This window comes from Xenopus laevis, chromosome 2L (genome assembly GCF_017654675.1).
Source record: "Xenopus laevis strain J_2021 chromosome 2L, Xenopus_laevis_v10.1, whole genome shotgun sequence".
In the NCBI taxonomy this organism is placed as follows: domain Eukaryota; kingdom Metazoa; phylum Chordata; class Amphibia; order Anura; family Pipidae; genus Xenopus; species Xenopus laevis.
In genome coordinates, this window is record NC_054373.1 from 179,526,371 (window position 1) to 179,645,503 (window position 119,133).

The 119,133-nt window shown below is 46.2% G+C and overlaps 5 protein-coding genes across 9 annotated transcripts; 4 read left to right on the forward strand and 1 right to left on the reverse strand.

Annotated features, from left to right (window-relative positions):
• The first annotated feature begins 10,113 nt into the window (after window positions 1–10,113).
• LOC108708765 (E3 ubiquitin-protein ligase TRIM7) lies at window positions 10,114–12,076 on the forward strand. The gene has a single exon (XM_018247795.2). It carries the CDS (start codon window positions 10,152–10,154, stop codon window positions 11,796–11,798), a length of 1,647 nt encoding a protein of 548 aa, XP_018103284.1. The 5' UTR covers window positions 10,114–10,151; the 3' UTR covers window positions 11,799–12,076.
• A 12,829-nt stretch (window positions 12,077–24,905) lies between these two features.
• Window positions 24,906–62,027, forward strand: LOC108708766 (FTS and Hook-interacting protein-like). 2 transcript variants are annotated; one of them, XM_041582730.1, is made up of 13 exons: window positions 24,906–25,276; window positions 44,559–44,843; window positions 45,809–46,033; window positions 46,145–46,537; window positions 47,096–47,254; window positions 47,710–47,796; window positions 52,942–53,109; window positions 53,759–53,838; window positions 54,033–54,202; window positions 54,322–55,401; window positions 55,942–56,120; window positions 57,679–57,841; window positions 58,417–62,027. In XM_041582730.1, the coding sequence occupies exons 2-13, from the start codon at window positions 44,715–44,717 to the stop codon at window positions 58,710–58,712; spliced, it is 3,129 nt and encodes a 1,042-aa protein (XP_041438664.1). In that variant the 5' UTR covers window positions 24,906–25,276; window positions 44,559–44,714; the 3' UTR covers window positions 58,713–62,027. The 2 variants fall into 2 exon arrangements, with proteins under 2 accessions (XP_041438664.1, XP_041438665.1); XM_041582731.1 differs by lacking the exon at window positions 24,906–25,276 and adding an exon at window positions 37,265–37,390.
• Window positions 62,028–64,758: 2,731 nt separating this feature from the next.
• LOC121400068 lies at window positions 64,759–76,115 on the forward strand. Of its 2 annotated transcripts, XM_041582732.1 has the most exons (4): window positions 64,759–65,306; window positions 67,983–68,176; window positions 68,316–68,406; window positions 72,942–76,115. In XM_041582732.1, the coding sequence occupies exons 3-4, from the start codon at window positions 68,370–68,372 to the stop codon at window positions 76,004–76,006; spliced, it is 3,102 nt and encodes a 1,033-aa protein (XP_041438666.1). In that variant the 5' UTR covers window positions 64,759–65,306; window positions 67,983–68,176; window positions 68,316–68,369; the 3' UTR covers window positions 76,007–76,115. The 2 variants fall into 2 exon arrangements, with proteins under 2 accessions (XP_041438666.1, XP_041438667.1); XM_041582733.1 differs by lacking the exons at window positions 64,759–65,306; window positions 67,983–68,176; window positions 68,316–68,406 and adding an exon at window positions 69,281–70,160.
• Window positions 76,116–77,344: 1,229 nt separating this feature from the next.
• Window positions 77,345–89,313, reverse strand: LOC108708767 (ankyrin repeat domain-containing protein 50). 2 transcript variants are annotated; one of them, XM_041582735.1, is made up of 5 exons: window positions 89,111–89,313; window positions 85,641–86,119; window positions 84,282–84,508; window positions 79,771–83,670; window positions 77,345–77,784 (listed from the first exon to the last, which is right to left on the reverse strand). In XM_041582735.1, the coding sequence occupies exons 2-4, from the start codon at window positions 86,006–86,008 to the stop codon at window positions 79,772–79,774; spliced, it is 4,494 nt and encodes a 1,497-aa protein (XP_041438669.1). In that variant the 5' UTR covers window positions 86,009–86,119; window positions 89,111–89,313; the 3' UTR covers window positions 77,345–77,784; window position 79,771. The 2 variants fall into 2 exon arrangements, with proteins under 2 accessions (XP_041438669.1, XP_041438668.1); XM_041582734.1 differs by having other exon boundaries at window positions 84,282–84,511; window positions 89,111–89,312.
• Window positions 89,314–101,510: 12,197 nt separating this feature from the next.
• LOC108707590 (zinc finger protein 11-like) lies at window positions 101,511–115,573 on the forward strand. Of its 2 annotated transcripts, none has more exons than XM_041582736.1 (6): window positions 101,511–101,794; window positions 105,951–106,810; window positions 107,512–107,721; window positions 108,202–108,807; window positions 111,446–112,261; window positions 114,367–115,573. In XM_041582736.1, exons 2-6 carry the CDS (start codon window positions 105,997–105,999, stop codon window positions 115,287–115,289), a joined length of 3,369 nt encoding a protein of 1,122 aa, XP_041438670.1. In that variant the 5' UTR covers window positions 101,511–101,794; window positions 105,951–105,996; the 3' UTR covers window positions 115,290–115,573. The 2 variants fall into 2 exon arrangements, with proteins under 2 accessions (XP_041438670.1, XP_041438671.1); XM_041582737.1 differs by having other exon boundaries at window positions 101,511–101,722.
• Window positions 115,574–119,133: the final 3,560 nt, after the last annotated feature.

The window sequence follows — 119,133 nt, forward strand, 5'->3', positions numbered from 1 at the left end:
ACCCTGTATATACCGCCTGTATATCATTTCCTCTGCTCAGCATTTATTTCCCCATCAGACTAGTTAACCCGATAACCAGTAGCTGCCCCATAGTTCTCTCTTTCAAGTGTATTAACCATTCCAGTCTCTAGATTTGTGTCTTTGCCACCAAAATATTTGTAGACTTTTTACTTGTTATTCTTTTACCTACTTGTCCCACCCTGAATAATGTTGTGCAGATACCCGTGTAGTGTATAAATGACTAATCACCGGCCCAAAGAACAAACTTACTAGTGGAATTCACCGGAGCACAACTATTGGCTGCCAGGTTTCCTTGTCCTTTAAATTACAGTTTTCCCAATCTGTCTCATGAATGCCAGGGTTGATTTAATGAGCAGCAGGCGGGTGTCCTGTACAGGAGTGTGATGCTGTTTTTAAGGAGGGGGACAAGAAAGGGTTAAATGTGGACAATCTGATCTAAACTGAACTGAACTATTTCAGTAAATAAATAGTATGAATATAATGTATTAGAAATGTTGTACAGTTGTTGAAGGGGTGGTTCACCTTTAAGTTAACATTTAATTTGTTATAGAATGTCCAATTCTAAGCAACTTTTCAATTGGTCTTTATTTTTTTTTATAGTTTGTTAATGATTTGCTTCTTCTTCTGACTCCTTCCAGCTTTTAAATGGAGGCCACTGACCCCATCTAAAAACAAATGCTCTATAAAGCTACAAATGTATTGTTATTGCTACTTTTTATTCCTCATCTTTCGATTCAGTCACATTCCAGTCTCTTATTCAAATCAATGCATGGTTGCTAGTGCCATTGGGTAATCATTAATAGAAAATTGCCATTTAAAAAAAATAAGGGCTGTCCCCTGGGATCCTAGGATTCACAGTGCACACAAACAAACCAAACATGTTAGGTCACATAAGCCAATTACAAGACAGAGTTCTGTCTTTTGCCTCCACACTTCTTCGTGTTACAGTTAGAGCTGCAGTATTTCTGGTCAGGTGATCTCTTCCTGTTACAGTGGGAGCTGCAGTATTTCTGGTTAGGTGATCTCCTCCTTTTACAGTTAAAGCTGCAGTATTTCTGCTCAGGTGATCTTTTCCTGTTACAGTTAGAGCTGCAGTATTTCTGGTCAGGTGATCTCTTCCTGTTACAGTTAGAGCTGCAGTATTTCTGGTCGGGTGATCTCTTCCTGTTACAGTTAGAGCTGCAGTATTTCTGGTCAGGTGATCTCTTCCTGTTACAGTTAGAGCTGCAGTATTTCTGGTCAGGTGATCTATTCCTGTTACAGTGGGAGCTGCAGTATTTCTGGTTAGGTGATCTCCTCCTGTTACAGTTAAAGCTGCAGTATTTCTGGTCAGGTGATCTCTTCCTGTTACAGTTAGAGCTGCAGTATTTCTGCTCAGGTGATCTCTTCCTGTTACAGTTAGAGCTGCAGTATTTCTGGTCAGGTGATCTCTTCCTGTTACAGTTAGAGCTGCAGTATTTCAGGTCAGGTGATCTCTTACTGTTACAGTTAGAGATGCAGTATTCCTGGTTAGGTGATCTCTTTCTGTTACAGTTAGAGCTGCAGTATTTCTGGTCAGGTGATCTCTTCCTGTTACAGCGAGAGCTGCAGTATTTCTGGTCAGGTGATCTCTTCCTGTTACAGCGAGAGCTGCAGTATTTCTGGTCAGCTGATCTGTTCCTGTTACAGTGAGAGCTGCAGCATTTCTGGTCAGGTGATCTCTTCCTGTTACAGTGAGAGCTGCAGTATTTCTGGTCAGATGATCTCTTCATGTTACAGTTAGAGCTGCAGTATTCTGGTTAGGTGATCTCTTCCTGTTACAGCGAGACCTGCAGTATTTTTGGTCAGGTGATCTCTTCCTGTTACAGTGAGAGCTGCAGTATTTCTGCTCAGATGATCCCTTCCTGTTATAGTTAGAGCTGCAGTATTTCTGCTTAGGTGATCTCTTCCTGTTACAGTGAGAGTAGCAGTATTTCTGGTCAGGTGATCTCTACCTGTTACAGTGAGAGCTGCAGTATTTCTGGTCAGGTGATCTCTTCCTGTTACAGTTAGAGCTGCAGTATTCCTGGTTAGGTGATCACTTCCTGTTACAGTGAGAGCATTTCTGGACAGGTGACCTCTTCCTGTTACAGTTAGAGTTGCAGTATTTCTGGTCAGGTGATCTCTGAGACAGCACACAGACCATCACGAACTGGTGCTCAAGACAAGAGATGTAAAAGGGCAATATTTACTTAAAGGGGACCCGTCACCCAAAAAAAATTATTCAAAATCCTATTTTATCACATTAGTCAAGCAAAAGGAACTTTAATGACACTATATAAATTATTTGAATCTTGTTTCCTTCAGTCTTGGAATTCATAATTATAGCAAGCAGGCAGGAGCCATTTTGTGAACACTGTTATTAAGACGAGCCTTGCATTATCTCAGAATCTTGTTTGTGCCCCAGAATGGGGGACCCGATGTCCATTCACATGCCCTGGCTACACAATTAAACGGTGAAGAGAATGGGGGAATGTGGGGAAAGCAGTGACATCTAGGAAGTGCTGAATGGAAAGGGAAAGTAATTGCCTAGGCATAGAGGAGGGGCAGACAATATTTGATTGACAGCTGAGATTTTTAATTGAGCTTAAAGCAGCTATGAATGCTTTAATAAAAAATAGAAATTGGATTTCATGTTTAATTTGAAAATTACTATATTATACCGATTTTTGTGTCTGGGCGACTGGTCCACTTTAAATATATAGGCCAGTTTGGTAAGATTCTTTAATATGCAACTTAATATGATATAAACTATCTACTGCTTAAGTGTTCATTTTGGAGGTATAGTTTTCCTTTAGAGTAGAAACCTTTGAGTACAAAGGGATTATCAGCTGCAGGAAGAGAATTGCATGCAAGAGAACAGACGCAGACCACGAGTCTCTTTGTTCTGTCCTGTCTTAGATATGAACAGATTCTTTATTTATGGACTATGAACTAGAATTAGTTAATGGTTACATTTTATTGTGGATTCGGGTGGTTTCCCATATTGACCAATTAGAAGAGATTATTTAGCGTCAACAACATTAGAGATGAATTGACCGTTCACCTAGTTATGCATAGTAACAGCTCATCCTTGATCAAAGATTTGTTCAAACAGTGGTATTTGCTCAAACATAGATACAATTGTTATCAATGGTACGTTCCAAAGCTCAGGTCATGATGACGTGATGTAACTTCTGGTTGTTAGAAAGATTGTATTTAAAGTAATAGTACACAGCAGTATATTATATATGATTTATGTGATTATAATAAACAAGTTTTTAATAAGAATAATATGAGAATAATACTTACCTGCTGCTGATCAGAACTCAGTTAGTCACATGCCGGACCATGACACTCATGTTCTAGTGGCAACTGTCTATCTCTGTGCCCAGAGCAAGCACTCTTGTCCCTCTTATTCACTTCTCTGTCTGTCTCTGTGCCCAGAGCAAGCACTCTCTACCCTCTCATTTACTCCTCTGTCTGTCTCTGGTAGGGATGCACTGAATCCACTATTTTGGATTTGGCCGAACCCACGAATCCTCCGTGAAAGATTCAGCCAAATACCGAACCGAATCCTAATTTGCATATGCAAATTAGGGGTGGGAAGGAGAAAAAATTTTACTTCCTTGTTTTGTGCCAAAAAATCACACAGTTTCACTCCCCAACCCTAATTTGCATATGCAAATTACGATTCAGATTCGGTTCGGCTGGGCAGAAGGATTCGGCCGAATCCGAATCCTGCTGAAAAAGGCCAAATCCCGAACTGAATCCTGAATTTGGTGCATCACTAGTCTCTGGCACTCCGAGCATCCTCCTCTGACTTATTCTATGGACATGAGCTTGGATCCTTGTGCCTTCTCTTACTGCTCTTACCCTCTTCTTCCTCTCTCTTCTCTTGTCTTTCTTTACCAGCTTGGATTTGGGGCTATGATTGTGAGCACATTGGAATCACATGGGAGGGTGAACTGTAACTCTCTTACTCTATTCTTATTATTTAGTGTAACCCTCTCATGGCTGTATTGGCCAAATCCAGCTGCTCTCAGGCAGAACACAATTACACTTATGACGCTCTGATTGAACCAATTTAAGGGTCACTGCTTCTTAAAGGGGTTGTTCACCTTTAAATTAATTTTTAGTATGATGTAGAAAGTGATATCTTGAGACAATTTGGGGTTTTTTTTCTTCATTTTTTATTGTTGGTGGTTATTTGTTTATCAAAAAAATAATGAAGACCAATTGAAAAGAATTGGCTATTCTATAACATACTAAAGTTATCCTAAAGTTGTTCTCTGGGGCTTTACACACACATCACAGGTATTGTCTCCCAATGTTCGAGGCTTCCTCAAGGGGTTACACATATGACTTCCCTGACTCCCTACATTTAGTGAAAACCAACTGGGGAACTACTACCCACCTAACTCACACTACCCCTGCGCCTATGGGAACAGCCCCCCAACTCTGGCCGTAGGTTACAGCTACAGGGGCTTTCTGAACTAGTAGGGGAACTAAAGAATAGGTCAACTTTCATTAACTTTAGGTATGATGTAAAAAGTGATATTCTGAGAAAATGTATAGCGGGTCTTCTTTTTTGTGGTTTTGGAATTATTTTTCTTTTTGTTACATAATTTGTTTGTTCAATAATTTTTTGGTCCAGTTTTGCATTTTAGCAACTATTGGATTACTAGCAACAGCGGTGGACTGAAATATAAATTGGAGAGTCCTGAATAGAAAAATGAGGTAAAAAAAAAGTAACAAATTATAGCCTCACGGAGCAATACTTTTTTGGCTGCCGGGATGGGTGACCTCTATTTAAGAGCTGGAAAAAGGCTTAACAATAAGCCAAATAATTGGAAGAACTGTAAAAAAAATTTAAAAAAATAATGAAGGCCAATTGAAAAGTTACTAGGAATCGACCATTCTATAACATACTAAAAGTTACCTTAAAGGTAAACCACCCATTTAACCGCTTAAATCACCTTTAAATTGTAAGCTCTTGTGAGCAGAGCCCTGTGACCCGTTATTTTATTCTGTAACCTGTGTTTGTTATACATTCATGTAACATCTCTTGTCTCTTTTGTGCAGTTACTAAGAAATGCAATTTTATGTTTTGGGGCTCATTAAGTTATTTTCTACAGGTGATGAGATGTTATTTGTCTCACATGCTGATTAGGGATGTAGCGAACGTCGGAAAAAAAGTTCGCGAACATATTCGCGAACTTGCGCAAAAATGCGAGCGGTTCGCGAACGGTTCGCGAACCCCATAGACTTCAATGGGAAGGCGAACTTTAACATCTAGAAAAGACATTTCTGGCCAGAAAAATGATTTTAAAGTTGTTTAAAGGGTGCAACGACCTGGACAGTGGCATGCCAGAGGGGGATCAAGGGCAAAAATGTATCTGAAAAATCTGCCTGTGTGTGCTTGGAAGAGATAGTGTAGGGGGAGAGCTGTTAGTGATTTCAGGGACAGATGATAGTAAGTTTGCTGGCTAGTAATCTGCTTGATACTGCTCTGTATTGGAGGGACAGAAGTCTGCAGGGATTTGAGGGACATTTTAGCTTAGGTAGCTTTGCTGGCTAGTAATCTACTGTTCTCTTTAAACAACTGCCATACGTTGACCTTGTAGGCATTGTTTGCCCAGTTTTTTTGGACGCAGCCACTGAAGCACAGTTGCCAGAAAAAATATGCCATATAAATGCTGAAAATAGTAATTTTTCGCCATACGTTGACCTTGTAGACATTGTTTGCCCAGTTTTTTTGGACGCAGCCACTGAAGCACAGTTGCCAGAAAAAATATGCCATATAAATGCTGAAAATAGTAATTTTTCGCCATACGTTGACCTTGTAGACATTGTTTGCCCAGTTTTTTTGGTTGCAGCCACTGAAGCACAGTTGCCAGAAAAAATATGTCACGTAAATGCTGAAAATAGTCATTTTTTGCCATATACGTTGAGTCAACGTATGGCAAAAAATGACTATTTTCAGCATTTATATGGCATATTTTTTCTGGCCTCAGAACAGAGGCCTCTGTTCTGGCCTCTGTTTGCTGACTTTTTGGAAGTGTGCGATCTGGCGGTAACAGTAGAAGTTGGCGGAGTTGGCGGTATTGGCGGCAATGGCGGGTGCGTTGGCCGGCTGAACACAGGTGCCGATACATGTTGTTGCCCTACTGATCCCTGCGGGCTGTCCTCCCTGCTTCTTCTAAGTCTTATTCTCCTACTGCCTCTCTGACTCTCCGTCTCTCCATCTGAACTACCCTCCTCTTGCTCTCTTCTACTAGGCACCCACAAAACATCAATCTCCTCATCATCATTCTCCTCAGATGCATCAATTTCTTCTGACACATCACAGAAGGAAGCAGCAGCGGGGACCTCCTCCTCATCACTCATTATGTCCATCTCTATCGTGTTCTCTGCCAGAATTAAATCTGGTGTAAGGTCCTCATCTCCTTCATCTTCTTCTGGCAATAATGGTTGCGCATTACTCAGTTCAAGAAACTCATTGGAAAATAACTCCTCTGACCCCAGTGAAGAAGGGGCACCGGTGGTGGAGGAAGTGTTACGTGGGTGGCCATAGCAGTGGAGGATGAGGAGGATGTTGTGGTAAAGTTAGAAACGGTAGAGGATGGGGTGTGCTGTGTAAGCCAGTCAACTACCTCTTCAGCATTTTGGGAGTTCAGGGTCATTGGCTTTTTAAAAACTGGGCAATTTGCTAGGGCCACAGGATTGCATAGCAGCACGGCCCCTAGCACGGCCTCTGCGTGGCGGCCTGCCTTTGCCTGGCATTATTTTTAAAAAAACAACAACAACAACAAAAACTCAGTTGGTTTTTCTGGAAACGATAATACACACAGCTAGATGGCGGGTTGAAGAAAACACTGTGCAAATAATGCCTACAAAGTCAACGTATACACTACTACAGCGGTGGATACGGATTACGTAAAATATATGAATGCTGCTTGAAAAAAAGTAACTCAAGTGGTTTTTCTAGAGACGATAATATTATCAATATTTAGACAAAATGTGAACAAGCTCACACAGCTCGATGGCGGGTTGAAGAAAACAGTGTGCAAATAATGCCTACAAGGCCAACGTATACACTACTACAGCGGTGGATACGGATTACGTAAAATATATGAATGCTGCTTGAAAAAGTGACTCCGGTGTTTTTTCTGGAGACGGTAATATTATGGATATTTAGACAGAATGGGAACAAGGTCACACAGCTCGATGGCGGGTTGAAGAAAACAGTGTGCAAATAATGCCTACAAGGCCAACGTATACACTACTACAGCGGTGGATACGGATTACGTAAAATATATGAATGCTGCTTGAAAAAAGTGACTCCGGTGTTTTTTCTGGAGACGGTAATATTATGGATATTTAGACAGAATGGGAACAAGGTCACACAGCTCGATGGCGGGTTGAAGAAAACAGTGTGCAAATAATGCCTACAAGGCCAACGTATACACTACTACAGCGGTGGATACGGATTACGTAAAATATATGAATGCTGCTTGAAAAAAGTGACTCCGGTGTTTTTTCTGGAGACGGTAATATTATGGATATTTAGACAGAATGGGAACAAGGTCACACAGCTCGATGGCGGGTTGAAGAAAACAGTGTGCAAATAATGCCTACAAGGCCAACGTATACACTACTACAGCGGTGGATACGGATTACGTAAAATATATTATGGCTGCTTGAAAAAAGTGACTCCGGTGTTTTTTCTGGAGACGGTAATATTATGGATATTTAGACAGAATGGGAACAAGGTCACACAGCTCGATGGCGGGTTGAAGAAAACAGTGTGCAAATAATGCCTACAAGGCCAACGTATACACTACTACAGCGGTGGATACGGATTACGTAAAATATATGAATGCTGCTTGAAAAAAGTGACTCCGGTGTTTTTTCTGGAGACGGTAATATTATGGATATTTAGACAGAATGGGAACAAGGTCACACAGCTCGATGGCGGGTTGAAGAAAACAGTGTGCAAATAATGCCTACAAGGCCAACGTATACACTACTACAGCGGTGGATACGGATTACGTAAAATATATTATGGCTGCTTGAAAAAAGTGACTCCGGTGTTTTTTCTGGAGACGGTAATATTATGGATATTTAGACAGAATGGGAACAAGGTCACACAGCTCGATGGCGGGTTGAAGAAAACAGTGTGCAAATAATGCCTACAAGGCCAACGTATACACTACTACAGCGGTGGATACGGATTACGTAAAATATATTATGGCTGCTTGAAAAAAGTGACTCCGGTGTTTTTTCTGGAGACGGTAATATTATGGATATTTAGACAGAATGGGAACAAGGTCACACAGCTCGATGGCGGGTTGAAGAAAACAGTGTGCAAATAATGCCTACAAGGCCCAACGTATACACTACTACAGCGGTGGATACGGATTACGTAAAATATATTATGGCTGCTTGAAAAAAGTGACTCCGGTGTTTTTTCTGGAGACGGTAATATTATGGATATTTAGACAGAATGGGAACAAGGTCACACAGCTCGATGGCGGGTTGAAGAAAACAGTGTGCAAATAATGCCTACAAGGCCAACGTATACACTACTACAGCGGTGGATACGGATTACGTAAAATATGTGAATGCTGCTTGAAAAAAGTGACTCCGGTGTTTTTTCTGGAGACGGTAATATTATGGATATTTAGACAGAATGGGAACAAGGTCACACAGCTCGATGGCGGGTTGAAGAAAACAGTGTGCAAATAATGCCTACAAGGCCAACGTATACACTACTACAGCGGTGGATACGGATTACGTAAAATATATGAATGCTGCTTGAAAAAAGTGACTCCGGTGTTTTTTCTGGAGACGGTAATATTATGGATATTTAGACAGAATGGGAACAAGGTCACACAGCTCGATGGCGGGTTTGAAGAAAACAGTGTGCAAATAATGCCTACAGGGCAAATAATGCCTAAAAGGTCAACTTATACACTACTACAGCGGTAGTAAAATAAAAAAAAGTAAAATAAAAAAAAAATGAATATTAAAAAAAAAAAATTAAAGTTGGTGCTGCTGAACTACTAGGAGCAGCAGATTAGCACACCAGTCCCACTCCCCAACACTGCTAGACTAATAGCACTGGGCTCTTATAGTAGTAGTAGTAGTAGTAGTAGTAAAACAACAAAAAAATAAATAAAAGCAGTCCTTACAAGGACTACTGTTATTGCAGCAGTCAGCAGATGAGATCAGAAGCAGGACAGCTGCCCACTGCAGCTACATACAGAGCACTGCAGTAGAAGGTAGATTACTAGCCAGCAAAGCTACCTAAGCTAAAATGTCCCTCAAACCCTGCAGACTTCTGTCCCTCCAATAACAGAGCAGTATCAAAACGATTACTAGCCAGCAAACTTTCAACTGTCCCTGAAATCACTAACAGGCAGCAGCTCTCTCCCTACACTATCTCTTCAGCACACACAGGCAGAGTGAAAAAACGCTGCAGGGCTTCGGTTTTTATAGGGAAGGGGAGTGGTCCAGGGGAGAGCTTCCTGATTGGCTGCCATGTACCTGCTGGTCTGGGGTGAGAGGGCAAAAAAAGCGCCAACAATGGCGAACCCAAAATGGCGAACGTCGCGCGACGTTCGCGAACTTCCGGCGAGCGCGAACACCCGATGTTCGCGCGAACAAGTTCGCCGGCGAACAGTTCGCGACATCTCTAATGCTGATAATATTTTGTGTGTTATTACATCAGAATGTGGGTGACATTACTCCACACTGGGGGGTATATAGAGGGTTGGGGGATATGGGATCTGTTTCCATGTCCTGATGAAATGTTCCCTGAGCAGGACCGAAACAAACCAGTCCAATAAAATAGTTTTTAGTCTGTCCCATGAGTGCTGCTTATTTATAATAATCGTTATTTATTCTACAGCAGCACCAGGGCACAACATACAGATACGCTCCTCATTATATGAACATAAAGAAAATATTCAGCAGTGGAGGATCCAATATACACAAGGCATTGTTTCCTGTAAACTGGAGCCATAGGGTTAATAAAAGGGAGACAAAGCCCAGTGGGAGGGGTTAGAACAAGGGCGAGTCTATTAGAGACACAAAGTGAGTTTCGATTCCTGTTCCTGATTTCAGTGATGGCGACTGCAGATCTGAGAGACGAGCTGAGCTGCTCCATCTGTCTGATCCTTTATACTGACCCTGTAACTCTGCCGTGTGGGCACAACTTCTGCCAGGGCTGTATTGGGAGAACATGGGACACCCAGGAGGGATCTGGGGCTTATTCCTGCCCTGAATGCAGAGAGGAGTATAAGGAGCGCCCTGCCCTGCCCAGGAACAGAACTCTGGGGAACATAGCAAAGCGACTCCTGACTATTCACCCAGAACCTGAATGTACCGAGATCTTCTGCACCTACTGTGTCCTCTCTCCTGTACCTGCTGCGAAATCCTGTCTCCAGTGTGAGGCTTCTCTGTGTGATACCCACCTGAAGGGGCACAGCCAATCACAGAAGCACATCTTAACTGCCCCCACAAGTTCTTTTGGGGAGAGGAAATGCCCCCAACATGATGAACCCCTCCATTATTACTGCCTCAGGGACTCCATCTGTGTCTGTGAGTCCTGCTGTCGGATTGGGGAGCACAGGGGCCACAGGGTGGAGCTGCTGAGTGAGGCCTCTGAGAAGAAGAAAGAGAAAGTGAGGAAAGTTCTGAAGAAACTGAGGCCAGAGAGAGAGGAGACTGAGAGAGGAGCACAGAGACTGCAGGAGCGCAGGAGAGAAGTGGCAGAAAAATCAGCTGGTGAGACCGAGAGAGTCACTGCCCTGTTTAGAGACATCAAGGAACATCTGGAAGCCCTAGAGAAGCGACTCCTGAGTGATATCTCCAGCCAGAAAGAGAAGCTGTCACTCCCACTCACTGATCTGATCCACCAGCTGGAAATAAAGAAGGACGAGCTGTCCAGGAAGATCCGTCACATTGAGGAGCTGTGCAACATGGCAGATCCACTCACTGTCCTACAGGAACGGGAATCACATGGAGCTGAATTTTGTGGGGCAGATAATGAGGAGGAGGATGATTCTGAGGGGGCAGATAATAAGACCAGAGAGAGAGATGATAGAAAGGTCCCACCAGTAGAAGATCTGGATGTGGTTCTGATCTCAGAGATAATAATACAGAGCTTGGAAGGAAAAGTCAGTGAAATAAAGAGAAGCTACTGCCCCCAGGAGAACCAATTCCTGCTCCTGGATGATAACACGGCTCATTGTTCTTTAAAGATTTCAACTAACAGTAAAACAGCAGCACAGTGCCTAAACAACAAAGATCAACATGAGACATCAATGACATTTCAGACTTGTACTCAGGTATTAAGCACCAAGAGTTTTCCCTCAGGGCGACATTACTGGGATGTAGATTGCAGTAAAGCAGGGAACTTGCGGGTAGGGGTGGCCTATCCCAGTATAGAGAGGAGAGGAGACAATTCACTGATTGGGAATAATAACAAGTCCTGGGTGCTGGTGGCTCACAGAAGAATCATTAGGAATTTCAGACATGAATATTCAATTTCAATGGCACATGATACAAAAGAAACCAGTTTATCTTGCCCAGACAGATCTGGGCCCATTAAGCAAATCCGAGTGTTTTTGGACTATGAGGCGGGGCGTTTGTCCTTCTATGAGCTGAGTGAGCCAATCAGACACTTACACACCTTCATTGCCACATTCACTGAACCCCTCCATGCTGCATTCTGGGTACGGGGGGAGGGCAGTGTGACCATTACTGAATAGAAAAAGAGCCTTCTTCTCCTTTGTAATTATGGCTACATGACTGGGGGATCCTTGACTTCTATAACCCTGCCCCCCATAAGTTAGTGGGTGTAAGACCCCCAGTGTATAGTGGGGGGAGAGGGGACTGTTGTGTCTTGTCACTGACAAATTATATGAAGTGGGTGGAAGTGTGTGGGGTCCTAGCCACCAATATTTTTTAATGGGGGGGCCTTGGCCACAAATTCTTTTTATGGGGGGCCCTGACCACCAATATCTTTTTATTTTTATTAACATGTGGGAACCCTAGCCACCAATATTTTTTTTGTTTTTTTACTGTGTGGTGGGGGGCGGACCTGTGCGGTGGGGAGGGCGGACCTGTAGGTGGGGCTTGCGGTGGGTGCAGCCCAGGGGGCCCAGGAAATTTTGTCGTATGGGCCCTGCGATTTCTGATGGCGGTCCTGTTATCACATCACCCCTTAAGCACCTCTTCTCCAGTGTGAACATCCCCAATTTGGCCAGTCTTTCCTCATAGCTAAGATTTTCAATACCTTTCACCAGCTTAGTTGTCCTTCTCTGTACCCTCTCTAATACAATAATGTCCTGTTTGAGTGATGGAGACCAAATCTGTACGGCATATTCTAGATGGGGCCTTACAAGTGCTCTATACAGTGGAAGAATGACCCCTCCTCTGTGACTCTATGCCCCATTTAATACAACTCAAGACCTTATTTGCCCTTGATGCTGCTGACTGGCATTGCTTGCTACAGCCAAGTTTATCATCTACAAGGACTCCAAGGTCCTTTTCCATAATGGATTTGCCTAGTGCAGTCCCATTAAGGGTATAAGTGGATATTTTTACATCCCAGGTACATGACTTCACATTTATCAACATTGAATCTCATTTGCCACTTAGCTGCCCAGATTGCCAGTTTGTCAAGATATCAATAGTCTGGTATCTCATATAATAATCTTATTATCATAGCCTTCTTGTATCACATCCTTTTTATCGTTTTAATCACACCCAATAACCTTGGTTTCTTATATAATAACCTTGGTATTTCATATCAGTGTATTATTTGATGATCTCTGCAATAAAGATATGTCAGTGGCAAAAAAAGCAACTGTGGTATTTTCTTGTCTGGTCAGGAAAGTACATGATGGCGCCCTCTGGTGGGAGAAGGGCAGTTACCCAGGGCCACAATAAGTCTCTTCAAATTAAATTACTGGAACTCAGAACATTTCATTGTGCCATGATGTATAGTATCTAGTAGTGATAATTCTACATCAGCTGGAGTCATTCTGAAAACCTTGTTATTCAGCCAGTAGAACACTCCTCCATTGTGGTTAGGGGTTAGACCCCCAGAAAAAAATCCTTGATGGGAGTGGTTCACCCTCAGCTACACAATGACAAGGGGCCAGGCTTCTCACTATCTTGGCACTGGGAGTGGGGGAGTTGGAACCAAACAGCTGATCCTCACAATCATCTGGTCCCCCCATAGTCTCAAGGTGTGTGCATGGCCATTACACCACTGGCCCCCCAGCAGTTTAAACCTTTGAGGCAGTGGCCACACCAGAGGATCCCAGAGCAGTGGTTGGGGGGCTTAGCATGAAGCACATTTGCAGTAAGATTTAGGAATAAACATTTATTTGCTTTTTTAATGTGCATGACATGATTATTATAGCAATGGTTTCATGTGTCTGTAATTTTGTTATGGGCTAAGGGGGGCACACCAATTTCTGAATCTGAAAGGGGAGCATAAACCCCCCAAATATGTAAAATGCTGCCTCAAGACCATGGCACATGGTGCTACTTCATGTACTTTAACCATTGTGTATTTTAATATCCCAAACTATAAACTGTCCCCCCATGTAAATTCCTCACTCATGGACCCCATTGTTCCATTTCATCCCCCAGTCATAATTCATTCACAATAATTCTATGGAACTTATTTAGTCAAACCTCATTGTGAATGTTAATGGGAAACTATAACAGAAACAAACCAGCTTCATGTTATGGAACTAAGGACATTTGTATGTAGAATTAATTTATTAAAATGTGGTTCCCTTCCTGAAATAATCACATCTGTCTCTCCCACTATCAGCACCCGTCTCTCTGTCTGCAGCTTTGTATCTGTCAGTTTTTGGATGGATGGTTACTTGTAATACATCACTGAGGTACATGGAGCACAGACCCACAATGTACTGTCAATCAAAATCTGACTCCACCTCTTGTTAGCTCAAGCTAGTCAGTGGCTGACTCAGGATATGAGTTATAAAGCTTAGATAGAAATTAATTTAAACAAGGCACCAGGGCCTGATGGCATACACCCCCAGGGATTAAGAGAGCTTTGTTCAGTTTTAGACCGGCCCCTATTTCTGATTTTCTCAGATTCACTTTCATCTGGTATGGTACCTATGGATTCAAGAAAAGCTGATTTCATTCCAATATTTAAAAAGGGATTACGATCTCAGCCTGGCAATTATAGGCCAGTAAATTTAACATCTGTGGTGGGCAAATTATTTGAAGGCATCACATTCAAAATGTTGTCCTAGTGAATGGCTGTAACAACTTACCTCCCCGGTGGTCCAGTGGTGCGGCGGGGATGCCCGCCATGCAGTCCTGCTGCTCCAGTATGTGCCGGTAACTATGGCACGCACGGCGTGCCTCCTCTGCATTTATAGGCGCAATGGCGCGAAAGTTTAAGTATTTTAAAGTGCCAATATACAATTGCCCGTTATAGGTTCATCTGTATTGAGTTCCTGGTGCTTCTGTTCTGCGATTTTGTCTGTTTCCTGATTCCTTTTGTGACCCCTGCCGACGTGAATAAAGGCACCTGTGCAGCAGTTTATGCGCCTGTTGGTATTCTTTCCCCATACTTGTTTGCATTACTGGATTTTGCTTTGGATGGAAGCAGGGGTTCAAGATACCTATAAGAATACATCCTAAAGGGTAACTATACCAGCTTTCTATATTCATTTATGAAGGATAGGTCATGTCAGACTAATTTGATTTCTTTTTATGATGAGCTAAGTAAGATGCTGGACAGTGGGGGGGCAGTAGATGTGATCTATTTGGATTTTGCCAAAGCGTTTGATACTGTGCCCCACAAACGACTGCTTTCTAAACTAAGGTCTGTTGGACATAATTAAGTCGTTTGCACATGGATAGGAAACTGGCTACAGGATCAGGTACAGAGGGTGGTTGTTAATGGGATATTCTCTACTTCAAATTCATATTCAACTAAACTCAAATCAAAATGTCAGGAAGGCTACTTACAGCTTAAAAATGGCCACTGGACCTCTCCCATTGACTTATACATGAACTCGCACAGGCAAATTTTAATTTTTAAAGGGCTTAGGTTTGATAAATCTCGGAATTCTAATTTTCAATTATTCGATTAATAAATCTGCCCCTAAGTGTCACCATTAACTCACAATTACACAGTGAATGATTACAATGAAAAACAGTTGATTAATTACCCCCAGCTGTTCATCCTCACAATGTTAATGTGCTGCTACATTTCTAGAAGACAGGGTGAGGTCATGTGATACTGTAAAAACATAAAATGAGAGCACACACAGGGGCCCATTTACTAATAGTCAAATTTTGTTTTTTTATACAATTCTCCTAAACAAAAGCACTAAAAATTTGAGATTTATTAAATCACAAAAACCTTTAATACAAATACAAATTCTTTACTTAATGAGATAAAAGCCAGTGACAAACTGTAATGGCTTACCCTGGTGGTCCAGTGGGGGGACGGCAGGGACGCCTGCCTGTGTCCCCCTCAGCGGGGACACCCGCCGCGTCTGCTTCCTCCTGAGCCGGTTTGTTACGGGTGCGCGGCGCGCCTCTGCTGTGTAAATTGGCGTATGCTCGCTGGCGTGTAGACGTCAGCGCGCAATTGGGCGAAATTTGAAAATATTTAAAGGGCCATTATGCAGATTCTCATTGCCCGTTATAGGTTTGTTCCTGGTGTGACCCCTGCCTGTTCCTGACGATTCTGACCTCTGTATCCTGATCCATTGCCTGAATTTCGACTACCTCTATCCCTCTGATTGATCTCCTGGTTTTGACCCTTGCCTGCCTGACCTCGCTTTGAACGCTGCCTGCCCAGACCCGGCCTGGTTTGTTTATGCTCACTTTCTGCCTGCCTCGACCCGGGCAGTTCCGACTAAGATTCCGTTTAACACCTTGTACCACGACCTTCTGCCCAAAGACTTTGCTAACAGTCGTGCCCCTCTGCTTATCCAGAACCTCTAGCCTTGCACCTCTCGTTTAAGTCCTGGTGGCATCCAAGTAGCTGAGGGCTCCTCCCGAGGCCAAAGGCGGTCACACTACAGGAGAAGCACGAGCCGAGACCAGGGTGCTTGGCATTTGTTCTGGTGTTGGGTACCGACCGTGACACAAACACAGAGATTCCCTCACTACCTCTTATTTCTTCCCACATTTCCCCCCAGACATAGGACTTGCTTTGCACATGTGAAGATCTTACATGTAGCAACAAGTTCTGCTCCATCTGCTCCAGTTACCCTTGATTCAACCCAATCCTTATTCCTTAGCAGCTCAGGTAGTGGTTGGTCCATAGTACAGACAGTTTGCAGATTTCAGGTGAATTCAGCCCAGAAAAATCAGTGGGACATAAATAAAACGAGGCAGAATACTGTCCCAAAGTATTTCAGTCACATCTCCTAGGGGAATAAATGTAATTTCTCTACTACAATGACTCTGCTAAAACAATCTTTTCAGTTACTTGAGCAACTAATAAAAGTATTTCTTATCCCTTAGAATTCCTCCATGTACTTAAGGCATTGTATCACACACCTAGAGCCTGCGTCCGACATCTGGGATTCCTTTCGGAAAAATTTGTAATACAAAGGGGTACCCGTCAGGGGTGCCTGCTTTCACGCCTACTGTTTGCCCTGGTTATAGAGCCTCTTGCGATCCATGTCCGTTTACATAAAGATATCTTTGGTCTGCAAATTGGGGACAAAACCCATAAGTGTGTGTTATATGCAGACGACATAATGCTGTTACTTACTGAACCAATGACCTCACTCCCGCACTTATATAAAATCCTAGCTGATTTCGGCTTTATTTCGGGTTTGAAAGTTAACTCACAGAAGTCAGAAGCATTGAACATTAATCTCCCTGCTCATGTTCAAAAAATACTAGAACTGAACTTCGAGTTCCAATGGCAGCCCAAGACTATCAAATATTTAGGCATACTGTTAACTTCGGATTACAATACTATTTCTATTGCTAATTACCCTAAGGTATTTAAAAAAATATTCTCTACACTTCGGACATGGGAATCAATGAAACTGTCTTGGCTGGGTAAAATTCATGCCTTAAATATGTCGATTCTTCCACAGTTGCTGTATCTTTTCCGCACACTACCAGTAAGCCGTCCTATGACAACCCTAGCTAAACTCCAATCCTCTTGTCAGAAATGTATCTGGGGGAGTAAAAGAGCTAGGATGAAGGCAAGTGTGACTTATCAGAGTAGACGTAGGGGAGGACTGGGGGGCCCAAATTTCCGAATGTATTATATCGCAGCGCAATTGGGCCAGATGTCGGAATGGCATGTCACCTATCACTCTCCTCTTTGGATAGATATAGAACAATCGCAGGTTGGCAATCTGTTACTTAGTAATCTCATCTGGACCAAAGGGAACGCAAAACTCACACTACCCCCCACAGTGACCCACTCCCTGTCGCTATGGAGGAGTATCCGGACTCATATTACCGCCCAGCCCTGTCTATGTTACAAAACTCTGAGTTTCCTCCTGGTCAGGCAGGGGCGACTTTTCAGTGGTGGCATATGAACAATTTGTCCACAATAGCCCAACTGACCCCAAATCACAAGTTTATAGATGTCCACACTTTGAAAGCCAAATATCACATGCCTCCCTCCGAGATATTCCGGTATGCCCAGATGAGACATTATTTCCTCTCCATAATAGGAAATGAATCTCGCTCTTTACCTCCCCCCACTATGTTTGAACGATTGTGCCTACATTCAATCCCATATAAGGGTGCCATCTCCAGAATCTATGATCAGTTAGCTCATCAACAGCCATTAAAGGACTTACTATACATTAGGCAATGGGAACGGGAGCTTCATGTCACTTTGGAGGAGGAAGATTGGTTAGATAGGTTTCTGGATATAACAAAATGTTCCCCCAGCATCTTGATTCAAGAAACATCTCAAAAGGTTATGTCACTTTGGTACCTAGTCCCTGAAAAAATTTCTAAATGGTATCCTGCTACATCTCCCACCTGTTTTCGGGGTTGTGGACAGGTAGGATCCTACCTACATGTATGGTGGTCCTGTCCCAAAGCAACTAGATATTGGACACGTATTTATACCATGATCACTAGCATCACAGGGCTCACTTTAACTAAACTTCCTGCAGTGACACTGCTTCACGGCAGAATCACAGGATGTAATAAATATGTGAAAAAATTGATATGCCGTATTTTTTCGGCCGCCAAACAAATTATAGCTAAAGCATGGAAAACGCCTACTCTTGATATACCTTTAGTTAAGTCCAGAATAGATGGTTATATGGTGATGGAGAAGCTTACCATGATGGCTAGTGATGAGATTCATACTTTTCATGGGATCTGGGACCCGTCAGCCCTGTCGCCCGTTACTAGAAAGTACAGCCCTTAACCTAAATACCACCTTACCTATATCATGCCTATATAATGAATACCACCATGGATGTTACTACTTTGAGATAGTTCGCTGTAAGAGTTGAGACAATATTTTGTTTCTTTTCTTTTTCTTCCTTGCCTTTCTCTTTTTTTCTATCTTTACTGTCCCTTGTTTTCCTTCTTCCTTCCATGGCACAGGAAGTTTCTTAAGGCAACTGTTCTATTATGGCGATGTTGACTTGATATGCTGACTCTGTACTATTGTAATGTATATCTTTGTTTATATTGCATTTTGTTGGAAATTGTCATATTGCCAACTGTCAAACTTTTTTATTCTTTCTGCTGCTTTTTTTTGCCTTCTGTATTTTCTTGAGAATTGAATAAAGATTATTTTCAAAAAAAAAAAAAGTATTTCTTATATACTAATAATAATAATAATATTAAGAAAAATAATTTATGTTATGTTTTGGTAGCCGAGGATGAGTAGAGTATAACAGTGCTTTATTAGCAGGTTCATGCAGCCATTACACTTCAGTAACTTCCAACTCTATTACTCTTAAGCAGTATAGAAAGTACTATGTACCCAGTATAACTCATGTGCACAGTGACACCTGCAGGCCATTTGTATAAACACCACATATTCCCCCTATAGTAGGAAAGCATTTGGGCAAATGTAATAAACAGCAACAATTAAACAGTATTCATTTTAAAGCATATTATGCATTAATCACATCACATAATCTTTGGACCATGCAGGTAGTTTTCTGATTTTCTCAGTACACCTTAAAGGTTTACTGTCTTCAGGCCTATTGCAGTTAGCATCAGGAGTAGGGAAAAGTCCTTCATCAAATGGAGCTTCTCCAAAGTCATATCTAACAGGAGCAAGATGACTTGCATTCCATATGCGTCCATCAGACCGTTCCTATGTGTTTGGTCCTCGCTGGCGTCTCACTTCAAGTGGTATAGTAAATTTAAATTGTCCTTGTTTCAGTATTCCTGGTTTCTTAATTCTGACTAAAGATCCAGGCTGAAAGTGCACTTCTCTGGCACCATGTTTTCTGTCAGTATAAGCCTTACATTTGGCTTGTTGACTTTTGAAAATGTCAGCATGAGACGATTTTGTAGGCACAGTATTTTGTGGAAGTTTGATGTCTGCAACATGTAACTTAGTGCGCATCTGTCTGCCATGTAATAATTCAGATGATTGGGTTGTTGCATGGAGCGTTGCTCTGTAGTTATGTAGGAACTCTGTTGTAAATACTTTCCAAGATTTCCCAGTAAGATTTGCTGTCTGTAGTTCTTCTTTCAGACTTCTGTTGAATCGCTCGATTTCTCCATTTGCTTGTGGGTAACACACTGAAGTTTTCCGATGCACAATATTCCTCTCTCTCAGAAACGATTCAAACTCAGATGAGACAAACTGTGGGCCATTGTCTGATATTAACTCCTTTGGATTACCTTCTCTGCTGAAGACTAGACAGAAATGTTATTACTGTAGCTGATGTTATATGAGATGATTTTCAGGCCATTTACTGTAATAGTTCATCAAGGTTATAGCATATTTACAATCTAAAGGAGCATCTGCAAAAGGACCCACAATATCAATAGCAAGTTTTTCCCATTCTGAATAAGGAAATGGTACCGGCTGAAGTGGTGGTGTATGTGTGATAGCTGTTTTGTCATAGGGCAATTGTCTTAATTTCTGGCGTACTGGTTTTACATCTGGTCTCAACTTAACTTTGTGTACAAGGTTCTTTGCACAACCCAGAGAAGTGTTGCTTTGTGGTGAAATTTTAGACACAGGCTGTGTGGCAGGCACTGGTGCTGTAGTAATGAGACCATCAACTAATTGTAGGTTTAATGCGGCAAAGAGATCCCTTCCAAGTATAGCAGTTCCCTTATTCATAATGTAAAAGTCACATTTTGCAGTATTTGATTCAAACTGTACAGTCACTGGCAAGCAACCAAGCACAGGGATTGGATCCTTTAAGTAACTGACCAGTTTCAGGGCAGGTGCAACAAGCGGATCTTTTGCAAAGTATTTCAAGAAAATATATATTGGTTATATAGAAACAGCTGAACCTGTATCAATCATCAGGTTAATGGAGTGTCCCTTGTCAGCAGAAGCAGTACTGACACTGACAGTGTATATAAACTTGTCTGGAATAAATGTAGCAGCTTTATCCACACTTAATACTGTAACATTTGAAGCAGTTACTTCATGAACATCTTTAGCAGAATTACAGCAGATCTTAGCAAAATGTTCTACTTTGTGCATGTGCAGCACCGTTTAGTTTTTGCAGGACATGTAACATGATTTGCAGTGTGTTGTGTTGAACCACAGCAAAAGCAGTTTTTTCTATTTATCTTTGCTGCACTGTTTTGCAGTGTAGGTGAATCCCTTTCCTTAGCACTGTATTTTGCCTGTGACTGTGCATTATTAGGCCACAGTGCTGAATTCACAGTCTGTACATTCCCAGCAGTTCCCTGACTGAGAGTTTTAGCCTCTGCCACTGCTGTTTCAATTTGGCTAGCAACTGTAATAGCCTTTGCAAGGGTTAAATCCTGCTCTAGGAGCAGTCTCTCTCTAATGCGAGGTGAGGTTGTTTTTTCCACTATTTGGTCTCTTAGCAATTCATCTGTTAGATTACCAAACTCACAGGTAACAACCAGCTCTCTCAAAGCTGCTACAAATTGTTCTGTGGATTCGCCATCACGCTGTCCACGTTGGCAGAATTTATATTGTTAATCTTGGCTTGAAAAAGTTCTTTATAGCAGTAAGTGCAGTTTCATAAGTCTCCTCAGGTAATGGTAATGTATAGAATATACGCAGTCCCTCTGCTCCCAGGCAGTGAATAAGTAAAGCTTTCTAGCAGCAGAAATCTCCCCTTGGTCAGCAGCAATAATGTAGTTTTCAAACATACGGATCCAAGCAGTAAAAGGTATGGTAGGCTCACCAAGGTTTGGAAGAAAAGGTGCAGGCTGCTGCAGAGGTAGAAGAGACATCTCATTGGCAATTTATGATTTGGGTAGCCGAGGATGAGTAGAGTATAACAGTGCTTTATTAGCAGGTTCATGCAGCCATTACACAACAGTAAGCAACTCACCACAAGCTGTATAGAAAGTATGCACAGTATAAGTCTTGAGCACAGTGACATCTGCAGGCCATTTGTATAAACCCCACAGTTGTATTACTCAGCAGCAAAACTGTCCCATGTGAATTGTTGGTTGGTCCCAGATGCTGAAGAGCTGAACATGTTCTTTCAATCACTAATCTTACAATGCCTAGAACCTCCAGCTCACAGTCCCCTTTGTCAGCTGAGAGATTCCAATCCACTCCCTCTGGTTTAATGGACGCATCATCGTTCCTGGCAAGGAAATTGGCTTCTTATTTACTAGCCCATATACACCACTATGGGCTCATTCTCACTTTGCTCACCTGCACTACCTACTACATTTCATATATTGGCCTTGACTTGGTGTATGTATGTATTTATGTATAACTTTATTTGTAAAGTGCTGTTAAGGAGCCGCATCGCTGTACAGTGCATAAAAGTACAAAACATATATATATATATGTGTGTGTGTGTGTGTGTTAATTGAAGGACCAGCACTCCATTTCTGTGAACAATAAATGTGTTTATTTATGCCTATCCAACGTTTCGGCCCACATTAGGGCCTTTCTCAAGGACAATTAGCATGTAAATAAGTGCAGAATTAAATACCCTCCAATTTGTCGTCAGCAGTGGAAAGAAAACTTTCAAACAATTATCTCATTGGTATAAACTTTGATGCAGTTAAAAGACTCACCACTGGGTGCCACTGTTGTACAAGTGAAATAGCGTGTCCAATTCGGTGAAACAATGTGTCCATTTCATAAACAGTTCATTCATAAAAAAAACATGCAACTTAATACCGATTGGTTACTCTTTTTCCATTATAGGCAGATATACACTTCAGTAAATATGTTGCTATTACTTTTATTCTATGTTACCATTTAATATTTGTCATATATGTTGCGATTCATTTTATGCCATAATTAGTTACTGAAACATTATATTATACACGGGGAAGACAAAAGATATAATAAATATATACGAAATCATATCAGGACAAAGAGCTTAAGTGCTATGTGGTAAGAGACACAGTGGGAAGGAGGTCCCTGCCCCATAGAGCTAACAGTCTAAGTTGATGGGTGGATAACATACAGGCACATAGTCAGTAGGCACAGGACTAGACATGTTTTAGTGCTGCAAAAGTAAATCAACTTTGGCTCCCGCACACCCTCTGATGAATATCAAGACGATACCTGGTGCACAAAGGTAGAGGAACGGCCGCCTCACAAGCAGTATAGCAGAAAAAATCCCAAGACACATAGAGTCAGTGCAAACAAGCTGCCTTGCGGGTTTATTGCGAAGTGCAAAGTTTCGGGGTCACGCCCCTTTCTCAAGCATAAAGAACACAGTGCAAAGGGTGAATATAAAGCAATTGATATGCAAATGAAGTCAATTAAAGTCCATCCACCAATGGGGGATCATCCAAAGGAGCGCATCCTCAGTGCGTCAGTGATCCTGTGTAAAATTAGTGAAAATAGTCTGGATTCATAAATAGTTAATACATCATAAAACCATGAAACTTGCAGATATAAAGGATTAAAATGCATTAATAGAAAGAAGTTAATTTACCCAGTGCATTAAAGTGAACCAATCAGAGATATAAAACAGACATAGTACAAAATAGCATTTACACTTAATACAATAAAAATATAGTGTATTCACTCTTCGAACGGGGGGCAAAAGGAAGCTGTCCCTGATATAGAAGGGAACTATATAGCATTCATCTGGAAGAGAATAGAGTCAAGATAAATATTATAAAAAGCAGGCCATATTAAATTCTTCGTTTATTCCTTTAGGATGTCTAGCATGTAGCAGCCAAATCCAGCAACACTCTTTTTAAATCTTGGCCCTGTTTTACTATCACTTTGCAATAAACACGCAAGGCAGCTTGCTTGCACTGACCCTGTGTGCCGAAGGTAAATCCTTCGAATATCGAAGTCGAAGGATTTACCGCAATTAGTTTGATCGAACGAAAAATCGGTAGGTTTTAGGTGGCGAAGTAGGGGGTCGAAGTTTTCTTTAAAGAGACAATATTTCAACTATCGAATGGTCGAATGGTCAAACGATTTTTAGTCTGAATCGTTCGATTTCAAGTCAAAGTCGTAGTCGAAGGTCGAAGTAGCCAATTCGATGGTCGAAGTAACCAAACAAAAAAACATTCGAAATTTGAAGTTTTTTTTTTATTCTATTCCTTCACTCGAGCTTAGTAAATGTGCCCCTTGGTTTTCTCTTGAAGAGATTGAGAGAAGATTCCTTATGTAGGAATTCAGGGACAGATCCCATAGGGAAGCAGTTACAACATTAGGAGATATTTTAGACAATAAAACTCTTATATCTTTGCCCAAATTCCCAGAACACACACAAGGCCATGACATTGGCTAATTTCCATACATACAACTTAAGGTGGCCATACATGGAGAGATCTGCTTGTTTTGAGGTGGGCAATATCGGGCTGATCCGATCGTGGGCCCTAGGGCCCAACAATCGGATCCTAGCGAACGCAAACGGGCGGTCGGATCGTGGGACCGAATCAACGAACAGATGCGTCCGCGATCCGACGGGATTTTTAGTCCCATCCGATCGAAATCTGGCCGACTTTCGGCCAGATCTCGATCGGGGAAGCCCGTCGGGGCCCCCCATACACGGGCCAATAAGCTGCCGACTCGGTCTGTCAGCAGCTTTTAGCGGCCCGTGTATGGCCACCTTTACACATGCTTTTAGGGTCCAATTGACTGAGGACTCCCCACTGTAAGACACTAGTAAGCTACTTCTATAGAACATACACAGCAGAATTCCTTCCCCTTTTCATTACAGTCTAATAAATGTCGCCGATCTCTCCCGTTACACGTGAACAACAGGAAGACCTCCCATATTATTTCTTAACTCGCTACTGAATTTCTATGACATTCCCATTGGGTGAAGTGAAATGTTTCCAGATAGATCCCCAGGTTTGTTGCCATGTTTCTTGCTCCCGCCCTGACATTTTCTAAAGGAATTATGAAAAGCTTAAATGACAATGTGGAAGATATTCCTCATATTATCCCACGTGCATGTTGTTTATTCAGCATTAGAGGTGAAATTATGCCTCAACACAACCCCCTACCCTGTGTAGAACATTATACAAGATAGGGGGATTCTCACAATGGGAGGGGAAGAGACTCATTTATAAACACTGGGCAGTAACCCATAGCAACCAATCAGTGATGAGATTGTTACAGTCAGCCGCAGGTCCAACACTGAAAGCAATGAATCATCTGATTGGTTGCTATGGGTTACCGCCCAGCATTTATAAACGAGCCCCACTGCTCAAGCCACGTGATTGTCACACTCCTGCCCCAGCCAGGGTAGAACTACTGAACAACCGGACTGTGGGGAACTCAATAGTTTCTAGCCCCGCATCATCATTATTATTATCTATGGCGTACGTACACGTCACACACAACCACTAGGTGACACAATTCACCAGTGGAAAAAAATGGATTCGCAAGAGGAATCCGAGTCGAACTACACTTCCCAAAATGCCCCGCGCTCCGTGGACAAACACAACGACCGACGTAGAAGCCACGTATGCGCAGTAGCTTCGTGGTGCGCTATGGTTGCGCATGCGCAGAGAGGGCTCGGTTGCGCATGCGCATCTTCAGAGGGGCGTCCAGGTTTCCCTGTACACAGGAGAGCAAGATGGCGGCTGAGAAGCTGTGAGAGGAGCGCTGCCCGGACAGGTGAGACAAGGAGCGGTATATACCGGGGTTAAATGTGTGGCAGCGGTGTTACCTTCTCTCACATGTGCCTTAGCGTCACTCAGCTCTTTCATTCACCCTGACACGTCCTTCATGAGTCTCTATTTGTTACTGCGGGGAATGTGTTTATTGGCCACTGGCACTTGGGCCGAATATGCCCACTGGCTCCTGTATTTCAAATACTTTATTATACCCACAGACTGACCCCTGTAATACCCACTGACTGACCCCTGTAATACCCACAGACTGACCCCTGTAATACCCACTGACTGACCCCTGTAATACCCACTGATTGACCCCTGTAATACCCACTGACTGGCCCCTGTAATACCCACTGACTGACCCCTGTAATACCCACTGACTGACCCCTGTAATACCCACTGACTGACCCCTGTAATACCCACTGACTGACCCCTGTAATACCCACTGACTGACCCCTGTAATACCCACTGACTGGCACCTGTAATACCCACTGACTGACCCCTGTAATACCCCGACGACCCTGTAAACTGACCCCTGTAATACCCACTGACTGACCCCTGTGGGAATGGGTGGTGTAGTAGTCCAGCTTTATTCTAACTGGCTGCCTTAAATGGAAATATATGATGAATAATGGCACTTAAAAATATTGACTTTGAACACTGACTTAATAAATTATCTGACTCCCTACCTGTGTAATACCCACTGACTGACCCCTGTAATACCCACTGACTGACCCCCTGTAATACCAGTGACTGACCCCTGTAATACCCACTGACTGACCCTGTAATACCCACTGACTGCCCCTGTAATACCCACTGACTGGCCCTGTAATACCACTGACTGGCCCTGTAATACCACTGACTGGCCCCTGTAATACCCACTGACTGACCCCTGTAATACCACTGCCTGAATACCCACACTGCCCCTGTAATACCCACTGACTGGGCCCCTGGTAATACCCCACTGACTGACCCCTGTAATACCCACTGACTGACCCCTGTAATACCCACTGACTGGCCCCTGTAATACCCACTTGCCCCTGTAAATACCACTGACTGGCCCCTGTAATACCCACTGACTGACCCCTGTAATACCACACTGACTGCACTGACTGCCCCTGTAATACCCACTGACTGCCCTGTAATACCCACTGACTGCCCTGTAATACCCACTGGCCCTGTAATACCCACTGACTGACCCCTGAATACCCACTGACTGGCCCCTGTAATAACCCACTGGCTGACCTGTATATACCCACTGACTGACCCCTGTAATACCCACTGACTGACCCCTGTAATACCCACTGACTGGCCCCTGTAATACCCACTGACTGACCCCTGTAATACCCACTGACTGGCCCCTGTAATAACCCACTGACTACCTGTAATACCCACTGACTGACCCCTGTAATACCCACTGACTGACCCCTGTAATACCCACTGACTGGGCCCCACCCTGACTGGCCCCTGTAATACCCACTGACTGACCCTGTAATACCCACTGACTGACCCCTGTAATACCCACTGACTGACCCCTGTAATACCCACTGACTGGCCCCTGTAACACCTGACCCCTGTAATACCCACTGACTGACCCTGTAATACCACTGACTGACGCCCTGTAATACCCACTGACTGACCCCTGTAATACCCACTGACTGACCCTGTAATCCACTGACTGCCCTGTTAATACCACTGACTGACCCCTGTAATCCTGACCCTTAATACCCACTGACTGGCCCTGACCCTGACTGGCCCTGTAATACCCACTGACTGACCCCTGTAATACCACTGACTGACCCCTGTAAACCCACTGACTGACCCTGTAATACTGACTGACCCCACTGACTGACCCCTGTAATACCCACTGACTGGCCCCTGTAATACCCACTGACTGGCCCCTGTAATACCCACTGACTGACCCCTGTAATACCCACTGACTGACCCCTGTAATACCCACTGACTGACCTACTGACTGGCCCCTGTAATACCCACTGACTGGCCCTGTAATCCCACTGACTGACCCCTGTAATACCCACTGACTGGCCCCTGTAAATACCCACTGACTGAACCCTGTAATACCACTGACTGACCCTGTAATACCCACTGACTGACCCCTGTAATACCCACTGACTGGCCCTGTAATACCCACTGACTGGCCCCTGTAATACCACTGACTGACCCTGTAATACATGGACTGCCCCTGTAATAACTGACTGGCCCCTGTAATACCACTGACTGGCCACCTGAGTAATACCCACTGAACTGACCCCTGACTGACCCCTGTAATCACTGACTGGCCCTGTAAATACCACTGACTGACTGGCCCACCCCCCACTGACTGCCTGTAATACCCCTGACTGCCCCTGTAATACCCACTGACTGACCCCTGTAAATACCCACGTGACTGGCCCCTGTAATCCACTGACTGGCCCTGTAATACCCACTGACTGGCCCCTGTAATACCCACTGAACTGACCCCTGTAATACCCACTTGACTGACCCTGTAATACCCACTGACTGACCCCTGTAATACCCACTGACTGACTGCCTGTAAATACCCACTGACTGACCCCTGTAATACCCACTGACTGGCCCCTGTAATACCCACTGACTGGCCCCTGTAACTACCTGCACTGACTGGCCCCTGTAATACCCACTGACTGACCCTGTAACCCCTGATGGCACTGTAATACCCATGGACTGAACCGACTGTAATACCCACTGACTGGCCCCTGTAATACCCACTGGCTACCATGTAATACCCACTACTGACCCCTGGTAACTACCGCCACTGACTGACCCCTGTAATACCCACTGATTGGCCCCTGTAATACCCACTGACTGACTGACGCCTGTAATAACCACTGGCAACCTGTAATACCCACTGACTGACCCCCTGTAATACCCCTCACTGGCTTGACCCCTGTAATACCCACTGACTGGCCCCTGTCACCTGCTGACTGGCGCCTGTAAAACCCATGACTGGCGCCTGTAATACCCACTGACTGGCCCCTGTAATACCCACTGACTGGCCCTGTTAATACCCACTGACTGGCCCCTGTAAATACCCACTGACTGGCCCCTGTAAATACCCACTGACTGACACCCTGTAATACCCCACTGACTGGCCCCACCCCACTGACTGGCGCCTGGTAATACCCACACCTGTAAATGGAAATATATGGGCACTGACTGGCACCTGTAAGGGGAAATATATGGGCACTGACTGACCCCGGTATACACTGACTGACCCTGTAATACCCACTGACTGGCCCCTGTAATACCCACTGACTGACCCGTAATACCACTGACTGAAGGTAATACACTGACTGACCCCTGTAATACCCACTGACTGACCCTGTAATACCCACTTGACTGTGGTAATACCCACTGACTGACCCTGTAATACCCACTGACTGGCCCCTGTAATTACCACCTGACATGACCCCGGTAATACCTCACTGACTGACCCCTGTAAATACCACACTGACTGACCCCCTGTAATACCCACTGACTGACCGGTAATACCCACTGATCTGACCCCCGGTACCCATGACTCCCCACTGCCACTGACTGTAATACCACTGACTGCTGTAATACCCACTGACTGACCCCCTGTAATACCCACTGACTGACCCCTGTAATACCCACTGACTGGCCCCTGTAATACCCAAACCTGTAAATGGAAATATATGGGCACTGACTGACACCTGTATGTGCAATAGTTTATACCTGCTGACTGGCACCTGTAAGGGGAAATATATGGGCACTGACTGGCACCTTGAAGTAGAAAGGATTCGAGGTACTGACTGGCACCAGTATGGGGAAAGGGTTATCAACACTGACTGGCATTTGTAATGCTTTATGGGCACTCACTTGCACCTCAACTAACTGTACCTGTAATACCCCACTGACTGACCCCTGTAATACCCCACTGACTGGCCCTGTAATACCCCACTGATGACCCCTGTATATACCATGACCCCTACCACTGACTGACCCCTGTAATACCCAATGACTGACCCTGTAAATACCCACTGACTGGACGCCTGTTAGCCCACTGACCCCTGTAATACCGCACTGACTGACCCTGTATATACCCCACTGACTGGCACCGTGTAATACCGCACTGACTGACCCCTGTAATACCCACTGACTGACCTCTGTAATACCCCACTGACTGACCCCTGTAATACCCAACTGGACTGACCCTGTAATACCACTGACTGGCCCCTGTAATACCCACTGACTGACCCTGTAATACCCACTGACTGGCACCTGTAATACCCACTGAACTGGCCCCCTGTAATACCCCACTGACTGGCACCTGTAATACCACTGACTGACCCCTGTAATACCCACTGACTGAACCCTGTAATACCCATCTGACTGACCCCTGTAATACCCACTGACTGCACCTGTAATACCACTGAACTGACCCTGTATACCCACTGACTGACCCTGTAAATACCACTGACTGACCCCTGTAATACCACTGACTGGCCCCTGTAATACCCACTGATGGCTTCCTGTAATACCACTGACTGACGCCCTGTAATACCCACTGACTGGCCCCTGTAATACCCACTGACTGGCCCCTGTAATACGCCACTGACTGAACGCCCTGTAATACCACTGCTGCCCCTGTAATACCACTGACTGGCCCTGTAATACCACTGACTGGCCCCTGTAATAGCCACTGACTGGCCCCCTGTAATAGCCACTGACTGGCCGCCTGTAATAGCCACTGACTGGCCCTGTAAAGCCAGTGAACTGGCCCCTGTAATAGCCACTGACTGGCCCTGTAATAGCCACTGACTGGCCCCTGTAATAGCCACATGACTGGCCCCTGTATTAGCCCTGACTGACCCCTGTAATAGCTCACTTGACTGGCCCCTGTAATAGCCACTGACTGGCCGCCTGTAAATAGCCACTGGACTGGCGCCCTGTGAATAGCCACTGACTGGCCCCTGTAATAGCACTTGACTGGCCCCTGTATAGCCCACTGACTTGGTCCCTGTAAATACCCACTGACTGACGCCCTGTAATACCCACTGACTGACCCCCTGTAATACCCCTGACTGCCCCTGTGAATACCCACTTGACTGACCCCTGTAATACCCCCTGACTGACCCTGTAATAACCCACTGACTGACCCTGTAATACCCACTGACCTGAACTGACCCCTGTAATACCCCTGACTGACTGACCCTCTGTAATTAACCACTGGCAACTGTAATACCCACTGATGCCCTGTAATTACCACTGACTGCCACTGTATATACCCCTGACTGACCCTGTTAATACCACACTGCTGACCCCTGTAATACCCACTGAACATGGCCCCTGTAATACCCATCTGACTGGCATGTATACCCACTGACTGACCCCTGTAATACCCACTGACTGACCCTGTATACCACTGACTGGCAGGGCCTGTAATACCCACTGACTGACTGTACCCCTGTAATAACCACTGGCAACCTGTAATACCCCTGACTGACCCCTGTAATACCCACTGACTGGCCCTGGTAATACCCACTGACGTGACGCCCTGTAATAACCACTGGCACCTGTATACCCACTGACTGACCCCTGTAATACCCACTGACTGGCCCCTGTAATACGCCACTGACTGACGCTCTGTAATACCCACTGACTGACCCTGTAAAATACCCCAGTGACTGGCGCCTGCAATACCACTGACTGGCGCCTGTAATAAACCCACTGACTGATGACCCCTGTAATACCCACGTGACTGGACCCCTGTAATACACTGAACTGACCCCTGTAATCCTCACTTGACTGCCCTGTAATACCCATGCGCTGGCCTGTACAATACCCACTGACGGCCTCTGTCAAATACCGCAGCTGATCTGGCCGCTGTAATACCACACTTGACTGGCGGCCTGTAATACCCACTGACTGGCGCCTGTAATACCCACTGACTGACCCCCTGTAATACCCACTGACTGACCCCTGTAATACCCACTGACTGGCCCCTGTAATACCCACTGACTGGTACCTGTAAAGATTTCATATTAGGGGCAGTGATTGGGACCTGTAAGGAGTAAGTTTAAGGGACACTGGTACCTGCTAGAAAGAAAGGTTTTGGGCTCTGGTACCAGTAGGGGACTCCTGGTTGTGGGTTTCCTGTGCTAAAGAAAAGTCTGTGAGGGACCATTATTTATTTATGGCACAGAGTAGCCCAGATGGTTCCCAGCTTCTCAGTCAGGTGCCAAATACCAACTTACACTTACGTTGGCCCTGCTGGTGCACTCACTCCACCACTCACTCCACCACTCACTCCACCACTCACTCCACCACTCACTCCACCACTCACTCCTGAAGGTTTGAGCAATAATCACATGATTATATGGAGCCTAATGGACCTTTGTGCAATTGTGAATGTTCTGTTCCCTGGCAATGACGGGCAGCACAGGTTAGTAATGAGAGCCAATATTCTGTATAAATAGCCCACGCAGTGGGGACAGTACATTGGGGGAAAGGGCATGGTTTCTATATCCCAACTAGTTGTAGTTGAACTAAACAGTGTAACAATGTAACAGAGCCACAAGCCTTAGTGCCACTTGTCTGGACCTTGATCTGTAGTTTGGGCAACTGTTCCCTTGTGTTCTGAGGTTTCATTACTGAGATAACAGGGAAGTAAATATCACCTCCTCTCTATCTGCCCCACCCCTGACATTCCACTCGTTTTTATTGCCTCTATAACAAAAAGTAAGTTTTACCTCTCAGGGGTTCAGAGCTGTCTCACTTTCCTGTCTATTAGACTCTGTCTCGCTTTCTTTTCTATTAGCCTCTGTCTCACTTTCCTGTCTATTAGATTCTGTCTCGCTTTCTTTTCTATTAGCCTTTGTCTCACTTTCCTTTCTATTAGCCTCTGTCTCGCTTTCCTTTCTATTAGCCTCTGCCTCACTCTCCTTTCTATTAGCCTCTGTCTCGCTTTCCTTTCTATGAGCCTCTGTCTCGCTTTCTATTAGCCTCTGCCTCACTTTCCTTTCTATTAGCCTCTGTCTCGCTTTCCTTTCTATGAGCCTCTGTCTAGCTTTCCTTTCTATGAGCCTCTGTCTCGCTTTCCTTTCTATGAGCCTCTGTCTCGCTTTCCTTTCTATTAGCCTCTGTCTCGCTTTCCTTTCTATTAGCCTTTGTCTCACTTTCCTTTCTATTAGCCTCTGTCTCGCTTTCCTTTCTATTAGCCTCTGTCTCGCTTTCCTTTCTATGAGCCTCTGTCTCGCTTTCCTTTCCATGAGCCTCTGTCTCGCTTTCCTTTCCATGAGCCTCTGTCTCGCTTTCCTTTCTATGAGCCTCTGTCTCGCTTTCCTTTCTAATAGCCTCTGTCTCGCTTTCCTTTCTATGAGCCTCTGTCTCGCTTTCCTTTCTATGAGCCTCTGTCTCTCTTTACTTTCTATGAGCCTCTGTCTCGCTTTCCTTTCTATGAGCCTCTGTCTCGCTTTCCTTTCTATGAGCCTCTGTCTCGCTTTCCTTTCTATGAGCCTCTGTCTCGCTTTCCTTTCTATGAGCCTCTGTCTCGCTTTCCTTTCCATGAGCCTCTGTCTCGCTTTCCTTTCCATGAGCCTCTGTCTCGCTTTCCTTTCTATGAGCCTCTGTCTCGCTTTCCTTTCCATGAGCCTCTGTCTCGCTTTCCTTTCTATTAGCCTCTGTCTCGCTTTCCTTTCTATGAGCCTCTGTCTCGCTTTCCTTTCTATTAGCCTTTGTCTCACTTTCCTTTCTATGAGCCTCTGTCTCGCTTTCCTTTCTATTAGCCTTTGTCTCACTTTCCTTTCTATGAGCCTCTGTCTCGCTTTCTTTTCTATTAGCCTTTGTCTCACTTTCCTTTCTATTAGCCTCTGTCTCGCTTTCCTTTCTATGAGCCTCTGTCTCGCTTTCCTTTCTATTAGCCTCTGTCTCACTCTCCTTTCTATTAGCCTCTGTCTCGCTTTCCTTTCTATGAGCCTCTGTCTCGCTTTCTATTAGCCTCTGCCTCACTTTCCTTTCTATTAGCCCTCTGTCTCGCTTTCCTTTCTATGAGCCTCTGTCTAGCTTTCCTTTCTATGAGCCTCTGTCTCGCTTTCCTTTCTATTAGCCTTTGTCTCACTTTCCTTTCTATGAGCCTCTGTCTCGCTTTCTTTTCTATTAGCCTTTGTCTCACTTTCCTTTCTATTAGCCTCTGTCTCGCTTTCCTTTCTATGAGCCTCTGTCTCGCTTTCCTTTCCATGAGCCTCTGTCTCGCTTTCCTTTCTATGAGCCTCTGTCTCGCTTTCCTTTCCATGAGCCTCTGTCTCGCTTTCCTTTCTATTAGCCTCTGTCTCGCTTTCCTTTCTATTAGCCTTTTTTCTCACTTTCCTTTCTATGAGCCTCTGTCTCGCTTTCCTTTCTATTAGCCTCTGTCTCGCTTTCCTTTCTATGAGCCTCTGTCTCAGTTTCCTTTCTATTAGCCTTTGTCTCACTTTCCTTTCTATTAGCCTCTGTCTCGCTTCCTTTCTATTAGCCTCTCTCGCTTTCCTTTCTATGAGCCTCTGTCTCGCTTTCCTTTCTATGAGCCTCTGTCTCGCTTTCCTTTCCATGAGCCTCTGTCTCGCTTTCCTTTCTATGAGCCTCTGTCTCGCTTTCCTTTCTAATAGCCTCTGTCTCGCTTTCCTTTCTAATAGCCTCTGTCTCGCTTTCCTTTCTATGAGCCTCTGTCTCGCTTTCCTTTCTATGAGCCTCTGTCTCGCTTTCCTTTCTATGAGCCTCTGTCTCGCTTTCCTTTCTATGAGCCTCTGTCTCGCTTTCCTTTCTATGAGCCTCTGTCTCGCTTTCCTTTCTAATAGCCTCTGTCTCGCTTTCCTTTCTATGAGCCTCTGTCTCGCTTTCCTTTCTATGAGCCTCTGTCTCGCTTTCCTTTCTATGAGCCTCTGTCTCGCTTTCCTTTCTATGAGCCTCTGTCTCGCTTTCCTTTCTATGAGCCTCTGTCTCGCTTTCCTTTCTATGAGCCTCTGTCTCGCTTTCCTTTCTAATAGCCTCTGTCTCGCTTTCCTTTCTAATAGCCTCTGTCTCGCTTTCCTTTCTATGAGCCTCTGTCTCGCTTTCCTTTCTATGAGCCTCTCTCGCTTTCCTTTCCATGAGCCTCTGTCTCGCTTTCCTTTCTAATAGCCTCTGTCTCGCTTTCCTTTCTAATAGCCTCTGTCTCGCTTTCCTTTCTATGAGCCTCTGTCTCGCTTTCCTTTCTATGAGCCTCTGTCTCGCTTTCCTTTCTATGAGCCTCTGTCTCGCTTTCCTTTCTAATAGCCTCTGTCTCGCTTTCCTTTCTATGAGCCTCTGTCTCGCTTTACTTTCTATTAGCCTCTGTCTCGCTTTCCTTTCTATGAGCCTCTATCTCGCTTTCCTTTCTATTAGCCTCTGTCTCGCTTTCCTTTCTATGAGCCTCTGTCTCGCTTTCCTTTCTATGAGCCTCTGTCTCGCTTTCCTTTCTATGAGCCTTTGTCTCACTTTCCTTTCTATGAGCCTCTGTCTCGCTTTCTTTTCTATTAGCCTTTGTCTCACTTTCCTTTCTATTAGCCTCTGTCTCGCTTTCCTTTCTATGAGCCTCTGTCTCGCTTTCCTTTCCATGAGCCTCTGTCTCGCTTTCCTTTCTATGAGCCTCTGTCTCGCTTTCCTTTCCATGAGCCTCTGTCTCGCTTTCCTTTCTATTAGCCTCTGTCTCGCTTTCCTTTCTATTAGCCTTTGTCTCCCTTTCCTTTCTATGAGCCTCTGTCTCGCTTTCTTTTCTATTAGCCTTTGTCTCACTTTCCTTTCTATGAGCCTCTGTCTCGCTTTCTTTTCTATTAGCCTTTGTCTCACTTTCCTTTCTATTAGCCTCTGTCTCGCTTTCCTTTCTATTAGCCTCTGTCTCGCTTTCCTTTCTATTAGCCTCTGTCTCACTCTCCTTTCTATTAGCCTCTGTCTCGCTTTCCTTTCTATGAGCCTCTGTCTCGCTTTCTATTAGCCTCTGCCTCACTTTCCTTTCTATTAGCCTCTGTCTCGCTTTCCTTTCTATGAGCCTCTGTCTAGCTTTCCTTTCTATGAGCCTCTGTCTCGCTTTCCTTTCTATTAGCCTTTGTCTCACTTTCCTTTCTATGAGCCTCTGTCTCGCTTTCTTTTCTATTAGCCTTTGTCTCACTTTCCTTTCTATTAGCCTCTGTCTCGCTTTCCTTTCTATGAGCCTCTGTCTCGCTTTCCTTTCCATGAGCCTCTGTCTCGCTTTCCTTTCTATGAGCCTCTGTCTCGCTTTCCTTTCCATGAGCCTCTGTCTCGCTTTCCTTTCTATTAGCCTCTGTCTCGCTTTCCTTTCTATTAGCCTTTTTCTCACTTTCCTTTCTATGAGCCTCTGTCTCGCTTTCCTTTCTATTAGCCTCTGTCTCGCTTTCCTTTCTATGAGCCTCTGTCTCAGTTTCCTTTCTATTAGCCTTTGTCTCACTTTCCTTTCTATTAGCCTCTGTCTCGCTTTCCTTTCTATTAGCCTCTGTCTCGCTTTCCTTTCTATGAGCCTCTGTCTCGCTTTCCTTTCTATGAGCCTCTGTCTCGCTTTCCTTTCCATGAGCCTCTGTCTCGCTTTCCTTTCTATGAGCCTCTGTCTCGCTTTCCTTTCTAATAGCCTCTGTCTCGCTTTCCTTTCTAATAGCCTCTGTCTCGCTTTCCTTTCTATGAGCCTCTGTCTCGCTTTCCTTTCTATGAGCCTCTGTCTCGCTTTCCTTTCTATGAGCCTCTGTCTCGCTTTCCTTTCTATGAGCCTCTGTCTCGCTTTCCTTTCTATGAGCCTCTGTCTCGCTTTCCTTTCCATGAGCCTCTGTCTCGCTTTCCTTTCTAATAGCCTCTGTCTCGCTTTCCTTTCTAATAGCCTCTGTCTCGCTTTCCTTTCTATGAGCCTCTGTCTCGCTTTCCTTTCTATGAGCCTCTGTCTCGCTTTCCTTTCTATGAGCCTCTGTCTCGCTTTCCTTTCTAATAGCCTCTGTCTCGCTTTCCTTTCTATGAGCCTCTGTCTCGCTTTACTTTCTATTAGCCTCTGTCTCGCTTTCCTTTCTATGAGCCTCTATCTCGCTTTCCTTTCTATTAGCCTCTGTCTCGCTTTCCTTTCTATGAGCCTCTGTCTCGCTTTCCTTTCTATGAGCCTCTGTCTCGCTTTCCTTTCTATGAGCCTCTGTCTCGCTTTCCTTTCTATGAGCCTCTGTCTCGCTTTCCTTTCTATGAGCCTCTGTCTCGCTTTCCTTTCTATGAGCCTCTGTCTCGCTTTCCTTTCTATGAGCCTCTGTCTCGCTTTCCTTTCTATGAGCCTCTGTCTCGCTTAACTTTCTATGAGCCTCTGTCTCGCTTTCCTTTCTATGAGCCTCTGTCTCGCTTTCCTTTCTATGAGCCTCTGTCTCGCTTTCCTTTCTATGAGCCTCTGTCTCGCTTTCCTTTCTATGAGCCTCTGTCACGCTTTCCTTTCTATGAGCCTCTGTCTCACAGTGCATTGTGCTGTCTATATGGCCCTGACCAGCTGTCACCCAGACATATTTAAATACCAATAAAGAGGGAAGAAATAAGGCACATATTAAGCGATACCCTCATACTGTACTAAGGGAATCTGTATGGCAGCTCTCTTCTTCAGAGAAATGCATGCAGGATTTTAGGGGTAAAAAGAAACATGAGTAGAAATTATCTGCAGGGGAAGTGCTTTGTACATTGCTGGCTTAGGCCCCAGGGTGTCAGTAATTACTTTGTGGGGGACTTCTTGTTGGCACGACTGTAGCCCACCGATAGCACAGACAGTGTGGCATTTAGAAGGATCACACTGGGTGAGTTCATGTCTCCACCATCAAAGCCAAGCAGAGCAAATCCCATCCTGGGGTCAGGGTGGTTCTTATTTGTTGGATAAATAGGAAGTACAGGAAATGAGCCATTACACTTGTACCCATAATGCACTTGAGCAGCAGGAGGGCTGATGTATTAACAGTGGGGGGGGGCAGCTACTCTGTATGTAATTTAAATGATATGGGAGCCTCCCTTCCTCCTCAGCTTCCTCTACCGTCTCCTCTTGGATCTGTTTTCCAGTTCATAGACCCTGCTACTGGAGAGGAAACTACTGCATTATAAGGTATAATGAGCCCCCTACTATAAATAATAAGGATATCATAACTCACTGAGGAGTTTTCTGTGACCATATAAAGAAACAAGGCTGAAGGCTGAGTTATACAGGGAACTCTGAGTATCACTCATGTATTATAAGGGATAATGTACCCCCTACTGTAAATGGTAAGGATATTAGAAGTCACTGAGGGGTTGTTCTATGACCATATAAAGGCACAAGGCTGAGTTATACAGGGAACTCTTGAGTATCACTCATGTATTATAAGGGATAATGTACCCCCTACTGTAAATGATAAGGATATTAGAAGTCACTGAGGGGTTGTTCTGTGACCATATAAAGGCACAAGGCTGCAGGCTGAGTTATACAGGGAACTCTGAGTATCACTCATGTATTATAAGGGATAATGTACCCCCTACTGTAAATGATAAGGATATTAGAAGTCACTGAGGGGTTGTTCTGTGACCATATAAAGGCACAAGGCTGCAGGCTGTGTTATACAGAAGGTGACATTAATGAGTAGGGTCGCGGGGGGGTACAATGTTGCTTATAATACACATTTAGAGGTCACTAAGCTCCAGATAGAGAGAGAGAATTATGCCCCTAATGTTGGCAGATGACCCTAAATACATGTGAGATGGAGGCACTGGTACAAAGCAGCAGAAGAAGTAAACAAGCCTAGAGCTTTGCATGCTGGGATACCCCCATGATTCTCTGCGTCAGGGAGGGGTCAGTTAGGGTTGAGGGTGGGGGGAGAGTGAATTGGATTGAGTGTGAGTGGGGGCTGAGTGATGCACATCTGTATGTGCCAGTGATTGATGTGAGTGCAGGGAGAGTACGGGAGCAGTCCATTTGCAGTGTGGGGGAGTTTATGTGTGTGTGTTTATGATGCATCAGGTGTAAGTGGTATGTGCCAGTACAGACTGGATCCTCATGTATAACTATAAATAACAAGTGACATGTGGGACGACTATCATGTGACACCCAGTGATTCTCTGGGACAGACCAGAGTGGAACGTTCCGCTAATTAGTCCCCAGTGATTAATGTGGCCCATGGGACATTGATTTCCCTCCCGCTGAGCAGGGGGTAGATATAAGACAAAACTCTATGACCTACATAGCCACATCTCTCTGATACTGACAAATCACCCCCAACTTCTACCCTATAATACCCACTGCTGATTTACTACAGGGGGGTGTGAGTTTCCCCAATACCTGCAGTGCACCCTGGAACTGATTATAATGTGTATAATCCCTGATATAGGATATAAACCTCTGGGGCACGCACATTATAATCTCACTCTTAAAACTCAGTTACCCCCTCACTCTGTGGGCTCCTAATTACCTCTTACCACTCATTTACCCCCTCACTCTGTGGGCTCCTAAATGATAGGCTGATAAATAAAGAAGTGTATTACTCTGACCGTTACTACTGGGAGCTCAGGGCCAGGGAGTGAGGGGGACATGAGACAATGTAACAATATATAGGGCAGTGCAATAACTATACCCGGGGGCATTATAATCCCTTAATAATAACATTTATACACTCAGTCCTGCCACAGTCCTGCCAGCCAATCACTGGCCATTTCCATCACTCACTCACACTGAGCTTCTCATCAACAGCCCATATAACAATCTGCGTCTCCATGGAGACTAATTAGCTGCTAAATATAACTACTAGATCTTCCTCATCATTTATTTATATGGAGCAGCAGCGTGTACCCACTTTATATCAAATGGGGGTGTAATGTAACGCAAGTTATGTAAGTGCAGAGACGTTCAACTAAATTGGTTAGAGGGAGGGAAAACTTAAATTATGAGAGGAGACTGTCAAGGTTGGGGTTGTTTTCTCTGGGAAAAAAGGCGTTTGCTAGGGGACATGATTACACTTTACAAGTACATTATAGACAAATTTATGTGAGAGTAGGGATGGGTGTGTGTATGGATGCTGGGCTTTCATTTGGAGGGGTTGAACTTGATGGTCTTTGTCTTTTTTCAACCCAATGTAACTAAGTAAGTGTCTGAGTCACATATACTACACTCTTTACCTTAATCCCACTTTGTCTCACTATACACACTGTCCTGCAGATACACCCCTTACCTTAATCCCACCTTGTCTCACTATACACACTGTCCCACAGCTACACCCCTCACCTTAATCCCACCTTGTCTCACTATACACACTGTTTTACAGCTACACCCCTTACCTTAATCCCACCTTGTCTCACTATACACACTGTCCTGCAGATACACCCCTTACCTTAATCCCACCTTGTCTCACTATACACACTGTCCCACAGCTACACCCCTTACCTTAATCCCACCTTGTCTCACTATACACACTGTCCCACAGCTACACCCCTTACCTTAATCCCACCTTGTCTCACTATACACATTGTCCTACAGCTACACCCCTTACCTTAATCCCACCTTGTCTCACTATACACACTGTCCTGCAGATACACCCCTTACCTTAATCCCACCTTGTTTCACTATACACACTGTCCTGCAGCTACACCCCTTACCTTAATCCCACCTTGTCTCACTATACACACTGTCCCGCAGCTACACCCCTTACCTTAATCCCACCTTGTCTCACTATACACACTGTCCTGCAGATACACCCCTTACCTTAATCCCACCTTGTCTCACTATACACACTGTCCTGCAGCTACACCCCTTACCTTAATACCACCTTGTCTCACTATACACACTGTCCCACAGCTATACCCCTTACCTTAATACCACCTTGTCTCACTATACACACTGTCCTGCAGCTACACCCCATCCCACTTTGTCTCACTATACACACTGTCCTACAGCTACACCCCTTACCTTAATCCCACCTTGTCTCACTATACACACTGTCCTACAGCTACACCCCTTACCTTAATCCCACCTTGTCTCACTATACACACTGTCCTGCAGATACACCCCTTACCTTAATCCCACCTTGTTTCACTATACACACTGTCCTGCAGCTACACCCCTTACCTTAATCCCACCTTGTCTCACTATACACACTGTCCCACAGCTACACCCCTTACCTTAATCCACCTTGTCTCACTATACACACTGTCCTGCAGATACACCCCTTACCTTAATCCCACCTTGTTTCACTATACACACTGTCCTGCAGCTACACCCCTTACCTTAATCCCACCTTGTCTCACTATACACACTGTCCCACAGCTACACCCCTTACCTTAATCCCACCTTGTCTCACTATACACACTGTCCTGCAGCTACACCCCTTACCTTAATCCCACCTTGTCTCACTATACACACTGTCCCACAGCTACACCCCTTACCTTAATCCCACCTTGTCTCACTATACACACTGTCCTGCAGATACACCCCTTACCTTAATCCCACCTTGTCTCACTATACACACTGTCCTGCAGCTACACCCCTTACCTTAATACCACCTTGTCTCACTATACACACTGTCCCACAGCTACACCCCTTACCTTAATCCCACCTTGTCTCACTATACACACTGTCCTGCAGATACACCCCTTACCTTAATCCCACCTTGTCTCACTATACACACTGTCCTGCAGCTACACCCCTTACCTTAATACCACCTTGTCTCACTATACACACTGTCCCACAGCTATACCCCTTACCTTAATACCACCTTGTCTCACTATACACACTGTCCTGCAGCTACACCCCATCCCACTTTGTCTCACTATACACACTGTCCTACAGCTACACCCCTTACCTTAATCCCACCTTGTCTCACTATACACACTGTCCTAGAGCTACACCCCTTACCTTAATCCCACCTTGTCTCACTATACACACTGTCCTGCAGATACACCCCTTACCTTAATCCCACCTTGTTTCACTATACACACTGTCCTGCAGCTACACCCCTTACCTTAATACCACCTTGTCTCACTATACACACTGTCCCACAGCTACACCCCTCACCTTAATCCCACCTTGTCTCACTATACACACTGTCCTACAGCTACACCCCTTACCTTAATCCCACCTTGTCTCACTATACACACTGTCCTGCAGATACACCCCTTACCTTAATCACACCTTGTCTCACTATACACACTGTCCTGCAGCTACACCCTTTACCTTAATCCCACCTTGTCTCACTATACACACTGTCCCACAGCTACACCCCTTACCTTAATACCACCTTGTCTCACTATACACACTGTCCTGCAGCTACACCCCATCCCACTTTGTCTCACTATACACACTGTCCTACAGCTACACCCCTTACCTTAATCCCACCTTGTCTCACTATACACACTGTCCCACAGCTACACCCCTTACCTTAATACCACCTTATCTCACTATACACACTGTCCTGCAGCTACACCCCATCCCACTTTGTCTCACTATACACACTGTCCTACAGATACACCCCTTACCTTAATCCCACCTTGTCTCACTATACACACTGTCCTGCAGCTACACCCCATCCCACTTTGTCTCACTATACACACTGTCCTACAGCTACACCCCTTACCTTAATCCCACTTTGTCTCACTATACACACTGTCCTACAGCTACACCCCTTACCTTAATCCCACCTTGTCTCACTATACACACTGTCCTACAGCTACACCCCTTACCTTAATCCCACCTTGTCTCACTATACACACTGTCCCACAGCTACACCACAGCAATTCTGTGCCCAAAGCAAACAACCTGAATCCTAATGTGAGTGCCCCTCATTGTGTATGTGTAATGTTAGTTGGTAAATAAGGATCCCCATTATAAGGGGCAGAAAGTGCCCCATAATGGGAGGAGCCTAGGGATAAATAACTGCACAGGAGATATTGGTGCAGAGCTGGTCCCGCTGCTGTTCTGCTGTTATTGGGAACCAGTTTAGAGGAACTGGCTGAGCCTCGTGTCAGTACATGAGAATTCCCTGCAGGTCTCAACTTCTTCCAGGGAGTTCAACTGTCACCCAGAATTTAGTTTTACGCCAGGATGGGCCAGCCATGCCAAAAACAGGATTCCCTTATGGTTGCTGACACACCTGTTGTGTGCTGGAGCATATAGATAACCCATGCCTTGCAGGTGAAGTGGAAGTGCTGGGTGTTAATGTGGGTAATTACACAGTCTGTGAGCAGCCAGTTACTCAGCACCAGGGGTCAGAGTCCGTCCTTCCCTCCCCCGTATATGCCCTTTCCTCCCTGCACCCTTCTCCCTCTATCCTTCCTGCACTATTTCCTGCTCCATCTATGCCCTTCCCTCCAATCACCCTTCCCTCCCTGTATCCTTTCCTACCTGCACCCTTCTCTCCCCCATTGATGCCCCCACCTACCTGCACCCTTCCCTCCCCCATCTATGCCCTTCCCTCCCTATACCTTTTCCTCCCTGCACCCTTCCCTCCCCCATCTATGGCCATCCCTCCCTACACCCTTTCCTGGGTCTGATGCTGATGATGATGGAGTTGCTGGCAGGCAGGCGACAAGCTGTAACAGGCAGGTGTGTAGCTGGACCCAAGGTGTTTTTGGGAAGACTGTTAATGTTACAATCCCCTGTTACATTCCAGGAATGTTGGGTGCCACTGTGACATATAATTGGCACTACCAGTTAGCAATGCCCATCCTGTGACTGATATTTTAGTGCCCACCCATGTGTATTTGCCCTTACTACCCCCCCCCCCGTAATGGGAATCCCTTCGCCAAGCCCCCCATGCCCAGCGATACTTTGTCTGTCGTGATGGAGTCGTGCCCCCTGACCCATGTGGCCCAGTCTCACCCAGGGAGCTGTAACACACTGACTGTAACACGCTGACTGTAACACGCTGACTGTAACACGCTGACTGTAACACGCTGACTGTAACACGCTGACTGTAACACGCTGACTGTAACACGCTGACTGTAACACGCTGACTGTAACACGCTGACTGTAACACGCTGACTGTAACACGCTGACTGTAACACGCTGACACTAACACACATTCCTGTGGCCTGGCTTTCCCTCCAGTCAAAAGGGCTCCCCTCCCTCACACACTGTTACTCTTGTCTCCCTCCTGATTCCCATGTTACTTACTGAGCTGTCTGGCGAGGAACATGCCAACTCTTGGGAGTGGGGGGGGGACCCGTGAGTCATTATACACCCCTGCTCCTGGCTGTGCCCTTCCTCTACTCACTGCCCTGAACATGCCAGCTGAAGGGATTGGCACATTCCATGCCACCCACTGAGTAAGTCAATCCTCCAACCCCCAAACATAACCCTCTCAATGCCAGGATCAAGTTAGGTGGCACGTTCCATTCTAGTCCGAGATCATCCCAGTGCAGACTCACAGCAAAGAGTTAATCCTCCAATACCCTACAAATAGTTTTATTTAACCCATTCAATGCCAGGAATGAGGATCAAGTTAGGTGGCACATTCCATACTAGTCAGAGATGATCCCAGTGCAGACTCACCGCTGGGAAGTAACCCTCTGATCTATGCGTCAGGCCTTTTTAACCCTGTCAGTGCCACAGCCAAGCAATCACATGGCTGGAGAGTTGCATATGAGTGCAAAGCCCCTGCACCTATGTGTGTTTGTACAGCTGGTCCTGTGAATTGTGGAATTCTGCTGCTTCTGAAATCTGGGGTGGAGGGTGGGAGGTCAGAATTTAGGTGGGTCGGAGACTGGAATTGAGGGGTGGGAGTGCAGACCATTTTATTATGTGATTTGATATTTTTTTATGTATCACATTTGTTGGATTTCACATACCCACTGTATGTAATGTATATGCTCTGGGCTGCCTCTGCCCCAGTGTTGTCATATCTTTCTTCTCACACTGTTATATCAGCCTCAGGCCTCGCCAGGCAGCAGTGCTGTAAATATTATTCAGCCTTTCAGATAAATAGAAATGAATCCTTATTTGGCTCTGATCCTGAGTGGGTATCGAGAATCTCTGCACAGGAAGTAGTTATCACAGGAGTAGCAGGAAATATCTTCCCCTGCAAAAGGTGCCAAATCACTGGAGTAACATGTAAACAAGGTTCCTAGCTCCTGCCTTAGTGTGTGTGTGTAGTCCAAAACAGTGTACTTACCTCAGGGGTGGGTAGGGCTACTTTGTAGATGTGGGCAGGGCTACTTTGTAGATGTGGGCAGGGCTACACCCTAGATGTGGGTGCGGCTACACCCTAGATGTGGGTTGAACGTCGTATGAATCCTTTACCTTCTTTGTTTTGCAGGGCTTGATGGCAGAATGGAGCAGCCAGAGCTACAGACTGGATGACGAGAATTGGGCCCTAACTTTTCCCACCCCGGCCTGGTTTCCGTAGCTTGTCCCAGTCCCCAAATCTTTCCCACTTTCTCCCACTTACCGTAATCTAATCCCTGCAGCAACAATGAGCTGGCTGAGTAAACTAAACCCTCGGGGGGCTGGCAGCAAGGCAGGGCGAAGTGTCAGTCTCCAACCGCTGCTCACTGCTGATCCAGAGACCTGTCTGATGGTTTTCAAGAACCACTGGTCCCAGGTAAATGTAATTGCTTGTATGGAAGTCATTCACTTTTACAGGCACATACGGTCCATAGAGAAAGATTACCTGTAAGATTCAGTTTATAGGCACAGGGAAAGATTACCTGTAAGCTCCAGTTTATAGGCACGGGGAAAGATTACCTGTAAGATCCAGTTTATAGGCACGGGGAAAGATTACCTGTAAGATCCAGTTTATAGGCACAGGGAAAGATTACCTGTAAGCTCCAGTTTATAGGCACAGGGAAAGATTACCTGTAAACTCCAGTTTATAGGCACAGGGAAGGATTACCTGTAAACTCCAGTTTATAGGCACAGGGAAGGATTACCTGTAAGCTCCAGTTTATAGGCACAGGGAAAGATTACCTGTAAACTCCAGTTTATAGGCACAGGGAAAGATTACCTGTAAACTCCAGTTTATAGGCACAGGGAAAGATTACTCGTAAACTCCAGTTTATAGGTACAGGGAAAGATTACCTGTAAACTCCAGTTTATAGGCACAGGGAAAGATTACCTGTAAGCTCCAGTTTATAGGCACAGGGAAAGATTACCTGTAAGCTCCAGTTTATAGGCACAGGGAAAGATTACCTGTAAACTCCAGTTTATAGGCACAGGGAAAGATTACCTGTAAACTCCAGTTTATAGGCACGGGGAAAGATTACCTGCAAGGGCACGTAGATGTGCATGGGGAATATAGAGAGGAAAAACAGCTACACAGACACAGCAAACTTGTGCAGGCATGTATCTATACAGAATTACCTGCATGGTATACAGACACAAAGAAAGATTACCTGTATGGGCATGGGCACACGGAAAGGTAACTCTAGGGGTATGGGCACAGAGAATGGTACCTATTTGGGCTGAGAGATGGGCACAGAGTATAGTACCTGTATGGGTAGGTAAGGAGATGCATGGAGCCCAGTGTATGTCGCATTACAAGGATTAGATTGTGTTTATGTTGTGCAGGTGCTGCGCATTCTCCAGCGCCACGGCCCCTCCTCAGAGTCAGTAACTGCAGACGACCTGAGCAGCGTGTGTAACAATACTTACCAGATGGTCAGCCTTTTGGCCGAGGAGCTGCCACAAGATGGAGACGGGCCGGGCCCTATCCTGGCATATTTGGCATCAGAGGGAATCCTAGAGACAATCTTGCAGTGGCACCGGCAGCGAGAATTCACTGAGGACAAAAAGGTATTTAACCTGTTATTGACTGGTTTTACTTTGCTCTTATTTGTGCTAATTGCTCTTGCTGCGTTGCTATGATTGAGTTGCATGGATACTCATGTATCCCTTTATTTACAGGTGGAGCAGCTGAAGCTGTATGAGATGCTCATCAGCCAATCCCGCCAGCCCCTGCTACGTTACCAGCCAATCCTGCGCCCCCTGGTCACACTCCTTAGCACCTTCTCCCCAGGTCCAGCCTCACCTGTGCTTGAGAATAACCTGGTGCTGCTGCTCAACCAGTTGTGTGTGTGTCTGGCACAGGAACCCTCCACCCTGGAACTTTTCTTCCAATCTCCCTCTGGTACCAACGACCCTGCCAACCTGATTATCTTCTCTCTGCTGGTGCCCTTCATACACCATGAGGGAGTGATTGGGCAGCAGGCACGGGATGCACTACTCCTTATCATGGCCATGTCATCAGCAAACCCAACTATGGCCAAATACATCACTGAGAATTCCTTCTTCTGCCCCGTGAGTCTCTTTCTAACGCTCCCTCTTGTGCACTTTCTCATTATCCACCAATGAATCACTCATTCCCCTCTCTTCCATAGTTACATAGTTAAATTGGGTTGAAAAAAGACAAAGTCCATCAAGTTCAGCCCCTCCAAATGAAAACCCAGCCTCTTGGTAAGGAATCCCATAGCTTGACTGTCCTTACAGTAAAGAGACCCTTTCTTTGCTGATGGTGTTATCTCATTTCCTCCCCACCAAGGAATCACTCATTCCCCTTTCTTGGTAGGGAATCCCATAATCTGACTGTCCTTGCAATAAGGAACCCCTCCCTATGCTGATAGTGAAATCTCCTTTCTTGTCTGTTGATCTGTTTAAGCAAGTGGCTCTCTCAGTGTCTCAGTGTAATTATCTAGACTTTGGGTTTTATCAGGCACGTTTTACTTTGCAAAGGTAAGTTCTAAACTCAGAATAAAAGAGATGGGGGAGATGCGATACTCATTGAGCGTTAGGGGGACACTGCATGTACTGCTCTGTATCTGTTTGTTTAAATTAAGTTTTTTAATGTTCTCTTGATAGATCCTGGCCACCGGACTCAGTGCCCTGTACTCTTCTCTGCCAAGGAAAATAGAAGTTCGAGGAGATGATTGGCACTTCCTCCGGAGGGAAGACTGGATTGGTGTTTCATCCCTTGTCCTGTTCATGAATTCCCTGGAATTTTGCAATGCCGTAACCCAGGTACCTGCCCATTTTGATGCTTCCCTTCCTTCCTAAAATCAGGGCAGGGTACATAAGTATAACAGGGTATGGTTACACCTGGGTGTTATAGGCTGCTAGAAGCTGGCACAGACTGGTGCTTTCATACTGGGCTGGTTGGGACAGGGACTATTTAGAATATCATGCTATATGTACTTCTTACCCCCAATTCCCACACAGAGGAATCCTTTGCATGCCTCCGTTTCATATTTCTCACCCACCTGGAAGCCAATGGGCCCTAACAGTTAATGAGTCTCCAATATCTCTTTGGTAGTGCCCTGACAGCTTTCTGTAGGTTGTGGCATTACTACCCTGTAATGCAACATTAAATTAGTTATGAACTGCCTCACAATTGCACAATGACTGGCATCTACTGTGTTCTGGATTAGTGACAATATCTATAACCAGTCATTCACTCACTTTCCCTCTCTCTATAGGTGGCTCATCCACTTGTTCAGAACCAGCTGGTGGAATACATTCACAATGGCTTCCTGGTGCCTGTAATGGGCCCTGCACTGCACAAGGTATGGGCACATCACTGCATGGCACTGGAACTTGTGTTGGGCAAAGGGAGCAGATTGGGGGGTTCTGGGAAAAGGAAAAAGATGAGGGGGACTCTGGAACAAAGGCTCAGAAGTTGGAACTACAGGGAAGGAAACAGTGGGCACTGTTAGGAAAAGAGTGGAGAAGGGGCACAGGAGAGGACACTGGGGGGGAGAGTGGGAATACTAGGGTAAATACTAGGGTAAAGAGATACAGGAGAGGACACTGTGGGGGGAGAGAGTGGGAATAGTAGGGTAAAGAGATACAGGAGAGGACACTGTGGGGAGAGTGTGAATAGTAGGGGAAAGAGATGCAGGAGAGGACACCGTGGGGAGAAAGTGGGAATAGTAGGGTAAAGAGATACAGGAGAGGGCACTGTGGGGAGAGAGTGGGAATAGTAGGGTAAAGAGATACAGGAGAGGACACTGTGGGGAGAGAGTGGAAATAGTAGGGTAAAGAGATACAGGAGAGGACACTGTGAGGAGAGTGGGAATAGTAGGGTAAAGAGATACAGGAGAGGACACTGTGAGGAGAGTGGGAATAGTAGGGTAAAGAGATACAGGAGAGGACACTGTGGGGAGAGTGTGAATAATAGGGGAAAGAGATACAGGAGAGGACATCGTGGGGAGAAAGTGGGAATAGTAGGGTAAAGAGATACAGGAGAGGGCACTGTGGGGAGAGAGTGGGAATAGTAGGGTAAAGAGATACTGGAGAGGACACTGTGGGGAGAGTGTGAATAGTAGGGGAAAGAGATACAGGAGAGGACATCGTGGGGAGAAAGTGGGAATAGTAGGGTAAAGAGATACAGGAGAGGGCACTGTGGGGAGAGAGTGGGAATAGTAGGGTAAAGAGATACTGGAGAGGGCACTGTGGGGGGAGAGAGTGGTAATAGTAGGGTAAATAGCTACAGGAGAGGACACTGGGGGGAGAGTGGGAATACTAGGGTAAAGAGATACATGAGAGGACACTGTGGGGGGAGAGAGTGGGAATAATAGGGTAAAGAGATAACAGGAGAGGACACTGTGGGGAAAGAGTGGGAATAGTAGGGTAAAGAGATACAGGAGAGGGCACTGTGGAGAGAGTGGGAATAGTAGGGTAAAGAGATACAGGAGAGGACACTGGGGAGAGAGTGGGAATAGTAGGGTAAAGAGATACAGGAGAGGACACTGTGGGGAGAGAGTGGGAATAGTAGGGTAAAGAGATACAGGAGAGGACACTGTGAAGAGAGTGGGAATAGTAGGGTAAAGAGATACAGGAGAGGACACTGTGGGGAGAGAGTGGGAATAGTAAGGTAAAGAAATACAGGAGAGGACACTGTGGGGAGAGAGTGGGAATAGTAAGGTAAAGAGATACAGGAGAGGACACTGTGAGGAGAGTGGGAATAGTAGGGTAAAGAGATACAGGAGAGGACACTGTGGGGAGAGAGTGGGAATTGTAGGGTAAAGAGATACAGGAGAGGACACTGTGGGGAGAGAGTGGGAATAGTAGGGTAAAGTAAAAAGATACAGGAGAGGGCACTGTGGGGGGAGAGAGTGGTAATAGTAGGGTAAATAGCTACAGGAGAGGACACTGGGGGGAGAGTGGGAATACTAGGGTAAAGAGATACATGAGAGGACACTGTGGGGGGAGAGAGTGGGAATAATAGGGTAAAGAGATAACAGGAGAGGACACTGTGGGGAAAGAGTGGGAATAGTAGGGTAAAGAGATACAGGAGAGGACACTGTGGGGAGAGAGTGGGAATAGTAGGATAAAGAGATACAGGAGAGGACACTGTGGGGAGAGAGTTGGAATAGTAGGGTAAAGCGATACAGGAGAGGACACTGTGGGGAGAGAGTTGGAATAGTAGGGTAAAGAGATACAGGAGAGGACACTGTGGGGAGAGAGTGGGAAGAGTAGGGTAAAGAGATGCAGGAGAGGACACTGTGGGGAGAGAGTGGGAATAATAGGGTAAAGCAATACAGGAGAGGACACTGTGGGGAGAGAGTTGGAATAGTAGGATAAAGAGATACAGGAGAGGACCCTGTGGGGAGAGAGTGGGAAGAGTAGGGTAAAGCGATACAGGAGAGAACACCTGGGAGAGAGTTGGAATAGTAGGGTAAAGAGATACAGGAGAGGACACTGTGGGGAGAGTGGGAATAGTAGGGTAAAGAGATACAGGAGATGACACTGTGGGGAGAGAGTGGGAATAGAAGGGAAAAGAGATATAGGAGAGGACATTGGGGGGAGAGTGGGAATAGTAGGGTAAAGAGATACATAAGAGGACACTGTGGGGGGAGTGAGTGGGAAATGTGGGGTAAAGAGATACATGAGACCACACTGTGGGGGGAGAGAGTGGAAATAGTAGGTTAAAGAGATACAGGAGAGGACACTGTGGGGAGAGAGTGGGAATAGTAGGGTAAAGAGATACAGGAGAGGACACTGGGGAGAGAGTGGGAATAGTGGGGTAAAGAGATACAGGAGAGGGCACTGTGGGGAGAGAGTGGGAATAGTAGGGTAAAGAGATACACGAGAGGACATTGGGGGGAGAGAGAGAGTGGGAATAGTAGGGTAAAGAGATACAGGAGAGGGCACTGTGGGGAGAGAGTGGGAATAGTAGGGTAAAGAGATACACGAGAGGACACTGGGGGGAGAGTGGGAATAGTAGGGTAATGAGATGCAGGAAAGGACACTGTGGGGGAGAGTGGGAATAGTAGGGTAAAGAGATACAGGAGAGGACACTGGGGGAGGAGTGGGAATAGTAGGTTAAAGAGATACAGGAGAGGACACTGGGGAGAGAGTGGGAATAGTGGGGTAAAGAGATACAGGAGAGGGCACTGTGGGGAGAGAGTGGGAATAGTAGGGTAAAGAGATACACGAGAGGACACTGGGGGGAGAGTGGGAATAGTAGGGTAATGAGATACAGGAAAGGACACTGTGGGGGGAGAGAGTGGGAATAGTAGGGTAAAGAGATACAGGAGAGGACACTGGGGGGAGAGTGGGAATAGTAGGGTAAAGAGATAAAGGAGAGGACACTGTGTGGAGAGAATGGGAATAGTGGGGTAAAGAGATACAGGAGAGGACACTGTGGGGGAGAGTGGGAATAGTAGGGTAAAGAGATAAAGGAGAGGACACTGGGGAGAGAGTGGGAATAGTAGGGTAAAGAGATACAGGAGATGACACTCTGGGGAGAGAGTGGGAATAGTAGGGGAAAGAGATATAGGAGAGGACACTGGGGGGAGAGTGGGAATAGTAGGGTAAAGAGATACATAAGAGGACACTGGGGGGGGAGTGAGTGGGAAATGTGGGGTAAAGAGATACATGAGAGGACACTGTGGGGGGAGAGAGTGGGAATAGTAGGGTAAAGAGATACAGGAGAGGACACTGGGGAGAGAGTGGGAATAGTGGGGTAAAGAGATACAGGAGAGGGCACTGTGGGGAGAGAGTGGGAATAGTAGGGTAAAGAGATACACGAGAGGACAGTGGGGGGAGAGAGAGAGTGGGAATAGTAGGGTAAAGAGATACAGGAGAGGACACTGGGGAGAGAGTGGGAATAGTAGGGTAAAGAGATACAGGAGAGGACACTGTGGGGGGAGAGTGGGAATAGTAGGGTAAAGAGGTAAAGGAGAGGACACTGTGTGGAGAGAGTGGGAAAAGTGGGGTAAAGAGATACAGGAGAGGACACTGGGGAGAGAGTGGGAATAGTAGGGTAAAGAGATACAGGAAAGGACACTGTGGGGGAGAGTGGGAATAGTAGGGTAAAGAGATAATGGAGAGGACACTGTGAAGAGAGTGGGGATAGTAGGGTAAAGAGATACAGGAGAGGACACTGGGGGGAGAGTGGGAATAGTAGGGTAATGAGATGCAGGAAAGGACACTGGGGGGGAGAGAGTGGGAATAGTAGGGTAAAGAGATACAGGAGAGGACACTGGGGGGAGAGTGGGAATAGTAGGGTAAAGAGATACAGGAGAGGACACTGGGGAGAGAGTGGGAATAGTGGGGTAAAGAGATACAGGAGAGGGCACTGTGGGGAGAGAGTGGGAATAGTAGGGTAAAGAGATACACGAGAGGACACTGGGGGGAGAGTGGGAATAGTAGGGTAATGAGATACAGGAAAGGACACTGTGGGGGGAGAGAGTGGGAATAGTAGGGTAAAGAGATACAGGAGAGGACACTGGGGGGAGAGTGGGAATAGTAGGGTAAAGAGATAAAGGAGAGGACACTGTGTGGAGAGAATGGGAATAGTGGGGTAAAGAGATACAGGAGAGGACACTGTGGGGGAGAGTGGGAATAGTAGGGTAAAGAGATAAAGGAGAGGACACTGGGGAGAGAGTGGGAATAGTAGGGTAAAGAGATACAGGAGATGACACTGTGGGGAGAGAGTGGGAATAGTAGGGGAAAGAGATATAGGAGAGGACACTGGGGGGAGAGTGGGAATAGTAGGGTAAAGAGATACATAAGAGGACACTGTGGGGGGAGTGAGTGGGAAATGTGGGGTAAAGAGATACATGAGAGGACACTGTGGGGGGAGAGAGTGGGAATAGTAGGGTAAAGAGATACAGGAGAGGACACTGGGGAGAGAGTGGGAATAGTGGGGTAAAGAGATACAGGAGAGGGCACTGTGGGGAGAGAGTGGGAATAGTAGGGTAAAGACATACACGAGAGGACAGTGGGGGGAGAGAGAGAGTGGGAATAGTAGGGTAAAGAGATACAGGAGAGGACACTGGGGAGAGAGTGGGAATAGTAGGGTAAAGAGATACAGGAGAGCACACTGTGGGGGAGAGTGGGAATAGTAGGGTAAAGAGGTAAAGGAGAGGACACTGTGGAGAGAGTGGGAAAAGTGGGGTAAAGAGATACAGGAGAGGACACTGGGGAGAGAGTGGGAATAGTAGGGTAAAGAGATACAGGAAAGGACACTGTGGGGGAGAGTGGGAATAGTAGGGTAAAGAGATAATGGAGAGGACACTGTGAAGAGAGTGGGGATAGTAGGGTAAAGAGATACAGGAGAGGACACTGGGGGGAGAGAGTGGGAATAGTTGGGTAAAGAGTATAGGAGAGGGGGTGGTAGGGAAAAGGAACGGGTTGGGGGCAGTACAGGTAAAAGAGAGGGAATATATCTCAATTTTCCTAATGTAAATGTTCCCTACAAGACTTCCATCGAGGAGATGATTGCCAGCACAGCCTACCTGGAGCTTTTCCTGCGCAGTATCAGTGAGACTCCCCTGCTAAAAACCTTCTTGCGCTTTATCCTAATACACCGCCATGACAGCAACACCATCCTGCACACGCTCATCAGCCGCATTGCCAGCAACTCCCGGGTGAGATGGGGCACGTAATGTATTTTTTAGGGTTCGGGGCATTTCCAGAAAGTCTGAATCATTCTAATATTCCTGCCTGTCCATATTTATACTGTAGTGTTGCCAGACTGCTGCTATATGCCACCCAATCTTCTCATTTTCCCAGGCCACACACCTGGCAGCAGTGCAGTAAATGTGAGTCTTCCAGATACAGAACACGAGCTCTGAGCCAGAAAGTCTAGAACGGTTGCCATAAAGCAAGACAGGACTGCCGAATAGAAATGAACATAGTCATTGGAGTAACAGGAAACAGATTACCCCATGCAACATACAAAGTAACAATGTTGAGGTGTAAATGTAAACAAGCTTTTCATTGCATCTGACGTATATGAGACCCCAGTTATACAGCAAGATGAATGCAGGAAGTACCCCCCACAGTGTTGGTAGCACAGATACTGGTGCAAATTAAAACATGTGTTTATATATGGGGTTCATATGTAACTATGTGAGATTATAATCCTAGATCTGCCCAGAAACTCCCCGCTACCTTTATACATAAATACAAGGCAGCAGAATAATGTTATATCTGATACACTGGATGATGCTGCTGGTGGTGCAGTTCCAGCCCCAGAGGATTGTGGGATCCCTAATGTTGTTTTGTCTCTGACAGCTCTGTATGGTGTCGCTGACTCTGTTCCGCACTCTGCTCAACATCACCTGTGAGGATTTCTTACTGCAGCTCGTTCTCAGGTGATTCCTCAACTGCCCCTGTTCTCCCAGTAGTTCAGCCCCTCTCCTCAAACCTAGTTATGCATCAGTAAAGGATTAGAACTGTGGTAGGACCAGTTTCAGGAAATCCCTTCCCTACATAGACATTACCTTGACTCCCTTGTATCGAGGGTAATGATAGGGTGTGTCTCATCTGTATCCATTCACCTGTACAGGTACCTGATCCCCTGTAACCATGTGATGCTGAGCCAGAGGAGGGCCATCAAGGAGCTAGACCTTTACTCAAAGACTGCAGACAAGTTCCTGTCTCTGATCCCTCGCTGCTGCCGCAAGGAGAGTCTCTGCCCCCAGGACAGAGAAGAAGAGCATGCAACTTGGTCTAAAGGTGAGAAGTTGCTTCTTTGTGCTTTTCTTTGTGCTTTATCTCACTAACTGGTTTCTCAGTGTTGTTATGTGAATGTTCTGATCCATTCCTCCTAACTGTCGTTTTTCTCTCGTCTGCAGCTCACGGAAGCCCAAGTATTGACACTTCTTCAGTCACAACAGTGCCAAAGCCCTCTACCCCCTCCCGTATGGGCTTCTTCATGCGCCAGTCCACTGCTACTCCAGAAAGCCCATCCTCACGATCCTCTAGCTTCTCTCTGCCAGATGCAGTCATTGGTAGCCCACGGCATGGCTCCCTCTGCTGGGATGAGGTGGCAGAACTAGATGGCAATTACCTGGAATACCTACAGGAGGCGCGGGCAGCCATTGATCGCTGTGTCTATGCCTGTGGATCCTGGTCTGCCCCCTATGATGGAGAGGAACCCAGCCCCCGCAGCCTATCGCCCTCTTCACCCGATGAGGTCACTGTGTCACCTGATTACTTCTCTCCTCCCCCATTCATCAAATCACATGATGGTAAGGAACGGGAGACTCGAAGACACAGTGCCACCCCTCGAACTAAAAAGCGCAGCCTACAGGAGGAGGGAGATGGGGAGCAGCCCAGCAGCTTGAATGGAGGAGGGGCTGAGGAACGGCACATCGAAGGGTCTGTAGATGGCGCCAGCGTCCCAGTTTTGAATGGAGCATTAACAGAGGAACAGGGGTACCTGGGTGCTACACAGAGGGGCCCAGCAATGGGTGGTCATTGTGCTGAGGATGTGGAGGTAAAAAAAGTTAAAAGAGAATCAGCGGAGGAGCGGGAGAATTCTCATGTTGATTTGAGTAGGCAGCTCCTGGTGTCAGAAAACGGCTCCCAAGAGAAGTCCTATGGAAAATCGCAGCCTTGGGGCCATGTCAAGTGGGAGAAACCAGAATCCGTTGATAGTCTGATAGAAGAGTTGCTGGCCAGGGCTCCAGCTGAGACTAATGGGGCTCATATAAACATTGAGAAGCTTGGGGAGGAACTGGGGGAGATGGAGAACAACATAAGGGAGGCTGCAAGGCAAGAAGAACTGGAGTCCGAGCAGCACCAGATTCCAACTGAGCAGGAGGAAGAGGATGTGGAGTACCAAAGACGTGAAACCAAGAGCCGAGCAGACTCCTTGTCACTGATACTTAGCAGCCCTCTTAGAGCACAAAATGGCGGCCAACCCTTTACTGGTAAGGAAGTGATAGGGACCTAGACTCTTATTAGCCGCTGTCCCTTATGTAATTTTATTGGAATAATCTGGTCTTTTTATCTGCTGCTCTCTTTCCCATTGTCAGGGAGTGGGGCAAGCTGGGGCCAAACTGAAGGGCAGATTGGGTTGTTGACTATGCACTGATGTGTATGGGCCATGAGTAGCCTCCTTTAGAGGCCAAAGCTCAATCAGCCTGCTCTACGCTGCCCATAGAAATGAGTGGAATAATGCCCTGCTTTTAATTTTAATTTTGCTTGCCTTGGGTAAGAGAACAACCCCGAAACAGAAAATACTGGAAGTCAGAGATCTGCAGCTGGACAATTACTGGAGGGGTGAGGTAGGATCCAGTTATCCTGGAGAGGAGCCATGGGGCAGAAGTACAGAGAATCTGAGCTCATTGAGTCAATTACCCACAAGATGATCCCTGTGTGACCATGGGAAGAGTGCAGCCCAGAAGCTGGAATTCAGGAGCATAAGAGCTCTGCACCTACTGTATATAAAATTGTCTCTCTCTCCCCAGGGCCATTTATTGGGGTGCTGTTTGCCAAGCTGGAGACCATGCTGCAGAATTCTCTGTATGTGAACTTCTTGCTGACTGGGATCATCACCCAACTGGCCTGTCACCCGCAGCCTCTGCTCCGCTCATTCCTGCTCAACACAAACATGGTTTTCCAACCTAGCGTCAAGTCCCTGGTGCAAGTAAGATACAAATACAGAGAAACCTCCATTTTTATTGTGTCAGTTCTGTACAGACGTGTAGGAATTCCAAGAGGGTTGCTTTTCACTCTATGGAATGTGCCCCCAACACCCAGAGCAATGCAGTCGTTTCCTAAAGACAACACAAGGAATGTGGGGCTGGTGGTCTCCCTGCCTCCTGCTGCTGTAAGGATTGGGGGGCCTTGGGATTCCTCGTCACTCACATGTTTTGTCCCTCACTAGCTGGGGGTCAGTAGCTGTGTGCGTCTGATGTAGTTACATGAGAATAATAGGACAAGCAGTCACGTATCCAGGGGGTCAAGTAGAAATCAGATATTTCTTCTTTATAAGGGCTCCCCCCAGTGGTCATAAATGTGCCTCCTAGAGGGTCCTTGGGAACTGAGCTGGTGATTGTATCTACTTTCTTCCTGCTTCCCTAGCACTACACTTCCCAGCATCCCCTGTGGGTTGAACGTTCCTATCCTATGATATCAACAACCTCCCCTCACATACAGGACCCAGAAGGATTAAGATAAGGGCCACATTTACTTCAGCAAATTTACCACCTGAAGCCACAAAATGAAAAGCCAGTTCTTAATTGTAACAAACCTGCTACCAGTCTTATTGTGGGCTGTGCAGATACTTGGAGGGGTTATTAGTCACATAATCCTGGCACCTATTGGACAATGCCTTTACCTTGTGCAGTTTTCCCCTCCAATTTGTGCCTGTATGTTATCCACCTACCCACTGTAAGCTGTAAACTCTGAGGGGCAGAATCCTCCCTCCACGTAGCACTTAAGCTGTGTGTGCTTATATGAGCTCTGTGTATATTTATTGTCTGACTTGTCCTCCCTCTGTGTTACTTTTATATATTGTACTTTTATTTATACAGGTATGGGATCCGTTATCTGGAAACCCGTTATCCAGAATTACTGAATTACGGAATGAACATCTCCCATAGACTCCATTATAATCACATAATCCAGATTTTTAAAAATGATTTCCTTTTTTCCCGAGCATTCTGGATAACAGGTCCCATACCTGTATTATACTTTTATTTATATTATACTTTATATATATATATATATATATATATATATTATATTATACTTTTATATATATATTATACTTTTATATATATTATACCTGTATTTACTTTTACTTTTATTGATATTATACTTTTATATGTATTATACTTTTATTTATATTATATTTTTATGCACTGTACAGCGTTGCGGCTCCTTAACAGCACTTTACAAATAGTTACACACACACCTGAGAACACACACACACACTTGACAACACACATACACCTGACAACACACATACACCTGACAACACACATACACCTGACAACACACACTTGACAACACACATACACCTGACAACACACACACCTGACAATTCAGCAATTTAGTAACAGACTGTACAACACACCTACTGGTCCGCAAAGGGCACTACAGATAAAAATAACCTATGCCAACATTCAAGCACTGCACTTAATGTATAGTAGTATACATATATATATAACATCAGTCTGTGCCCCCCTCTCTTCCCACAGGTGCTGGGCTCCGTTAAGAACAAGATTGAGGCCTTTGCAGCCTCCCAGGAAGATTTCCCCACCCTTCTATTTAAGGCCAAGAAGTTCCTGATTGCCCGGGGGAAACTGGACTGGAGTGAAAAACAGATGTCTGTTCCTGCCCTGCGTCGCTCCGACACTCTGGGTAATGTCCGCAAACCTCCTGACCAATGAATCACATGTAGCCTAAATGCTTACTGACTCCTCCTATTCATATTCCAGTCTCTTGTTCAAATCAGTGCATGGTTGCTATGGGAATTTAGACCATAGCTACCAGATTGCTGAAATTGCAAACTGGAGAGCTGCTGAATAAAAAGCTAAAAAAGTCAAAAACCACAAATAATAAAAAATGAAAACCAATTGCACATTGTCTCAGAATATCCCTCTCTACATCCTACTAAGAGTTAAGTTAAAGGTGAACAACCCCTTAAAGTTATTTAACACTAAATGGTTCAATCAGATGAATGAGGAGAGCAATCCAAACAGCAGAATACCTGCTACAATGTGATTTATTTGCATCTAATATTTAAATCACATTGTAGCAGGTATTCTGCTGTTTGGATTGCTCTCCTCCTTCGTCTGATTGAACCATTTATGTTGAAGACTTGCGGTGAAGTCCTTTGAGGAAAGAAGCACCAGTCTATTTCTAAGTTTGGCAGTGCGTTAAAGTAATTCACAAATAAGTTATTTAACACTAACCCTGGTTTCTTTCTGTGACAGTAAAGAGCCGCAAGCCGTCCATTGGGGAGCTGATCCTGCGCCATACTAACAGTCCCACTCGGGCTCGGCAGGCGGCACAGTTGGCATTTCAGCAGGTGAGGGATGGGCAGGTCCTACACGCTCTCTCTGGATCCTCCATATTTAAGAGCTCTGCAGAGAAACAGAACGAGGCCCTGCGAGTGAAGAATGCCGTGTACTGCGCCGTCATATTCACAGAGTTCATGAAAGAACTGGCGGCCATAGCTCAGGAGCATGCAGTCACTTCTCCCTATCTGCTGGGGGAAGCTGAAGAGTGACGCACCAAAGGACTTCCTGTTTAATCACATGATCTCACAGTATCTGTTGGGGGAAGCTGAAGAGTGACACACCAAAGGACTTCCTGTTTAGTCACACGATCTCAAGTTAAAAGGCCGTCTCGTGAGTCATGTCTTTGTGTCAGATATGGAGAGACCACTGGCCCAAAGGAATTTGTACAGGGCAAGCTAGGAACCCACATTTCCTGTTTCTGAGGAGAGACAAGACCGGAACCTTCCTTCTTGTACTTGTAGTCCTGGAGGAACTGACACAAGATGGAGGCACAGGAAGTGACCGTCTCTTCCTGCTGTTGATTCTCATGGCGGGATCCTCCTCACTTTACAGCTCTGCTTACAAAAAGGGACCCACGGGATTGAGTGGAAATTTCCAGGAGTTTGTCATTGTCCACTGGGAATTCTCTGTAGCCACAGGCTACTATGGGATAGACAAGCGCATCCCACTACCTGCACACTTGATTCAGGACCTGCTCTCTCTTTCTGAAATCCAGTCTCCGCCCCTCTCAGCAATTCAGCCTTTTGTACCAATCAAGAGGAGCAGAGTCCGGGGGGGGGGAGCATTTTTTAACTTATTTTAAAGAAAAGATTGTGTTTTAATTGTTCTTGTGTGTGTATATATATATGTGTATGTACATGTGTATATATTTATATACTCTCTGCGCATATACTGCCCCAGAACACTGAGTACATTCACTACGTGCCCACGTTTCATCTCTCTCTCTCTCTCTCTCTCTCTCTCTCTCTCTCTCTCCCTCTCTCTCTCTCTCTCTATCGCCAATTTATTCAGTGGAATCATGTCTGGGGCCCCACTGGGGGAGGTTCTAGCTCTGTCTCGTCTCATTGTTTCAGTGTACATTCACTTTATAAACACAGTACTTCTAGGGAGGCCCCCTGTTATCTGCTCCCAGTTGCACTGCAGTTAGGAGCTCAAGCTCATCCCCATCTACTCAGCCTTTATTTTGGGGCAGCCGTTAAATTCTTATGTTGTGGGTTGGGCCAGTCTCACAGGGGATTATGGGGTTTCCTATGTGCATGTATCATTGGGACTCACACTGGTGTTACATGCGCACTCCACATATTGGACTTCCATTCAAATTGTTTATTTTTACCTGTTTCCATCTTCTTTGTGCATCACATTTACACTGGGAAATGCCCCCCCCCAATTCACAGTGAGTGACTCCTGCACCCAGATAGTTACAGCCCCAATTGTAAGGGAGGGAGGGGCTAGGACTTACCTGGGCAGGTTAGTGGCAGATGGAGGCAGTTAGCAACGAGCCCTTATGTGGGTGCGACCCATTCTCAGCCTCAATGTTTATTTGCCAAAGTGTTTTGTTTCCAAATATCTCAGCACACGGGTCGCCAAATATTGGGCAAGTGGTGCCGCTGTCTGTTAGTAGATCTGTGCACCAGTGTAGTGTACAGACTTATTCCCCTTTTAATCCTTTAATTGGTATTTTATTCATTTTTTTATATTTTGCCTTTTTTTAGCCTAAAACAATTCATCTTAATATCTGGGGGACTGTTAGACATTGGGGATTTTAGCTTCTCATATATTTATATATAACAAACTGGCTCAATGGGCAGCTCACAATCCAACGTGAACAAAATATGGACCAAAAGCTGAAAATCCGTCGCAGTTTGTACCTTTTATTTCTTTGATTTTTCCCTGCAAAGTGCCACGCCTTCCCTGCCTGTCAGGCCCCGCCCTTATTCTGCCCATGCTCCTCCTCCTTCAGCTCCCAATTTTTTTTTCTATCACTATTAAATATGTCCCCCTCCTGCCCATGTGTGACTTCCCCCCGCAGCACCCCACATTTGGCTCAGTAGTAATGACTATACAACAGTAAGTGCAGTGTGTTATAGGGGAATGTGGGAGCCCAAACCATTGTGAGAGCCCAATTGACTGAGCCACAAGGAAGGCTGAAACTGCAGGCTGTGTCCATTTCCTTATGAGAAAAGCTAGAGGGCCACATAGTTGTCAGAGGGGTGGCCTAGCAGGGGGAGTGATCTGCCATTATTCAGGGGACTGGCCAAGCAGTTCTGGCTTAGTTGCTGGGAGTTATAGTTTGTAGGAGCCCCAGCAGTGTGTCTTCTCCCTACATTTATCTCATGGAGCCGAGGAGCTTGCGATTAGCTTATAAGAAATATCTGTGACCTAATTGCTGCTGTTTGTCTCTGTGTCTGGTCCATTTGGCTTTAATACTCCCTGTACCTCTTTCTGTATCCGTCTGTCTGTCTGTCCGTTCCCCTGTCCATACCTCTGTCTTTACAGGAAGCTGCAGTTTCATATTTTACTTTTTTTATTGTGTGTGTGTTCTCATGCCATTGGGGGGCCCTGCTCTGGGGGGCCCTGCTCTGTGCGACCCCTCACTTTGCACATTGACTTAATGAGATTTGTAAATACTACATTGATTTTATATTTGTTTTTTTTTTTTGTGCTGCCAAATGTTTGTTTTTATTGGTGGGGGCCCCCTGCTAGAGCAGCAAATGTGCCCCCAGTACGGTCGTAGAACTTTGCCGCTGCTCAGACCCCCCCCCCCCGACTCTGCGCCGCTCTCATATTCAGCTGCTTATTTGCATGACTCAAACTATATTTTGTTGTAATTTAAAAAAGGGAATGTGTAATTAGTTCCTGCTCATCACTGTCCCCGCCCCCTTTCTTTGCTGTTCCCACTCTTTTTTGAGCCATTGGCCGGCCGTTGTTAAGCTGGTCTCTGCTTGCCCCGCTGCTGTGCCGCTATTAGTGCTCGTGGGATTGGCAGTCAAATTAAATTCTGATTGAATGTGTTTTCCTATTGGATGAAATCTGACCCTCTCTTGTGGAAGGGGCAAAGCATGGAAGAGGGCGGCACCCAGCAGTGAATTAAAGACAAGGGTGCCATGTTAAAGGGACGGCTCTCCTTCCTTCTCTCCCATCTCTGATTGGCTGATCTCTGCCTTCAAGGTGGGAAAAGAAAGGGAACGTTTTATCTTATTCCAGCCGATTAAAGGGAAAGTCTCAGGGCAGAACTGGTGGCACCATTTTGTGTCTTCTCATATGGAAACACATCAGTAGTGGTGGGAAGTGGAACTGCAAGTGATAAAACTATGTGGAGAGATTTATACTGTGTATCTGTGTAAGAGCCGATACTTGTCCTTTAATCAGTTTGGTGACAGTGTTGGGCACATGAGGAATGTGCCACTGAGCAGTGTCTATTAGCCCATCCCATTGGTTGGTTGCCCGGCTGTCACGTCATTGTGAGGCCCTCGTGTCACAGTAACGGAAACTGCAACATCCAATAAATTCATCAGATATTTGCACTAGTCTGCGGCTTTTATTTCTCATGTGGAGCCACTGGGTTTGGACTGGGGGAACAGTAGCCCAACAGGAGAACTTCTTGCCCTTCCCTCCCCCATCACTCTACATTTCCTCTTGCCAAACTGTGGGGGTGTCACAGGGAGATGGGGGTGCAGCACTGACACATTAGTGACACCAATATGGACCAGAACCACTTCATTAGCAGAATTGAGCAGCACAGGTTTATGGGCTAATGACTGCAGGGGGTACCACACTGATTGGTCAGGGTACAGCAATGTGTCACAGGGGTAACCCCCAAGTGCAAACAGACTTTCCTTCTCCTTTAAGCACTGGAGTCCAAAACTGCAAAGTGTCAGCATCCTGCATGGAACCTATAGCTCTGCACAATTTAGTATCATCTGCACAAATAGAAACAGTACTTTCAATGTCCGCCTCCAGGTCATTAATAAACAAGGTGAAAAGCAAGGGACCTAGTACAGAGCCTTGCGGTACTCCACTAACAACACTGGTCCAATTAGAAAATGTTCCATGTACCACCACTCTTTGTAGTCTATCTTTTAGCCAGTTCTCTATCCAGGTACAAATACTATGTTCCAGGCCAACATTCCTTAATTTAACCAGTAACCTTCTGTGTGGCACTGTATCAAATGCTTTAGCAAAGTCTAAGTACATCACATCCACTGCCATCCCAGAATCGAGGTTCCTGCTCACCTCATTAAAATAAATTGTTATTCTGGCAAGATTTATTACAAATAAAACCATGCTGGCACACACTTGTACTATGATTTGCTATGAAGTCCAGTATCTTATCCTTTATTAACCCTTTGAAAAGCTTTCCTGCCCTTATGTCAGACTAACTGGCCTGTAGTTTTGAGGCTGAGAACGAGATCCTTTTTTGAATAGAGGCACCACATTAGCAATTCGCCAGTCTCTCGGTACTATGCCAGATCTCAATGAGTCCTGAAAAATTAAGTAAAGAGGTTTGGCAATCACAGAGCTAAGATCACTAATTACCCTGGGATGAATACCATCTGGCCCCGCACCTTTGTTTATCTTAACATGTTCTAGTCTCTTTTGAATTTCCTCATGTGTGAACCATGCATCATTAGTTGTATTACTAGAATTGTAGACTATTAAGAAGGAAACCTTCATTAACTGGTTCCTCATTTGTGTAGACAGATGAAAAATTGAAACCGTTCAGAATCTCAGCTTTTTCTCTGTTCTCATTAACCAGCTGACCCTCCTGATATTAAAGGTCCCACCCCTTCCTTCTTCATTTTTTTACTATTAACATATTTAAAAAATAATTTTGGATTTTTTTTTACTGCTTGCTGCAAAATCCTTTTCCATATCAATTTTAGCTTGCCTTATAGCTTCTTTGCATGATTTATTGGCCTCCTTGTACCTTATAAATGTTTCGGCTGTACCAGCTAACTTGAAAGCCTTAAAAGCACGTCTTTTCTTACCCACCTCAACACCAACGCTTCTATTGAACCAAAAAGGTTTTGCTTTGCAACAACGTTCCTTCTTTACAAGTGGAATATACTGTGTTCTGTGTTTAACCCTGTGAAAAGCATTTCCCACTTAATATGTTGCAGAGATGCCCTTATACTGTCAAAGTTTGCACGTCTGAAATTTCGTGTTCAGTTCGTCCCTTATAGAATTGCTTCTGCAACAGAATCTCAAAGGAGACCATGTTATGATCACTATTCCCTAAATGCCCCTCACCCACACAAATGTAAGAGATGAGTTCAGTATTATAGTTATTTGCTGGGCTTCATACTCGACACTTATACGAGGTGGTTTATAACATACACCAATGATAATTCTCTTTGTTACCTTTTGTCCAGTCAAAATCTCTACCCAGAGGGATTCTACACCCTCACCAGTGCCAGCTATTGTTATTTCTTTAGCTCATGGCTTTAATTCAGGCTTTACGTACAAACACACTCTATTTAATCCCTCTGTCCCTCCTAAAAAGGGTGTAACCATTTAAATCCATTTGTCATTTCTGACCTAGCACATGTTCCATGGAAAGGGTAAGTAAAATAAAACAGAGGCAACAAATGGATATTATGTGAAAGTTGTACATGTAAATCTCTGTATAATAATAACTACACTTAGCCTTGTGCCTTTATATGGTCACAGAACAACCCCTCAGTGACTTCTAATATCCTTATCATTTACAGTAGGGGGTCATTATCCATTATAATACATGAGTGATACTCAGAGTTCCCTGTATAACTCAGCCTGCAGCCTTGTGTCTTTATATGGTCACAGAACAACCCCTCAGTGACTTCTAATATCCTTATCATTTACAGTAGGGGGTACATTATCCCTTATAATACATGAGTGATACTCAGAGTTCCCTGTATAACTCAGCCTGCAGCCTTGTGTCTTTATATGGTCACAGAACAACCCCTCAGTGACTTCTAATATCCTTATCATTTACAGTAGGGGGTACATTATCCCTTATAATACATGAGTGATACTCAGAGTTCCCTGTATAAGTCAGCCTGCAGCCTTGTGCCTTTATATGGTCACAGAAAAACCCCTCAGTGACTTCTAATATCCTTATCATTTACAGTAGGGGGTACATTATCCATTATAATACATGAGTGATACTCAGAGTTCCCTGTATAACTCAGCCTGCAGCCTTGTGTCTTTATATGGTCACAGAACAACCCCTCAGTGACTTCTAATAGCCTTATCATTTACAGTAGGGGGTACATTATCCCTTATAATACATGAGTGATACTCAGAGTTCCCTGTATAACCCCTGTGTGTCTCTGATGAGTGATGGTTCAGGTGCAGTGTGAGAGAGTAATTAGAGGCAGGTGTGAGTAATTAGAGATAACGAGAGGAAGTAGTTGAACATGTTGAGCTGAAATCTCTGCAGGTCTAGACTAAGCGCTTTTATTGCAACGTTCTTATTAAAAGAGTGAAAGTGATGCAGGAGTCGTGTTGTGAGGTGCAGAGGGTGTGGCTCCTTTATTAAAGGGGAAGTATATAAATGGGTGACAGCAGTATCTGGGGTATATAGTTGGGGGTGAGAGGAGGTTCAGTTCCCAGCATGCACCAGCAATGGCCAGTGTGGAGGGGAAGCCTGGGGAGAGGCTGAAGGAGGAAGAGGAGGAGACAAACTGCTGCAGTCGTTGTTGGACTTTCTGTTTCCCTCCCAGGATTTTCCTGAACCCAAAGTTTGAACAGAACCAGCGACAGGAGGGGGGCACAGGAAAATGGCGCCCAAGTCTCCCCATCAGTCGTAGAGAGGAACAGAGGTGCAGTGCCCCCGGGGTTGGTGTAATGTTGGGGGGGCCTCCCAGTGTCTAATCCTGCAGGAGATGCTTCATATTGATCTCATGTTACTCAGCTGCTCAGGAACCTGCAGACATTGTGTAATGGGGCCCTCCTGCCCCCCAGCCAACCAGACCTTTCCTATAGGCACCCCCATGTCTGTAATGGAAACACAGGGGCCCCCGAGAGCCCAGTCCAACTCTGCAGCCAGAACTGGGTTAATGTGTTGCCAACCAATCAGCTGAAGGGATAATTAGCAATGCATGCTGGGTGGGGAGGGGGTGACCAATCACTACAATGGAACCTGGGGGGGTTGTGTTTTGTGCATCTTCGTTCAGGTATAAAGGGGGAGGTCTGTGATGTTTGAGGAGACCCTGAAAGTAAAGTCAGGTGAGATGTAAAGGGAACCCCAACCTGGAGGCAGATCTGAAGGGGAAAATTTGTCTCAGGTGTTAAACGTTGAAGCTTCCCTGCCCCACACACTGGCCCATTATTGCCCCACACACTGGCCCATTATTGCCCCACACACTGGCCCATCATTGCCCCATACACTGGCCCATCATTGCCCCATACACTGGCCCATCATTGCCCCACACACTGGCCCATTATTGCCCCACACACTGGCCCATTATTGCCCCACACACTGGCCCATCATTGCCCCACACACTGGCCCATCATTGCCCCACACACTGGCCCATCATTGCCCCATACACTGGCCCATCATTGCCCCATACACTGGCCCATCATTGCCCCATACACTGGCCCATTATTGCCCCACACACTGGCCCATTATTGCCCCACACACTGGCCCATTATTGCCCCATACACTGGCCCATTATTGCCCCACACACTGGCCCATTATTGCCCCACACACTGGCCCATTATTGCCCCACACACTGGCCCATTATTGCCCCACACACTGGCCCATTATTGCCCCACACACTGGCCCATTATTGCCCCACACACTGGCCCATTATTGCCCCACACACTGGCCCATTATTGCCCCACACACTGGCCCATTATTGCCCCACACACTGGCCCATTATTGCCCCACACACTGGCCCATTATTGCCCCACACACTGGCCCATTATTGCCCCACACACTAGCCCATTATTGCCCCATACACTGGCCCATTATTGCCCCATTATTTCCCCACGAGCTTGTCCCTCCAGAACCAAACACATCAAATCCTTATTGTGCATAGCGGGGCATTAAAGAAACAGGAACACCAGAAAATTTAAGTATATTAAAGGGGTGGTTCACAAATATGGTAACTTTTAGAATGGCCAATTCTAAGCAACCTTAAAAAAAATTTTTTATATAGTTTTTGAATTTTGACTCTTTCTAGCTTTCAAATGGGGGGGTCACTGACCCCATCTAAAAAAACAAATAGTCTGTAAGGCTAAAAATGTATTGTTATTGCTACTTTTTATTACTTTCTTTTATATGAATTGAAAAGATATAAGATTAGGAGGCGCACACCCAGTAAGTGAGTTTGAGGTGCAAATCCAAATGAGACTCCCTATGTGAGTCTCTAAAATGAGTATAAAACTGTCCGTAGATGTGCCAATATAATTGTATGAATCTCCGTTTCGTATGATTTTCGGGCTGTGTGTGGAGAGTCCCGACATTTTCTGTCCCATCGAAGATTTCTGTCGGCTGCCGATAATATCTCTGCGTGTATTGCCGATCTGACGATATCAGAGGGAGACTGTCACCAGCTTTTGTCAGAAATAACTAATGGGCTAATTTCTTATTCAAATCAATGCATGGTTGCTAGGGGAATTTGGACCATAGCAACCAAATGGCCAAAATTATATTATTAAAAAAAAAATGAAAACAAATTGCAAATTGTCACAGAATATCACTCTCTACATCAGGGATCCCCAACCAGTGGTCATGAGTAACATGTGTCTCCCCAACCCTTTGGATGTTCCTCCCAGTGGCCTCAAACAAATGATTATTTTTGAATTCCAGGCTTGGGGCAAGTTTTGGTTGTATTAAAACCAGTTGTATTTCCAAACAGCAACTCCTGCAGTCTGACAATTCATATAGGGGCTACCAAATAGTCAATCACATCCCTTATTTGGCACCCGGGAACTTTTTGCATGCTTGTGTTGCTCTCCAACATTTTTTATGTGGCTCACGGGTAAAAAAGGGGGGACCCTGCTCTGTATCATACTAACAGTTAATTTAAAGGCGAACAACCCCTTAAAAGTAATGGGATGATAATGGGGTGTTAACCCTTTCTCTGTAGGGCCAAGATTTCCCAGCACTGAACACAGAGTCCCAATCTGATTAAGAGACAATGAATATTTGCCCCATCAGTTCTGCCTCCCAGTATTGCCCCGACTTGCTCTCCCTATCAGAACTGAGTAGGGCAATCAGCCTCCAATCATAAATCACCTCAGTGACTGGGGCAAATCTCTCTCCAAACCCTCATTAACTGGGACCAACAGCTGCTGATGGGGTTCTGTTGTGAGACTCTCCGGCTCAGGAGCTTGTGGTTGTTCCCATTCACTCTCTCCTTCTCCCCAGTTTCTGCAGGTGGGAGTTGCCATACTGTTTGGGGGATAGTTATTATGGGCAGGAGGTTGTATAGTTGTAACTACCCCGGAGCCCCCCGTCTCTCACCCTCTATTCTCGGATGTGTCCCCAGGAAATCCAGGACTAGAGGGGCAGAAACAAAACTCTGTATTCTGGATCAGCCTCAGTCATTTGGCTCCTGTTACCGATGCTCCATATTCCAGTGTTTGGCCTGTGACACCCTCCACTACGACCCCCTCTACATCTCCCACTGTATCCTGGGGCACCCAGACCCCCCAACTAGCTGCACCCCACAGCCAATCCCAGGTGAGCATTTAGTCTTTCCCTTTCCAATTCGTTTGTAGGTTGGAATTAGTAATATATTGAGAGACCCCTTCTCATTGGCCGAATCCCCCTGGAGTCTCGCCCCCGCAGTTCTGACCCATCTTGTGTTTGTGACTTTCAGCTCCAGTACCTCGATGCCAAGGGCCCCTCCCTTTCTGACTTGATTGACGTTGCCATGGAGACTGGATTTTGGTGTCTTTTTGCTGGGAGGGGTAAATATTTATTCCTTAAAGTATTTAATAAATTCTAACATCAGTCTGAAAGTCTTGTGCCCTCCTTGTTCTACTGCAGAGCTGTTATGTGGGTTTGGGGGCAGACCTTACACCCCTAGGGGCCCCAGAGCTCGCTGGCCCCAGGTGTGTGCCCCCACTCTCAGCTCTACTGCCCAGGGCATGGAGTCTCTGTTCCCCCTTTGTTTGGGGGCTTCACTTCCTGTTCTTTTCCTGTCCATAAATTCTTCAGGCCATTGCTAGGGTCAGTTTCCTAAGCAACCAGACAGCAGATTAATTCCAAACAAACTCATGCAAAGACTAAAGAAGGGACGGTGCAAACATTTAAGGTCAGCTTCCCCTTTAAACCAGCCCCTCTGGCTGAGAATGGATCCTCTCATGTAAATTATTGAGCGGAGAAATCTGATTCCAGCTGGAAATGGGAAACCCGGATTGGCAGAGGAATAATTGGGAGAATGAGGAAGGGGCAAAGGTCACTGGGTCGGATCTTGTGCAAATAAAGGGGAAGAAAGAGACGAGACCCCATCTGATTCTGACCCAGGGGAGACGCTTGATACAGAACTAGGGGCCACATTTACTGAATCCCACTGGATTCCCCCCAATATTTCCTGCTGGACTGCATAGATTAATAAATTGCCATCAATAATAAAACTCCCTGCGACTCCCGGGTTCCTCTGGAAACACATTTCCATTTTGCTTCTATAACTTCCTTAATGTCAATGTAACCCCCCCCCGCACGACTGATCTTCCCAGAGATTATAGGGTTAACCCTGAAGTCTGTCATCTCACCTGCCCTTTTGATTTTTTTTGATTATTTGTGCCCCTGAGGAAGACCCTTAAGGTCGAAATGCGTTGGGCTCACCAAATATTATTTTGTAATTTTTTTTATATTTTTTTCTTTTTCTGTAATAATTTTTTTCTAACTGGGTGTGCTATCCGTTTCTGTTAATATTTAGCAGTTACATTTGGAGACCCTGATGGGGAGTCTCCTATGGATTAGTACCCCGCATTCTAATTTTGAGGGTGTGCACCTTCTCTCTTAATTCTGTAGTCATCTCTATCACACGTTTATAGGGACAGTTTCCCTTTAACTCTACTCTGAAACTTCTCAGTCCAGTTCTGCTCCTGCTCAGGATTTACTTCTCACCTGTGAGAGCCTCAAGGCATTTAGGGCCCAGAGCAGCGTGAGAATAAAGTGGTTTATAAAGAGGAGGAGAAGATTAAGTGAGATTTGGTTTATTTGCACAAACACAGAAAATAATGGAATCGGATCATGTGACTTCAATGACCGAAACACCAGAACAAACAGGAAATTCTGCTTTATAATCAGATGAAGTGCAGGGATGCGTCATTATTATTCCTCTACTTACTGTATATAGAACCAATGTATTTGTGCTATCCCTGTGTATCCCCTGTACTTACTGTACTTACTGTATATAGAACCAATGTATTAGTGCCGTCCCTGTGTATACTGTACTTACTGTACATACTGAATATAGAACCAATGTACTATAGTATCCCCTGTACTTACTGTAATTACTGTATATACATATCACATACACACAGCACATCTCTGCACACACACATGTACCTGATCTCCTGCTCTGCACCTGTCCATACTTTGTGCCCCTCCCTCCCCAGTGTGAGCCAGAGACAGGATATGAGAGCTTGTTGTTAGTAACCAGAGCCACTCACAGGGGAGAGAGAATCATCCTGAGCCCTGGGACATCGGGCAGGTAAGTGGCACTCAGGGACCTACTTTACTCTCTGTCTGTGTATAACACTTGTGTATCTGCTCTTTGTGCCACTGGGTCTCTGGCGCTGTACTGGGGTAAATGGCAGGGGGCATGGGAGGTATTTCTATGAAGGAAATCAGCAAAGACAGCAGCACTGGGGGAATGGAAGAAGAGACCGTTGCACTGGGAGAATGGTGGAGATTACTGTACTGGGGGGAATGGAGGAGATTACCGTACTAGGGGAATGTCAGATATTACTGTACTGGGGGGAATGACGGAGATTACTGGGGGGAATGGAGGAGATTACTGTACTGGGGGGGAATGGCGGAGATTACCATACAGGGGGGAATGGAGGAGATTACTGTACTGGGGGGGAATGGCGGAGATTACCATACAGGGGGAATGGAGGAGATTACTGGGGCGAATGGTGGAGATTACCATACAGGGGGGGAATGGAGGAGATTACTGTACTGGGGGGAATGGAGGAGATTACTGTACTAGGGGAATGGTGGAGATTACCGTAATGGGGGGGGGAATGGCAGATATTACTGTACTGGGGGGAATGGCGGAGATAACTGTGGGGAATGGCGGAGATTACCGTACAGGTGGGAATGGAGGAGATTACTGTGGAGAATGGAGGAGATTACTGTACTGGGGGGAATGGCGGAGATTACCATACAGGGGGGAATGGAGGAGATTACTGGGGGGAATGGAGGAGATTACCATACAGGGGGGAATGGAGGAGATTACTGTACTGGGGGGAATGGCGGAGATTACCATACAGGGGGGAATGGAGGAGATTACTGTACTGGGGGGAATGGCGGAGATTACCATACAGGGGGGAATGGAGAAGATTACCGTACTGGGGGGAATGGAGGAGATTACTGTACTGGGGGGAATGGAGGAGATTACTGTACTGGGGGGGATGGAGGAGATTACTGTACTGGGGGGGATGGAGGAGATTACTGTAGTTGGGATGGCTCATCCTTTATAATAGAGGGGTACATGCTGCACATTACACACAGGGACATAAATATTCACAATTATCAGGTATTTTAATATTGTGAATATAATAAATAGAGATTTGGGGGTTTGCTCCCATATTATATTATTAGGGCAGGTAAAGGCCTATAAAGCCTGACACTTTCATAAGAAAAAGGTGGGTGTGGTTAATTTTTTGGAAGCCTGGCTGAACTCATCTCAAGTTCCAAAACAAACTTCCAAAATATAATTCAGTGGCCACCAGAGCGGGTATCCCAGCAGGGGTGTGTGTGGCTTTCTCCTCTAAATTTAGCAGTGCATTCTGGGATTGGTAGTTCAGCAGAATAATGGCTACTGATTCGTGTACCTGGGAATGTGATCTCCCTGAAACCTGCTGACAATAAAGCGTTTGGCTCAAGTATCAGACTTTCCCTGTGAGGAAATGAATCCTCATGGCTGCATGGAAACCAGTTCTGCTGCTGCAGCCAATTGTCTGTGTCTGTTTCCCCATTGCTATAGGGTTATACACTGCCCTGTAATTACATATATAACATGGATATACATGGCTGGGAGTTGCCATATTGCCCCATGAGCTGATCATATGCAGCATAAGGACAATACCCTCCTCTGTTACTATCCAGTCAGTCTCTCCCCATCTCTCAGTATCAGGATCTGCTGTCACTCATGTAAAATAAATGACTCAGTCTTGTCTTTCACTCGTTACCCTAATTATTTATTGTGCCTCAACCCTGACTCTCTCCTAATATCTGTCCGTCTGTTCTCTTTCTCATACTGACCCAGCAGTCTCATACTGACCCAGCAGTCTCATAGCTTGTCCCATACTGATCCAGTACTCTCATAGCTTGTCTCATACTGACCCAGCAGTCTCATAGCTTGTCTCATACTGACCCAGCAGTCTCATAGCTTGTCTCATACTGACCCAGCAGTCTCATAGCTTGTCCCATACTGATCCAGTACTCTCATAGCTTGTCTCATACTGACCCAGCAGTCTCATACTGACCCATCACTCTCATAGCTTGTCTCATACTGACCCAGCAGTCTCATAGCTTGTCTCATACTGACCCATCACTCTCATAGCTTGTCTCATACTGACCCAGTACTCTCATAGCTTGTCTCATACTGACCCAGTACTCTCATAGCTTGCCTCATACTGACTGAGTACTCTCATAGCTTGTCTCAAATTGACCCATCACTCTCATAGATTGTCTCATAGGGACCCAGCAGTCTCATAGCTTGTCTCATACTGACCCATCACTCTCATAGCTTGTCTCATACTGACCCAGTACTCTCATAGCTTGTCTCATACTGACCCAGTACTCTCATAGCTTGTCTCATACTGACCCAGCAGTCTCATAGCTTGTCTCATACTGACCCAGCATTCTCATAGCTTGTCCCATACTGACCCAGTACTCTCATAGCTTGTCTCAAATTGACCAATAACTCTCATAGCTTGTCTCATACTGACCTAGCACTCTCATAGCTTCTCTCATACTGTCCCAGCACTCACACAGCCTGTCTTGTAGTGACCCAGCACTCTCACAGACTGTCTCATATTGACCCAGCACTCACACAACCTGTCTCATACTGACCCAAAGCCTACTTAGTCTCATACCCACTTTGGAAAGCCTAGGGTACAGGGAATGTACAAGTTTATGTTGTGGTTCCTCTGTGTTTATTTGTATGGGAAGAAGAAGATGACTTAACATGTTGTGGTTCCTCTGTGTTTATTTGTATGGGAAGAAGAAGAAGGTGACTAACATGTTGTGGTTGTACTTGCAGGGTACTATCACCAGCACAAGGAATGGCATAGAGGCCCCACACAAGCCCAACCAGCCAACATGAGTTACTTTAAGGTTCTGCTGAGTGATCTCGCCCAGACTTGCCTGGATTTAGAGCAGATCAAGTCTGAACACACCAAGGACCATGAGCAGATCTCCAGATCTTTTGAGAGGACACTGTTGTCCATCCTGAAGCAGGAGCAGACCATCCTCACCCTGGTGGAAGAGGAGCACAGAAGACTGAAAGATCAGCTTTCCTCTGTACAGAAGGCGAATGAACTTGCCTTACAGAATGGGGTGTTTGAGATCAATACGATGGTACATGAGATCTCTACCATTTCCTCCCAGCTCAAGCAGATGTTGGCCACCTCCTGCGACAGCGATCCGGTGGTGAAGGAGATCCAGAAGAGAGTGGCCACCATATTTGCTAGAAAGAAAAGCATTAATGTCAGGTTACAAAAGGTGCACTTTACTCCCCACCCCTTGATGTCCTTAAGCCTCGGAGAGATAAACTGTGAGGGACAGTCACTTGGCTTCTCCATTCCTTGTTTCAAGCCCAAGGGGCAAACTCAATCTGATCTCAGTGGCTCAGTTCTGCTCCTCAATGAAACTCCTCCATGGGAAGAGAGATCTCAGAGCTCAAATGACACTGGATGTGTCAGTGTAAAGATCATTTTAGGAGATGAAAGTGACCAGGATTCTGTGTCCAGCACCAAAGGTCCAGACATGGAGGTTGCAGTCCACAAACAAGTAAACACTTCTCCAAGGGAACAGGCTGTCAAGGAAGCTGACAATGGAGCACAAAGTCCAAGAACAGCCACGAAAATCTGGAACTCTGATATAAAACAAAGTCCTTCTAAACAGAGCCTGTCAACTGGAATACGAGGAGGGAAAGTTCAAAGAGTTGTCAGTGAGGGACATAGTATGACCCCAAAATCTGATTCTTGTACCACCAACCATCTTCATAAGGAGTCACAAGTACTAAAAGGTTTAACCATGGTTGTAACAAGTGCTAATGGAGAAAAGAATCTTACAAATTCAAGGAGCACCAAAACAAGGGACACAATAGATTCAAAGGTGCCACAGACCCACCAACAACCAATGAACTCACCAGCAGTTCCCATAAAGAGTCATACCCCTCTCAGCAGAACAGCAGTGGTTAGAAACCCTGGCAGCACTGTATTCAGAGTACCCAAAATAATAACTCCTCCCAAAAATGGCCTTCAGGGTGCTCCACACACCTCCAGAACCTCAATCAGCCAAACTGACCTCAACTCTTTTACCAAGCAAAATGGCCACCTGCTGACCCTTGTACCTGATCATGAAACAGTGTTCAAGGCAACTGCAACATACGTGTGTGACAACAGCTCAGATGAAGGTTTAGAAGAAGGACCCAGAGAAAGGGACCCCAAAACTTGCCGGGAAGAGGCCATCAGAGTGAGTCGGGTACCATCAGCTAAAAAGGATAGTGATGGTGAACATGCGGCTAGGTGGATGTCAGTAGATGTGTCCAGCTGTACAGATAGCAATGATGAGATCCACAGCACAAGATCCTATCAGAATACTCAACACAAACCATATGGGTCAATCACAGAACCGCCACTGTCATCTCCTCCTGATGACAATGACCTTCCTAGTGAGTGTCCTCCAAGGCTACCATCACCAGCAGAAAGTGTGCAATCATCATACACTTTCATTATAGAGTCTCCAAGAAGAAGAGATGCCACTGATTGTGGCCACAAACCTCGATCATTCTTCCGACTGGCATCTAAAGACACCAGCAAAGGGCGCCCTGTTATAAGTGCAAGTGATGCCTCAAGTTCAAACAATGCTCATGCTCTGAAACCAAAGCAGCATAGGAGAGTCCAGTCTGCTGGAAGCCTTCCTGGGTCACTGCATCAAGGAATCAACAGGAACAGAAGAACAGTGCAAGGGACTTCAGCCCAGAAGAGTGTCCTAAGATCAGCCTCCTTGCCGTATATAGAAAGACTTTCAAGGCACCGTAACTCTAGGCCCCATAGACCATTATCTGCATCAGACAGGAGGGACTCCTCCTCTAGTGCCTCAAGCTGTTGGTCCAATCCAAGAACCTTGGTCAGTTCTGCTCCCCCTGGTTCTAGTCGAGTATATGGGAGACTCTCCCAAAACAAGGTAAAGTCAGCTCGAGCCTCTCGTGGGCAACTCACATACAAGGTTGATGGGTTCAGTAAAAGTGAGTCTAATCTTCTAGACTGCCAAAGAGCCAATGGAGAGAAGCCCAAAGGTCTCGTACGGCAGTTTGGCAAATTTGGGTCTGGCCGAGCCGAGTTGAATCTTCCTCATGGTTTATATGCCACCAAAGCAGGTTCTCTTTATGTGGTGGATTATGGGAACAGAAGGCTGCAAATAATGAACCCCCGGGGTAAAATCCTGCAGCAAATTGCCCTGGAGGCTAAGAATTACTTTGATGTTGCTGTGAGCAACAGAGGCCTAGTAGCCTTGACCAACTCAACGGATCGCACGGTGGAAGTGTACAACAAGCATGGCCGCCTGCTACAAGTCATCTCCAAGAACTTTGGTGCCCCAAGGGGCATCACTACCAACTATCAGGATGAGTTCATTGTAGCAGATATGAAGCTGGGAACCATTTGTACCCTGATTCTGCACCCCGTGACTGGCTGCCAGAAGGAAAGCACCATCATCCCTGGGTTCAACAAGCCCTACCTCGTGGCCTCCAACAGCCAAGGCCTACTGGCCATCACAGAGAGGGGCTTGGATGGGGGCTGCTGTGTCAAGGTGCTGAGGGAGGACTGGCAAATCCTGAAAATCCTGGGCCTCAAGGAAAATCCTGGTCCTAAACTCTGTAACCCATGGGGGGTTTGTATAGACAGTGAAGGAGGGGTACTGGTAGCAGACTGGGGTAACACTCACTCTATTGTCTACTATCCACCCAAACGGCCGGCAAAAGTGTTAGTATCAGAGGGGCTTAGTAGTCCCAGAGGGTTGGCTTTGTGGCAAGACACTCTGCTTCTGGTAGCCGACAGCATGCACAATTGCATTAAAGTCTTTCAGTACCAGGACATGTGACGCCCAGAACCTTGCCCAGCTGCTCCCACTTCATTCCGGGAAGGTTGTTTGATGTAAATATACCCTCCTTGTGCTGCTGAGTGTTTAATATTAAATGATATTTATTATATATTTATTTATTATATTTATTTCATGGCCGGACTGTAGCCTATGGGGTTCTGGGAATCTGTGTGTCTGGCTCTGGGGTGCGGGTCTGATGTAGGAATCATCTCAGGATTTGGCGGATCAATCGAGCCAGTATTTGCTATAAGATATGGACTGAGCTCTGGATGCCATTCTCCAGGCTTTTCTTCCATCTCTTTGGTCACAGAAGCTGCCATGATGAATCTTTGTTTTTAGCTGCAATACCTTGTGCTCACCCCTCTTCCACTAACGTTCTCTCATTGTACAGATGGTTAAAGCGATAGTGACATGAGATATGTGAGTTGGTATCTCTAGTGAAGGAGGACCGCACAAACTGCCCAGGTTCCAACACTCATTGGTGGGACTAAATCCAGTCAATTGATTCCTGTGTGTGTGTGTGGGGCTAGGTCCTCTAAATGTGCCAGGCTGAGGAACATGGTAGGTGGCAGTAGTCTCAGTGAGAAGTATTGGAAACACAGGTATTCCCCTATACTAAGCACAATTCAGCAGGAACAGTCCCTTAAGTCTGCTCATAGTCTGTACAGAATGATCCCAACGATGGCAGCATAGGTATCCCCTGTACTAAGCACAATTCAGCAGGAACATCCCCCTACGTTTTTTAATAGTCTGTACAGAGAGATCCCATAAAACAATGGCAGCATAGGTATTCCCTGTACTAAGCACAATTCAGCAGGAAAAGTCCCCTAAGTTTGCTCATAGTCTGTACAGAGAGATCCCATAAAACTATGGCAGCATAGGTTTTCCCCTGTACTAAGCACAATTCAGCAGGAACATCCCCCTACGTTTTTTAATAGTCTTTACAGAGAGATCCCATAAAACGATGGCAGCATAGGTATTCCCCTATACTAAGCACAATTCAGCAGGAACAGTCCCTTAAGTCTGCTCATAGTCTGTACAGAATGATCCCATTAAACGATGGCAGCATAGGTATTCCCTGTACTAAGCACAATTCAGCAGGAACATCCCCCCCTACGTTTTTTAATAGTCTGTACAGAGAGATCCCATAAAACTATGGCAGCATAGGTATTCCCTGTACTAAGCACAATTCAGCAGGAACAGCCCCTAAGTTTGCTCATAGTCTGTACAGAGAGATACCATAAAACTATGGCAGCATAGGTATTCCCCTGTACTAAGCACAATTCAGCAGGAACAGTCCCCTACATTTACTCATAGCATTATAGGAAAGCAATTAAATCAGGACACAGTTGTTCCTTTTTATTAACAAATGACAGTATTCACCCTTTGCCAAGACATAGTTATACAGTGGCATAAGCAAAAGAAGTGGAATTAGAGGGACATAGTCCCAAGAATTCATTTGTACACCATTAGAGTTTTATTGGAATGACATGGACCATCTGGTCTCCTATATGGGACTTATATTGTAACCAACACTGAAGAGCAGAGATCTGGAGATTCCTGAGTGTTCAATTGGTGGAACAGCCCCTGTGGCCCCAAGGCATTTCCACCCTGACTTTGACTGGTGGCTAAGAAGTTCGGCTACCATCTGGCAATGATCTCCCCCCCCCAGTACATCATAGAGTTCCTCTGGCATTGCCACATTGTCCTGTATAGCGCACTCTCCTTACAGGCACCTGTTTATGGAACATGTATCCTCAGTAGAACATTCAATATGTCTGCCAAGAGAAGAGAAAAAAAGATGAAGAGCAGACGATGCAGACCGTAGGGTTAGATAGAGAAATTAGGACAAAATGGAGACGGTAGGACAAGCTGATAACCAGTACATCAAGATGGCGACAGCAGGACAATATGGAAAAAGTAGAGCAAGATGGAGACAGTAGAGCAAGATGGAGACAGCAGGAGAAGATGGAAACAGTAGGGCAAGATGCAGACAGTAAGACACGATGGAGATAGTAGGACAAGATGGAGACAGTAGAGCAAAATGGAGACAGTAGGACAATATGGAAAAAATAGGGCAAGATGGAAAAAGTAGGGCAAGATGGAGACAGTAGGACAATATGGAGACAATAGAGCAAGATAGAGACAGTAAGACAAGATGGATACAGTGGAGACAAGATAGAGACAGTGGAGCAAGATGGAGACCGTAAGGCAAGATGGAGACAGTAGCACAAGAGGAAACATTAGGTCAAGATGGAGACAGTACGGTAAGATGGGCACAGTATGTCAAGATGGAGACAGTAGGGCAAGATGGAGACAGTAGGACAGGATGGAGACAGTAGGACAGGATGGAGACAGTAGGACAGGATGGAGACAGTAGGACAGGATGGAGACAGTGGGTTAAAATATACACAGTAGAACAAGATGGAGACAGTAGGGTAAGATGGACACAGTAGGTCAAGATGGAGACAGTAGGGCAAGATGGAGACAGTAGGACAGGATGGAGACAGTAAGACAGGATGGAGACAGTAGGACAGGATGGAGACAGTGGTTTAAAATATACACAGTAGAACAAGATGGAGACAGTAGGGTAAGATGGACACAGTAGGTCAAGATGGAGATAGAAGGTCAAGATGGAGACAATAGGTCAAGATGGAAACAGTAGGACAAGATGGAGACAGTATGTCAAGATGGAGACAGTAGGGTAAGATGGACACAGTATGTCAAGATGGAGACTGTAGGACAAGATGGAGACAGTGGGGTAAATGGACACAGTAGGAGAAAATGGAGACGGTTTGGTAAGATGGAGACAGTAAATCAAGATGGAGACAGTAGTACAAGATGGAAACAGTAGGTCAAGATGGAAACAGTAGGTCAAGATAGAGATGGTGTAGTAAGATGGACACAGTATGTCAAGATGGAGACAGTAGGGTAAGATGCAGACAGTATGTCAAGATGGAGACAAAGGGATAAAATGGAAACAAAAGGTCACAGTGGAGAAAGCAAAACAATATGGAAGTAGTTTAGCAAGATGGAGACAGTAGAAAAAGAAGAAAAATTAGGTCAAGATGGAGACAGTATGACATGATGGACACAGTAGGGTAAGATGGAGACAGTAGGTCAAGATGGAGACAGTGGGGTAAAATGGACACATTATGTCAAGATGGAGACAGTAGGGCAAGATGGAGACAGTAGGGCAATATGGAAACAGTAGTTCAACATGGAGACAGTAGGTCAAGATGGAGACAGTAGGGCAAGATGGAGACAGTAGGGTAAGATGGAGACAGTAGGTCAAGATGGAGACAGTAGGTCAAGATGGAGACAGTAGGCAAGATATAAACTGCAAAGAAGAACAAGACGGACACTGTAGGTCAAAATGGAGGTTAAAATGGAGACAAAGGCAAGATATAAACTGCAAATCAAGATGGAAACACTAGGGCAAGATGGAAACATAAGAAAATATCACTGTAGGATAAGATAGGGACAGTAGGACAAGATGTAAAGTTAGAGAAGGTAGGGGGACAATAGGACAAGATGGAGACAGTAGGACAATTTTCTAACAGTAGAGCAAGAAGGAAAAAGTAATTAAAAGTGGAGACAGTGAAAATAAAAGACGGGACAACATTGTGGAATTGGGGCAATATGTCTCAGACCCATGCATTCCATACAGAAGCACATCTATATGTTTATATTGAAGCAGTGCAGAACAGCAGCAGCATTTCAGAAGCAGAACACAAAGACATGCCCATTACAACAATACCAACCTCAGAGGGGAGTTTCTTTCCTGTAGTTGAACCCGCAGGTGCGCCCCTCAAACTGCAGTTTAATGGCTTGTTTCAGGTGAAGCTGTGGGTCCATAGTGGTGATGGATATAACTGGAGATCCGGGGGTATCAGTGGGGGTACTGTGTGGGGACACTCTTGTTTCAGTGGTTTTTGTAGGGGAGCAGGAGGGGTCACTTGGTGAATATACAATGTGCCCAGTTTTCCAGGGGGAATGCAGTGGCTCTTGCTTTTGATGGGGAGAATGTATGGGTGCAGTCATTTTCCTGGGAGAGTACTGAGGTTCCCCAGATTTCCTTGGTGAATCCATAGGTTCACCTATTGTTTGGGAAGAGTGAGTGGATTCTGAAATCCAAGAGTGTTCATGTCCTGGAATTTTCTTGGAATAATTTTCTAGCATTTTATTTGGAGAATGTATAGGCTGTGGATCTTTGGGGGAAGAGTGCTTGGGTTCTGGAACTTTCCTAGGAGAGGGAATACGTTCTGGAATTTTTTTGGTAGAGTGTACAACGTTCCCCATTTTCTTGGGAAAGGACACAGGGTCTGTGTATGTCCTGGCAGGGTACAGTGAGTCCTCATTCTCTCTGGGAGAGTCTAAATTCCTGGGTGGATACACAGGGACCCCATATTTCATTGCTGAGCGCAGAGGGTCCCCCACTTCTCTGACTTCCCCTGGGCTCACGGTCCCTCTGGAGGAATACCCTGAGCTGCCTGTTTGGTGTTGGCTGAACATATGGACCCTTGTCCTGCCAGGAGAGGACACAATGTTGCCATTTCTTTCCTGGCTAAAGCCACTGTCACCAGTCGTAGCCTGTGAGTACTTGGGACTTCCATACTTTGGATTGGTGAGGATGCAGTTCCGCTTGACCTCATGCTCAGAAGTGCAAGATAACGGTTTGTGGCCACTGACACCTTCCCATGACTCATAGTCCTGAAATGAGCTGGAGACTTGATGCAACATGGAGGATGTCCCTGGCAGATGAGGCACCGAGGCAACCTGAAGAACTGGAAAATTATTCATGAGAGCAATGGCTTGCCGGGAGCGGCTACGAGGTAAGGAGTGTTGCTGAACCTGCTGAGTAAAGGTCAAGCTGTCCATTGGGACAGTGGCCTGAGAGTGATAAGTGGAAGAGGTCAGGATGGAACCTTGGGAACTTTTGAGTGAGTTTTCCATTGAGCAGCTGCCTGTAGATACTGGTGATAGTGTGGACCAGCTGTCCTCCTGTCTGGACATTGGCTTCTTATCTGGGGTTCTTTTCTCTGGAGCTTGTACAACATGACCCTGATACGGTGGTGCCCCATGACTCACCAAGAGATTGACTATGCCTAGATGCCCACCCTTTCCTGCAACCCTTACAGGAGTCCGGCCATATTTATCAGCATGTTGCGTGTAGGCTTTACCCTCTTCTAGCAGTATCCTGGCCAGATCCTCGTGGCCTTCCTGGGCAGCAATACAGAGTGGAGTGGCCCCCTGTGAGCACTGGGCATCAGGGAAGGCCTTGTGCTGTAGAAGGAGGTGGGTGATGGTGGAATGCCCTCGCCAGGCGGCACAGTGTAGAGGAGTCCTCCCATCCTTGTCAGGAGCATTGGGCTGGGCCTTCCCCTTAACTAGAAGTAGTTGAGCCATTTCCCAGTGACCCTGCCAGCAGGAGGCGTGTAAAGCTGTGCGTCGTTCAGGGTCCTGCCCTTCAATATCTGCCCCTTGTTCCAGTAGTAATTCTACCATTGCCATAAGCCCTTGTAAAACAAGTAGCTGCAGAAGGGGGATCCCCTTACTGTCTTTTACATTGGGGTCTGCCCCTTTTCTCAGCAGCAACTCAACTGGTCCCCTGTGATCTCCAAGAGCTGCCAAGCACAGAGCCGTTCTTCCCTCACTGTCTCTTTGATCTATGGGTGCGCCCCTATTTAGGAGAAGCTCAGCTGAACCCGTATGGCCCTCCTGAGCTGCCAGGTGCAGTGGGGTGTACCCCTCTCTATCTCTCAATGACACTTTGGCTCCTCCATCCACCAGAGCCCGGCAAGAGCTTCTCCTCCCCTCACAAGCAGCCCAGTGAAGAGGTGTCCAGCCCAGGTGGTCACGGTGATTTTCATCTAGGCCCCTCTCCAACAGAACCCGAACTGCCTCCTCTCCTCTGGCTGCAGAAGAGGCCATGCCCAGGGCACATCTACCCTCTGCATCAGTGGCATCAGTTGCTGCTCCCCAAAGGAGCAGGACTCTCACGGTTTCAGCATGGCCTCCCAATGCAGCGGCAAGTAGTGGTGTCATCCTTCCTCTGCCCGCTCTGTCAGGGTTCCCTCCAGCCTCCAATAACAGCTCTGCCACCTCAGCCTGCCCCTCATAGGCAGCTACCAGTAAAGGGGTCATAGCATCCCTGTCCTGAAGCTCTGTATCCGCTCTATGTTCCAACAATAGGGATATCAATTCGGGGTATCCCCGCCCAGCAGGAATACACAGACAGGCGACAGCCAATGCCGTGCGTCCTTCAGAGTCACATTTATTTACATCAACCCCTGCGTCCAGGAACAACTTAGCAACAGTTCTATGACCCATGTAAGAAGCGGCCATGAGAGGTGTGCGTCCCTCAGGATCTGCATGATCTGCTTGCGCCCCAGCATTTAATAGGGCTTTTACTGCCCCTTCATGGCCCCCCCATGCAGCTGCTCTAAGAGCCGTACGTCCATCAGAACCACACACATCAGGCTGTGCTCCTAAGGACAGAAGTGCTTCAACTATTTCTGTGTGGCCACCCCAAGCAGCTGACCGTAAAGGGGTCCATCCACGATTGTCTGGATGGTCAGGTTGAGCACCATGACTGAGAAGTAGTTGGACTATAGCGAGATGGCCTTGATGAGCAGCCAGACCTAGGGGTGTCTGACCATCTTCATCAGTGGTCTCCAGGTCTGCTCCCTTGGAGAGCATCAAGTTTACTGCCTCAAGGTTACCCACATGGGCAGCAGCCGCCAGAAGAGTCCGTCCATTCCTGTCTCGTTGATGCAGCCCTGCCCCATTCTCCAACCAGAGCTCCACGGAAGCCCCCCTTTCCAGAGTTCTCCTTAGAACATCAGAGTCCACCAGGTCACAAGAGCCATCCAGATGTGCCCCGGCCAAAAGTAGGAGCTGCAAGACATCGAGCTCCAATGGGATATCAGAGATCAAACAATCTGAGACAGGGACATCAGCCCATAAAAGCCACAGTGCCAGGTGAGAGGGTTCCAGCCCACGCAGATCACACAAGAGAAGGTGTCTGGCCAGTTGGTGAACCTCATTGGGCTGCAGATACCGTGCCCGGGTAGAAAGGGTCATGGCCAGCATGCTGTGACCCTCAGACACATTGCACAGGTATTTCTGGGTACAGTATTTCACATCTAGTAGCCACTCTGAGAAGCTGTGGTGGAACAGCACTTGGGAACCTTGTGGATCATCTACTGATCTCATCAATACAGAGATGGACTCCAAGCTTTTCTCAAAGTCTCTTTCACTCCAGTTCTGCATTTGCCTGGTCCAAACGGCACTGCGTAATTCAGACGCAGAAAGGGGCTGTGGAGACGCCAAGAGGACATTCAGAAGTGTCTGTGCCTGGTAGAACTGCTTGCCCGAGAAGAGTCGCTGGCAGAGCCACAGGTACAGGCCATTCAGGGTTCCAGGTATATGGCGGATCTCTCTGAGAAGAATTGAGCCCTCCGACACTCCGTCCAACACCCTCTCCAGGTACAGGAAGCAGCCATTGCTCTTGATGTGCAGCTGATTGAGCATTTCTGCAGTATCCAGGGTCAGGTGCTGGCGCAGACCCTCCTCGCGGTCCAGACGACACAGAATGTACTGCTGAATGTCCCGCACAATGTGAGCCTTCCTCAGATCATCCAAGCACAGCCTCCGGAAGCCTGCCAACCAGGGGACAACAGGGGTTAATACACAGGCAATAAAATGGCTAATTACTCTTTGGCATTCAAACATTTGGGACTTTTCACTGGGGCCCTGACACTTTTAAGGGCCCATAGAGTTAAAAAAACAAGATTTTCTCAAACTGGGCCCAAAATATTCATAATATGCAGTCCTGTTTCACCCTAAATCTACAAGAATACAGTGGATTTAACTTGGGCACTAAATGAACCATTTGGCCAAGTGTCCAGGCCCAAGTCCTGTCAGCACCAGAGTCTCCATCAGCCCCATCTTGGGTTTCCATTGGCAGATGGTCAGGTGGGAATTTGTACTACTCAATCCAACATTATTGGCCAGCTGTTCAGCACCTAATATGGACACCAGATGGCGCTGCACCCTGTCAGGGGGTTAGGACACATCCAGGCAGCAACTTTGGGTGCAAGGACAGTGCAGAGGAGAGAGGCCAGAGCTCTGGGTATATTGGGTGGCAGTGTGTCATTAGTAAAGTTTACACACACTGCCCAATGGGAATCTTCCTCCCGGGGTTCTATAACAGGGGAACATGTTTAACTGAGATACAATGATCACTGACAACTGCCCCCAAACCCCTCACCTGTAAACATCCTGCTGACAGTTTTGTTCTGCCTTCGTGTGGAGCAAACCAAAAGCAGCCACGGCGGCAGGAGCTCATGGTGATTGGCCAACAGCTCAGCAATAGTACAACTGGTCTCTGATGGGAACCCGTCTGATTGGCAGCAACTGCAACTCTCATCCAGAGAGTCCACAAGCAGGAACAGGTTTTGGGTGGGCGTGGGAAGTGCCAGCAACGGTAGCAGGACCCTTCTGTAAGAGAGGAGCCAGTAAGTACAACCCTCAGGTCCCTCATGTTATTGCACAACTCAAATCCTCAATATTAGCCACAAAATTCACTGTTAAAGGGAAAATTAAACTAACGCTGATGTGCCCTCCACATGGAATTAATTACTATTAGAAAGTGAGAGTAAGGCCAAACAGTTGGGGGAGAAAAGGAAAGAAGAGGGGATGAGAGACAGAAGGAGAGAAGGGAAAGGGGGTTGGGGAGTAGAGAGACAAATGGGGGAGAGGAGAAATATAGAAGGAGAGAGAAGAGGGAGGATGGGGGAGAGTAAGGCCAAACAGTTGGGGAAGAAAAGGAAAGGAGAGTGGATGAGAGACAGAAGGAGAGAAGGGAAAGGGGGTTGGAGAGTAGAGAGACAAATGGGGGAGAGGAGAAATATAGAAGGGGAGAGAAGAGGGAGGATGGGGGAGAGTAAGGCCAAACAGTTGGGGGAGAAAAGGAAAGGAGAGGGGATGAGAGACAGAAGGAGAGAAGGGAAAGGGGGTTGGAGAGTAGAGAGACAAATGGGGGAGAGGAGAAATATAGAAGGGGAGAGAAGAGGGAGGATGGGGGAGAGCAAGGCCAAACAGTTGGGGGAGAAACGGAAAGGAGAGGGGATGAGAGACAGAAGGAGAGAAGGAAAAGGGGGTTGGGGAGTAGAGAGACAAATGGGGGAGAGGAGAAATATAGAAGGGGAGAGAAGAGGGAGGATGGGGGAGAGTAGGGCCAAAAAGTTGGGGGAGAAAAGAAAAAGGAATGAGCCTGGGTGCCAGGCTGAGAACAGCTTTGTGGAGGGACATACAGGAAAGCAGAGCTCTGTAACTGATATTTGGGGTGAGTGCTTATTTGTGCCCTGGGTACCCCTGGAACTATAGCAGGGTGACACCCCAATGTTTCTATATATCTGTAACATTGTTATGATATAAAGGGACCAGCCTGAAGGCCAGTTAGGGGGAGATTTGGGGTGAGAGCTTATTTGTATCCTGGGTACCCCATGAACTATAGCAGGGTGACACCCCAATGTTTCTATATATCTGTAACCTTGTTATGAGTTTAGGGGATGCAGCTGGTTCGGGGGAAATTTGGGGTGCAGACCACGCCCAGCACAATTCTCACCGTTTAAAAGCCTCTTCAAGATCCTCCTGGGTCGTCTCTGTATCTGCTTTGTAGCCGCTGATGAGGGGGGTCTCTTGCAGTTGCTGTGCCAGGCTCTGGATGAACTGCTGGGGGCACAGACTGGCATGAGTATGAGCTTGGCAGAAGTGATATGCCAGGACCCTGGAGCTGAGCCGAGAGCAACGTCCGGCCTCTGAGCTGGGCCATAGGATTTCTGTACATAAAGCTGTTTTTCCTGCTCCGGGGGCCCCAGTGATGAGAATTCCAGGGGCCCGGGTTCCTCCGAGCCCCTCCAGGCAGTGCTGAAGTCTCTGAAAGGCCCATTCCCTACAGTAGAAGGGTCGATCTCGCAGTTTGCTGGGGGTCATCGCAGGCAGGAGGGTAAATACTGCGCCACTCCCCAGGGTGGCATCACGATCAGATCAGATTTACAGGTGTAGCTGATTATACACAGCCAATAGGGGGCGATGTGTGGGGACCTGTGTGGGACAGAACAAACAATTATACCAAATAGTCAATCTCGTCATTTTCTTTCAGCAATAATATTCATTTCATATTCATACAAAGACCTCCTACCGCCCCCACTCAGGCTGATAAAGGGCAACTAAACCCAAAGTTTTATTATAGAGCATAAATACAAAGCAGGGCTCCCCACATATTATAAGGCATGAGGAGGTGCAGGGGCTCCAGAATAAGTCACTATTAGAAGGGCCCCAGAAGGAGGGGCCACAGAATACGGCAGAAGGAGGAGGATAGATTTAAGTGGGGCCCTAGAATCAGTTAATGGGTTGAGGATATCTAGGGCCCGGGGCCAGTAGATCTCTCTGCTCAGTGTGAGTCTCATTCACAGGTCAGACAGGCAGAGAGGATGGAGCAGACAAGCCCAGGCCTCTCCCCACAGGATACACTCAGCTCCAGGGGAAGGAGTGCTGGGGGTGGAGTGGAAGAGAAGCAGGAGACACAGATCAGGCCTGTGACACACACCAACGTGGGACGATTCACATTCACTGAGAAGGGGGTAGGAGAGAGAGCAGAGTGAGAGCAGGGGGTAGGAGAGGGAGAGCAGGGGTAGGAGAGGGGGCAGAGTGAGAGCAGGGGGTAGGAGAGGGGGCAGAGTGAGAGCAGGGGGTAGGAGAGGGGGCAGAGGGAGAGCAGGGGGTAGGAGAGGGGGCAGAGGGAGAGCAGGGGGTAGGAGAGGGGGCAGAGGGAGAGCAGGGGGTAGGAGAGGGGGCAGAGGGAGAGCAGGGGTAGGAGAGGGGGCAGAGTGAGAGCAGGGGTAGGAGAGGGGGAGCAGGGGGTAGGAGAGGGGGAGCAGGGGGTAGGAGAGGGAGAGCAAGGGGTAGGAGAGGGAGAGCAAGGGGTAGGAGAGGGAGAGCAAGGGGTAGGAGAGGGAGAGCAGAGGGAGAGCAGGGGGTAGGAGAGGGGGCAGAGGGAGAGCAGGGGGTAGGAGAGGGGGCAGAGGGAGAGCAGGGGGTAGGAGAGGGGGCAGAGGGGGAGCAGGGGGTAGGAGAGGGGGCAGAGTGAGAGCAGGGGGTAGGAGAGGGAGTAGAGTGAGAGCAGGGGGTAGGAGAGGGAGTAGAGTGAGAGCAGGGGGTAGGAGAGGGAGCAGAGGGAGAGCAGGGGGTAGGAGAGGGGGCAGGGGGTAGTAGAGGGGGCAGAGTGAGAGCAGGGGGTAGGAGAGGGGGCAGAGTGAGAGCAGGGGATAGGTGAGGGAGCAGAGTGAGAGCAGGGGGTAGGAGAGGGGGAGCAGGGGGTAGGAGAGGGAGAGCAAGGGGTAGGAGAGGGAGAGCAGGGGGTAGGAGAGGGGGCAGAGGGAGAGCAGGGGTAGGAGAGGGGGCAGAGGGAGAGCAGGGGGTAGGAGAGGGGGCAGAGGGAGAGCAGGGGGTAGGAGAGGGGCAGAGTGAGAGCAGGGGGTAGGAGAGGGAGCAGAGGGAGAGCAGGGGGTCGGAGAGGGGGCAGAGTGAGAGCAGGGGGTAGGCAGAGGGAGCAGAGGGAGAGCAGGGGTAGGAGAGGGAGCAGAGGGAGAGCAGGGGGTAGGAGAGGGAGAGCAGGGGGTAGGAGAGGGGCAGAGGGAGAGCAGGGGGTAGGAGAGGGGGCAGAGGGAGAGCAGGGGGTAGGAGAGGGGCAGAGGGAGAGCAGGGGGTAGGAGAGGGGGCAGAGGGAGAGCAGGGGGTAGGAGAGTGAGAGCAGGGGGTAGGAGAGGGAGCAGAGGGAGAGCAGGGGGTAGGAGAGGGGGCAGAGTGAGAGCAGGGGTAGGAGAGGGAGTAGAGTGAGGAGCAGGGGGTAGGAGAGGGAGCAGAGGGAGAGCAGCGGGTTCGGAGAGGGGGCAGAGTGAGAGCAGGGGGTAGGAGAGGGCAGAGGAGAGCAGGGGGTAGGAGAGGGAGCAGAGGGAGAGCAGGGGGTATGCATGGGGGAGCAGAGGGAGAGCAGGGGGAGAGCAGGGGTAGGAGAGGGAGGAGATGAAGAGCAGGGGGGTAGGAGAGGGAAAAGAGTGAGAGCCAGGGGTAGGAGAGGGAGCAGAGGGAGAGTGAGAGCAAGGGGGGTAGGAGAGGGATGCAGAGTGAGAGCAGGGGGTATGGAGAGGGAGCAGACGGGAGAGCACGGGGTAAGGAGAGGGGGCAGAGGGAGATGCAGGGGGGTAGGAGATGGGGGCAGAGTGAGAGCATGGGGTAGGAGAGGGGAGTAGAGGCTGAGAGCAGGGGGTGGAGAGGGAGTAGAGGCGGAGAGCAGGGGGTAGGAGAGGGGAGCAGAGGGAGGAGCAGGGGTAGGGAGAGGGGGCAGGAGGAGAGCAAGGGGTAAGGAGAGGAGCAGAGGGAGAGCAGGGGTAGGAGGGAGCAAGGGAGCAGGAGTAGGAGAGGGGGCAGAGGAGAGCAGGGTAGGAGAGGAGCAGAGGGAGAGCAGGGCGGTAGGAGAGGGTGCAGAGGAGAGCAGGGGTATAGAGAGGGGCAGAGGAGGCAGCAGGGGGTAGGAGAGGGAGCAGAAGAGCAGGGGTAGGAGACGGGGGCAGAGGAGCCAGCAGGGGGCGTAGGAGGGTGGCAGGAGCAGCAGGGCGGTAGGAGAGGGACAGAGCGAGAGCAGGGGGTAGGAGAGGGCAGAGGAGAGAGCAGGGGTAGGAGAGGGGGCAGAGCACTGCAGAGCAGGGGTAGGAGAGGGGGCAGAGGGGGAGAGCGGGGGTAGGAGAGGGGCAGAGGAAGAGCAGGGGTAGGAGAGGGGCAGAGGGAGAGCAGGGGTAGGAGAGGAGCAGAGGGTATGTGAGGGAAAAAGCGTGAGAGCCAGGGGTAGGAGAGGGCAGAGTGAGAGCAGGGGGGTAGTAGAGGGAGCAGGTATATAATGGGGGGGGCAGGAATATAATGTGGAGCAGGTAAATAATGAGGGGGCAGGTAAATAAGTGGGAGCAGAGAGGGAGGCAGATACACAAGGGGAAGTGTAAAGCTGAGGAGTTTAGGGGTGAGTTGGGGTCGGGCAAGTACCTGTGGGTCGGTATCAGCTCGGGCTGCACATTCCCCTCGGGACAAGAGATTCCGCAGCGGCCGCGCCTCTAAAAAGTCCGGGACCCTGTGAGTCTCCACCGGATCGGCCCCGAGTCTCTCCCCTGCCCTCGGGGGTCCCTGTTGTGTCTCAGCTCAGGTGTCGGTGGGTCTCTGGCTGCGGCGGGCGGGCGGGGAGGGACCGGCGAGATCAAGTCCGACCTCTTCCCCATTCCTGAACAACCAGATCTGCCTCCTGCTCCCTCCCACACCCCCTGCCCCGGGGCAACTAATGACTCTCCTTCTGTCTCTGAGTGAGTGTGAGTGTCAGTGATTGAGTGTGTGAGTCATTGTCTGAGTGTCAGTGAGTGTAAGTGTGTCAGTGATTGATTGTCAGTGAGTGTGTGAGTGATTGAGTGTCAGTGAGTCGGTCAGTGATTGATTGTCAGTGAGTGTGTGAGTGTAAGTGTGTCAGTGATTGATTGTCAGTGAGTGTGTGAGTGATTGTGTGTCAGTGAGTCGGTCAGTGACTGAGTGTGTGAGTGTGTCAGTGAGTGTGTCAGTGATTGATTGTCAGTGAGTGTGCAGGGCAGCCATCAGGGGAGAGAGTTGTAGGGGGCCCCGAGGGTAAGGGGGGCCGGCCATGCCACACTTACTTGATTAGCCGAGCCCCCAACTTTCTGAGAACTGCTGATTTCGGAAAGGCATGGACGTTTAACAGGCCTGGGCCACCACTTTTCTCATAATGTGGGGGGAGGGGGCCTGGCCACCAATTTTTTTTATCTCATGTGGGGTCCTAGCCACCAATATTTTTTAATGGGGGGGCCCTGGCCACAAATGTTTTTTTTTATGGGGGGCCCTGACCACCAATATCTTTTTATTTTTTATTAACATGTGGGAACCCTAGCCACCAAAATTTTTTTTGTTTTTTTACTGTGTGGTGGGGCTTGCGGTGGGTGCAGCCCAGGAAATTTTGTCGTATGGGGTCCTGTGATTTCTGATGGCGGTCCTGTGAGTGTCAGTGAGTCTGTCAGTGAGTGTGAGTGTGTCCGTGATTGATTGTCAGTGAGTGTGTGAGTGATTGTGTGTGTGTGTCAGCGAGTGTGTGATTGTGTGAGTGTGTCAGTGAGTGTGTCAGTGATTGATTGTCAGTGAGTGATTGTGTGAGTGTCAGTGAGTCTGTCAGTGAGTGTAAGTGTGTCAGTGATTGATTGTCAGTGAATGTGTGACTGTGTGTGTGTGTGTCAGTGAGTGTGTGAGTGTCAGTGATTGATTGTCAGTGAGTATGTGAGTGATTGTGTGTGTGTCAGTGTGTGTGTGTGTCAGTGAGTGATTGTGAGTGTGTCAGTGATTGTCTGAGTGTCAGTGAGTCGGTCAGTGAGTGTGTCAGTGATTGAGTGTGTCAGTGAGTGTGTCAACGAGTGTGTCAGTGATTGAGTGTCAGTGAGTGTGTGAGTCATTGTCTGAGTGTCAGTGAGTCTGTCAGTGATTGTATGCGTGTCAGTGAGTGTGTCAGTGAGTGTTACGTATCAAGCCAAGACAATGAATGGACATGTAACCCCACTGCCCCCCAATGAATTAAATAGCGTAAAGTAAATATCACTGTTCCCCAATAAACACATTGAGGGTCATTTATCAACACTGGGCAAATTTGCCCATGGGCAGTAACCCACGGCAAACATCTAGATTGCTGCATTCATTGTTCTACTTGCAGCTGGCTTTAAAAATCTAATCACGGATTGGTTGCTATAGGTAACTGCCCATGGGCAAATTTTCCCAGTATTGATAAATAGCCTCAATGACTATTTAGGGTATTAATTATAGACTCACATCAGCTATTTCTATTGGGATCTATTTACTAAATGATATAAGTCTCCTACATGAATAATGTGAGTCTCTCCTACATGAACTTTCCAGCAGTGGGAATGACTGGTTATTATAGAGTCACATGTTTCTATTGGGATCTATTTACTGAATGATACAAGTCTCCTACAGAAGTTTTTGGGCTCCACTGAACTGTGTGAACAAGACATTTTCTATTAACAAATATTGCAGGTGCTTATCAGTTCAGCAGTTGCAGGTCTGTTCCCTCTAGTTAAACCCCTGCTTTTTATTAAAATAATTGGTGGGTTTGTATCATAGTAGCACAGTCCCGTCCATCAAGTTCTACCTTATGTCCCAGCAAAACCAGTTGATCATGTGTGTATCACTCACAAGGAGTGTGGCCAAAAATATTGGGGCTGTATGTTTGTGTTTATGGAGGGCCCATATAAATAACTTGTACGTGTACGGGGCCCCAAAGTTTTCAATTGTCAGCCCTGGGCACCAGTGGAATAAAAGGAGTCAGTGATGTATCAGAATAAGTCTAGGGGTATCTGTTAAGAATTACGGGTCAGAGGTGTTATTAGAATTTCTGGGGGGTCTCGTGTGCCAATAAATGTATGATGGGTCCCTGGTTTGCCTGTATATATCTATTAGTGGTGAGTCTATCAGTACTAGTAGAAGTTCTACAGGTCCCTTGTGTTCAACCGGGTGGATCACAAGGGGGTCAGAAATTTGCCAGTGTATGTGCTAGATACCACTGCTGTCAATACTGCATAAATACTCGGGGTCACAGGCTTGCTAAGATAAGTACTTGGGCTCACCAGCGCACTAATATAAATCAATATAACTTTATATGGCCACTGCTGGTGGGATGCAGTGAGGGCATGACCACAAAATTCATAGAGACAAAGAGGGTGTCTGTACTCATCCATTAATAATATATAATATACAAGAGACATGAATATCCTGTAAATTATATCCTTATAAATGGTGCTTGTTTTTATATGGTCATGGAACTCCTCAGTAACTTATAATATCCTTATATTTTACAAGAGGGAGTACTTTATTCACTATATATATATATATATATATTCCAATAGAGGGTACATTATTCACTATAGTAAGACCATTATTCCCTGTATGTAATAAAAGTTACTAAGTTTGCTAAGGGACAGTAACCCATAGCAACCATTAATTTGTTTTTTAACAGGTAGTGCTACCTGCTGATTGGTTGCTATGGGTTACTGCTCCTGGGCAAATGTAGTGCCTTTTATCACATAACCCACTATGTGCATTGAACTACTAGAAATGCCTTACCCTTTAAACAAAACAGGGATTGTCTGTCCATATATTGCAATATTTTTAAGCTGGTCAATGGAGTCAAATGGAGAGATCCTGGTCTGGCCAGTCCTACCCTCACACTCATCCCTGGTCTGGTCATTCATACACTCACCCCTGGTCTTGCCGGTCCTACACTCACACTCACATCCTGGTCTGACCAGTTCTACACTCACACTCATCCCTAGTCTGACCAGTCCTACCCTCACACTCATCCCTGGTCTGGTCATTCATACACTCACCCCTGGTCTTGCCGGTCCTACACTCACACTCACATCCTGGTCTGACCAGTTCTACACTCACACTCATCCCTAGTCTGACCAGTCCTACACTCACACTCATCCCTGGTCTGGCCAGTCCTACACTCAGGCATTCAAATTGCAGTGTTACCTGCTTGTTTATTGTGCGGACTGCAACATTTCGGGGTCACGCTTGACAAAGGGGCGTGACCCTGAAACGTTGCAGTCCGCACAATAAACGAGCAGGTAACACTGCAATCTGAATGCCTGTGTGCCAATCCTTTTCTGTTCTATAGCATATGTGAGGCTGCCGGATCCTTTGGGATTGTGCACCGGGCTGATCTGGTGAAGGGTGTGCGTCGGTTCCTTCTACTTTGGTGCAGTCCTACACTCACACTCATCCCTGGTCTAGCCAGTCCTACACTCACATTCACTCCTGGTCTGTCCAGTCCTACATTCACATTCACTCCTGGTCTGACCAGTCCTACACTCACACTCACCCCTGGTCTGGCCACTCCTACACTCACTCCTGGTCTTGCCGGTCCTACACTCGCCCCTGGCCTGTCCTACACTCACACTCACTCCTGGTCTGGCCAGTCCTATACTTTCACTCACATCCTGGTCTGGCCAGTCCTACACTCACATTCACTCCTGGTCTGGCCAGTCCTACACTCACACTCACACTCACTCCTGGTCTGGCCAGTCCTACACTCACCCCTGGTCTGCCCAGTCCTACACTCACACTCACCCATGTCTGCCCAGTCCTACACTCACACTCATCCCAGGTCTGCCCAGTCCTACACTCACACTCACCCCTGGGCTGGCCAGTCCTACACTCATGCTCACCCCTAGTTTGTCCAGTCCCCCACTCACCCCTGGTCTGGCCAGTCCCACACTCACACTTGGTCTGCCAGTCCCAGACTCACACCTGATCTGGCCACTCTCACAATAACCTGTGGTCTGACCAGTCCTACAACTCACCCCTTGTTTGGTCAGTCCCACAACTCACCCCTTGTTTGGTCAGTCCCACACATACATTTGGTGTGGCCAGTCCTACAGCTCACCCCTGGTGCTGGTTTATTCTGTTACATTTCAGTTGTTTCATGTAACGCAAGCACTAGGGTTGCCACCTGGCCGTTAAAACATCAGCCCAGGCCGGAGCTGGTAGCACAAAATCATGTGAATATTAAGGAAAATTACATATTTCTATTGATTCCGTTTATTTATTTTTTCTTTATTTACGACACATTGTGACAGTCTCTGCTGAGACCCATATGTTGGTTTAATAAATTACCAATTTAATGTTATCACTGTGACTTCTATAGGAATTGTGTCAATGCTGACACTTGCACCATTAGCATTGGACCCCCATCACCAGTATTAACACTAGGGTCACTGCCGTGCAACGGGAATCACTACTTGGGTTAACTAGTTTGGATTCACCAATGAGGCTCATGGAAATGCGTCCAAGTTGTATTCTAAGTTCCCCTTTTATCAGTTTCTCTTTGCCGTCCCCATAAACACTCTGATTATGTTGAAGCCTTCAGCCCCAGAGGTTTGGCACCTACAGATGATGATGGTAAAGCACTGCGTATCTTGACAGCGCTATATAAATAAATGATGATGATGGTGGTCAGACCTTCTTAAGGTGGAACCCAATAGGCAAATTGCCAAACTCAGGAACCTGAGTGACTACAAGACCAGAGTTAATAGGGAGAATTAGAGGCACCGAGAACTCTCAGGCCAGGGAACAACGAGACCCCCCCCCCCACCAGAATGGCACTTGCAAATAACTCCCGGGGGGGGCAGGAGATAAATACAAGACGTGAGTGTTATGAGGCAGAAATGCCCCCATTCTGTCTCCCTCTTGCCTGTACAATGGAGCAACAGTTCGGGGTCTTATTGTTCTGCAATATGGGGGGCATCTGTTTATTCCTGGAAATGTTGCAGAGAGAATGCTTACACTTAAAGCAAAAGAATGGGGGACTCAGGGTTAGTAATTTCCTCCCCAGGGGGCAGAATGTCTGATCTCAGTGCCCCCCCCCCATCCTGCCTCCTCTCATAACAATATCCATTCAGTCCTGTGTTGTGTGTGATGTCACAAGGGAAGTTTCCCAAAATAAATCTGTGTAACATGAAATCTGCCTGATCCTCTACGTCTGCACGGACCAAATGGGACCCTGCTATTGGCCGGCACCAGTTCAAGTGCAAGCTTTGCAGCCCAGTTGGAGTGAGAAGCAAAACAGCAAATAAAAAAGTCTTTCCCCCTTTTTCTGTTCTGAGCTGAAAACAAATGATGACATTTTCCAAACACAAAGAACTTTGAGATAGAGCTGCCCTCTTATTGGCTGAGATGAAGTAGGGTTGGGGCAGCAACAACCCTGGGGTTTGAAACAGGGTTGGACTGGGCCTGTGGGACACTGGGAAAAAACCTGGTGGGTCCCTGTCCTCATGGGCCCTGCCAACCCAGACCTGCTCCCTGGTCTGAAATTCCGGGTGCTGCCCCATGACCTCCCTACATGACCCTGATTGTGGCTGCAGAAAGAATAAAGTATGTGTGGAGGGTTGTGGCTGGGGCCTGGGAAGGCAAACAGGAGTTGTGGCTGGAGCATGGGGCTCGGGGGGGGGGGAGAAGAACATTAGAAGCTGTGAACTCACACAGAGAAGAACATTAGAAGCTTTGACCTCACTCAGAGAGGAACATTAGAAGCGTTGACCTCACACAGAAAAGAACATTAGAGGCTGTTGACCTCACAGAGAGAAGAAAGTTACAGGCTGTGACCTCACACCTTTAAAGTTCTTCTCTGCATGAGGTCACAGCCTTTAACGTTTTACAATGTCTGAGGTCACAGCCTCTAACGTTCTTCTCTGTGCTAGGTCACAGCCCCTAACTTGCTACACTGTGAGGTCACAGCCTCTAATGTTCTTCCCTGTTTGAGGTCACAGCCCCTAACCTACTACACTGTGAGGTCACAGCCTCTAATGTGCTTCCCTGTTTGAGGTCACAGCCCCTAACCTACTACACTGTGAGGTCACAGCCTCTGATGTTCTACACCAGTGATCCCCATCCAGTGGCTCATGAGTAACATTTTGCTCTCACCCCCTTGGATGTTGCTCCCAGTGGCCTCAAAGCAGGTGCTTATTTTTGAATACCAGCCTTGGAGGCAAATTTTGGTTACATAAAAACCAGGTGTACTGCCAAACAGAGCCTCCTGTAGGCTGAAGCCAATTACAGCTCATACTTGTGTTGCTCCCCAAATCTTTTTATATTTGAATGTGGATCATGGGTAAAAAATGTTGGGGACCCCCATTCTTCACTGTGTGATGTCATGGTCTCTAATGTAGCAGATTGCATGGCTGGGAGCACAGACATTATTAGAAGTAGAAGTTGCAGAGGTGGATTTTGCAGTACATGAATGTTGTGTGTTGAAACAGGGGGTGTCTCTGTTTGTTGAACAGGGGGAGCTCACAGAGGGGCCAGACCAAGCACACAATACATTACAGGAGAGTTTCAGGAGGCAGTTGTTACTGGGAATAGAGTGACAGTTTCATGCTCACATAATCAAAATGGCTGACCTTGGGCCCCGGGGTCAGGGAGTTTATGGATCCTGAGGAGAGAGATTCCCAGAAGGCTGAGGCATGTGTGTGGGCAGGAATGTACATGTCTGTATGAGAGGTTCCAGGGGCCTGTGTTAACTGGTTTCCCTCCCACTCACTTACTGGTGTGAAGGGAATTCTGGGAGTTGTAGTTCAGCAGCAGCTGGGAGTCAGCCTGGGACAACAGAGAATAAAGTGGAAGAGATGGGGCGGGGTGGAAGGGACTGGAAATGGAAATGTATAGCTTGCAATTATTGCAGAAGGGGAGGGAGATAAATGAAGAAAAATCCTTGATAGAGACAGAGCCAACAGGAGACTAAAACTTTCCTTTAACTAAGGACCACCCAGGGAGTCTACCCCTTTAATATAAGTATAACATACACAGGCTTTCAGTATATACACTCATCCTATAGGATCCCACCCCAGCCCTACAGTATATACACTCATCCTATAGGAACCCCCCAGCCCTACAGTATATACACTCATCCTATAGGAACCCCCCAGCCCTACAGTATATACACTCATCCTATGAGAACCCCCCAGCCCTACAGTATATACACTCATCCTATGGGAACCCCCCAGCCCTACAGTATATACACTCATCCTATAGGAACCCCAGCCCTACAGTATATACACTCATCTATGGGAACCCCCCAGCCTACAGTATATACACTCATCTATAGGAACCCCCCCAGCCCCTACAGTATATACACTCATCCTATGGGAAACCCACCCCAGCCCTACAGTAATATGACACTCATCCTATGGGAACCCCCCAGCCCTACAGTATATACACTCATCCTATGGGAACCCCCCAGCCCTACAGTATATAACATCATCCTATGGGAACCCCCCCAGCCCTACAGTATATACACTCATCCTATGGGAACCCACCCAGCCCTACAGTATATACACTATCCTATGGGAACCCCCCAGCCCTACAGTATACACACTCATCCTATTAGGAACCCCCAGCCCCTACAGTATATACACTCATCCTATAGGAACCCAACCCAGCCCTACAGTATATACACTCATCCTATGGGAAACCCCCAGCCCTACAGTATACACACTCATCCTATAGGAACCCGCCCCAGCCCTAAAGTATATACATTTATCCTATAGGAACCACCCAGCCCTACAGTGTATACACTCATCCTATAGGAACCCACCCAACATTATATACACACATATAGTGTATACATTTTACGAGCAGATTCTTGCAGACTTGATTTCTTATTACCTCAGACTCCAAATGCTCCCCCAGTCCCTCCGTTACCTGGTGTAGATGGGGCTTCCCACCGTGGGGTTTGGGGTGAGGAAGGGGCAAACAGTAAGGTGAAATGGTTTGTAGCTCTCAGCAGGAGCCTCTGGGACTGTACAGAGAGATCATCCCAGTTATATCATTCCCATGGATTCCCTTAAGATTTTACCCAAAACTGCAAGAACTGTAGGGATACTACCTCAAATCACTGCTGGAAAGATCAACTTTTTGACACTGAAGTTTAACATTATCAGCAAAATATATTCTATTCAATACTCACACACACATCCATGTATTTTGGAGAATCCTAACCAGTCTGTGCCAATCCCAGGGGCCCCTTGGATTGATGATATAGAAACCTGAACCCTCACTCTGACATGGCAGGACTTGCCCCAACAGGCCTGGTATTCTGGGGAAATCCTGCAGCTGGGAGTGCGGTTACTCACCCACCGTAGTGCCTGGGATCAAGATATTTCAGGAAATTCAGAAAGGCCCCTATGTCTGCGGCTGTTTCCTCTCATTAGCGACACAGCAGCTGGGGGATTCGTAATCAGGAACTGCTAAAATTAACTGCCGTCAGAAGCAGCATCTACACAGCCTTCCTTCCACTCGCTGACCCCTCTGCACCCGCTATATATATATATATATATATATATATATATATATATAAAGCAGCATGTATGGGCCGCACACCCCCAAAAAATGGACGAAACCTGGGTGCTCATGCATTAAAAGTTCATAGAGGGTAAAAAGTGATGGCTCTCACCGGATTTTGTAAGAAAACAAATGGAGAAAAAAAGAAAAAGTTTATTGATCCAACGTTTCAGTCCCACACAAGGACCCTTTTCAAGGAAACCTATAGCTACATGAGGTCAGTTTGATGAAAGACATGATGAAGGAGGTCCCTTGCCCACAGGGGTTACAATCTAAGTGGTAGATGCTTGTGCTCTGGAGAGTCGTAAAGTGGAAAAAGGAAAGCAAATCTCCTGCAGTAACAGGTGAGACCAGCAGGTGGCAATGCATTTGTCTGCACTTGAAAGGCCAAGTTGTGAGAGATATATATAGTTACATAGTTGCATAGTTAAATGGGGGTTGAAAAAAGACAAAGTCCATCAAGTTCATCCTCTCCAAATAAAAACCAAGAATCCATACACACACCCCTCCCTACTCTCACATAAATTCTATATACCCATATCTATACTAACTATAGAGTTTAGTATCACAATAGCCTTTGATATTATGTCTGTCCAAGAAATCATCCAAGTCCCTCTTATAGTCATTAACTGAATCAGCATCACAACATCACCCGGCAGTGCATTCCCCAACCTCACTGTCCTGACTGTGATGAACCCCCTACTCTGTTCCTTTAAATGAAACTTCTTTTCCTCTAGTCTGAAGGGGTAAAAAGGGCCCCTGCTATTAGTCTATAATGTCCTCTAATGCAGGGGTCCCCAACCGCTGGGCCACAGCCCAGAAGCGGGCCGCGGACACTCTCGCTGGCCAAACTTGCTGCTGACCCCCCTGACCCTGCCAACCCCATCCCCACCCCCTAGTCCTTGTGAAAAAAATTTTGGGCACCGGTCCCCGGTCCAAAAAAAGGTTGGGGACCCCTGCTCTACTTGTAAAGTCTAATCATGTCCTCTCTCAAGCACCTTTTCTCCAGAGAAAATATCCCCAACCTTGTCAGTCTCCCCTCATAATTTAACTCTTCCCTCCCTCTAACCAGTTTAGTTGCACTTACTCTCTGCACTCTCTCCAGCTCATTTATATCCCTCTTAATGGAGTCCAAAACTGCCCCCATACTCCAGATGAGGCCTCACCAGGGACCTATAAAGAGGCAGAATTATGTTTTCATCCCTTGAGTTAATGCTCTTTTTTTTATACAAGAACTTTATTTGCTTTATTTTATTTAACTTGTTCATTAATGACTTAGGGGAGGGTGTTGTAAGTAATGTATCAGTGTTTGCAGATGACACAAAACTATCAGCCCAATTAATTCCATCCAGTATTTGGCACTTGCAACAGGATCTTGACAAACTGGCAATCTGGGCAGCTAAGTGGCAAATGAGATTCAATGTTGATAAATGTAAAGTCATGCACCTGGGATGTAAAAATATCCACTTATACCCTTAATGGGACTGCACTAGGCAAATCCATAATGGAGACGGAGCTTGGAGTCCTTGTAGATAATAAACTTGGCTGTAGCAAGCAATGCCAGTCAGCAGCATCAAGGGCAAATAAGGTCTTGAGCTGTATTAAATGGGGCAGAGTGTCACGGGAAGAGGGGGTCATTCTTCCACTGTATAGAGCACTTGTAAGGCCCCATCTAGAATATACCGTACAGTTTTGGTCTCCATCACTTAAACAGGACATTATTGTATTAGAGAGGGTACAGAGAAGGGCAACTAAGCTGGTAAAAGGTATTGAAAATCTTAGCTATGAGGAAAGACTGGCCAAATTGGGGTTTTTCACGCTGGAGAAGAGGCGCTTAAGGGGAGATATGATAACTATGTATAAATATATAAGAGGATCATATAATAATCTCTCTAATACTTTATTTACCAGTAGGTCTTTCCAGCTGACACAAGGTCACCCATTCCGATTAGAAGAAAAGAGGTGCGGCCTAAATATTCGGAAGGGGTTTTTTACAGTGAGAGCTGTGAAGATGTGGAATTCTCTCCCTGAATCAGTGGTACAGGCTGATACATTAGATAGGTATAAGAAGGGGTTGGATGGTGTTCAGCAAGTGAGGGAATACAGGGTTATGGGAGACAGCTCATAGTACAAGTTGATCCAGGGACTAGTCCGATTGCCATTTTGGAGTCAGGAAATTTTCCCCCTCTGAGGCAAATTGATGAGGCTTCAGATGGGTTTTTTGCCTTCCTCTGGATCAACTGGCAGTTAGGCAGATATAAAAAAAAAAAAGGTTGAACTTGATGGACGTGTGTCTTTTTTCAACCTTACTTACTATGTTACTATGTAGTAGCCACAGAATGGCACTGCCTGGAATTAGACAACTTGTTATCTACCGTAGATCTGAATATTCCAAGGTTTCTTGGGTAGAAGAAAAAATGGGAATGGGTGCTAATTGAATCCCTCCATCAAATCCTGTCTTTGCGGTGGTAAATTTGTTATCCCTCTAGTTTTCCAATATTTCTATCCTGATATTAACTTTGTGGCCCTAGGGACATTGCTCAAGCAGGAATACCCGGACTACTCTCCTATCAGCCCTCACCCTGACTATCCTATACAGAACTCAGTCTTGTACAGAAGTCAGTAGTCCACTGATATCCTGTTGCTAGTCCTTGACCTTTGGCTTCTGACTACATGTTGGATCTTCTTCCAAACACTTCTCCAGCCCCAGAGCCTGGATAGTTTCCACCTACTGGACCATTCTGTTGGGGATGGAGGTAGGAAACTTTGACCCGCATCAAGAAGAGCCCAGTTAATACTTACCTGAGAGACATGTGTAGGGCTTGTTTGTAGGTCAGGGTAGAGCCATTTATGAGAACACAAAGGGCAAATACCCTCATTCCACTTGCACAAAAGGCATGGGTAGAACTGTAGGAGAAGTAGGCCTTACATTTGGGTATAGGGGATCCAGGAAGTAAAGGTGGCCAATGGGGCCCTAAAATGAGATTGGTGAGGGGCCCAGCCTTAAATTGCAGCACCCCCAGCAGGGCACGGTCTTTCCCACTGGCAGGAGAGAGTGAGACACATGAGCTGCGGCTACAAACACATACTGACCCCCCAATACAGGAGACTGGACTGTGAGTAGGGTTGCCACCTGGCCCGTGTTTTACTTGCCTGGCCAGTAAAAATGATGGCTGATCACATAGTTATTAATAGGGAAAAAAGATAAATATAAAAGAAGACAGGACGGTATTTTCTTCCAGAAAAGGAGGCAAGGTTGTTGTGAGGGGTCACTCAGGGTCAGGGGCCCATTATTGTTGGGATATTATGGGTCCCTATGGCCCTCAGTCCCTACAAATGTCTCCCCCTGGGCTTTACTCTATAGAGGAAGGTACTGTCATGAGTCATGACTCTATGGGTTGTGCTCACTCTATAATAACCTGCTGCAGTTGTGACAGGGCCATGGAGGGGATCTACGCGCGTGGGCTTATGGGTAGAGAATTTCTCAGCTGGGAAAGGCACGCATAGCAGCGTATGGTTAGCGTGGGGACGTATTTAGTACGTAGGAGGCTGCCCCGCTTCTCAGGGTAGTGGCTTCTGTGACCGAACACGCACTGGGGCGGGGCTACTGAAGGAGGTGTGAGTGGTGGAACGTAGAGGGAAAGAGACCCCCTCGTGCTGCCGAGGAATGGATCCGCCCGGCCCTGTTCCTGTCCGGTGGTAAGCGAGTTGGGCGGTTGCAAGTCCGCGTTGCAGGGGTGCATGTAGGGCTGAGACGTGTTTCATTGGAAGGTGAGGCGCGTTTATTGTTCTGTTTGAAGGATATGAATCCCCCACAAAGGCTGCACTGACAGGCGGTGTTACTGTGGCTCCTGAGTTGTGGTATTTATTCCCTTCCTTTGTGGGGAGTCAGTCAGTCAGTCAGTGCTTAGAGGTGTGGCTTTGCCCTGTGCAGCTGCTGTACATGGAAACAATGGAACTTTTATTTCCTACGGAAATGCCCCAGGGAACGTCTTATTTTATTGCTCCCATGGGCACATGTAAAGGGGGCACTTTTCTGTGTGTGTAACCTCTTGTCTATCTCCTGGCACCTGCAATACCAGCCAGGAGCCCATTAACAGTGGTCAGGGGGTGTGTGTGGGGCCCAGCAGGTTGGGGAGTCTGTTTCCATGGGGATAAAGAGACTTTGCTTTCATGACTTCCGTTTTAATTCAATTGCTGCATTTCTATTGGCTGGGCCAGTCAGGTGCACGAGGTGTAGAAGTGATACCTATATTGACTAACAATAAAAATAGATTGCAAGCTTTCGGAGCACCAAGGCCCCTTCGTCAGACAAAATACAAATGAAAGCTGGAAAGGCACAGCATATATTCTGTTAGATCAGTGAAAGGTATTCATGGGCAATAAATTAATAATAATAATAAGTTACAGATAGATAGAGATCAAATGTAGAGATAATACAATGAATTAAGCTAACGACCGATTTTAGGGCAGTCCGACCAATGCTTCGTAATTATCGTGCGGTTAGTGGGATTCGAACGATCGTACATCTTACGATTTTTCGGCCGACATCTGTCGGTCCCAGTGCAATCTATCGATGTTTGCAGGGTCAAGCTCCCCTTTGTTTTCCTGGCAAATTGGTCTTTTTAGTTGATGGTAAATTCGTACGATCGTTCTGAGAGGATCGTGGTCTCACGGTCAGGATCTGATCTTTTAAAAATCAGCTTTAGGGTGGGTTGCAAATAGTCCAGGAGTCTGGATTCAGTCAGGTCACATGAAACCTGACCCTAAATTAAGGCTCTATCTTAAAGGAATTGTTCAGTGTAAAAATAAAAACTGGGTAAATAGGCTGTGCAAAATAAAACATGTTTCTAATATAGTTAGCCAAAAATGTAATGTATAACGGCTGGAGTGACTGGATGTCTAACATAATAGCCAGAACACTACTTCCTGCTTTTCAACTCTCTTGGTTACCACTGACTGGTTAGCCTGGTTACCAGGCAGTAACCAATCAGAGACTTGAAGGGCGGCCGCATGGGTCATATCTGTTGCTTTTTAATCTGAGCTGAATGCTGAGGATCAATTGCAAACTCACTGAACAGTTATGTCCCATGTGGCCTCCCTTCAAGTCGCTGACTAAAGGTGGCCATACACGGGCCGACAGACCAAGTTGGCAGCTTATTGGCCCGTGTATGGGGCCCCCGACGGGCTTCCCCGATCGAGATCTGGCCGAAAGATCATTGGCTGCAGTTTTGTTTCTGCCAAGTCTAATGTGGTGCCCTCACCCTACACTGCTGCCAGTTACTTTCCCAGGAGAGGGCTTTATTGCAGAGCACATGCATTGGCCCCAAGAAAAAACATAACTTAAGCTGTTTGAAAGTAAACACAGTTTCAAGCAACTTTGCAATATACATCAATTAAACAATAAGCAGACTTGTCATGGTTTTTAATGGTTTCTGACAGTTCCCTAAGCCTAGTCCCCTGCTCTCCTGCTGATCTGTCTGACTACCTTGCTGAGCTGACTGACTACTGTTACTTTGCATCAACAGTCATCTGTCCTCAGCCTGCATCCTCCAAACCCCACAATTCCCTGCACACGTGATTTCAATAAGGAAAGGAACAACGCAATGCATTGTGGGTTATGTAGTTCCTGCATGCTGTGTGTAAACTGTGGAGAAGTTGTTAACAATGTGTAACATCAGTGTTTAGTCCCTCCTTCCTTGCCAGAATTTCAAATGATGCAGAAAGAGAGAGAACGGTTAAACAGCAGGATTTCAGCATAGAAAATGGCATTTATTTATACTTTTTGAAGAAACCGATAACAGTGATAGGTATAATAGGGGGTTATGTGGGTCTCTATCAAATTTTGGTTTGGAAGCCAGAGTTCCCCTTTAAGCTGTGTGGTATAAGGAATTACAACAGGGGTATATACTATCTCTATCTATACATGTAATTAGGCAGCTGATATGACTGGGGCTCTGTAGGTAGGTACTATTGCAAGCTTGGTGACTGTATGCAGGTAAGTAGGTGGGTGCAGGTAACATAATATCCAAAGATATCTGGGCACCTCTTCTCTAATTCCTTTTTTGGAACACTGGTTGCTCGAGTGGTTACAGTCTGAGGGGTTACAGTCTGAGGGGTTACAGTCTGAGGGGTTACAGTCTGAGGGGTTACAGTCTGAGGGCTATAGTATGTGCGAACAGCACACACAAACCCAGTGTGACTATGTGCAACACACGGCAAGTGTCACCACCATTGAAGTTCTTGTTCATCTAGCAGTCTGATGGAATAGCCCAGGAGAACCCTAAATGTGCAGGAGGAATACTGGACCGGGGCCCTGGTTCCAGTGAAAGCTTAAAGGGATACTGTCATGGGAAAAAAAAATTTTTTCAAAATGAATCAGTTAATAGTGCTGCTCCAGCAGAATTCTGCACTGAAATCCATTTCTCAAAAGAGCAAACAGAATTTTTTATATTCAATTTTGAAATCTGACATGGGGCTAGACATTTTGTCAATTTCCCAGCTGCCCCAAGTCATGTGACTTGTGCTCTGATAAACTTCAATCACTCTTTACTGCTGTACTGCAAGTTGGAGTGATATCACCCCCTCCCTTTCCCCCCCCCCCAGCAGCCAAACAAAAGAACAATGGGAAGGTAACCAGATAGCAGCTCCCTAACACAAGATAACAGCTGCCTGGTAGATCTAAGAACAACACTCAATAGTAAAAACCCATGTCCCACTGAGACACATTCAGTTACATTGAGAAGGAAGAACAGCAGCCTGCCAGAAAGCATTTCTCTCCTAAAGTGCAGGCACATGACCAGGGGCAGCTGGGTAATTGACAAAATGTCTAGCCCCATGTCAGATTTCAAAATTGAATATAAAAAAATCTGTTTGCTCTTTTGAGAAATGGATTTCAGTGCAGAATTCTGCTGGAGCAGCACTATTAACTGATTCATTTTGAAAAATTTTTTTTTCCCATGACAGTATCCCTTTAAGGCTACAGGGTACATTGACATTCCTGACAATTCCCTGCTTTCTACTTTGTGGAACACTCTGTTGGGGCCTTTCCTGTTTCAACACAATAATGCCCAGGAACATGTTCTTTTACTACTTTATTTGATCTGAATGGTTAGTGGCAGGTTGGAAAATCCAATCGTTCAATGATTCATACGATTGTGTCTATGGCCAACTGAAAGGGATCCTGTCATCAGAAAACATGTTTTTTTCAAAACGCATCTGTTAATGGTGCTACTCCAGCAGACTTCTGCACTGAAATCCATTTCTCAAAAGAGCAAACAGATTTTTTTATATTCAATTTTGAAATCTGACATGGGGCTAGTCAATTTCCCAGCTGCCCCTGGTCATGTGACTTGTGCCTGCACTTTAGGAGAGAAATGCTTTCTGGCAGGCTGCTGTTTTTCCTTCTCAATGTAACTGAATGTGTCTCAGTGGGACATGGGTTTTTACTATTGAGTGTTGTTCTTAGATCTACCAGGCAGCTGTTATCTTGTGTTAGGGAGCTGCTATCTGGTTACCTTCCCATTGTTCTTTTGTTTGGCTGCTGGGGGGGAAAGGGGGGGTGGTATCACTCCAACTTGCAGTAAAGCTGTACTGCAAGTTGTACTAGAGATACAGTAAAGAGTGATTGAAGTTTATCAGAGCACAAGTCACGTGACTTGGGGCAGCTGGGAAATTGACAATATGTCTCGCCCCATGTCAGATTTCAAAATTGAATATAAAAAAATCTGTTTTGCTCTTTTGAGAAATGGATTTCAGTGCAGAATTCTGCTGGAGCAGCACTATTAACTGATTCATTTTGAAAAAAATTTTTTTCCCATCACAGTATCCCTTTAAGGCTTCTTCTCTAATGCCCCCTTAAAGTCTGATGTTAGATCTATTGCCCCTATAGGTGCACCACCTTTATTCATGTCCTTGTCTCGTACAGACCCTCGAGTTGCCGACGGAGCAGCAGAAGTGGAGGAGCCGGAGCCATGGATGAGAGCACTCTGCACATTAAAGAGGAGCCTTGTGAGATTAGTGAGTTTTTAGTGGAGGAGGGACAAGAGACTGAAGCTAAGGAAGAGAATGTTAATGAGGACTGGGGGGCTGAGGCTTTTGCTGGAGAAGAGACAGAGGATTACCCCCAGGACAAGGACAGTTGTGGATTTATTTGCCCAGAATGTGGGAAAACCTTTGAGTCTCAGTTTCTGCTGAGTGTCCATCAGGCAACGCACATGAGAGAGAGTCATGTCTGTCCAGCCTGTGGCCAAAGCTTTGTACAACGCTCCTCTCTTGTGCATCACCAGACCTTGCACTGCAGGGGCAACTGTCAGCTTTCCACCAGTTCCTCCTCTCCTGCTCTCAGTGTCCCATCCAGTTACAGATGTGGCTTGTGTCATATGGTGCTGCCTGGCCCCAATGAGCTACGCAGACATCTGGCGAGTCACAAAGGTGCGAGGCGTTACACGTGCAAAGAGTGCAACCGCACATTCAGCTGTAACTACTTCCTGGTGCGTCACCAGAGGACTCACTCTGGGGAGCGTCCGTTTGTCTGTCCCCAGTGCAACAAGAGCTTCAGCTGCAGCTCTGTCCTGTACCGACACCAGCGATTGCACATGGGGGTGCAACCGTACAAGTGTGAGCTGTGTGTCAAACACTTCTCCCAGAAGAGCAGTCTCATCACCCACATGAGAACTCACATGGCGGAGCGCCCATATTCCTGTCAGCTCTGCGGGAAAAGTTTCTCTACCAACTCCGCTCTTATCCGCCACCAGCAAAGGCACCAGCAGGGAAAGCTGTGCACAGGTGAGTGGATACTGTCTCTCTCTTTCTCCCCCCCCTCACTTTCTGAAGGTGCACACAGGTGAGTGGATGCTGTCTCGTTCTTTCTCTCTCATGTGGTTTCCCATCTCTCAATGGTTTCCCTTCTTTCTCTCGGACCAATGGTTTCCCTTCTCTCTCTCGGACCAATGGTTTCCCCTCTCTCTCTCGGACCAATGGTTTCCCCTCTCTCTCTCGGACCAATGGTTTCCCCTCTCTCTCTCGGACCAATGGTTTCCCCTCTCTCTCTCGGACCAATGGTTTTCCCCTCTCTCTCTCGGACCAATGGTTTCCCCTCTCTCTCTCGGACCAATGGTTTCCCCTCTCTCTCTCGGACCAATGGTTTCCTCTCTCTATCTCTCAAATGGGTTCCTTTCTCTCTCATCAATGGTTTCCCTTCTCTTTCTCAGGCCAGTGGTTTCCCTTCTCTCTCTCTCTCTCTCTCTCTCTCTCGCCAATGGTTTCCCTTCTCTCTCTCAGGCCAGTGGTCTCCTCTCTCTCTCTCTCTCTCTCTCTCTCTCTCTCTCTCTCTCTCTCTCTCTCTCTCTCATATCAATGGTTTCCCTTCTCTCTCGTCAATGGTTTCTTTTTTCTCTCTCTCCTGGGTCTTACTGCCATAGCTTTCTTTATGCCCTATTGTGCTCTGTGGGGCTGTGTCTAACGTGCCTCTCTTTTCTCCACACCAGAAAATCAGGAGAATGGGGTCAGCGACAAGGATGCGAAATGGAAACTGCCCAAAATCCTGCTGAGAAAAGCAGCCGATGGCTTCTCCTTTACCGCCGTGGGGGATAGGAAGTGGGTGGAACAGCAGATGGATTGTGGGAGGATACAAGGAAAACTGGTGATGGAAATGCACGTTGGTGATGATGAAAAGCTGGATATAAAGAAAGACTATGGTAAGGGTGGGGTATTTAACTCTCTGGGTTATAGTCATGAGAACTACCTACACTACTGAACGTGGCATCTTATTAAATGGAGTTGCCGTAGTGTGGGTTTTAAGCCTCGCATCCTGTGTCATATTTCTACTCATAGGGTGGTGCCATATTGATTCCCTTAGACAGTACATTATGAAGGTATAGCTTATTGTGTGCCCAGAATATTCCTTCTCTGTATATTTGTATTTATACATATGGGAGGAGGTGCCATATTGATTCCCTTAGACAGGACAGTATGAGGGCATAGCTTATTGTGTGCCCAGAACATTCCTTCTCTGTATATTTGTAATTATACATATGGGAGGGAGATGCCTTAGACAGTGCACCTGATGTATCTGTATGGGAAAGGGTGGGTAGGGTTAAATCTGCAGGCATGGGATTACGAATGGAAATGGCATGTTGAGGTCTCGCTGGTGACACTGTATTTATTTGGTTGTGCAGATGAAGTTTCAGTACAAGGCAGCTTCCTGACACGGAGTCCAGTTAAACTAGAGAACATTGAGGAGAACAGCACTGGTAGCCCACAGCACAGCTCAGAAGTCCCCATGTACCAGAAGACACACCCCAGAGACAGGCCTTTTATTTGCAGGGGCTGTGGGAAAAGCTTTGGCTACCAGTCTTCACTTATACAGCACTGCCTGTTCCACTGCAGCTGCAAGCCAATGAAATACATGAGTGCTGATGTGAGTGGAAGCCTCGGCCAGTCCCTTTATAAATGTGGGGTATGCAGTGCAGCCTTCACAGGCAGAGCGCAGCTGAAGAGTCACCTGAGCAGCCACAGTGGGGAGCTGCGATACTGGTGCAAGGAATGCGGGCGCAGGTTTAACTCTAACTACTTACTGGTCCGGCACCAGAGGATCCACACTGGCGATAAATCCTTCCAGTGCCAAGTTTGTGAGAGAGCCTTCTCCCAGAAGACCACCCTAGTGATTCACCTGAGATCCCACACTGGGGAGCGTCCTTACCTGTGCCAAGTCTGCGGCAAGGGCTTCTGCTCTCGCTCAGCATTGGTTCGTCACCATCACAGTGAGAAAGACAAGGAGAGAGGTGAGTGCTACATACCTGGAGTTACCTGATTCCAGTGCCAGGCAAGCTCCAGGCTCTTCATAATATTGTGGCAAGCTCAATAAGGGGGTTTTCTTCATCAAGGTGGCTTATTTTTCTCTATTCTTATTTTCACTTCAGCGAGCGGATGAGATTCTGCTATGGTCCTGCAGCGGGTCGGGTACCTGCGGGTTACCCGGAAAAAATCTGCGGTACCCTGCGGGTAGAAGTTCTGGGTGCGGGTATAGACGCGGATCTTCTCGATTTTTACTCCTTTTTTCTGATCATGCCTACTTCCAATGATGTCACTTCGGGTTTACAATGACCGCAGTTCCTGATTCTTGATGGTCAGCGGGTCCAGGATGCGGATAAGGCAATTGCGGGTTGGGTCAGATAGCGGGTCCAAGCGGGTTAGAATGCGGGTCCAGGTTGCGGATTGCAGGTTTCGGGTACGGGTCAGGTATGGGTCCAAAAAATGGACCCACGCAGGACTCTTATTTTTACATCAGAGGCTTTTTAGAGCTTTTGAGTTTAAATCCAGTCAACACCCGTTAGCAGTATAAAATCAGTTCAGCCGCACCCCAAGTTAATAATAAACATACCACATACATTTCCTTTACTGTTGGTTCCTAGAAGAGCAAATTAGCATATATCCCATCTGGGTTCCAGACTAGGGCCTGCACATCAAACCACTTTGAGCCTTGACAGGGTGGGGGCTGTACTTAAAGAATATGTAAAATTACATTTTTCCTTTAACCTCTAAAATTACTTTAGATTGTGTCCAAAATAACATACATTTCTCCCTGTGTTAAGTCTCGTTTCTTTTAAATCACAAACTGCTCAACTGCATCTCATTTAAGATACTTCCTTTTCTTTTCTGAGCAGGCACCTCTGAGACTGTCTTCATAGAGAGAGAGAGAGAGGGAGGGCTCAGAAAAGAAATGGGTGGAGCTTCACACTAGGAAGTAGCTGAAATGAGTGAGTGGCTTGTGATTTAAAAGAAATGACGCTGAATACAGGGAAGAAGGTGGGTTACTCTGTGGGCTGTTTAGAGTCTTTATAGGGATTTTAAAATAAAAGACTTACTTGGACTGAGTTACATAGTTAAAGGGGACCTGTCACCCATAAAAAGCTATGTAATAAAAGTACTTTTCAAATTAAACATAAAACCAGCATTCTTTTTATTATAATTATAATATCCCCTTTTTAAACCCTTTTTAAAAATCTTGGCTGTCAATCATATATTGCCTGCGCCGCCTCTAAGCCTATTACTTTCACTATTCATTCTGTCCTTCCATATTAGTCCTCACGTTCCCTCTCTACTCACTGTCTAATCGTGTAACTTGGGCATCACCATTCTGGTGCAAGGTTGTGACGTGATGCCAAGTTTGCCTTAAATACTAGTGTGGCACCCGCCTGCTTGATGTGACTGTGATTTCCAAGACTAAAAGAAACAAAATTTATATTGTAAAAATAATAAATAAAATAGGATTTGGAATTATTTGTTAGGGTTACAGGTCCCCTTTAAAGGGGTTGTTCACCTTTGAGTTAAAGGGGAAGGAAACCTAGTTGGTGCAAAAACCCTACCCCCCTTGCAATTGGTTTACTTTAAATGTTTTTATTATTTGTGGTTTTTGAGTTATTTAGCTTTTTTTTTCAGCAGCTCTCCAGATTGCAATTTAAGGGATCTGGTTACTAGGGTCCAAATTACCGTAGCAACCATAGATTGATTTGAATGAGAGACTGGAATATGAACAGGATCTGGATAGAAAGATGAGTAATAAAAAGTAGCAATAACAACAAATGTGTAGCTTTACAGAGCATTTGTTTTTTAGAAGGAGTCAGTGACCCCCATTTGAAAGCTGCCAAGATTCAGTAGCAGGCAAACAATTAAAAAAAACGATATAAAATAAATAATGGAGACCAATTGAAAAGTTGCTTAGAACTGGACATTCTATAACATATTAAAATTTAACTTAAAGGTGAACCACCCCTTTAAGTTGAGTTGAAAAAAGACCAAAATTTAAGTTCAATCCCTCCAAATGAAACCCAGCATTCCTAACTGACACCAACCCCTCCATATACTCTATCTATCTATGCTAAAAGATAGATAAACCCTCCTAAACTCCCATTAATTTGTAATTCGACTAGTCAAAATTTTTTAATACAATCAAATTTGTTGAACTCGAACTAATTTAAAGACCTGAAAACTCGAATCTAAGTCGGTTTGAATCCTAAAAACTTGATTTGAATTCTAAAAACTTGATTCAAGTTTTTTGTCAGAAAAAAAACTTGAATGTCAGGAAGGCTACAAACATCACCAAATTGATCCCTGGGCCTCTCCAATTTACTTATACAGTAATTCAGCAGGTTTTAGGTGGCGAATAGTTACATTTCAGTTCTTCAAGAGCCAGAGTATGATAAATAATTAAATCTTCAAAACGAACTTGGATAATTCACAATTTGAATTTCACTTCTACCCTTAATAAATCTGCCCCTAATTGTAGATTTTAGTATCACAATAGCCTTGGATATTCTGCTTGTCCAAGAAATCCTCTATGGTTGTGTTGCTGTTAATTGTCCATGGCAGCTAATATGGTGGCACACTGAAATACCCTATAATGTGGCACGTCCCTTACAGGTGGGCAGCAGAACAATTCGAAGGCATCTCGGAGGAGAAAGGAGGTGCGGAAGCCCAGGGGTGGTGCTAAACGGAAGAAGCTATCGATGGATACGGAGAGCATGCGTAAGGTAGTGATACATGATGAGGATTTTGAGATCATTCACACTCCTGCACCAAAAGGAAGTGGGAGGAGCTCTGTTGCGTGTGCAGATTGCGGCAAGACGTTCAAATCCCAGACGCATTTAACGATTCACAGTCGCATGCACACGGGGGAGAGGCCCTTCTCCTGCGCCTGTGGCAAAAGCTTCGGCCACCGCTCAACTCTCATTCGGCACAGAAACTTCCACTGCAATGTTAAGTCTGACATGGTTATTCCGACTCATGCTGCCACTCCCACCCAGCGCATTTATAAGTGCGGCATCTGTCACTCCAATTTCCCCAGCACCGGCGAACTGAAGAAGCACTTGAGCAGTCACACAGGGGAGCAGCGCTACACATGCACCGACTGCGGCCGCACCTTTAACGGGAACTTTTATCTGGTGCGCCACCAGCGGACCCACACCGGGGAGCGGCCCTTCGTCTGCCATCGCTGCAACAAAAGCTTCAAGTGCAGCTCCGTCCTGTACCGCCACCAACGCACACACTACGGGGAGATGCCCTTTAAATGCGAGGCATGCGGCAAGGGCTTCTCTCAAAAGACCAGTCTGATTATTCACCAAAGGACTCACACGGGAGAGCGGCCATACCTGTGCCACATCTGTGACCGGAGCTTTTGCTCTAGCGCTGCCCTATCCCGACATGAGCATAGTCACTTATTGGATGGAATCGCCTCAGGTGAGTGTTATCTGCAAAAGAACCTCCCCCTGGCCTATTACACTGTGCTAGCTTTCCAACAGGGACCCCCACAGCCTATCAGTAAGGATCTAATGCCCCCAAGGAATCAGGCTAGAGGTAAACTACCTTATCCATCCATACAGCTGCTGTATGAGACTTAAGATAAAGGAGCTGTATAAATCCTTCCCTCTAGCTCAGTGATCCCCAACCAGTAGCTCGTGAGCAACATGTTGCTCTCCAACCCCTTGGATGTTGCTCCCAGTGGCCTCAAAGCAGGGGCTTGTTTTTGAATTTCTGGCTTGGAGGCAAGTTTTTGTTGTTTAAAAACCAGGTGTACTGACAAACAGAGACTCAATGTAGGTTGACAGTCCACATAGGGGCTATCAAATGGCAAATCACAGCACTTATTTGGCAGCCCAAGAACATTTTTCATGCTAGTGTTGCTCCCCAACTCCTTTTACTTCTGAATGTTGCTCACGGCTTCAAAAGGTTGGGGATCCCTGCGTCTAGCTTGTCCCCTGAAAGACCATTATTATCTATATATATATATATATATATATATATATATATATATATATATATCTATATAGATAGACAAATACAGGATTCCTCTGCACTCAACCCATTATCAATATATTTAAGACAGCGACATTTTGTGCATACTGCTACTGAAAAATGCCTTACCCTTTAAACAAAACAGGGATTGTTTGTCCATATATTGCAATATATTTAAGCTGGCCAACTACGTCAAAGTCATCCCATATCTGGCCAGTCCTATGCTCAATTTTCATCTGATTCTTTAAGAATTCTATGGTTTAATTATACATTTTATAAAAGCGACGAATACGTTTTACCTGCAACTTACTAGCTGCTTTCAAAGTAAAACTCCCAAACTTGGCTGCCCTTTTATTAGACACCAGTGGGATCACCTGACTATAGTTGGAGGGGGTGGGAGCTACAACATGGAGCTGGTCACTGCTCCTGTATAACTATAACAAACAGGGGAAAGTTGTGCTCACCACTAGTTTTTAAAATCATTAGGCGGGGGTGCAATGAGGGTGTGACCACAAAAAACATATAGACAAATACAAGATTCCTCTGCACTCAACCCATTATCAATATTGATAATGGGTTGAGTGCAGAGGAATCTTGTATTTGTCTATATGTTTTTTGTGGTCACACCCTCATTGCACCCCCGCCTAATGATTTTAAAAACTAGTGGTGAGCACAACTTTCCCCTGTTTGTTATAGCTATACAGGAGCAGTGACCAGCTCCATGTTGTAGCTCCCACCCCCTCCAACTATAGTCAGGTGATCCCACTGGTGTCTAATAAAAGGGCAGCCAAGTTTGGGAGTTTTACTTTGAAAGCAGCTAGTAAGTTGCAGGTAAAACGTATTCGTCCCTTTTATAAAATGTATAATTAAACCATAGAATTCTTAATGAATCAGATGAAAATTGAGCATAGGACTGGCCAGATATGGGATGACTTTGACGTAGTTGGCCAGCTTAAATATATTGCAATATATGGACAAACAATCCCTGTTTTGTTTAAAGGGTAAGGCATTTTTCAGTAGCAGTAGCACAAAATGTCGCTGTATATTGATAATGGGTTGAGTGCAGAGGAATCTTGTATTTGTCTATATGTTTTTTGTGGTCACACCCTCATTGCACCCCCGCCTAATGATTTTAAAAACTAGTGGTGAGCACAAATTTCCCCTGTTTGTTATATCTATATAGATAGATATATGCACTGAAACCAGGATTCGGCTGAATCTTTCTGCCCGGCCGAACTGAATCCTAATTTTTTTTTTCTGCCATATTTAATAAGCAGCAGCAAGCTCTCTTTACCCAACAAGCACAATTTCCATTGGTCACACTGTTGCCATTACCGTGCTCTTGCTCAGTGTTTTTTGGTGCAGTCAAATGGCTCATACTGCCTGTTCCAGAAAAACTGCATGAGTCAATGAGTGGTGGGATGTCCAGTCCTTTTGCGTTGTGTAATAAGAGCTAAAACCTGTAATTGCCCCACTAACTGCCCCTGGTTGCAGAGCTGCACATGTACAATACACAGGTCACATTGTCCCATTCTCTCTCTTTGTTACAGTGCAGAGTGTTGTGGATCAGCACCCAGAAGAGGCTGATTTTGCAGACGGCTCAGTTGGAGAGGAGGCTGGAGAGGTTGGGGATACATCTAAAGATGGGGAGTTTTGGGAAGGCAGTGACCGGTCCCTTGATTCGCTGAAAGACAAAAGCAGTGAGGCAGATTTCCGTAATGGAGCCGAGGGCAGTTGGGCGGATCCTGCTCCAGCGATGGAGAAAAGCAACAACGATCTACAGATTGAAGTGGGGGAGAACAAAGCAGGGGGGTTTATCTGCCCCAAATGTGGCAAATTCTTTACCTCCCAGTCTCTTCTCCGTCAGCACCAGAGAGCTCACAGTGCAGCCCCGAGCCATTTCATGTGCCCACACTGTGGCAAAGCCTTCAGCCAAAGCTCCTCTCTGGAGCGTCACATGAGTTCTTACTGTAAAATGCGTCCCGTGCTGGAACCCAGCGAAGCCATCGATTTCATTCCGGCCGTTCAGCCAATGAACAAGTGCGGCATCTGTGATGTCACATTCCCAAGCCGCAACGAGCTGAGGAAACATCTGGCTGGCCACACGGGCAACGAGCCGTACACATGCAAAGACTGTGGGCGCACGTTCAGCTGCAACTACTTCCTGGTGCGACATCAGCGGGCACACACAGGCGAGCGTCCCTTTGTCTGTCCCCAGTGCAACAAGAGCTTCAGATGTAGTTCCGTCCTGTACCGACACCAGCGCTCCCATTCCGGGGAGCTGCCGTTTAAGTGTGAGGTGTGTGACAAGGGCTTTGGGCAGAAGAACACCCTCATCATCCACCTGCGGACTCACACGGGAGAGCGCCCCTACCCCTGCCCCCATTGTGCCCGCTGTTTCCGATGCAGTTCTGCTCTGGCCCGACACGAGCAAACTCACAAGAAGAACATAGATGTTAAAGACATTGACTGATCGGGTGGAATGTCCAGCGGCAATTGCAAGCTCTGTGGGGCAGGGGCTCCTGAGTGCTGATAAAGATGAGCCTGTCATGAAAAATGAACTTTTGTTTCATATGCCATTTCCTTTCTTACCAAGCAGGGCTCTTACTTTCTGATGCTCAGATTCCATATCTACACTTTAAATGCTTAGTGGTTTTTTCTTGCTCTGCCTCTGCTAAGCTTTCTTAAAGGGGAGCTATCAGTAAAATCTAATATTAGCTTCAGCATACTAAAATAAGAAACTTTCTAAATATAATCAATTTAAATATTCTGTATTGTTTCTGAAATAATCAAGTTTATCTTCACTATTCCTCTCTCAGCATCTGTTTCTCTTTATTCTGTCTTCATGCAGCATTTGGGTGTCAGATATTCATTGACAGTTAGATCCAATATATCTTATAGGGGGCTCCTTTTGCCTAGAAGATGTATTAGAGCTCACTCTATTAAAATCACCAGACATCATGTCTCTCTACATGCAGAATTTGTGCAAAAGGCAGTTATTTTGTTAGATTTTGTTTGTACTGGAATCAGTTATTTGAGTGAGCTCTAATACATCTGCTAGGAAAGGAGCCTCCCTATAAGATATATTGGATCTAACTGTCAATGAATATCTGACACCCAACTGCTGCATGAAGACAGAATGAAGAGAAACAGATGCTGAGAGAGCAATAGTGAATATAAACTTGATTATTTCAGAAACAATGCAGAATATATGATTGTATTTAGAAAGTTTCTTACTTCAGTATGAGGAAGCTTATATAAAATTAATTTTTCTGACAGTTCCCCTTTAAATGTATGGTCCTAGCTCAGTCAGTCCCATGCCTCTCCTGCCAGCAGTGCTGCAAATGATCCACATTGTGTCTTATGAGACTAGTGCTCGGCCCTTGAGTGTATGACTAGAATCCCTGCCTTAAAGTCACAGGACAGGCTTTTAATTTTATTTTCTTTTTTTTTTGCTGCAAAGGAAGTAGTGATGTGAGTAGCAAGAATACACTCCCCACCCCGAGCCCACACAGTGCTTTATTGCTAGCAGAGCTATGTAAGTATAACAGCAATAAACATTCATAACCTGGATTCCTTTACACTTCCATCATGTACATCCCCACTGTATCTGCGCCTTGCTCTCATTGGTTGGCTTGATATAGCCACACCTACCTGAGCTATCCTTTGTTACCCACTTATATTGCCCTCTGCATTACACACGTTATTTATATCCACACAGAATGTTCTTAATTAACTATGGGAAGTACAGCCATTGTCACTGGGAGTTATACATCTGTTTCATATATTGCTGTAATATAAAGGAATCTGTGGTTTTGTTTCCTGTGCCAAAGCTAAGTGTTCTTATTATAATTATAGTGTTACCTGGCTATCAGTCACTGGCCTCTCCAGCCATCAGTGCTGCCACTGTAAATGATACGATTCTTAAGCTTTCACTAGGGCGTAATAGAACCACAAGGAAAGGTCCAGCAGAGGTAGTGGTGGCAGGTCTCTGGGTTACAAGTGGGGGGTTAGGTTGATAGGGCAGGTAAGAGGAATGAGGTGAGTTACGGGTGGGAGGGTTACATAATGGAACATACCACTTGTTGCAGTGCCAGAGGCAGGAGGAATCACTCAGTGCAGTGTGTTGCTGTGCTTGGGAAAGAACTCCCCTTGCCCCGGCAGTCAGATATTTTCATTACTTTGGTGTGTCAGCTCTTTTACCAATAGGAGATTGAAGACCCCACAGGTTCCCTCCCACAGCCCTACATAGATACAGGCAAGTGTCTGGACCCTTAGATGGTAAGCTCCACTGGGGTAGGGCTGAGGTGATGCTCTCTGGAGTATGTTAGCAATATATTACAGATTATTTACTTTCATTAGCCCCCCCCCAAGTAATATAGTGGTATACAAAAAAAAAAATCATTCTAGTGATGAAATCTTGTAACACTGGTGCCCATCTGTGAATGAGCTGCTCACTAATGAGATAGTCAGGCTGTGCCCATGTGTCTTGTACACTAGCCAAACGTGGCCGTACGTGGGTCTCGTACAGTAGCCAAACATGGAAAGGGGAGCCAGCTTGACTGTTTTTTATTACATTTATTTTTATTAACTTGTGGGGATGAGGGGCGGAGCTATAATGGCAGGGTGGTTATAAGTAGTAATGCTGGGGGCAGAGCATAAAAGATGTTGTTCACCTTTACTTTTAGTATATTATAGAATGGCCAATTCTAAGCAACTTTTCAATTGGTCTTAATTTTTATCTTTTTTATGGTTTTTGAAGAATTTACCTTTGCCAGCTTTCAAATGGGGGTCACTGGCAGTGAGGGTGGAGCTTTAATGCCAGGGGGAGGGTAGCAGTGAGGGGCGGAGCTTTAATGCCAGGGGGAGGGTGTCGGGAGGAGTGGAAACTAATGGTGGGTGATGATTGGCTCCAGTAGCAATAAATGGATTAAAATAAGGGCCTGGACTGTTCCTTTGGGAGTGCAGCATCACTAGCCCAATGTTTTGCCCGAACACATTGTATAACCTGCCCAATAGCTTTGTGGCCAGTTCTGCAGCTGAGGTTGAGGACAAAGAGCCACTAAGCTTGGAGCCAGGTCTGGGAGTCACAATAGTCCCTGACATTTCAACTACACTGAGGCCCAATAAACATTGAGCGTCTATATCAACTTACAGCCGCCCCTCGACCATTTGCCACAACCCGCCAGTCCGGACCTACCTGGAGTCTTTTCCGCCCTTTCTCAGGCACCGCAAACACTTGACGTAGCAGATTAGATGGAAGTGCTGGACTCTGCTAGCAGCCACAGACACTCAGGACCTATTGCTCTTCCGGTCACTGACTCGCCCAATGACCGGCTGTTAAAAAAAGCCGGACTTTTCTATTGGATAATAGGGAAAATCAAATCATACTTACTGAGATTTTCCTTTCATGGACTGTAACATGGCAGTGGGCTAAAACAGGTTAATCCCCTCCCGCCATTCAATGGGACAGGAAATACCAAAATAAAAGCCAGCTTCCGCCACCTGCCCGCCATCTTTGAATCCTGGAGCCGTGCCCACTGCCGTGGTACAGTCCAGTGAAAGGACAATCTCTGGAAGTATGATATGATTTTCCCTATTCCTGTTCACGGCAGAGGGCAACAACGGGATCGACTAAAGAAGAAAACCCAACCTAGAGAGGTAGAAGTTAGTATTTAATTAGCATTTAGTGCAGAATTCAAGATTGAAGTTGCGAAAGAGGAGTATTTGTGAGCAAACACATCAAATTTGTAATGGTTAATAAAGGTATGGAAAGAAGACCACACTGCTGCTTTACAGATTTCTTCTGAAGTAGTCCCAGCATGAAAGGCCCAGGATGCCACCATGCCTCTGGTTGAATGTGCCTTAATCGTAGAGGCTACTGTGTTGGAATTTAATGCGTATAAACTCTGGATGGATTCCTTGATCCAACCTACTATCGTGGATTTGGACGGTTGAGCCCCTGCTTTTTTACCTTGCGGGATCACTAAGGGGGAGTCTGAAGATCTTATCCGAAGGACCCTTTCCAGGTAGGTTTTCAAACATCTCACCACGTCCAATTTATGACATCTATGCTCAAGGTCAGATTTCGGATTAGGAAAGAAGGTAGGTAATATGATGTCTTGAGTGGTGTGAAATTCCGACAGCACCTTCGGGATAAACTCGTCCTCTGTTTTGAGCACTACCTTATCCTGAGGAAAAGTAAGCTTTCCTTCCCGGATCGAGAGAGCATGAAGTTCTCCAACTCTTCATGCAGAAGTAATTGCCCAGTAAAAAGCACATATTTAAGTTCAGCATCTTCAATGGAATATCCTCGA

What these genes read in the sequence shown, in the direction of transcription:
- LOC108708765 (XM_018247795.2), top strand. Translation starts at nt 10,152, where the DNA reads ATGGCGACTGCAGATCTGAGAGACGAGCTGAGCTGCTCCATCTGTCTG.
- LOC108708766 (XM_041582730.1), top strand. Translation starts at nt 44,715, where the DNA reads ATGAGCTGGCTGAGTAAACTAAACCCTCGGGGGGCTGGCAGCAAGGCA. An exon ending in TTACTGCAGCTCGTTCTCAG is followed by an intron (nt 53,839 to 54,032) that starts GTGATTCCTCAA and finishes TCACCTGTACAG; the next exon opens with GTACCTGATCCCCTGTAACC. An exon ending in GCGTCGCTCCGACACTCTGG is followed by an intron (nt 57,842 to 58,416) that starts GTAATGTCCGCA and finishes TTTCTGTGACAG; the next exon opens with TAAAGAGCCGCAAGCCGTCC.
- LOC121400068 (XM_041582732.1), top strand. Translation starts at nt 68,370, where the DNA reads ATGGAGACTGGATTTTGGTGTCTTTTTGCTGGGAGGG. An exon ending in GTGTCTTTTTGCTGGGAGGG is followed by an intron (nt 68,407 to 72,941) that starts GTAAATATTTAT and finishes TTGTACTTGCAG; the next exon opens with GGTACTATCACCAGCACAAG.
- LOC108708767 (XM_041582734.1), bottom strand. Translation starts at nt 86,008, where the DNA reads ATGACCCCCAGCAAACTGCGAGATCGACCCTTCTACTGTAGGGAATGG. An exon ending in CTTGAAGAGGCTTTTAAACG is followed by an intron (nt 84,512 to 85,640) that starts GTGAGAATTGTG and finishes CCTCTCTTACAG; the next exon opens with AAGGGTCCTGCTACCGTTGC. An exon ending in TGTCAGCAGGATGTTTACAG is followed by an intron (nt 83,671 to 84,281) that starts GTGAGGGGTTTG and finishes CCTGGTTGGCAG; the next exon opens with GCTTCCGGAGGCTGTGCTTG.
- LOC108707590 (XM_041582736.1), top strand. Translation starts at nt 105,997, where the DNA reads ATGGATGAGAGCACTCTGCACATTAAAGAGGAGCCTTGTGAGATTAGT. An exon ending in GGATATAAAGAAAGACTATG is followed by an intron (nt 107,722 to 108,201) that starts GTAAGGGTGGGG and finishes TTGGTTGTGCAG; the next exon opens with ATGAAGTTTCAGTACAAGGC. An exon ending in ATTGGATGGAATCGCCTCAG is followed by an intron (nt 112,262 to 114,366) that starts GTGAGTGTTATC and finishes TCTTTGTTACAG; the next exon opens with TGCAGAGTGTTGTGGATCAG.